This window comes from Capra hircus, chromosome 1 (assembly GCF_001704415.2).
Source record: "Capra hircus breed San Clemente chromosome 1, ASM170441v1, whole genome shotgun sequence".
Classification (NCBI taxonomy): domain Eukaryota; kingdom Metazoa; phylum Chordata; class Mammalia; order Artiodactyla; family Bovidae; genus Capra; species Capra hircus.
The window spans coordinates 87295920-87417815 of NC_030808.1; the positions used below are offsets into that span (position 1 = coordinate 87295920).

General features: G+C 38.2%; 2 protein-coding genes across 2 annotated transcripts; one reads left to right on the forward strand and one right to left on the reverse strand.

The window, feature by feature from the left end:
• Positions 15948-85657, forward strand: GNB4 (G protein subunit beta 4). Its single transcript, XM_018047547.1, has 10 exons — positions 15948-16187; positions 48909-49005; positions 63545-63583; positions 64280-64386; positions 67122-67185; positions 68578-68740; positions 69754-69820; positions 69928-70129; positions 77596-77812; positions 81207-85657. Exons 2-10 carry the CDS (start codon positions 48949-48951, stop codon positions 81311-81313), a joined length of 1023 nt encoding a protein of 340 aa, XP_017903036.1. The 5' UTR covers positions 15948-16187; positions 48909-48948; the 3' UTR covers positions 81314-85657.
• MFN1 (mitofusin 1) lies at positions 86010-121571 on the reverse strand. Its single transcript, XM_018047540.1, has 18 exons — positions 121439-121571; positions 117967-118082; positions 116197-116332; positions 114450-114612; positions 110812-110936; positions 108383-108491; positions 106941-107048; positions 104258-104411; positions 104074-104141; positions 98825-98946; positions 97055-97181; positions 96778-96882; positions 96378-96480; positions 96005-96234; positions 94085-94237; positions 92332-92528; positions 90240-90374; positions 86010-88170 (listed from the first exon to the last, which is right to left on the reverse strand). Exons 2-18 carry the CDS (start codon positions 118076-118078, stop codon positions 88089-88091), a joined length of 2229 nt encoding a protein of 742 aa, XP_017903029.1. The 5' UTR covers positions 118079-118082; positions 121439-121571; the 3' UTR covers positions 86010-88088.

Sequence of the window (121896 nt, forward strand, 5' to 3'; positions counted from 1 at the left end):
CAGAACTTTGTCATTTTTGAAGCATATATTTAGTGTCTGTGGAGGGTCATTCTCCAAACAAGGGGCAGCAAGTAGAAAAAAAGTGATAGAATATTCCATCAAAAATATACTCTCTTTTCCAAGTCAAGACTTGAAATCAGAAGCATTAATCAAGGAGTACAACTATACATTTTGTTGTTATTTAATTTTTTTCCCTAATGATAGAAATAATATACTGTAAAAAACTTGGTAAATATTGAAAATAATAAATAAATAATAATTTGTCACAATTTAAAACTGAGCAATAACTACTATTGATATTTCAGTGTGTTTCTTTTCCATGTGTAAGTACTTTGTATAAAATTTGAATCACACTCCGCTTTTACTTGGTGAGCTTACCTTTACATTTAGCATATTGGGAGCTTTTCCCAAATCAAAAATAAAATTTTATTAGTTGCATATTCATTCATCATGTGGCTACATCATAATCTGATTAATCATTCCATTATTGTGTTGAATATTTAAGTGATGTATAATTTTCACTAAACAAATAACAACATATACAAATTTTCAATCACTAATCTTTATATGCATCTTGGATTATGTATTTTAGATAAATTATTAGGAATGGTCAAAGATACTTGGTTTTCTTAATCCATATTGTCAGGTTGTCTGACAGAAAGGGTATACTAACAAATATCCACCTGAATCTGAAATTCTGCTCGCAGTGGTCTCTCCATTTGATTTCCTTGCAGTCTATTTTCACCTGTTCAACCCATAGCTCTTCTATGTGAGACTAAAACTAATTCACCTGAAAAGGTCAGGTATAGATGACTAGAAAAGAATTTCTAATTATTGGCTGCATTTCCTTGGCCTCAAAATAGTCAAGGTGGAAAAGATGCCATCACTTTCAGAATCTTCTTGCAACACATTAACATTCATATGCTTTTGCATTTTTCAAGCCCATATTAGTCCAAATCATTATTGGACACTACAGAACCCCAAATGACTAAGACTGGGGTAGAAAAAGAGGAAAAAACCATCTCTTAATGTTAAGGATCAGTGCTTCTCAAACTTTATTGTACCCAGTTACCTGGGTTTTTTTTTTTTAAGTATAATTGACATTCATTTCAGATCTTCAACATGATTCAATATTTGTATAAATTATAAAATGATTGCCACAATATGTCTAGTTAATAACCATCACCATTCTTAGCGACAGAAATCTTTTCTTGTAATAAGAACTTTAAAGATCTACTCTCTCAGCAACTTCAAATTTCTAAGTATTATTACTAACTCTAGTTGTCATACTGTACATACATCTTCGTGACTTGTTTATCTTATAACTGTATTTTATGTCTTTTGACTCCCTTTGTCCATTTCAACCCCCATTCCACTCTACCTCACACCTCTGGCAACAATCAGTTTGTGTTTTTGTACCTATGAGCTTAGATTTTGTTTTTTGTTCTTATAAGATTCCACATATAAGTGAAATCATATAGTATTTGTCTTTCTTTTTATGTCTTATTTCACTTAGCATAATACCCTCCAGTATTAGCAAATAGCAAGATTTCATTCTTTTTAACGGCTTAATAATATTTCACTATGTATACATACCACAGCTATATGTATGTGTATATATAATTGTATATGCTGCAACTTCTTTATCCGTTCATCCAGTAATGCACACTTAGGTTGTTTCCATATCTTGGCTATTATAGATAGTGCAGCAATAAACATGGGGGTGCATATATTTTTCCTAATTACTTTTTCATTTGCTTTGAGAAAATACCCAGAAGTGGAATTGTTGGATCGTAGTGTGGCTCTATTTTTAATTTTTAGAGGAACCTCCATATGGTGGAGGCACCAATTTACATCCCCACTAACAGTGCACAAGAGTTCCCTTTTCTCTGCATCCTCACCAACACTTGTTAATTCTTGTCTTTTTGATGATGGCCATTCTTACAGATGTAAGGTAATATCTCACTGTGATTCATGATGTTTAGCAGCATCTCTTTATATGCCTGTTGGCCATCTGTATGTCTTCTTTGGAGAAATGCATTTTTTGAATTAGATTTTATTTTTTGCTATTCAGTTGCATGAGTTCTTTATATACTTTGGCTATTAACCACTTATTAATTATATGATTTGCAAATATTTTCTCCCATTCAGCAGGCTGTCTTTTCATTTTGTTGGTGTTTTCCTGGGAATCTTTTAAAAATGTAGATTCTGTTCTATAGGTTGAGGAGAAGGACTTGTAATTCTGTTACACTCTTTGAGGAACAAAATTATTGGACTATTAAGCAACACCACGGTTTTGGACACCAGTTACACAATGGGCTCATAATAAACACTTGACAAAAGTTTATGGTTGTTATTTTTACTATTAGTACTAATAAGTACTAATTAATTCTTTTCCTCTCCTGCAGAAGCAATGGCAAATTTGTTTCAGGAAACTGTCCTTAAAAATATGATAAATTTCTTCTGTTTTAGGAGACAAAATATATAATCTGCCAATATATGCCAGATGGCACTGTTTCTTTTCAATGTCTTATTTCTCAAAGACATAGTAGAGGAAGGACAGATTTAAAGAGAAGTAAGTTTGATTTCTTTTTTATTTCCAGGGGCTTCGTTGCTTTGGGCAATGGCAGATAGTGCTCCCTGACTCAGTGAATGTAAAGACCACTAATAAAACTTCTTCAAGAAAATTTTTAAAAAATCTATTCTTTTGTTTATTATATTTGTTTACGGCCTCGCCATGCAGCATGTGGGATCTTAGTTCCCCAACCAGAGATTGAACCTGTACTCCCTGAATTGGAAGTGACCATCAGAGAATTCCCCACCCCCTCAAAAAAAAAGCTATTCTTATGCTATTTCTTTTCTCATCTAAACACCCTCAGTTATTTTTTTTTTCAAATCTCTTTAGACATTGTGCACAAACTTTCTGTCTCTTTTTATTCATGAGCCTATTTATTCTCTTTTATCTTTATCTTTTTTTTTTTTTTTTGGTGCTTACAAATGGGGTTGCGTTAGGTGGAAAGAATCTTCTTTTTACTTAAAATGATTTTGTGATAACTCAAAGCATGAGAGGGCAAGTGAATCAATGACTTTTCTGTAAGTGGGGGAGAAAAAGCTCAAAAGTGACAGAGGTAATATATAAACTTAGATTTTTCCAACCTCATAGCTCTTGTTCTCTCCACCATACCATGCCTCCTCTCAAATCTGGGAGATAAGACAAGCACACAGATGACAGTAATTTAAGCTGAAGTGGGGCAGTAGCGACAGAAGCACACAGGAGCGGTATAAATCGAGGGCTGCAAAGATCAGAAGCAAGGAGACGTTCGACTGGGAGGATCAGCTGTGGCTTTGTGGACAGGTTCTGCTATGAGGCACTCTAGTTCAAGAGAATAGCACGGGGAAAATGGGAACTCCCAGGACCTCTTCTCAGAAGTAGGAAGAGGCAAGTTTCAGTGGAAAATACCACAGAGAAAAAGCTGGAACAGACAGGTTATGGCTAAGTAATGTCAGGCTATGAGTGCCAGGTGTGACAGGAATGTTTAATTCAATAAACAACCAGAAAATGTTGTAGGTTCTTATCCAAAAAGTTACTTAAGCAAAGTTGAACTTCAAAAAAAATTTAATTTGACAGTAGTATATTGGGTGGATTGAAGTATGGAAAGTCAGAAAACTCTGGTGCCCTGAGGGATACAAAGATGGTTCAGACTTGATCTATATCTTTAAGAGTCTTACTTTTTACACAATTGTACAAATAACTTCAATAAAAAGCAGATTTTAATAAATATCACTAAAATATACAAAATATACATAGTTGTAGATTAAAGAAGAAAAAGATCTGAAAATTGTCATGTTTTAGTTGGTCTAGTTAAACTTATTAGGCAATTATTGTCAATGTGGAAAAAGACACTAGGTCTAATTTCATTGAAAATAATTAAATTGGGATATTTAAACTTCACTGAAATCTGTATTTCAGCTCATATGTGGACCGAAACAATTAGCACACCATCCCCAAGCCAAGAAATTCCTTCCAACTACTAATACTTGAAATCATTTTGTTAAATTACATATTTATTAGGTATGCCAAAAGACAAAGTTAAGAGTTTGGTTTTTAAAATAAAGAAAAAAGAACAAATGTACAGTAACTTTTATTTTTAGAGCTGCTGCTTTATCAACTAAACCAAGATGAAACAGTTACTCATGAGATGACAAAATTTCTTTTTTTTTTTCTCCTTAAATTCATTTCTGAGTTAATACAAATCTGACTCATTGTCACCAAAGAAGAGGAACCTTCTTGCAGAGGCTGTGCAGCTGCCCTGGGGTTGATCTCTACAGAAAATACATTTAAGCTTGGACATTGCTAATAATGTAAATACTAGTTAATTAAATTCTGGGTTTGGCTGTAAGTAAATCAGATTTTGAAAAAAATTGGTAAGTTGGAGTAGAATTTGCTTTAAGAGATGAGCCTTAAAAAATGAAACAGCCTACTTGTTACTTAGAAAGATGCAAATTCTAAAACACTGACTCATTTCCAATGAGAAAGTGCATGAAATTCTCAGAAAGTAAGATGGAGCAGTACAAATATCTGTAATGAGCAATAATGCCACATTGCAGAAAAATTAGGATTAATGTCACTCTGATTCAAAGCTTTTAAGCCAGGAAATCCAAACAACAGAAGGGATAAAAGCTCAAATTCATTTCAGTTTAAAGCAAAACAGGAAGAGCAATAAGTAGCTATCCTGATAAAGAGAGCAGGGACAAAAAGAGCAAAGAAATTGATGTTCTCAGATTGAAAGAATTTGCGTCTCTCTGGGATTTGGGTAAGTGTTGAGGCAAGTCAAGTTGGATGAGGGTGGAGCAGTTAAATTCTCTACCTGCCTGGTGTTTATTTATGTAATACAACTGAAGAGATGAAAAACCTCTGAGGCATTCATTAACCAGAAGTTTTGCTCCAAATTTAATTAGAAATAAATACAATGTCCAAAATGAAACTTAAGTGAAAGCAGTTATGTTACCGTTGGAGAGTCAGCTTCAAAGAGCAAGGATGGGAATACATCCAAGCATCAAGTCAGAAAGTTCTGGCTCCATTTGAAAACTCTACCATGTTTTAGGCATTTGATTTGATACAGGAGAGTCTCCAGGGCCAGGATATTGCTGAGGGAAGAGCGTGTTTTGAAGCTATATTTATTTGCATAAAATTTGCATAGCCCTTTCCTTCGGTAGTATAGTTACTGGGGAAGCTAGAACGGCTGTTGGAGAAAGAGGCTGTTGTTGTTCAGTTGCTAAGTCATGTCTGACTCTTTGTGACCCCATGGAATGCAGCACACTGGGCTTCCCTGTCCGTCTCTATCTCCCAGAATTTGCTTAAACTCATGTCCATTGAGTTGTTGATGTCATCCAACTATCTCATCCTCTGTTTCCCCCTTCTCCTCCTGCCCTCAGCCTTTCCCAGCATCAGGGTCTTTCTCAATCAGTTGGCTGTTCACATCAGGTGGCCAAAGTATGGGAGCTTCAGCTTCAGCATCAATCCTTCCAATTAATGGTCAGTGTTGATTTCCTTTGGGATTGACTGGTTTGATCTCTTTGCTGTCCAAGAGATTCTCAAGAGTTTTCTCCAACACCACAATTCAAAAGCATCAACTTTTTGGCACTCAGCCTTCGTTATGGTCCAACTTTCACATCTGTTCATGACTACTGGAAAAACCATAGCTTGGAATATATGGACCTTTATTGACAAAGTAATGTCTCTGCTTTCTAATATGCTGTTTAGTTTTGATAAGAAGGATAAGAAGAAGATAAAAAGGATGGGAGCCTGAATCTTTTATGCTCATCCCCTGGCACTACCTTAGGACCTTGAGCAATATTCTACTGTCTCTGAACCTAAATCTCCTCCTTTTCACAATAGGAATAATAGTATCTTCTTATAAGTTGTAGGTAGTAAATGAAGTAAATGACGTGAAGTGCTGACTTCTAAATATTCAATAAATATTCAATGAATGTATATAAACCTAAAAGGTACTGAAAGGGAAATACTATTATATTAGGATTTCTGTTGTAAAGCAGATTGCTTCTATTAGGAAAAAATCTTAACTCTGCTGCATTTCTAGGGCATTTTCAGTTCAGTTCAGTTGCTCAGTCATGTCCGACTCTGCGACCCTATGGACTGCAGCACTCCAGGGTTCCCTGTCCATCACCAACATCCGAAGCTTGCTCAAACACATATCCATCAAGTCGGTGATGCCATCCAACCATCTCATCCTCTGTTATCCCCTTCTCCCTCTGCCTTCAATCTAGAACATTAAATCTAGAGCATTTTAGATATTTATTTTCAGTCCTATGTGTTGGTTTTCCCCCTAGAGGTACTGTAAAGAAGAGAAAAGCAGTTCTGTTTTTTAACAATGCTGGTTATGTTTAAATCAGCATTACCTCACTATTATTATTGCATCAGCACAAAGCGGTGGGCTTTCCCACAGAACACTTAAAAACAAGTGACGATATCATACTCATTAGTGCGCTCAGCACAAACTATGAGAACAGAAGCTGGCTTCTGCCGAGTGGTCTTCTCCCATTCTTGTCCCCTGAAGAGAGTGAATCGCTCCAGAAACCCTTATTCACTACTGCTATTTGGATAACAAAATGTGGGAACAGCCCCCTCCATCCCCATATCACATTAAGAACTAAAATGATGGGACTTCCCTGTCAGTCCAAGAGTTAGGACTCTGGGCTTCCACTGCAAAGTGAGTGGGTTCCATCCCTGGTCTGTGGAACCAAGATCCCACACGATGAGCAGCCAAGAAAAAAAAAAAAAAACACTAAAATGACAACAAAAGGAGATGGTAGCTACCTTCACAGCTACCACTGCGAAGATAGCTCAGAGCTCACAGGCTGTGAAGGAAAAGTGTAAAACTGTCCCAAGCCTTAGAACTTATGCTCTTTTTCCACACCAGTTTGATCACCTTACTTGCCAGAAGACTCTGCTCCTAGAATCATTAATATTGAGTCAAGCATTTTGCTAGCCTGATTCTATTTATTCCTAAATAGCTTTGACGTTATCTTTTTTTCTGAGAACTTATCAAATATTCACAGATAAATGAATGAAACTCCCAGCAACCTCTCCTTAGAGCTCTACATTCTTTCATTCATTGAACAAACACTAGGGATCCCTACTACCTGTTGGTGCTGTCCTAAGATTAAAGATATAGTGATAAGACAGGAGCCCTAGACATAAGAATTTGGTATGGAATAGTCATGTAATTGTAAACCTCTAGACCATACAAAATAATATATTCTGCTCTATATACTGTAATTATGGGCATAATTATAGAAGAAGGAAGTTATGTAGAATGTAACTTGAGTACATTATACTCTTGACCTAAACTGAATTTGCTATCATTAATGATTTCATTTAACTTTCTTAGAATTTATATGGGCTTTCAAAAACATTATTTCAATATTCTGGTCCACTTAGAAAATATAACTGAGACAGAACAAATAAATCTTTTTCTCTTAATCCTTGGAGCAAGCAGAGGCTTTTAAAATCACTCCCTTAACCTTAGAGGTTTGTTCTAAAGAGCAGGTTTGTTAATGTTGTTACTGAGAATGCTGTCTCTTCAACAGTTAAATAAAAATACTTAGAGTAATAGCTGACTTATATATCTCCTTTCTTTTTTTTTTTTTAACTTCATAAGTAGAATTTGAAGTCCAGGGTAGGTGACTTGATATCAGAAAAAAGCAACTGTTTTTTTCAGGAACTGTTAATGTTATTAAATTATTCTTTCTCAGCTTTCATTTACTGAAGGGAAGTGACATATTGTTGACAGCTATCAGAGCTCTTCATGCTTTATTGAAAAGTCTTTGAAAAATTACCATATCATTAATCTCAAATCTCAAAAATGTTTCAAAAACCTCTCAGAGAACTGGTAAGATAGACATGAGATGATATAATTATTTCCAAGTAGAATCACTGGGAACGTAGTTGGTCTATATCAGCAAAGGAGACATTTCTCAGCTGGATACCGGCCGGTCCTGGATTTGCTGAGCTGCCCGGGAGGGTGATCGAAGAGCCTGGGGAGAGTGTCTGGGATAGATTGCATGGTATTTCATGGTGGTATTCCAGGCACAGAGAATCAAGGACAGACCCCTCAAGTTCTTGTTTCTTGAGAAATACAGAAGAAAGGACAGAGGAGACAGTTTTGGAACAGCACTGACAAAGATGAGAAGGCAAAGAACCTCCACTCCGAAGAACAAAAGGACTAGATTGAGAGAAAAATAAAGAAGTAAAAGATGAACCTGGGAAAGTAGGTTGGAGTCAGATTATGTAAGGCCTTGCAAGGCAGATATATTCAATTCAGTAAGTAAGTGGAAAGCGCTGCAGGTTCTCTGAGCCAAGAATGAATCTAATCAGTATTGTGTTATGGGAAAACTCATTTGACAGAAATGCATGGACTGGATCAAGGCAGAGAAAGGCAGGAGATAACATGTATGCATGACACTGAAGAATTTACAATAATAAACTGCTATGATGAGGTATTACTACACACCTATTTGAAAGGCTGAAATTAAAAAAACAAACACTGACAATATCAAGTGCTGACAAGGACTCAGCGCAACTCGAAATGCCCATACATTGCTGATGAGAATGAAAAATGGACCAGCCGCTCCAGAAAATGATTTGGCAGTTTCTCATACACTAATCATGTAATACAACAATCCCACTCATGGTTATCTGCTCTAGAAAAATGAAAACATAAGTTAACATAAACACTGCCATTTGGATAGTACATAAGTATTTATAGAAATTCTGTTCATAATTGCCCCAAATTGGAAAACATTCCAAATGTCATTTACCGGGTGAATAGGTAAACAAACTGTGGTACTTTCATACCATGGACTACTACACAGTAATAAGATGGAACAAGGCATCAGGCTCAGTGAAAGAAGCTAGTCTCAAAAGGTTTCATACAGTATGATTCCATTTATATATTAATAACATTCTTGAAAAGACAACGCTGTAGGGATGGAAGACATACCAATGGTTTTTAGGAGTCAGGGAGGGAGGTAAGATAATAGCAATAATGAAAGGATGGTATGAGAAAATTGGGGAGGATGATAGAACTGTTCTGTATCCTGATCGTAGTTACGGTTACAGGAATCTGTACATGTTTTTAAAATCATAGAACCACATACCAAAAGAAAAAGATCAATTTCACCACATGATAATTAAAAAAAAATTTTTTTAAACCCCAAAACCAAACTAGCATAGAAAACAAGACATTTTCCATTGTTTGAAATATCTATTAGATATTAGCATAAATAAACAAAAGCAATGTTAAATGGGAAAAAGGAATGGAAAGTAGAATTTTAGATTCACACATTAATCCAGGGTCAGAAAATATTCAAGAATGGCTGCAACAATAGGTGTCAACCTACATACTCTTCTAGAACCTTGCTCTTCCTCCGTCAAGAAGTTTATGTCGCTATATACAATGGATATTACTCAGCCATAAAAAGAACAAAATGACATTTGCAACTAATGGATGCAAGCATAGATTATCATATTAAATGAAGTAAGTCAGAAAGAGAAAGACAAACGCCATATGATATCACTTATAAGTGGAATCTAAAATATGGCAGAAATGAATCTATCTACAAAACAGAAACTGACTGAGAGACATAGAGAACAGACTTGTGTTTGCCAAGGGGAGGTGGGGAAGAGGGATGGACTAGGAGCTTGGGGTTGGTAGATGCAAGTTATTACATTTATACTGGATAAACAACAAAGTCCTAATGTATAGCCCAGGGAACTATATTCAATATCTTGTGATAAACCAAAATGAAAAAGGATCTAAAAAAGAATGTGCGTATGTAAATAACTGAGTCACTTTGCGGTAAAACAGAGATTGGCACAAAATTGTAAATCAACTATACTTCAATCAAAAATTTTTTTTTTCTTAAAAAGAGATTTATGTTCCTATGACTTGAATTTGTGACTATTCAGACCAAGAGAGAATGCTGAATGCTACACTATGTGCTTCCCAAAGTTAAGTCATAAAAATTCTATACATTTCCTCATTCTCTTAAAAGACTTGCTCTTGGAACCAAGCCACTGTAGCATAAGGAATTCCAAGTAGCCCACAGAAAGGCCTAACTTTAGAGGAACAAAGACCCTGGCTGATCTTCTAACCAACAGCTAGCCCAACAGTGCCAGCCATATCACCCAGCCATCTTGAACATAGAGTCAAACTAACTGACACTGTCCAGAAAAGAGCAGACAGTGTCAGCAGAGCCCTGCCTAAGCAGGCTTTTGTGAGCAATATAAACAATTGCTGTTGTGGTAATCCACTAAGTTTGGAGAAGGCTGGTCACACAGCATGCATGCATGAGTGCTAAGTAGCTTCAGTTGTGTCCAACTTTTTGCGACCCCATAGACTGTAGCCCACCAGGCTCCTCTGTCCACGGGATTCTCCAGGCAAGAACAGTGAAGTGTGTTGCCATGCCCGTCTCCAGGGGATCTTTTGGACCCAGGGATCAAACTCACATCTCTAAATCTCCTGCATTGGCAGGCGGGTTCTTTAACCACTAGCACCACCTGGGATGTCCCCCACTAGTGCTACCTGGGAAGCCCCCTAATTCAACGCTTTTTCTCACTTATAAGCCAGTAGATCAGAGTGCCTTCCTGGTGTGTGGTACAGGTTTCCCCCACTATTCAAAAGCAGAACCTTCTTAGGAAACCATTTGTAAGCCAAAATGGTCTAAAGTGAAGAAGTAATTATGTCAGGACCAGTCTTGCTAATGGAAGCACAAAATAAACCAAGATAAAGCCCAGATGTTCACAGACACAGTTCAAAGCTATGGAGGCTGGATGCTGAGTGTGTTTCTCAGGAAAGGAGCTGGGTGGTGCCGCGCTCCCTGCTGCTCTGGGTGTGCACTCCCTCTGCCAGGGCTGTTGGAAAACAAATGCTGAATGCTGTTTTCGCCTTTTGCCTTTTTTCCCCCATAAAAGCAAAAATCATTCTTGGATTTCTTTCAGTTAGTAAAAAAACAGATTCTAATATATGTCTTTCATAAATGTGAAGTGGTATTAACTGTTGAAAAGGTTGGGGGATACCTGTATTCAGAAGAATTTGGGGGATGGTAATGAGGCTTAGAGGGAAAGAGTCCTTTTCTGATTAGTGAAATTATATGTAGGGCACAGTACTGAGTGATGGCATCACTGCTATTTGCCAATCCTGTTAAGATCCAGCACTCCCATTTTGTATACTGAAGAAGTCAGAATGCAGGCAGGTTATGACCTGCTCACACAGATATTTAGTACAAGAGCCAAAGCTCTAAATCAGGTCTTCTGATGTGCAGTTTAGTATTTTTTCCACTTTGCCTGTCCATTTTCAATAACAGATTCCAGAGACATGAACCATAGGACCTAGTGCGGCAAATATACACTTGGGTGATTCTGTTTCCCCTCCTATGCCTGAGACAGACATTATTAATCAAATACAGTGACTAAGGTCACTGATGTGCATATAGACAATAGACCCAAATTGCCATTAGAGAACCTGAGAAGAAAGATGCAAGAGCTTTAACTTATTTGTATTAGGAGAACAGATCAGAAGAACACAGAAAAGGCAGGTTCAAAATATAAACTGTAAAAAGAGCTGATATCAAAATGCAATGTGTGTGAGCAAGAGGGAAGGGTTTGGACATGACTGCCCAGGATTAAGGATGTCTGAGACAACACATCAACTCACTTCTTAGAGTCTAAGGATTTGCTTCTTACATCCTTAAGGAACTCTGCTGCAAATCCTATTAAAATTTTTCCATTAACATTTTTGAACTATTTAGTTGTAGTTAGAAGAAAACCTGTTACTTTAGTTCTATAAAGTATATGCCATTTATAGAACTTGGTGTCATCCTGAATACAATATTGGAATGTATACAACACATACAACAGTCCTGTAGTGGGATATTGTACACTTTGACTGTTGTGTTCTTCATAATGTACTTGGCATTGTCTGACAGCAAAGTAGGCTCAGAAAAAAAAAAAAAACTAGACTATTTCTAAAAGGCAGAGGAACCAGAGATCAAATTGCCAACATTGGATCATTGAAAAAGCAAAAGAGTTCCAGAAAAACATATATTTCTGCTTTATTGACTATGCCAAAGCCTTTGACTGTGTGGATCACAATAAACTGTGCAAAATTCTGAAAGAGATGGGAATACCAGACCACCTGACCTGCCTCTTGTGAAACCTGTATGCAGGTCAGGAAGCAACAGTTAGAACTGGACATGGAACAACAGGCTGGTTCCAAATAGGAAAAGGAGTACTTCAAGGCTGTATATTGTCACCCTGCTTATTTAACTTCTATGCAGAATACATCATGAGAAACACTGGGCTGGAAGAAGCACAAGCTGGAATCAAGATTGCTGGGAGAAATATCAATAACCTCAGATATGCAGATGACACCACCCTTATGGCAGAAAGTGAAGAAGAACTAAAGAGCCTCTTGATGAAAGTGAGAGTGAAAAAGTTGCCTTAAAGTTCAACATTCAGAAAACTAAGATCATTGCATCCGGTCCCATCACTTCATGGGAAATGGATGGGGAAACAGTGGAAACAGTGGCTGACTTTATTTTGGGGGGCTCCAAAATCACTGCAGATGGTGACTGCAGCCATGAAATTAAAAGACACTTACTCATTGGAAGAAAAGTTATGGCCAACCTAGATAGTATATTAAAAAGCAGAAACATCACTTTGTCAACAAAGGTCCATCTAGTCAAGGCTATGGTTTTTCAAGCGGTCATGTATGGATGTGAGAGTTGGACTATAAAGAAAGCTGAGCACCGAAGAATTGATGCTTTTGAACTGTGGTATTGGAGAAGACTCCTGAGAGTCCCTTGGACTGAGATCAAAGAAGTCCATCCTAAAGGAAATCAGTCCTGGGTGTTCACTGGAAGGACTGATGTTAAAGCTGAAACTCCAGCACTTTGGCTATCTGAGGCTAAGAGCTGACTCATTTGAAAAGACCCTGATGCTGGGAAAGATTGAAGGCACGAGGAAAAGGGGATGACAGGATGAGATGGTTGGATGGCATCACCGACTCAATGGACACAAGTCTGAGTAAGCTCTGGGAGTCGGTGATAGACAAGGAGGCCTGGCGTGCTGCAGTTCATGGGGTTGCAAAGAGTTGGACACGACCGAGTGACTGAACAGAACTGAACTGAGGGTATGATTTAAAAGCCGAGGTTATGAACCTATGCACTGTGGATTCTACCGTAGCTTGCTGAGAATGGGTTTCAGATTCATCCAATATAAAACCAATAGCAGAGCTTCTCTGAATTTGGTTATAAGCGAGCAAAACACCCTGCAGAGGCAATGACAACTGAACTCCCAGAAAAATAGTGATTACTCTTCTCCTTTCCATGATTCTGAGTAGGGGCCTGAGGAGGCAGGTATGAAGGCTGAGTAAAAGAAGTAGCCAGGTGCCTTTATTTATTCATTTGTCCACCGTGTACTTAGAATCTACAAGGTATTCTGTTAAACATCACAAAGAACACAAGGATGAGACAGACAGGAATTTTGTCTTCCAAGATTCTCTAGGGGAGACCACCTCTCCATCCTCTTTTAATAGAATAGGATTTGCCAACATGGGCTTAATGAGTTAGAAACCTAAATACCAGCCAGTGGAATCCAAACACAAGAACACTGGATTTAATTATTAGAAGCAGGCAGGATACATCATTACACAATTGTCTACACAAATCCACAGGCTTGAAGAATATTCATAATACCTACCTTTCTTTCTCTCTCTCTTCCTTCTCTCTCTCTCTTCCTTCTTCCTCTCTTTCCTTCTCTCTCTGTCTTTCTACATGGATTATATTAGCATGTGAAAGATTACTAATTGCTGGATCAGTTAGATGTATTGCTGTGTTTTTAGAAAATTATTCCTGCTAAAGAAATTCTTTTCATCATTTCCACTTTCAGATTTATAATACAGGCTTGTCCTTTAACAAGTAAGTATTCTTTTCAGGGAAATGTGCAGCAGATGTGGCAAAACAGAAATATAATATTCTTGGACATGGACTAGTTTGGATAATAATTAAACTTTTCTTTCTTGTACTTGGACTTTATTCTTTCAGTAATTTCTCGGTCCACATCAAATTTTCAGGAAGGTTGAAGTGATCATTTTATGTAACTTATTCATAAATCTCCAAATAATTGGCAATAAAATTCTTGTAACATTTTTTTTTCAGGTTTTTGTGTTTAGGAGCTGTTGATTTATATTTCCCCTAATATTTCCTGGAAGAGAATAACTCAGTATTTTCCATTGGGTTTTCCTAAATACCAGTAACTTGCTTTTCAACTGATAATCTTAGCCCAACCACCTCTCAAAGAACTATAATAACTGTTAAGTGCCAGTGCACAGGCAGGGGACAGAAAAGAATCTGAAAGAAGGTGGGCATTGGAGTCGATCCAATCTGAATTCCATATAAAGTCTGTGACACTGTGTAATTCTATATAAATTACTTAATCTCACTGAGCCTTATGTGTTTTTTTTTTTGATCTGTAAAACAAAGACTGCACATTGAAAAATTAGTATGAGAATTAAGTACAATTCTCTAAGTACAAAAGAAAGCAGGGAGCCTGGTACATAACAGGAGTTCCTTAAATAATAATTTCCCTTGGCTTCCTCTTAAACATGACAACGATAATGCTCAGGATTTGATTAACAAAACATAAATAGTTACGGCTGCAAACTATTCAGGTCCCAATCAACTTTTCAGACACATATATGTAGAAGATTTGGCATGTCTCCTCCTTTTTCTTAATGGAAACAAGCACCCCACATTAAGGAAAATAAAAATCTGGTGGTGGGGGTGGGGAACCACCTATAATTTCATCGTCCTAGCACCACAGCTGTTTCCATTTTTGTCATGGTCTGGCTTTTCTACAAAGCGGTCACATTTTCTCCACTGCTGCAGTCAGGGTGTGCTCATCATGAAGGTACTAAAAAATTTATTTCAGGGAGCTGCTGAAGAAGAAATCGAAGGCTGCGGAGGTGTTAAAGTTCTCTCAGGATATTGTTCGAACGTTTCTTCACAGAAACTCCACAAAGAACTCCTCTGCAGTTTTCGCTACCCGGGGCTGTTTCTTTAAATTGTTTGACGTCAGAGAAGGAATGCTATAGCAACAGTCTGTCAAACTGGATTTAACTCAGAAGAAAGATGGGGGTGGGGGGAGAGGAAAATTGCTCCCGGGCGGCACTGACTTCAGAGGAAGCAAACTGGGTAGATGCATTCATTTTATGACATTTTAAACATAAAACAGCCCTAGAAATCTGGAAAAAGTCGGTTGCATGTGGTTTAACTCATGCAGAGATGAGAGAATTGACAGGGTTATCTGGAAGGCCCGGTTTCATCAACGAGAGCAGTAACAGTAACTTCCAAGCGTTGATCATTTATTCAGAGGCAGGCTCTGTGCAAACGTTACCTCATTAAAAAATTTCGCACCTTCATGAGGTAGGTACACTAGCCCTACTTTGCCCACGATGAAACAGTCCATGAGACGGTACACGGTCACACAACTAGCGACAATAGAGCTGGGATCCCAAGGCAATTTTGGAAGTCTCGGGGCTTCAGTTCACAGAATGTGAAACCTAAATGGGACCTTGAGGTCTCCTAAGTCAGCCCCTCTATCCAGCCCAAGAGCAAGCTGAGGCCTGCGCGGTGGCAGGAAGGAAACTGGCCACATCACTTGGGCGCTCCTCAGAAGTGTGCTCCGGAGTCCAGGCGCCTCACCAAGAAAACGAAACTGCCCGGGGAATTAATGTTTTTCTTCTCCTTCTAGCAGGAAACGAGAGAAAAAATAGGAAGCAAAAGCTGCGCGCCGCGCCAGCAGCTTTCGCCCCCCGACCCCGGACGCGCAAGCTCCAGGATCTGCGCGCGCCCGCGGCGCGTCCCCGCCGAGTCCGCGCGCCTCGTGCCTCGTGCCTTGCGCCTCGAGCCACGTCCCCGCCCCGGCCCCGCGCGCCGCGGAGTTGGCTGCTGGGCGGCGCGGGCCTGGGTGTGGTCGGCGGATCTTCGCGGCGCTGGTCTTCGCGGTGCACTGCGCTCTGCACGCTGGCTTCGCGCGCCAGGGGCTGCTGAGCGCCCAGCCGACCTCCGCACCCCGAGTCCACGCGGGCCCCAGGTCCCTCCAGGTAGGCGGCGGCTGCGCGAGCTGCAGCTCGTCGGTGCGTCCCGCTGGGGCAGGAGGCGCCGCGGTTCCGCCCTGGCGGAACCCGGCCCGAGAGGCGGCGCGGGGCCGCCCGGGCGGAACCCGGCTCTGGAAGGCGGCGCGGGGTCGGCGAGGTCCCTCCTGACTCGAAGACTGGGGACTCCGGGAGGCGGACCTTGCCTGGGAGGGACGGGGCGGGTGCGCCTCGATGGCACTCTGCTCGGGTGCGGGGACCGCCGCTCGGCCGCCGCTTCGGGCACTTCCTGGGCGGCTCGGACCGCTGACTCTGGGCAGCGAGGGGCGGTCAGTGGTTCTTGACCTCCAAACCCCTAGTTCCTCTCCGCTCCCGGAGGCCCCTCCGGGGTATTGGAACGCGAGTTCTTGTTTGTCCCGAGAATAGCGGTTATTCAGGGCTGCCCAGAAGGGTTATTGGGTGGTGAGCGCCGGGAGAGAGGAAAGTTCTCTACCAAGTGCTAAAAATGAGTCCAGTATTTTCATGTTAGATTTATTTTGAAAAAGATGTGATGATCAATATTTGGTGGATATTTGGTGGAGGTGGAGATTAAGGATTTTGAATACTTGTAAGTTCAGTACATGATAAAATGTTTTTTCCTTTTCTCTCCGTAGTCTTTTTCTGCTTGGCGGATTCATGTTGATGTATGGCAAAACCAATACAATATTGTAAAGTAATTAACTTCCAATTAAAACAAATAAATTTATATTTAAAAAATAAAAAAAGATTGCCTTGTAGTTTTATTGCTATTTGGTAGAGGAAGATAGAATTTCCCAAAGTTTAAGAACAGACTTTCATTTGTTTATGGAAGCAGTGCTTTGTTATTGTGCGTCTCTCTCTCTCTCTCTTCCTTTTTTCCCCCACTCCTTCCTTTTCTCTTAGTAAAGGGTGTGGATGCGTCTTTCTCCCTCCACAAGCAAAATAGCTCTGTCTGTGGATTAGCACCCTACTGGAAAGTTTTCTTAAGACATTCTGCATTGCGTTGTTGATGGATTCTAATCATCTTAGTATTGCAAACTGAGATTGTGACCTTTAAGCGCATCTTCTAGAACAGAAATAGACCACACACCGATTTATTAAGATGAAAGAGAAATCATTACTAGTTGTCAAGGAAAACGACGGTCTATAGGATAAAATTGTATGCTGAGTCTCATTGCCATTGCACATATTAAGACTCTTATGTGGGGCTTTGGGGTTATTACTGATTCTAGGCGCTGAAAGTTTATTGTATTTTTCAGTATTTAGTTAAAGGTCATTTAAGACTTTCCATGTTACATTTTGGTTTGTAGATTACTTTGAAAGTAAAATAGAAACTTAGAATACTGCTTTATTCAGTGTCCTTAATTCTCTTGTGTGTATACGAATTTATAAAATTATAAGATTGGGTGATATTGCTTGTAATACATTTATGTTCATTTCTTTGTGAGCTGTAGGCATTCCTTAGTTTATTCTGAGTTGTTAGCAGTTAACTTGCAGAATAATTTCTATTATTACTTTCTCCAGCTTTATTGAGATATAATTGATACAATTAACATATAACATTGTGTAAGTTTAAAGTGTACAAAGTGATCATTTGATATATAAATTGCAAAATGATTGTGGAAGTTAAGGTTAGTTAATACATCCATCACCTGCTATAATTAGCTCTGTGTGTGTGTGTGTGTGTGTGTATAGGATATTTAAGATCTGTTCTACAGCAGCTTTCAAGTATGCAGTGAAAGTGTTAGTTGCCCAGTTGTGTCTGACTATTTGCCTCCCCATGGACTGTAGCCCACCAGGCTCCTCTGTCCATGGGATTTTCCAGGCAGGAATGTGGGAGTGGGTTGTCATTTTCTTCTCTAGAGGATTTTCCTGATCCATGGATTGAACCTGGGTTACTCCCCCATTGTAGGCAGATTCTTTACCATCTGAACCACACTGTAGTCACCATGTTGTACATTAAATGCCCAGAAGGTATTCATCTTATAACTAGAGGTTTTTAACATTTGATCAACATCTCCCTAGAATGGTTTCTTTTAAATCATTGGCACTTTAGTATGTCAGCATATATTTTTATACCTTTAAAAATAGATTCTGGGACATTCTGAAAATTGAGAATTGGAATTACGTGGACATTTTTTTTTCTCTTACCAAGTACCACCTGCGTATGTGCATGATCAGTTGGGTCCCACTCTTTGTGACCCCGTGGACTAAGTAGCCCACCAGGCTCCTTGTCCTTGGAATTTTCCTGGCAAGAATACTGGAGTGGATTACTATGACCTCCTCCAGGGTATCTTCCTGACCCAGGAATTGAACCCAAGTCTCCTATGTTTCCTGCACTGCAGGCGAATTCTTCACTGCTGAGCTAACCAGAAAGCCCCAAATACTGCCTGAGATGGTGTGATTTCACAGATTCCTTTCAGGCATGTTATTGTAGCACTTTACGTTGTTAATCTGTGTTTATTATAGGAACTACTTATTAAACATATGTTCTGGGCCAGGTGCAAGAGACACAAATTCGATCCCTGGTTCAGGAAGGTCCCCTGGAGAAGGAAATGGCGACCCACTCCATTATTCTTGCCTGAAAAATTCCATGGACAAAGGAGCCTGGCATGCTACAGTCCATAGGGTCACAAAGAGTTGAACACACCTGAGTGTGCGCACTCATCTGGGCCAGGGGCAATGCTGTACGTTATTCTGTTTATGTCCTATGTTAACATGGTAAAAAGGACATTATCCATTTCTACAGGTAAGAAAACTGTGGCTCTGAGATGTTAAGTAATAACTTGCCAGTGGTTATGTAGCTATTAGGTAATTCATTTGGGATTTAAGGCCAGACCTCTCTGTGAAGTTTATGTTCTTCCCTCTGTGCCATACTGACAGCATCATGAGGAATAACCCTGTTACTCATTAGCATATAAGTAAAATTTCCAAGATGTTCCTAGAGATGTGAGCTTATTTTTCTAGTGCGATCATTACTGTCTGTCAGTGCTATTATACAGGTCCTCGTCTTAGCCATTCTCTTCTCACCTCTTTTCCTCTTAAATGTCTAGCTCAAGTTTGAAACTTCCCTCTTGCCAGGGCGGAATTTCTCCTACTGCCATTGATAGGTTGTAATTGTTTAGTTGCTAAGTTGTGTCCAACTCTTTTGTGAGACTCCTCTGTCCATGGGATTTCCCAGGCAAAAATACTGGAGTGGGTTGCCATTTCTTTCTTTAGGGGATCTTCCTGACCCAGGGATTGAGCCCATATCTCCTGCATTAGCAGGTGGATTCGTTATTACTGAGCCACCAGGGAAGCCCAACATTAGTAGGTAGCGTTAGCTTAATTATCCTTCTAAATAATAACCCTATTTTTATGTGAGTTCTCTAGAGCCATAGATATTAGTAATTTGGAAGGTTACAAACAGGATGGCAGTCTATTTTGGAATATGGGAATTCTTCGATGTCCCTCAAATTAAGCCAGAAAGAATTTTGATGGACATTTCCTTCTGTAATTATCCTATCCCTTCTACATCTTCTCTTTCAGTTTCTGTGAAATTATTTACAAAATAATTCAAACATTCTGTTATGTCTTCCATCTTAAAATTCTTTCTTGATCCAGTATTCTGTCCCATTTCTCTGTTCCATATGGAGAAAACATACTTTGATATAGCAAAAGTAAATAGAGAAGAGATAACCATAAATTAATTAGTTATCTGTGGGAAATGGGTAGGAACAGAGTAAAAGGGATGGTGGAGGGAGTGGCTATGCTCTGTCACACCTTTTTGTGTAGTTATGAGTTTTGGAAACTTTTTAATATTTTATATATTTCTTAAATGAAATTAACAAGGTTGGGAAGGAAAAAACTTCTAAAACTGAATACAAATAGCAGCAGATGAACTGACTGTACTTTAATAACAAATTATCAGAATAAAAAGAAAATGAATCCAAGTAAACTTTTAACACAGAATTTGATTAGATACCTTTAACCTAAGATAAAAGGACTTACAAAAATAAAAACAAGAAATCTTGAACCAGGTGTAGTAGGCTGTTATATATAGTGGTAGAGAAGTAGCAGTTTTACAATTGTTCTGTGTGTATTGTAGGACTGAGCAAACGAGTAAATTCCTTGCTATGTTGGAAACTAGGATTTTCACTATAGAAGAAGGGAAATAAAAATAGGAAATAGAAGAGGGCAGTGAAGACCTTGGCAGTGTTGGATGGGAATTAGAGTTATCCATATGAACTTGTGATTAAAATATCCATTCATACAGACATGCATATAATTGCTAACTCTGTGTAATGACAGGGCTAGAACTAATGACACCCTATTAGCAGTGAGCGCAGCTAGTTTGCCCAAATCTAAATGGCAAATTCCAGGGCTCAGTTCAGTTCAGTCACTCAGTTGTGTCCGACTCTGCGACCCCATGGACTGCCAGGCTTCCCTGTCCGTCACCAACTCCCAGAACTTACTCAAACTCATGTCCATTGAGTCAGTGATACCATCCAAACATCTCATCCTCTCGTCCCCTTCTCCTTCCTTCAATCTTTCCCAGCATCAGGGTCTTTTCAAATGAGTCAGTTCTTCACATCAGGTGGCCAAGGATTGGAGTTTCAGCTTCAGTATCAGTCCTTCCAATGAATATTCAGGACTGATTTCCTTTAGGATGGACTGGTTGAATCTCCTTGCAGTCCAAGGGACTCTCAAGAGTCTTCTCCACCATCACAGTTCAAAAGCATCAATTCTTCAGGGCTCAGCTTTCTTCATAGTCCAGCTCCGACATCCATACATCACTACTGGAAAAACCATAGCCTTGCCTAGAACGACCTTTGTTGGCAAAGTAATGTCTCTGCTTTTTAATATGCTGTCTAGGTTGGTCATAGCTTTTCTTCCAAGGAGTAAGCGTCTTTTAATTTCATGGCTGCAGTCACCATCTGCAGTGATTTGGAGCCCCTCAAAATAAAGTCTCTCATTGTTTCCCCATCAGTTTGCCTTGAGTGATGGGACCGGATGCCGTGATATTAGTTTTCTGAATGCCAAGTTTTAAGCCAGCTTTTTCACTCTCCTCTTTCACTTTCATCAGTTCAGTTCAATTCAGTTCAGTTGCTCAGTCGTGTCCACCTCTTTGCAATCCCATGAATTGCAGCACGCCAGGCCTCCCTGTCCATCACCAACCCCCAGAGTTCGCTCAGATTCACGTTCATCAAGTCAGTGATGCCATCCAGCCATCTCATCCTCTGTCGTCCCCTTCTCCTCCTGCTCCCAATCCCTCCCAGCGTCAAAGTCTTTTCCAGTGAGTCAACTCTTCGCATGAGGTGACCTAAGTACTGGAGCTTCAGCTTTAGCATCATTCCTTCCAAAGAAATCCCAGGGCTGATGATCTCCAGAATGGGCTGGTTGGATATCCTTGCAGTCCAAGGGAATCTCAAGAGTCTTCTCCAACACCACAGTTCAAAAGCATCAATTCTTCGGTGCTCAGCCTTCTTCACAGTCCAACTCTCACATTCATACATGACCACTGGAAAAACCATAGCCCTGACTAGACAGACTTTAGTCAGCAAAGTAATGTCTCTGCTTTTGAATACGCTATCTAGGGTGGTCATAACTTTTCTTCCAAGGAGTAAGCGTCTTTTAATTTCATGGCTGCAGTCACCATCTGCAGTGATTCTGGAGCCCCCAAAAATAAAGTCTGACACTGTTTCCACTGTTTCCCCATCTATTTCCCATGAAATGATGGAACCGGATGCCATGATCTTTGTTTTCTGAATGTTGAGCTTTAAGCCAACTTTTTCACTTTCCTCTTTCACTTTCATCAAGAGGCTTTTTTTTTTTTCACTTTCTGCCATAAGGGTGGTGTCATCTGCATATCTGAGGTTATTGATATTTCTCCCGGCAATCTTGATTCCAGCTTGTGTTTCTTCCAGTCCAACATTTCTCATGATGTACTCTGCATAGAAGTTAAATAAGCAGGGTGACAATATACAGCCTTGACGTACTCCTTTTCCTATTTGGAACCAGTCTGTTGTTCCATGTCCAGTTCTAACTGTTGCTTCCTGACCTGCATACAGATTTCTCAAGAGGCAGGTTAGGTGGTCTGGTATTCCCATCTCTCTCAGAATTTTCCACAGTTTATTGTGATCCACACAGTCAAAGGCTTTGACATAGTCAGTAAAGCAGAAATAGATGTTTTTCTGGAACTCTCTTGCTTTTTCCATGATCCAGTGGATGCTGGCAATTTGATCTCTGGTTCCTCTGCCTTTTCTAAAACCAGCTTGAACCTCAGGAAGTTCACGATTCACGTATTGTGGAAGCCTGGCTTGGAGAATTTTGAGCATTATTTTACTAGCGTGTGAGATGAGTGCAATTGTGCGGTAGTTTGAGCATTCTTTGGCATTGCCTTTCTTTGGGATTGGAATGAAAACTGACCTTTTCCAGTCCTGTGGCCACTGCTGAGCTTTCCAAATTTGCTGGCATATTGAGTGCAGCACTTTCACAGCATCATCTTTCAGGATTTGAAATAGCTCCACTGGAATTCCATCACCTCCACTAGCTTTGTTCATAGTGATGCTTTCTAAGGCCCACTTGACTTCACATTCCAGGATGTCTGGCTCTGGGTGAGTGATCACACCATCGTGATTATCCAGGTCGTGAAGATCTTTTTTGTATAGTTCTTCTGTATATTCTTGCTATCCCATCTTCTGCTTCTGTTAGGTCCGTACCATTTCTGCCCTTTATTGAGACCATCTTTGCAGGAAATGTTGCCTTGGTATCTCTAATTTTCTTGAAGAGATCTCTAGTCTTTCCCATTCTATTGTTTTCCTCTATTTCTTTGCCCTGATCACTGAGGAAGGCCTTCTTATCTCTCCTTGCTATTCTTTGCAACTCTGCATTCAAATGGGTATATCTTTCCTTTTCTCCTTTGCTTTTTGCATCTTTTCTTTCTCAGCTATTTGTAAGGCCTCCTCAGGCAACCATTTTGCCTTTTTGCCTTTCTTATGCTTGGGGATGGTCTTGATCACTGCGTCCTGTACAGTGTCATGGACCTCCGTCCATAGTTTTTCAGGCACTCTGTCTATCAGATCTAAGCCCTTGAATCTCTTTGTCACTTCCCCTGTATAATTGTAAGGGATTTGATTTAGGTCATACCTGAATGGTCTAGTGGTTTTCCCTACTTTCTTCAATTTGAGTCTGAATTTGGCACTAAAGAGTTCATGATCTGAACAGTCAGCTCCCAGTATTGTTTTTGCTGACTGTGTAGAGCTTCTCCATCTTTGGCTGCAAAGAATATATAATCAGTCTGATTTTGGTGTTGACCATCTGGTGATGTCCATGTGTAGAGTCTTCTCTTGTGTTGTTGGAAGAGGGTGTTTGCTCTGACCAGTGCATTGTCTTGGCAGAACTCTGTTAACCTTTGCCCTGTTTCATTCTGTACTCCAAGGCCAAATTTGCCTGTTACTCCAGGTGTTTCTTGACTTCCTACTTTTGCATTCCAGTCCCCTATAATGTCCAATAATGAAAAGGACATCTTTTTTGGGTGTTAGTTCTAGAAGGTCTTGTAAGTCTTCATAGAACTGTTCAAGTTCAGCTTCTTCAGCATTACTGTCGGTACATAGACTTGAATTACCGTGATATTGAATGGTTTGCCTTGGAAACAAACAGAGATCATTCTGTCATTTTTGAGATTGCATCTAAGTACTGCATTTTGGACTCTTGTTGACCATGATGGCTATTCCATTTCTTCTAAGGGATTCTTGCTCACAGTAGTAGATATAATGGTCATGTGAGTTAAATTCTCCCATTCCAGTCCATTTTAGTTCACTGATTCCTATATTGTCAATGTTCATTCTTGCCATCTCCTGTTTGACCACTTCCAGTTTGCCTTGATTCATGGACCTAACATTCCAGGTTTCTATGCAATATTGCTCTTTTCAGCATCAGACTTTACTTTCAGTTCCAAGGCTGGAGAAGGGAAAATACAAGATGAGGATGGAACACAAAGTAAGGAGGTGTTTTTTAAGAAAATGGGGGCATGTCAAATCTGAGAGAATTGGGGCATCACAATGAGTAATAGCAGTAATGGATTATAACTGATTGAATACAATCAGAATCCCCAAGTCCATAAAAATAAATAAGAAAAAGGGAAAATTTTTTCCTGGTGGACAGCCAATAAAAACTGTAGAAGGAACAGTAGTTAGAAAAGTCACTGGTTTGCAACCATTATGGTAATACTGAGTCAGGCAGATGTTACTAGTTGAGGAAGTTGGATGGAGGAAAGGATATCACCACAGTTTCCAGTGGACTCTCTTGAGATTAATGACCAAGGGGGATACAGTAACTTCACAGTGGAGAAGTCTGTCAGGCATCAATCACCTCAACCAAGTGATCAAAATGAATATCACCAGTAGTGGGAAAAACATGTTCTTCTTGACACACTTGAACTAGGGAATGTTGTTACTTTCCTGTGGTATTTATAAAATGCATAACCAAAATCTAATCACAAGGAATCAATAGACGAACTTTAATTGAGGATTATTCTACTAAGTAACTGGCTTGTACTCTTCCAACACACTAATGTTGTGAAAGACAAAGACAGGCAAAGGAACAGTTTCAGATTAAAGGAAAGAGCCCTGCGAATTAAATTCAGTGCAGAATCATGGACTGGATCTTGAATTGGAAAATCTACTCTAAGAACATGGTTGGGTTGTTGGCAAAATTTGCATATGTATTGAATATTAAATAATAGGATATCAATGTTAAATTTCCTGAATTTGTTCATTGTACTGTAGTTACAGGGCTTCTCAGGGGGCGCTAGTCATAAGGACCCCGCCTGCCAATGCAGGAGACGTAAGTAATGTGCGTTCGATCCCTGGGTTGGGAAGATCCCCTGGAGGAGGGCATGGCAACCCACTCCAGTATTCTTGCCTGGAGAATCCCATAGACAGAGGAGCCTGGTGGGCCACAGTCCATAGGGTCACGAAGAGTCAGACACAACTGAAGTGACTTAGCACAGCACTGTAGTTACATAGGAAAATGACCTTGTTCTTAGAAGGATACACAGTGAATTATTTAGGAGTAAAGGGTCAAAATACCTTCAGTTTACTCTCAAATGAATAAACAATAATGATTAGTACATATAAAGAGAGCAATAAAGCAAAGGTGGCAAATGTTAACAGTTGGTAAATCTAGGTGAATGGAATAAGAGTGTTCACTATGGTAGGTGGTGGTTTAGTAGCGAAATCAACGTCTGACTCTTTCTGACGCCATGGGCTATAATCCACTAGTCTCCTCTGTCCATAGGATTCTCCAAACAAGAATACTAGAGTGGGTTGTCATTTCTTCCTCCAGAGGATCTTCCCGATCCAGGGATTGAACTTGAGTCTCCTGCATTGCAGACAGAGAGTGAGCCACCAAAATTTTTTGACTTTAAGTTTGAAATTTCAAAAACAGGCAAGTTAAAACTTCAAAAAGTATTAAAGCTACCTTGTGTTCAGAAATTTTTCAAAGATTGCATTTCGCCTGTGTCTGCTTCTCAGCTCCTCACTTCCCATTTTCTTCTGAACCTGTTCCAGAGACTTTATCTTTCCTGTGCCCCAGAACCATTCTTCTCAGTGTCATCAGGGGTGGCAGATCTCTGAACCACACAACTCCTTCCTTGTGGAAACATTCTTTCCCTTGACTTCCGGGACACTAATTCTGATCTTCATCTGGCCTCACTGGCTATGGCTTGTAATTCTTTTCCAGCTCAGTTAATGGTATCACCGTCCACCCAGATGCTCAAGTTTAAAACTCCCAAGAGTAATCCTGATTCACTCCTCCTATGTTTATTGACAAGTATTATGGGCTCTATCCTAAAGAAAATCAACCCCGAACACTCATTGGAAGGACTGATGTGGAAGCTCCAATACACTGGCCACCTGATGCAAAGAGCTGACTCATTAGAAAAGACCCTGTTGCTGGGAAAGATTGAAGGCAAGAGGAGAAAGGGACGACAGAGGGCAGGATGGTTGGATGGCATCACCGACTCAATGGACATGAGTTTGAGCAAGCTCTGGGAGGTGGTGAAGGACAGGAGAGCCTGGCGTGCTGCAGTTCATGGGGTCACAGAGTCAGACATAACTTAGCGACTGAACAATGGGCTCTAACTTAAAAATTATTCCAAATTTGTCTTATATTTTAATCACTTCCACTACCACTATCCTTGTGTCAAACCACCATCTTTCCTGGCCCAGACAACTGTAGTAGCACCTAACTGGTCTTTCAGCTTCCAGTCGTGTGTCTCCTGGCAACCAGCACGAACTTTAAAAGGTATGAGTCAAATTAGATTGTCTCCCAGTTATCAAAACCCATTAGTGTTAGATAAAATATGAAGTTTTTACTATGGTCTAGAGGCCCATGTATCATGTAGTTGGCTCCTGCCTACCTCTGTATAGCTTCTGCTTTGTTCAATCCCCTCCAGTCCTCCAGTCTTCACCCCTGTCTCCTGTTGATTCAGCTTGCTAAATTAGTTTCTACCTCAGGGCCTTTGCATTTTACTGTTTCTTGTGTTTGGAGTGCTTTTCCCCTTTTAAGGCATGGCTCATTCACTCATTTCATTCAGGTCTTTAAAGATTAAATTATTTAAAAATACCCTTCCTGGTCATCCTGTAGCTTCTTTTTCCCCCCTGCACAGTGCTTTACTTGAAATTGTTATTTATTCACATGCTTTATTATCCTCTCCTGGACATATGTAGAATAAAGCTCCATGACCACAGGAAACTTTGTTTTGTTTACGGCTGAATCCCTGGAGCCTGGAATGTGCCCTGCATGTGGTTGGAACCCAGATATTTGTTGATGAATGAATAAATGCATTAATATTGCTACCTTTCTGGCTGTAGTTTATTTAACGCTTTTGCCATTGAAGACTGTCTCAGAAAACATCAGTGCTGTTTAAAGCCTTTTGGTGGCATCGCTCAAGATTCTCTGGAAGCGAATAAGTTATCAGCTTTGTATTTCACGACTTCATCTTTCTTTTGTCTGCCCTCTGGTGGAGGGAATACTCATAACCAAGAGATGAGTAGAACAGGTAGGAAGACGTAAAAATGGACCAACCTTGATTACAAGCTGGACAATTAATTTTTAAACTACAAAGATTTGCAAATTTTAATTTTAAGTAAGCCTCAAACTTATCCATAATAAGACTGGAAAGAATGAAAAGAAAATAGGCAGTAGTTAAAGAAATATCTGGCTTAGGATGAAAAATGAAACTAGCTCCAAAATGGTTTGATTATTTAAAATAATTTCTGCTTAAATATACTTCCTCTCTTAAAATATTTTTAACATTTGTCCATCTTTAGTTCAAAGACATCTTTTTTTCAACTGTGCTAACATTTTCAGCTAACCTTTGTGAATTTTTCCAATTGCCAGTAAACATGTGCTAGAGGAAAAGCCATATTTAAATCCGAACAGCTGGGTACTAGAGGCAGCGCTTTAACTACTGTGCTTTGCTACAGCCACCCTACAAATGTCCTGTGAATGGTGCGGGTACCAAAGACTTTCCTTTGGTGTAATAGTTATGAACAAAAAAATGCTTGGTAAGGTCACAGCTTGTGTTCCTCAGTACCGTTTTCCTGGTTTGCGTTATGGGGAGCCTCCTCTAGAATTGCCGAGAATTTTATCTTACTTAATTTGTTTTGACGTAGAAATCACATTAAAAGAGTTCAACACTTTGGTACTGTTGACTTCCTAAAATAATATGAAGTTAATGTTCATAGTTAATATTTAAGGCAGTATACAGCTTAAAATGTTTTCCCAGTTTTGCCTTTGTCTGGCCAGTTGATTTATATTTATAATTTTGGGTTATATGAACAGTTGGATAATAACTGTCTGTAAACATTCGTTCTTTTTCTTGTTTTTAATCTTTGTTGCTGCACAGGCTTTTCTCTAGTTTGTGGTGCTTGGGGGCCGCTCTCCGGCTGTGGTGTGCAGGCTTCTCATTGCGGTGGCTTCTCTTGTGGAGCATGGGCTCCAGGGCTCCAGGGCATCAGTAGCTACAGCTCCTGGGCTGTTGAACAGAACAGAGGCTCAGCAGTGATGCGCGCGCTTGGTTGCTTCTCAGAATGTGGGATTTTCCTGGACCCAGGGATGGAACCTGTGTCTCCTGCATTGGCAGGTGGGTTCTTTACCCCTGAGCCACAAGGAAAGCCCTAAACATTGATTCTTAGTCTTCAAAAACGCCATGTTTTTAGAAGCTTTACTCTTTCTTCATCTAACTTGTAACACATTTTTATCTATAGAGAAATAGAATCTGTACCACAAAGTGTACACACTACTTTGGGAGGGACAAAGATGAGGATAGTGGTCTCCATGCCCAAAGAACTAATAACCTCTGGGCTCTTCCATAGGAATTTTTGGTGTTTTTTGTTATGATGACTTTTACCAATGGCTTGAGTCAGTTTTTTTCCCCTTCAGTTTTTATGAGTTCCCCACCTAAACACCTTTACCCAGGAACTGTTTAAAATACAAAAATTGGGTATTAATTCCTTGGTTTGTGAAATTAAAAACCCAATAATGCAACTAAAGCTGAATGAGGCTTTATTTTTCCAACTGGTATGTGACATAGATTATACATTGTATTTAGGATAATTAACATGGCTTATGGTGACCAGTTTTTATAAGAAAATGATTTTGAAACATTTTTTACTTTCTGGGCTTCTTTAAATTATGTATTTAAATGGAAAAATGTGTGTTTCCGTAATGCTGCTGAAGAGCAGTGTTGGTATGTGTGATGGTAGGTGTGGCAGGATGAAAACGTCCATAGGACAGCAGAGAAGTAGAGTAAAACTGAGTGTGGCTACGATGTAAATGTAACTAAGAGCAGGATGTAGCGTTCAAGGCACTTGGTGGAGATAAACCCTGTATTGACTGATGGATTTTGAAGCCATTTTGTTGTTTAGTCACCAAGTCATGTTGGACTCTGTTACAACTCCATGGATTGTAGCCCTCCAGGCTACTCTGCCCATGGGATTTTCCCAGGCAAGAATACTGAAGTGGGTTGCCGTGTCTTTCTCCAAGGGATCTTCCCGACCCAGGGATTGAATCTGTGTCTCCTGTCTAGGCAGGCAGATTCTGTACCACTGAGCCAAGAAAAGCCTTTGAGGATGTTACTTGGGATGGGGAACTGGGAATGGAGTGGAGTTCCAAAGAAGCTAGTGTAGGTTATAAATTAGCTCTTGGTCTAAACCCAGGACAGCAATCATACGACATTTTGGTGACGTATGATCCTGAAGTAGCATTGGTAACCAATATCATATAAGTATACTTGTCATTTTTGTTTGTTTGTTTGTTTGACCATGCTGTGTGGTTTGTAGAATCTTAGTTCTCCGACCAGGGATCAAACATGTGCCCCCTGCAGTGGAAGCGTGGGGAGTCTTAATCAATGGACCCCCAGGGAAGTCCCTCTTAATTAGTAAAACTTCACTGTTTTATCTCATGGGTAGGCATAATAGTTTTGCGTGCGTCATGCTCAGTCACTTCAGTCATTTCCAACTCTTTGCAGCCCAATGGACTGTAGCCCACCAGGCTCCTCTGTCCATGGGATTCTCCAGGCAAGAATACTGGAGTGGGTTGCCGTGCCCTCCTCCAGGGGATCTTCCCAACCCAGGGATCGAACCAGCATCTCCTGCACCTCCTGCAGTGCAGGCAGATTCTTTACCGCTGAGCCACTGGGGAATGAAATCTGCACTGGGAGGGAGATACTGAGTGCTATACTCATATTTCTACCTCTTATTGGAAACTTTTAAGAGATTTTATGTTTATAACTCTGAACATACGGAATTGTAGCTACCTATCTATGAATATGTTAATTAAACAAATCACATTTTGTCCTCTCCAGCCAACTCAGCAAATGAGCTAGATCGTGATTGATGTGTGTTGCTGCTGCTGCTGCTAAGTTGCTTCAGTCGTGTCTGACTCTGTGCGACCCCATAGACAGCAGCCTACTAGGCTCCTCTGTCCCTGGGATTCTCCAGGCTAGAATACTGGAGTGGGTTGCCATTTCCTTCTCCAGTGCATGAAAGTGAAAAGTGAAAGTGAAGTTGCTCAGTCGTGCCGACTCTTTGCAACCCCATGAATTGCAGCACGCCAGGCCTCCCTGTCCATCACTAACTCCCGGAGTTCACTCAAACTCACGTCCGTCGAGTCAGTGATGCCATCCAGCCATCTCGTCCTCTTGTCGTCCCCTTCTCCTCCTGCCCCCAATCCCTCCCAGCATCAAAGTCGTTTCCTTAGTGGTAAGATTAATTAAAATTTCTTTTATATATAACCAAGAGTAATATGTAACCAAATCTGGTAAATTGAAGGTCTTGTTTCTGGTAAAACAAAAGCAAATTATGTGACTTTAAAGGGTGTAAGACTTTGTGAGTGAGTGATACAGAGATGAACGATGCATGTTCCTATTCAGAAAACCCAAGAGGTGATAACACTTGAGTGAAGTTATATGAGAAAAGACAGGCTGACAAGGTTATGATCTGTAATTTACATAATCATGATTGATTTTCCAAATATTTGGTTCACAAAGCCTTAAAAACACTAAAACTAGAGGAGTCTCAGTTTAGAGAAAATAGTTTGAGGACTAAATAAGAGGAGATACTCTACTAGTTTACATCACTGACAGTGAATTTACAGAACTAGTTACTTTAAGAGGTTGTTGTTGTTTGTTATTTAGTCACTAAGTTGGTCCGACTCTTTCCAACCCCACAGACTGTTGACCACCAGGCTCCTCTGTCCATGGGATTTCCCGGGCAAGAATACTGGAGTCAGTGCCATTTTTTTCTCCAGGGATCTTCCTGACCCAGGGATTGAACCCTGCACTGGCAGATGGATTCTTGATATCTGAGCCACCAAGGAAGTCCAGTACAGCTAAAAAATACAAGCACCTGAAAATGGCTTCAGAATGTATTGCATTAAGTTTAAGGGAAATCCTTAGTGTGTTGAGTCCAGTCACATTCTCTTGAAACATTTGGTTCTGGTGACATAACACTCTAATTATGTGCCTGGTGGCACTTAACATCCTAATATAATTATTCTTAACTCTGTTGTGAGAAGATGAATTTTTCTGATTGGGGTTACCATGTCTGGCCGAGAGTAAATGTTTAATAACATGTTTGTTGAGTGGAAGAATAAATCACTTAATGGTTTGAATTGACAATAGTTGGAATAGTCTCATTTATTATGCACTTAGGACTATAGATAAGAATATAAAAAGCAGGAAGAAAATTCTTTTTTTGAAAGTCTTCCCAAAAAGCTAACTGGAAAAAAGCTATACCTATTCATTTAAAACTTCCATTGTGTCTTTATATATGTATGTGGAAATTTGAAAAGGATACCCTGAAAGAATAGAAACATCCACTCTATATTTATTAATATAAGATGTACTGTGCATCAGGTTTTCATGTAATACTTGATATTGCAGTAATTTTGATTTTTGTTAGCTTTGCCTCAAGACTTCTTCCCCTTCTTTTCTAGTTCCTTGATTAAGGTTAATTTTTAAATTAAAATTTTAATATAATTTTAATTTAAAAATTAAACTTAAGGAACTTAGGGTTAAATCCTCAGCTTTTATACACAACAAATAGGCTAAGACATTGCATATGTCACACACATTTAATTTATAACACGGATGTAAAAAATATGTAGGAATGAAACAGAAAAATCCATTTGCTTGTAATTCCATGAATTTCTATTCCTTTTAAACATTTTTATGCATATCATTTTATGGGGTCTTGGAATTTACCATCTCAGTTTAGGTTTCTGCAATGATCATGTAGCCAATTCGATGATAGAGCCGCAAATTGTGATCCAGAGTGTTCAGCCCAAGTGAATCTGTTTGTGACATTTGGATAAGGAACTTGGTTTCTTGCTCCAGGCAAGAATACTGGATTGGATAGCCATTACCTTCTCCAGGGGATTTTCCTAACTCAGGGGTTGAACCCTGGTCTCCCACATTGTGGGCAGATTCTTTAACATCTGAACCACCAGAGAAGTCCCATTGAGAAGAGGTAATGGCTGCCCCCCCAAAAAGAGAAAATCAAGATTTTGCCAGATGGATAGTTTCCCTTGAGGAAAAGGAAGATAACACCCGAAATAGATCAAGAAATTGTTAATGATTTCTTTGTAAAAAATGTGTTAAGCTGAGAGTGTTGAAATAGGAAATCTATAGAGAAACTCCTGTTTCCCTTCTAGTGCCTCTTTTCTCATTCTCAGGTTGCCCTTCAGAAAAACCAAAAACATCTTCATGTTTCAAATATGGGAAATAGTTTTGCTCTATTTTAAAACCAGTTGGAAGGGGAATGATTTCTTTCTTTATGTATTCCATCTATTATCTTTATTTTTAAAAAAGTATTTAGATGTTTTGCTTAACCAGCAAGATAATATAAATGTCATAAGTGCTTTTAGGAACTTCTTCAGGCATGAACGCACATCCTTGAACTTTCCTCCAATTGAGGGGTTTTAGACGAGAGTTTAGACCTGTAGTTCTCAGATTCCAAGAGGTGTCAGAATCACCTGAAGTGCATGTTAAACACTGGTTGCTGGGCTCCACCCTCAGAGTCTCTGGTTCTTCAGGCCTAGCAAAGGGCCCACAAGTTTGCATTTCTGGTAAGTTCCTCAGTGATGCTGGCGCTGCTGGGCCTCACCTTTTGAGAACCAGTGATTAGGCTATTGGGTTAAATTAGTGGCTGTCAACTGCGTTTCTTTCCTTACACACCTCATGGATAAGACATTAATTAAAATCTGAAATGCTCCAGTATTGGAGTGGGATGGGCAAGGTACTGTTGGAGAGTCAGGTATTGATCTTCAGGAGGTGGGTGTAGTTAGAGGTAGCCCTTTAAAGGACTGAATGTTTTCTCTCCTATCCTCTCCCTCTTTGAACCTTTCCCTCCTCCATGCCTGTTAAGAGAATCCTGGTCTGTAAGTAAGAGTGCAGATGGGATAGGAGTAATGTAGGTCCTCTCCCAGCAAACTTCCAGCCTCTGGAGTCAGTGAGGAAGCAGTGGTGCTTTTCAAGGGGTCGAGAAGACAAAGAAGAGGTGACATGGCAGGAGAATTGAGATGCTGAGGCCTTGAACAGAATTCTTTATGGTGATAATTTTATTTTCCTTTTTTTTTTAAAAAAAGTATTGTTCTATCTATTGACCCATCAGCAGATGTGAATATGAACCTGAGTCGTGTTTACGATTATAGAAGTGAAGTGAAGTTTCTCAGTCATGTCCGACTCTTTGTGATCCCATGGACTGTAGCCTACCAGGGATCACTCTTTGTGATCCCATGGACTGACCAGGCTCCTCTGTCCATGGAATTTTCCAGGCAAGAATACTGGAGTGGGTTGCCATTTCCTTCTCTAGGGGATCTTCCCAACCCAGGGATTGAACCCAGGTCTCCCGCATTGCAGGCAGACGCTTTACCGTCTGATCCACTACGGAAGCCCTCTGATTATAGCTTCTTCATATATTTCCCTCGATAGGCCAAATTAGCTCTGACTTAAAGTTCTAAGGATGTTTGTTTATGTGTGTTATTTAATCCCTAAAACAATCATTTAGAGGTAGATACTAGTGTCTCCCCTGTACAGATGAGGAAATTGAGACTCAGAATTTAAAACAGTTTCTGTGATCACACAGTAAGTGTAGTCATACTCCAACACTTATGAGGTTGTGTGAACTGGGATGAGGTTTATAACCTCCAAAACATGTAGTTTCTTCATCTGTAAAATAAAGTTGATATTAGCACTTACCTTCTGAGGTTGAATTGAGGTTGTTAAACGAGTTACTGTGAAGAGTTCTGAACAGTGTGTAAAACATAGTAAGCGCTCAGCAAATGTCATCTCTTAGTTGGCTAAATACTAAGGATCTTTTAAGTTCAGGGGTCATCCAGGTAATCTTCCCCCTATATACTATTACAGGTCAAAAATCTCTTAATCAGCTTACATGGTCAGTGTGCCATGAGAGTTGAGAATCATGAATCTAAATGGGTAGCTTGGCTTTTACAGTGAGAAGGTGAAGGCTCAGAATCAGAATTTGGCTGCTTATAATCAAGAAGTTGATTTACGTTACTAGCCATGTGTCTCTCCCTCTCTCTCTGTCTCTGTCTCCATCTGTCTGTCTCTCTCGTAACTACCAATTTTGTAAGAAATTATTTGTTACACTTTAGTGGATTTGCTGTAACTTATAATGAGACAATATGCCAGTAAATTTGGAAAACTCAGCAGTTGCCACAGGACTGGAAAGGGTCAATTTTCACTCCAGTCCCAAAGAAAGGCAATGCCAAGGAATGCTCAGACTAACTCACAATTGCACTCATCTCACATGCTAGTAAAGTAATGCTCAAAATTCTCCAAGCCAGGCTTCAACAGTACATGAACTGTGAACTTTAAATGTTCAAGCTGGATTTAGTAAAGGCAGAGGAACCAGAGATCAAATTGCCAACATCAGTTGGATTATTGAAAAAGCGAGAGAGTTCCATAAAAACATCTACTTATGCTTTATTGAATGCCAAAGCCTTTGACTGTGTAGATCACAACAAACTGGAAAATTATTCAAGAGATGGGAATACCAGACCGCTTGACCTGCCTGTTGAGAAATCTATGTGCAGGTCAGGAAGCAACAGTTAGAACTGGACATGGAACAACAGATGGTTCCAAATTGGGAAAGGAGTATATGTCAAGGCTGTATATTGTCACCCTGCTTATTTAACTTCTATGCAGAATACATCATGAGAAACGCTGGGCTGGATGAAGCACAGGCTGAAATCAAGATTGCTGGGAGAAATATCAATAACCTCAGATATGCAGATGACACCACCCTTATGGAAAAGAAAACGAAGAAGAACTAAAGAGGCTTTTGATGAAAGTGAAAGAGCAGAGTGAAAAAGTTGGCTTAAAACTCAGTATTCAGAAAACTAAGATCATGGCACCTGGTCCTATCACTTCATGGCAAATAGATGGGGAAACAGTGGAAACAGTGGCTGACTTTATTTTGGGGGGCTCCAAAATCACTGCAGATAGTGACTGCAGCCATGAAATTAAAAGATGCTTACTCCTTGGAAGAAGTTATGACCAACGTACACAGCATATTTAAAAGCAGAGACATTACTTTGCCAACAAAGGTCCGTCTAGTCAAAGCTATGGGTTTTCCAGTAGTCACGTATGGATGTGAGAGTTGGACTGTGAAGAAAGCTGAGCGCCAAAGAATTGATACTTTTGAACTGTGGTGTTGGAGAAGACTCTTGAGAGTCCCTTGGACAGCAAGGAGATCCAACCAGTCCATCCTAAAGGAAATCAGTCCTGAATATTCATTTGAAGGACTGATGCTGAAGCTGAAACTAATACTTTGGCCACCTGATATGAAAAACTGACTCATTGGAAAAGACCCTGATGCTGGAAATGATTGAGGGTGGGAGGAGAAGGGGACAACAGAGTATGAGATGATTGGATGGCATCACCGACTCAGTGGATGTGAGTTTGAGTAAACTCCGGGAGTTGGTGATGGACAGGGAGGCCTAGCTTGCTGCAGTCCATGGGGTCACAAAGAGTTGGACCTGACTGAGCAACTGAACTTAACTGAATTGAACTGAACTGATAATGAGACTGTGATTAATCACTGCATAATAGATTGTACTTACTGGAAAAGTGTTCCTTTCTTGGGAATGCCTCACACATCTTTTAGATAAACTGTTATTTGCTTTTAAAAGAGAGTCTCTTACCCATAATTTGGAGATCCAAAATGCTTTGAAACCGCAGGGTTTTGCTTTTTTCATGTATCATTAGTGGCAAAACCGTATGTAATTTGAACTCATTTGATGGTACAGCCTAACTTGAACTAATGTGAAACTGTTGCTAGTCCATCTTTTCCCCACTTGATTGTGAAGATACTTATATTTTGCTGTAGAAATATTCCTTCTGGATTATGTGGGTGCTGCCACAAAGTCCAGTTGGGGTGTTATGAAATATGTGTTGATACAATAAGCTCTCAGATTCTGAATTGGCCTTTAGGGCTCAGGATAATGGATTATGGACCTAGGTGAATGTGCACTTAAATTGCTGTTTTCCCTCTTAGACTGCCGACTCCTGGAGAGTAATTCATGTGTAGTCTGGGTTCTTGGCATATAATAGGCATTCAGCAAATGGCTGGTGAGAAAATGAACTTTGCCAGGAATAGCAGTTAGGTGAAGGGAAACAGTCTTGAGAGCAGCATCTTATTTTTTCCTGGAGCACAGACAAAACAGACTGCCTTCAGTTTATAAGAGGCTGAATTGTGTTACTTTGGGGGCACTTAAAAATGTTCAGTGTAATGAGAAATTTGGTAGCAAAATAAAAAACTCAGTGCCTGTATTGTGTCAAGCATCTCTTCTGTTTTCTTCTGTGATTCACTTGTCTCATACAACTCTAGATTTTTGACTCATGAGGAAAGCCACATGGAGTATTTGTAATTGGAAGACTACTTGGGGTGGGTAAGCAAATATGTTTTTAAATTCCTCAGTGAAAATGATTATAAAAACTTCTGATTTTTATATGATTACATGAATGATTATAAAAACAAGTACCTTAACTAATTCATTATGAGCTTATGGGTTTTTTTAAAAAAAATAAAGTATAGGAGTTATGAATCAGGATTACAAAGAAAAGCAGAACATTAGAGAATTTAATTAAAAATAGTAAACTCCAACCTTTCTGATAAACTCTAGTAAGTAAAAGTAGTTTATACTTAAATTTTTAAAGTACAATTTAAAATATTCTTTCCTGCCTTACATGAGTTTTTAAGATCCATGTGAAAATTATTAGTAGCTAAGAAATACTTGTATGTCTTTGTCTCATATGGGTTAAAATAGCTGTTTGCTAACAGAGCAGTATAATTGTACAGTCTACATAATGCCTTGCTTTAGTAAAAATTCTGTGGACATTTTAAGAAATGGAGAGAGGAGAATGTTTGAATTATACAACTATGTTTTTTTTTTCATTTCCTTTAATAAATTGGCTTGGGTACAATAACCCATTGGTATTTTTTGATATTTGTTACTGGTACAGCTGAACTTTTAAAAAGATAACTGACAGGCTGCCTTCTGCTCAACTAACAGTGCTTTCACTATGTGATCAAGTAATTTGAAATGTGTTAAATGAACCAAATATTCATGTTGAAAAAGAACGTAGTCAAGAAGTTATAGTAATTGAAAGAGCACTATGCTTATATCAAACTAATTTCTGTTAAATTATTAGTTTCAAATTGCTTTAGTAACTTCAGTACCATTTCAGAGACTGTGATAAACAACTCCGATTGGACCTTGACTAAAAATCAGCATTAGTGAAATTCCTTGACCATAACCTTCTGATGATTTTTATGTGTTTTTGTAAAGGAAGGTAGAGATGGCTCCTGTGTATCTCAGACACTTTTGTAACTTCCCTTCCTCCCAAGAGGGAAATTTCTTAACAGTTGGTTGAAGATAGATCTGGAAAAACATAAGTATTTAAGAAATGAATTGGGGGGTAGGGGCAGGAGGGACGAGTCTGCAGTGATGCAGAGAAGGAATAGTCAGTCAAGTACTAGGAAGATCTAGGAAGTGAAGAGTCTGGAAAGCTATTGGAGTAAAGCTTGAATAAGAAGGGAGTGTCATTAGATTCAGCGGAGAGACTTAATGAAATGCCCTTGCATGGAGTCAAAGGAGGGTGGTTAAGACTGGCTTCCAGAGTCACACAGGCTTGGATTCATGTCCTGACTTTGCTTCTAATCTTAAGCAAATCGTTGAACCTAATCTCAGCTTCTTTTTGTCTTTATTTTTATTTCATTCCATTACTTTTATTATTTCCCAGTGGACTTAAGGTGTGTTAAAAAGTATAACTGAGTCATACTGAAACGTTTAAGATTATTTTGTTTTTCTTTTGAGCAAAAATCGATTTAGATTGGGTACTGCCAAACCAGAAGTGGTTAGGAGTGCTCCGCCACCCACCTATGGAGGCAGGGTTAAGACTTGTATAGAGAAGAGGAGGAAGGGGAGCAAGGGTATTATTTGATTGGCTGTAGCTTCTATGGTTTTTCCAGTAGTCATGTATGGATGTGAGAGTTGGACTATAAAGAAAGCTGAGCGCCGAAGAATTGATGCTTTTGAACTACGGTGTTGGAGAAGACTCTTGAGGGTCCCTTGGACTGCAAGGAGATCCAACCAGTCCATCCTAAAGGAAATCAGTCCTGAATATTCATTGGAAGGACTGATGCTGAAGCTGAAACTCCAATACTTTGGCCACCTCATGCAAAGAGCTGACTCATTTGAAAAGACCCTGATGCTGGGAAAGATTGAAGGCACGAGGAGAAGGGGACGACAGAGGATGAGATGGTTGGATGACATCACCAACTCAATGGACATGAGTTTGAGTAAGCTCCGGGAGTTGGTGATGGACAGGGAGGCCTGGCGTGCTGCAGTCCTTGGGGTCGCAAAGAGTCAGACATGACTTAGCGACTGAACCGAACTGAGCTTACATGGTTGCCTTATTTGGTAAACTAGTTAGCTCTAATTGGTTGTCCTTAGGTTTTGATTTCTTAACCTTGAGGCATTTATATGCTTAGGTTTCAGTTTGCTTACACAGGCTGCTTCCCAGGTGGCTAGATGGTAAAGTGTCTGCCTGCAATTTGGGAGATGTGGGTTCATTCCCTGGGTCAGGAAGATTCCCTGGAGAAGGAAATGGCAACCCACTCCAGTACTCTTGCCTGGAAAATTCCATGAAGGGAGGAGCCTTGTAGGCTACACTCCACAGGGTCTCAAACAGTCAGACACAACTGAGCAACTTCACTTTCTTTCTCTTCAGACAGGCTGCTAAGATATTAGAATCACCTCAGTCTAATGGCTTCCTTGTTTGATTGAACTTGTCCAAGAGTTGTATTAATTGTAAATATATTCATGGATCCATGTATGATTCACTTTTATGTATTTATATTTGCTTGCTTGTTGATAATATAGAAACACCTATAAAGCAAATACCCAACTCAGGAATTTGTAAAATAACAGTTGCTTGCAACTACTTGTGTTCCTTTCTCCTATTTTGTCATTCTCTTGCTTCAGAAAAGTTTTATTGGATATGTATACACTCCTTGGAAGAAAAGTTATGACCAACCTAGATAGCATATTGAAAAACAGAGACATTACTTTGCCAACAAAGGTCCGTCTGGTCAAAGCTATGGTTTTTCCAGTGGTCATGTATGGATGTGAGAGTTGGACTGTGAAGAAAGCTGAGCGCCAAATCATTGATGGTTTTGGACTGTTGTGTTGGAGAAGACTCTTGAGAGTCCCTTGGACTGCAAGGAGATCCAACCAGTCCATTCTGAAGGAGATGAGCCCTGGGATTTCTTTGGAGGAAATGATGCTAAAGCTGAAACTCCAATACTTTGGCCACCTCACACGAAGAGTTGACTCTTTGGAAAAGACTCTGATGCTGGAAGGGATTGGGAGCAGGAGGAGAAGGGGACATCAGAGGATGAGATGGCAAGATGGCATCACTGACTTGATCGACGTGAGTCTGAGTGAACTCCGGGAGTTGGTGATGGACAGGAAGGCCTGGCGTGCTGCGATTCATGGGGTCGCAAAGAGCTGGACACGACTGAGCAACTGAACTAAACTGATAGACTCCTTAACAATGTATTATTTAGTTTTAGTTGCTTATGCATTTTGTAAAAAGTATTATGCTGGTATGTGTCTTCTGGAACTTGCTTTTTTCCTCTTAGCAGTATTTTTCAGATTTGTCTATGTTGTATATACCTATAGCTCATTCATTTTTACTGCAATGTAATAAATCACTGTAAAAACAGTGTAGTTATCCATTTCCCTTTTGGCAGGTATTTTATTGCTATTACAGGTAATGCTGTATAAATCCAGCTCTTGAGCACATGAGTATATGTACTTAAGTTTCTTTTAGGGCTCATCTATCCAGAAGTGGAATTAAATTATCAGATTGAAAGGTACACATATCATCACCCATGTTAGATATTGCCAGATTGCTTCCCAAAGAGCTATTCCGTCAGAATGTTATCATTTTCCCACAGCTTTGCCACCTCCTGGATGAGGGGGGAAACATTTTGTTAATCTGAAAGGTATGAAGTTGTTTATTTTCATTTCCCTCTTAACTTGAGGTTGAGTGTCGTCTTGTTTGTATATTGGCTTCTACTGGTTTTCCTGCTGTGATCTGCTGTTTGTATCTTTGCACATTTTTCTTTTGGGTCGTCAGTCTTTTTTATTACTAGCTTGAAGGAATCGCTTTTAAATTCTAGGTGCTATGGATGTAAAACAGATTGACTGCCAGATATTTCCCTAAGAGGAGTTTTTTGGATTTATTGTAGAGAATTGCAGTTCAAGGTGGGTAACCTTGGCAAATCATGTGCCAGTCTCACCGGGCAAGGAAAGGGGAACTCTTTCATAGAGTTGAAAAGGAAGTTGAGTAGGCTGTAGTAACCAGAGTCCTTGGCTTTCCATTAGCTGTGTCCTTGCCGGGAAAGAAGAATGCATCTTTCCTTGGGGGTTCTGTGATGTCACAGGGTGCGAGAGCTCCCTCTTGCTGTCTCCCAACTCTCCTCTTGCTGTCTCCCAACAATTGCTAAATTTCTATTTGTTAATTCTTTACAATGCTAATCCTTTAGTTAAATTTTAGCTTGCAACTGTCCTTTCTCACTCAATCTATGTCTTGGTTTTTTGTTTTTTTTTTCTTTCTTTCTCTTTGGTGTAGAGTCTAAGTTCTTCTCATCATGCACACACTGTACTTACACAACTGAAGAGGCTAGCTCTTGTAGCTGACCTTTCCTCCTCTCCTCTGTGCTTTTGTTTATAAAGGTAATTGTTAAAAGCATCGTCAACTCTGTGTGTGTGTGTGTGTGTGTGTGCATCAGACTGTTAGACTGTTTAATAAGCCTGGAGGGTGATTCTACTTCCATATATTGGGAGCTGTTTTTTTTTTTTTTTTAAGTGGTGTGTTTGATTCCTCTTTGTCTCCAGGTTTGGGGCTACTTGCCAGATCTGAGTCTCTAGGAGAAGCTATACTCAGTTTTCTATTATACATATAACCAGTGGAGATGGTATATTTTAATTTCAGTCTTTAATCACTTCTTTTTTTTGGTCAGTAACTCAGGAAAAGTCTTATGAGAGAATGTTTTTGGTTTACTCACTTCTCAGGTTGGGATCTTGATTATTTTAAATACTTTAGATTTAAATTATTTTAAATACTTTAGATAAGACTTTTCCTTATCTATCTGTTGTTATTCAGTCACTCAGTCTGTTCAGCTCTTTGAACTGAAGCACGCCAGGCTTCCCTGTCCTTCACCATCTCCTGGAGTTTGCTTAAACTCATGTCCATTGAGTTGATGATGCCATCCAACCGTCTCATCCTCTGTTGTCTCCTTCCTGCCTTCAGTCTTTCCCAGCATCAGGGTCTTTTCCAATTAGTTGGCTCTTTGCATCAGGTGGCCAAAGTATTGGAGCTTCAGCATCAGTCCTTCCAAAGAACACCCAGGACTGATCTCCTTTAGAATGGACTGGTTGGATCTCCTTGCAGTCCAACGGACTCTTAAGATTCTTCTCCAGCACCACATTTCAAAAGCATCAATTTTTCGGCGCTCAGCTGCTTTAATGGTCCAACTTTCACATCCATACATGACTAGTGGAAAAACTTTCCACTAGCTTTGACTAGACGGACGTTTGTCGGCAAAGTAATGTCTCTGCTTTTTTAATACACTGTCTAGGTTGGTCATAGCTTTCCTTCCAAGGAGCAAGCATCTTTAAATTTCATGGCTGCAGTCAGCATCTGCAGTGATTTTGGAGCCCAAGAAAATAAGGTCTGTCTCTGTTTCCATTGTTTCCCCATTTATTTGCCATGAAGTGATGGGACTGGATGCTATGATCTTTGTTTTTTGAATGTTGAGCTTTAAGCTAACTGTTTCACTCTCCTCTTTCACCTTCATCATGAGGCTCTTTAGTTCCTCTTCACTTTATGCCATAAGGGTGGTGTCATCTGCATATCTGAGGTTATTGACATTTCTCCTGGCAATCTTGATTCCAGCTTGTGTTTCATCCAGCCCAGCATTTTGCATGAGGTACTCTGCATATAAGTTAAATAAGCAAGGTGAAAATATACAGCCTTGACGTATTCCTTTCCCAATTTGGAACCAGTCTGTTGTTCCATGTCTGGTTCTAATTGTTGCTTCTTGACCTGCATACAGATTTCTCAGGAGGCAGGTAAGGTGGTCTGGTATTCCCATCTCTTGAAGAATTTCCCACAATTTGTTGTGATCCACACAGTCAAAGTCTTTAGCATAGTCAGTGAAGCAGAAGTAGATGTTTTTCTGGAATTCTCTGCTCTTAGTCTGCCTGGCTATACCCAGTGAAGGCTTTTTCTTTAGTGGATGACTGTCTGACTGGTTTTCCATCTCCTGTCATTATTTTCCATATTTTTCTTTTCCCCACATGGGATTCACAATGCTTTATAAAATGGTTTGCCACTTACCTTATTTCTGTCCTTTATTAATGATTGTGGGTGCAAAGGACTGCAGGAGGGCAAGTAGTCTGATAACTATTTTCTCCCAACCAAAATAAATGCCCATAGAGACTTTGCCTCTCTGCTTTTGAGCATGCTGTTAGGTGTATATTTTGAGAGAGCTACTTAGTAAACTATACCTCATGCAACAATATTGCCCTCCAGAATTCACAATTTTTGTAGCCATATATCCACAGAGCCATTTCCAATAACCAGATTGGCCACTTCTTGAGGTCTTCCTCCTTCAAAGCATATTATTAGGATTTACCATATTAGGTTTCATCTGAGGGTATCCTCTTGCCTCTTTTTACTCTTATCAGCCCCTGGACTTGTCTGGAAGTAGTTTATAATCCACTAGTCTATTCTGGATGTAGTTTTTTGGTGGGGGGAGGTATATTCTCAGGAATACGACAGTTGTCAGATGAGACAAAAACATCAACAGAAAGTCTGTTTAATCAAGATATTCTCCCTCTTTAGTGACAGAACTAATATGAATGGATCAGGTCGGGGCTCTCCGAGAAACAGAATCAGGCATGACTTTCTTAACAGAAGAGAATCCACTTTGATCTAAGCCATTTTGTGCTTGAACAGGTCTCAGTAATTGATGATCTAAGGGAACAAAGTGGTCATGTATGGATGTGAGAGTTGGACTGTGAAGAAAGCTAAGCACCGAAGAATTGATGCTTTTGAACTGTGGTATTGGAGAAGACTCTTGAGAGTCCCTTGGACTGCAAGGAGATCCAACCAGTCCATTCTAAAGGAGATCAGTCCTGGGTGTTCTTTGGAAGGAATGATGCTAAAGCTGAAACTCCAGTACTTTGGCCACCTCGTGTGAAGAGCTGACTCATTGGAAAAGACTTTGATGCTGGGAGGGATTGGGAGCAGGAGGAGAAGGGAACAACAGAGGATGAGATGGCAAGATGGCATCACTGACTTGATGGACGTGAGTTTGAGTGAACTCCAGGGGTTGGTGATGGACAGGGTGGCCTGGCGTGCTGTGATTCATGGGGTCGCAAAGAGTCAGGTATAAAAGAGTCTGACACGACTGAGCGACTGAACTGATACTGAACTGATAATGGAACAAATGGCAACCCACTCCAGGTATTTTTGCCTTGAGGGTTCCATGGACAGAGAAGCCTGGAGGGCTGTGTAGTCCACAGGGTCACAAGAGTCAGACACTTAGTGACTAAACCAAGGGAACAAAAGAATGTCAGGCAAGAGAAGTAGCAATAGCAAAGATAATATATCAGTTTTAAAGACTACCAGTTTTGTTTCATTGGTGAAGATTAGCCCGAAGGGCTCGAGATCAACTAGAACCTAAGGGATGATGATATTGACCTCTTCTGACCCTTGTGACTTTAGTCAACTAAAGTTTAGTCTCTGTAGACCAGCCAGGCCTCTTCATGAATCTGCATGAACCCTTAGCTTAAAACTGCCTTAGTTTTGCTGCTGGGGAGATAACTGCTTCGGGAAAGATCCCCTGTGCTCTCCTTACCTGCTGTAAGTAGTAAATCCTTCCTACCAGTTTTTAAGTTGGTTGTGTCTTTTGGCGCAACACCCACCAGGAGGTGAACCCGGTTTTCAAGTAACACTAATCAGTTTTCATTAAAGAATGGAAAGTTAGTTCTTGTTTTTAGCAACAGGCTTGAAAGGCAGGGAAGGCTGCTGTGATATTTTTCAGAGATGAAAAGTTTGTGGTTGTCGTTTAGCAGAAGAAAAATAATTTTCACTCTTACCTTTCTGAGCTCTTGGCTGGGATGTCCTGTAATAAAAGATGAACAGGAGGAAAACAGAAGTATAGTGTGAGATACCCAGGGAAAAATGAGTAACGCCCTGAGGTACCCAGGCCACCAGCTTAAATACCATCTTCAGCTAAAGACAGAAGGAAGTTTGGGAGGTTAGAGGGTGGAAACCAGTCTTGAGAGGTTCCTAGGAAAAGCAAGGGTAAGGTTTGATGTGCAGATTGAAGACCTTGCCTTCTCCAATGATAAGACTTGTCATTTGGAGTCATCCCTCACTTATGATACCAAGAAGTACCCTTAAAGTTGGAGATTCCCTTCGTAGATGTTACTTTCCATTTCAAAGGGGGTGACTTCTACTGTTGTTTTCAGAGTTGCTCTCGTGTCTGTTTTTTCTCAAAATAATCCTCCTGCCCAAGAGGCATATTTTGGGGTGGCATATTTTGCTACCCTTCACTGGGCGCAAGCATCACAGGGGTTCTGATTTTGCTGTTTGGAAATTTTCTCAGAAAGTCCATTGCCTTATAATTGCCCCCTTATTTTCTATTATGCCTTAAACTTATGCTTAAACTTAGCTGAAGTTTAAGTTTTCTATTAAATAGAATATGAAGTTTACTATTAAATATGAAGTTTTCTGTTATGCTTAAACTTAGCTGAAGTCATTGGGCATGAGACTTGAGAATTCAGAATTCCGTATGAGGATATAGACTCAGATAAAGACAAGTCTGTTTGAAAGTTCCTCAAAAAAGGTGTGTAAGTGATGGTGAAACATAGAATCAGGGAGTTTTTTCTTTTTTTTTCTTAAAGGGAGAGACTTGAGTGTGTAGCCCCTAATGGAACGGATGCAGTTGGAAGTGAAATGCTCCCCACAGGGTGTTTGTTGAATGAAAATGAGGATGTATGACTTTACAGTAGACACACTAGCTTTCAAAGCCTGAATACACTGATCAATCGTAGCTTCACTAATAGCAGCATAGACAGTAAGTTCATTCTGATGTAATATGAAGTCTAGTCTCACCTAAGAGTATTCTTGCCAAACACATTTAGCTTGAATATCATCTAGCCTGTAGATGTAACTTCTTCCAATTTATAGATATTACAGAGGATAGAGAAGTGATACCATGAAGAAGTTAACAGAATGTGAGATGTTCTACAGGATAGGTCTCTCCAATAACTCTATTATCATAGAGAAAAAGGAAAGCAGGAGATGGATTCTTCTAGATGGAGAGATTTAGGAAATATAACTAAATGTATTATAGAGTCCTTAATTGGATCTTGATTTGAACAACTCTGACATAAAAGACCTTGGTGTGATAATGGGGGAAATTTGAAAATGGACTGGGTATTAGTTACTAGATAATTGTTAATATGGGAGGTTTGTTACTGGTATTAAGGTTTAGTAGGAAAATGTCTTGATATTTTTGGAAATGTGTACTGAAATATTTTAAAGTAGTTTGATGTCTGTGTTTTAAAAAATTTATGGAAGTATAAAAATTTATTTTATTTATATTTGATTTATAATGTGTTACTTTCTGCTATATAGCACAGTGATTCAGTTATACACAAATGTATATATTGTTTTTCATGTTCTTTCCCATTATAGTTTATCACAGGGTATTGAATATAGTTCCCTGTGCTATATAGTAGGACCTTGTTGTTTATCCATATATAGTTTGTGTCTGCTAATCCCTAACTCCCAATCCATCCTACCCATGCCTCTCCCCTTTGGCAGCCACAAGTCTGTTCTCCTTGTCTGCAAGTCTGTTTTTGTTTTGTATTAATAGATAAGTTCATTTCTGTCATATTTTAGATTCCATATATAAGTGATATCTTACAGTATTGTGATATCTTATGGTATTTGTCTTTCTCTGTCTGACTTATTTCACTTAGTATCATAATCTCTGGGTCCATCCATGTTGCTGCAAATGGCATTACTTTATTCTTTTTTTGGCTGAGTAATGTTCCACTGTAGATATGCAGCATATTTTCTTTATCCATTGATGTCTGTGGTTGACTTTAAAATACTTCAGCAAAAGGAACAAAAGTTGAAACAAACACAGTAACAATATTAACAATTTGTAAACCTTCATGGTGGACATTATGGATGTCCATTATACAGATTTCTCTACCTCTTTCTGTGTTTGCAATTTTTCTAAATAAAAAGACAAAAACAATTGAGAAAAGTGAGAGTTTCATGAACTAGGTGAAAAGGGATAATCAGAAGTATAAGGTTACTAAAAAGATAGGAATAGATAGAATTTAAATCTCAGGGGGAAGAATTGACCCAAATGACAGAAAACTCAGCTCCTCTATCATGAGGAGGACCTTTTATTATGGAAGCTCCTTCTGTTAAGGAAGGAAACTCCTTCTGTTAAGCTTCTATTAAAGAAGCTCCTTCTTCCCTTCTATTATGAGAATCGTTGATACTGAGCAGACGCAGTGGGTAAAAAGCTACATAGAGTAGCCAGCTAAAAAGCTTACTTGTATAAACTTGTAGAACTAATGTGCCCTCCCCTGTTTGACTTTTCAGTCAGTGTTTGGTGGTTTGAGCGCTGACTGAAAGAGAGGAGGGTGTTGGGTTTGTTGAAGCTGTGATTTTTGTCTGTTGAATGTGACCAAATAGAAGGGCAGGGGAAACTAGGGTGCTGGCAGAGTTGTCCGTGAAGTGCTGGACCTGGAATCTAGCCTGAGTGAGAAGGAAAGTGCAGCTTGGAACTCGAAGATGAGAAAGTTCTAGAGATCTAATGCACAGCATAGTGATTGCAGTCATCCATGCTGTGTTATGTACTTTAAAGCTGCTGAGAGACTAGACCTTAAATATTCTCTCCATAAAATAGAAATGATAATTATGTGATGCAAGAGAGGTGTTAATGCTTTGGTGGTGATCATATTGCAGAATACCAAATCAGCACGTTGTACATCTTAGATTTACACAAGGGGTAAAGGGGTCCAGTTGGGTGCACATGTGCTATCAGTGAAGGTTGTTCTGAGAACTAACATTTGAATCGAGGTAAAGGTGCAACAAATGAAAATATCAGGGGCGAGAGGCTTCCAGGCAGAGGTAAGAGCAGGTGCTGAGACTGAAGCTGGAGCCTGCCTAGTGTGTTCACTAAGAAAACTTTGTAATGTTAAGAAGGCTTTTGCGTGTCTGGACCAGAGAGAGGGGGGGAAGAGGGAGGATAGATATCATGTTAGAGGGATATATAACAGATTGTGTAAGAGTCTGCATTGATGTTGTTGTTTAGTCACCAAGTTGTGTCCAACTCTTTGTGACCCCATGGACCGTCTCCCACCAGGCTGCCCTGTGCATTGGATTTCCCAAGCAAGGAAACTGGAGCAGGTTACCATTTCCTTCTCCAGGGAATCTTTCTAACCCAGGGATTGAACATGCATCCCCTGCATTGCAGACAGATTCTACTGCTGAGCCACCAGGGAGGCATAAAGCTTTGTAGGTCAAGATAAACAGACTTTACGCTGAGTGGAGTGAAAAGCTATTGTAGAATTTCAAGCAGAAGAGTGACTTGTATTTTCAAAGGATCACTAGTTTGCTATGTTTAGAATAGACTGGAGAGTGGGCAAGGGAGATAGGAAGGAGACCCAGTGAACGATAGTGGTGACTTAGACCAAGGTTGGAGAGGCAATGGCACCCCACTCCAGTACTCTTGCCTGGAAAATCCCATGGATGGAAGAGCCTGGTAGGCTGCAGTCCATGGGGTCATGAAGAGTCAGATACGACTGAGCAACTTCACTTTCACTTTTCACTTTCATGCGTTGCAGAAGGAAATGGCAGCCCACTCCAGTGTTCTTGCCTGGAGAATCCCAGGGACGGCAGAGCCTGGTGGGCTGCCATCTGTGGGGTACCACTGAGTTGGCCACCACTGAAGCGACTTAGCAGCAGCAGCAGACCAAGGTAGAGTAGAGGTAATCAGAGTTGGTCAAATCCTGGATGTTTTTTGAAAGAATGCCTGACATGATTTGCTGGTGGATTAGAGGTAGGATATAGAAGAAACCGAACAGAGAAGTTAAGGGTGACTCCCAGGTTTTTGGCTTAAACATTTGAAAGGACAGAATTGCCATTTACAGAGATGAGAAAAACTTCAGGATGGTGTGGGGTTCACTTTTGAAGTAAGTTGAGGTGCCTTTTAGGCATCTAGGTCCGAATGTCTCTTGATATCTTTGGAACTGTTGTAAAGTGTTTCTCACTGGACTCAGTTCTAGTACTAATTGTCTGTAATTTAGTCTTGAATACTACTACTCAAGGTGTCTCTTCCATCCTCTCATCCCATTCCTCCATAAAATCTTTAGTAAATAATCTAGATCTGTATTTACTAAGCCATTTTAAGTTCTAGTAGTAATGATTGCATTTGAGATCAGAAGAACCAATTATATGTCAGTATTTAAAAAGTAGGTTAATACGTAAACAGAGAAGTGAATCAGTCTTCCTCTTTTTCTTTTGTACAGGGCTTTGATTTGTTAGTTTCTACCGTGAGGAAATTCAAGGATGAGTGAGCTGGAACAACTGAGGCAGGAAGCCGAGCAGCTACGGAATCAGATCCAGGTAAGAGCAAACTTTTTCATTTTGAAACTTTATTAACACTTTTATGAACTACTAGTGATGAACAATGGAGAAGGCAGTGGCACCCCACTCCAGTACTCTTGCCTGGAAAATCCCGTGGATGGAGGAGCCTGGTGGGCTGCAGTCCATGGGGTCGTGAAGAGTTGGACATGACTGAGCAACTTCACTTTCACTTTTCACTTTCATGCATTGCAGAAGAAAATGGCAACCCTCTCCAGTGTTCTTGCCTGGAGAATCCCAGGGACGGGGAAGCCTGGTGGGCTGCCATCTGTGGGGTCGACAGAGTCGGACACGACTGAAGCGACTTAGCAGCAGTGATGAACAAAATTTGAATATTAGTTTGCATATATTAAATAATTTTTGAAGTGAGAAATGGTCACTTTGTTTTTATCATGCCTCTAAAGAACACCCCAAAAGTCATTTCTAACAAATACCTATGTGGACCAGTAACCTCTCTGTCCCTAAGAGGTTAATATTGTACATGTAATCCCTGCTGACATCATCCTCTTCTACTCACCTGGAATCACAAAATTAGTGCTTTTGAACTGTAGTGTTGGAGAAGACTCTTGAGAGTCCCTTGGACTGCCGCTAAGTCACTTCAGTCATGTCCGACTGCAAGGAGATCAAACCAGTCAATCCTAAAGGAAATCAACCCTGAATATTCATTGGAAGGACTGATGCTGAAGCTGACGCTCCAATACTTTGGCCACCTGATGCGAAGAGCTAACTCGTTAGAAAAGACCCTGATGCTGGGAAGGACTGAAGGCAGGAGAAGAGGATGACAGAAGATGAGCTGGTTGGATGGCATCATCAACTCAATGGACACGAGTTTGAGCAAGCTCCAGGACATGGTAAAGGCCAGGGAAGCCTGGCGTGCTGCAGTCCATGGGGTCTCAAGGAGTCGGACAGACTGAACAACAACAGTACAATGAGGCAGATATTATATTGTAATATACTAGAAAATTAATCTCTAAAACGTTAGATTGCAGAAAAATATTAAAAGTAATTAGTGGCATAATGCTGCTTCTAAGTTGCTTTAGTTGTGTCCAACTCTTTGTGACCCCGTGGACTGTAACCCTTCAGGCTCTTCTGTCCTTGGGGTTCTCCAGGCAAGAATACTGGAGTGGGTTGCTGTTTGCTGCTCCAGGGGATCTTCCTAACCCAGGAATCAAACCCGTGTCTCTTTTGTCTCCTGCATTGTCTGGCGAGTTCTTTACCACTTGCGCCACTTGGGAAGTCCAGTGGCATAATAAAGACAAGTCTGTCTTCTTTACTCTTGGAAGTCAACTCAAAACAGTAAAGAGCATGAGGAACAAATACAACTTCATCTTTAACAAAATTTAACACTCAGAACTTCAGACCCTAATATAAGGAGGGAAAGTCATCAAATATCAGGGTGTGGACAGGCTCTAAAAGGAGAATTCTGAGGCTGTGAATCTTATATTCCCACAGGGACAGCATCATTCCTTTCTTTTGGAACAATGGAAACATGCATCTCTGGACTGAGGAATAACAAGGAAGGCAGAGATAAAAAGGAAAGGGTATAGACATGCCATCTTTTAGGAAGCTCTTGGTGAGCAGGGTAGAGGAGAGACTAAATTGTGTGTAGTGTGGTGCTACCTACTTTCCACAGGGAAAAGTAAGAGTTAAACAACTTATAAATGAAGAACCTCATTATGAAGCAGGAAGAATCCAAGTTATTAGTAACTTGGAACACTGCTGTGATCCTCCAATATGAGCGATATGAATCTTTTGCAGCAGTAATTTCAGAATACTTACCTAATTTAAAAGTTAAGATTTGAAAAAAAAAGGAACAATTATAGGATCTATGCAGAGGTATTACAGGAAGGAGAGGAAGGGAGTAGAAAAAACAAGGGATGGGTAAAGAACAACCAGCAGAAAAATGTTGATATGAGTGGATTAATACTATAATCAGTCTTCAGTTCAATTGCTCAGTCATGTCCGACTCTGCGACCCTGTGGAGCGCAGCATGCCAGGCCTCCCTGTCCATCACCAATTCCCAGAGTTTACCCAAACTCATGTCCATTGAGTCGGTGATGCCATCCAACCATCTCATCCTCTGTCATCCCCTTTTCCTCCCGCCTTCAATCTTTCCCAGCATCAGGGTCTTTTCCAACAAGGCAGTTCTTTGCCTCAGGTGGCCAAAGTATTGGAGTTTCAGTTTCAACATCAGTCCTTCCAATGAACACTCAGGACTGATATCCTTTAAGATGTACTGGTTGGATCTCCTTGCAGTCCAAGGGACTCTCAAGAGTCTTCTCCAACACCACAGTTCAAAAGCATCAATTCTTTGGTGCTCAGCTTTCTTTATAGTCCAACTCTCACATCCATACATGACCACTGGAAAAACCATAGCCTTAACGAGATGGACCTTTGTTGGCAAAGTAATGTTTCTGCTTTTTAATATGCTGTCTAGGTTGGTCATAACTTTGCTTCCAAAGAGCAACCAGTCTTATTCCCAGGAATTCAGGAAGTTAATGATTTAGGTGTGAATGAGAACTCTGAGTGGATACCTTAGGTGTCTAAACAAAGCTGTCAAAGGGGGATTTATTTTGCCTGGGATGATCAGAGAAGGCTTCATAGGCTAATCTCTGAGTTAAATGTTGCTGCCACCACCAGAATAGATTCTCCAGCATCTCTTTATCTCACTTGTTCCAGATCCTGAGCAGGAGTGACTGACTGGCCAAGCACATTGGTCATATGGCCATCTCATTTTTTAAAATTCTGTTCTCTGTATCTGTAAGCTTGGGTGTTTTTTTGTTTGTTTGTTTGATTGAGCATGTGAGATTGTATGGTATTTGTCTTTCTCTGTCTGACATATTTCTCTTTTAGTGTAATGCCCTCAAAGTCCATCCATGTTGTCAGCACAAGTGGCAAGATATTCTTTTTTATGGCTGAGTAACATTCCACTGTGTGTGTGTGTCCTTTCATCTGTCAACAGATACTTGGTTGTTTCCTTATGGTGATTATTATAAATAATCTGCAGTGAACATGGGGATGAGTATATCTTTTTAAGTTAAGGTTTTTGTTTTCTTTAGATAAATACCTAGAAGTGGAACTGCTAGATAATATGGTGGTTCTTTTTATAATTTTCTGAGGAACCTGTATACTAATATACTATTTTCCATAGTGGCTGCACCAATTAACATTCCCTAGCTAACAGCACTCAAGTTTCCCTTTTCTCCACATCCTCATTGACACTTGTTATTCTGTCTCTCTTAAAAATTTTTTTTTGTTTTTCTGTTTTTAATTTTCATATTTTGGCTGCACTATGCAGCATGTGGGCTCTTGGTTCCCCAGTCAGGGATGGAACCCATGCCCCCTGCATTGCAAGCACAAAGTCTTAACCTCTGGACCCCTAGGGGAGTCCTTCTCTTCTTTTTGATGATAGCCATTCTGACAGATGTGAGATACTATCTCATTGTGGTTTAAATTTTCATTTCCCTGGTGATCAGTGATTTGAGCAAGTTTCACCTATCTGTTGACCCATCTATATGTCTTTTTTGGAAAAATGGTGTAAGATAGTGGTCCAGTTTCATTCTTTTGCATGTAGCTGTCCAGTTTTCCCAACACCACTTATTGAAGAAACTGTCTTTTCCCCACTATATATTCTTGGCTCCTGAGTTGTAAGTTAATTGATCATAAATGGGTGGGTGTGTTTCTGTGCTCCCTATTCTGTTTCATTGATCTGTGTGTCTGTTTTTGTGCCAGTATGATATTATTTTGATTACTATAGATTTGTAATATGTTAATGCCTGGAAATCAAGGCATGTGATACCTCCAGCTTTGTTCTTTCTCAAGACTGCATTGGCTGTTTGGGGTCTTTTCTGGTTTTATACAAATCTTCGGATTATATGTTCTGTTTCTTTGAAAAATGGTATTGGGATTTTGATAGAGATTGCATTGGATGTAGGTTGTTTCTGGTAGCATGTGCGTTTTAACAGTATTCTTCCAGTCCATTGAGCACAGAATGTCTTTCCACTTATCTGTGTCACCTTCAGTTTCTTTCTCAGTGTCTGAGTTTGCGGGGTACAGGTCTTCTGTGTGCTTAGTCTCTCTGTTGTGTCCGACTCTTTATGACCCCATGGACTGTAGCCTGCCAGGCCTCTCTATCCATGGGATTTCCCAGGCAAGAATACTGAAGTGGGTTGCCATTTCCTACTCCAGGGCATCTTCCTGACACAAGGATCGAACCTGCGTCTCCTGTGCCTCCTGCATTGGCAGGCGGATTCTTTACCATTGCACCCTCTGGGAAGCCCACAGGTCTTTACCTTCTTGGATGAATTTAGGTGATTTATCCTGTTTGATGTAACTGTAAATGGGATTGTTTTCTTAGTTTCTCTTTCTGATGTTTCATTATTAGTGTATAGAAATGCAGCAGATTTCTATATACTTATTTTGTATATTTCTGTGTAATTGTATGTTTACATATTTTTATATATATGCAACTTTACCAAATTCCTTTATTAGTTCTTAGTTTTTGATTGAGTCTTTAGTGTTTTCTGTATGTAATATCATGTTATTTGCAAGTAGTGATAGTTTTACTTCTTCCTATCAAGTTTTAATGCCCTTTGTTGTATTTCTGTTTGGGTTTGCAATACTATGCTGAATCACAGTGGCAAGAGTGGGCATCTGTGTCTTGCTCCTGATCTTAGAGGAAAAGCTTTAAGCTTTCCACCATTGAGTATGATGTTATATACGCATGGTGCTGTATACGTCATATTTATCATGTTGAGGTACATTCCATCCATGTCCACTTTGTTGAGAGGTTTTTTTTTTTAACCATAAATGGATATTGAATTTTGTCAAAAGCTTTTTCTGCATGTGTTGAGATAACTGTATGACATTTATCCTTCATTTTGTTAATGTAGTTATATCACATTGATTTGTGGGTGTTGAACTGTACGTACATCCCTTGAAGAAATCCCATGTGATCATGGTGTGTGATCCTTTTGATGTATTGTTGAATTCAGTTTGCTAATACTTTGTTGAGGATTTTTGAATCTATATTCATCATGGATGTCAGCGTGCAGTTTTCATTTCTTGTGATGTTCTTGTCTGAAGTGCTTGGCCGATTATTTGGTCACATGTCAATTTAATTTAGTTCTCGTAGCGACCCTGTGAGGTAGATGGTCCTGCTTCATTTCGTAGTTGAGGAAACTGAGCCTCAGTGAGATTAAGGAACTTGTGAAGGTGACATAACTTTGCAGTGGTAGGTTCAGGACTCAAGCCAGGTGTATTCTGGTTCCAGAACCGGTGCCATGGGTACCGCTATGGACCTGCCTCCCAGCCGGGTCTAACATCTGGCTTTGTAGCCTGTGCTATAGCCACATGAATTTCTTGTCATTCCCTGAGCATGCACAGCTCTTTTCTGCTTTCTTTCTTTTTTCCAAATCTTTTACTTTGCCTGGAATTATACTTCCTCTGCTCTAATTTTGCTCCTGGGACTTCCATTCATTGAATCCTAGTCTTCCTCTAAAAAGCCACCTCAAAGTCCTCCACTTGTATTTCTTTTTCTTTTGCTGGAAGGCAGCATGGCCTGATGGAAAAGTGCATGGATTCCGTCTTTTAATTATTTTGTGATCAGGATACATTTACAGATTTTTTTGATGCTCAGTACCTTTGCTGTAGAGTATGAATACTAAAGCCCGCTATGTAGGTTTATGGAGAAGAATGAAACAAATGACACGTAACGGATTTAGACCAGTGCCAGTAAGTGGCAGTTCTTTGTACAGCTCTTTAGATTTGTGTTATAGGGTTAATTGCAGCTTGCTTTGTATTATAGTTCCTTGTGCCTGTTTGCTTCCACCACCTGTGTCTGACTGGAAAATTCTGTGTCTTAATCATCTTTATATCTCACCAGCATCCAAGTAGAATGTCATGAGCATATAGCTCACTGAATCATCTTACATGATTTCAAGTAACCACATATATGTAAAATACCACATAGTTTTCAGTTTAATGTCATGCTATAATTAAAAATCCTTTCTTCCTTCTTTCCTTTTTTTCTCTCTTAATTCCAGAAATATAACTTAACTGTATGTTTAACTAAGATATAAACACATGACATAATAGAACTGTATGCTATTTGGTACAGTACATGATTCATTAAAAAAGTTTGTGTTTTATATTTGAGTATCATTGATTAACCATGATTCATTTTAAATTGAAAAAAACAAATAGAAAAAACATAGATTTTCTTTTGTAATTTCTGCTTGTTTGGAGTGAGAAGCAGCACTTTTCTCTTACGTTGCACAAAGATGTTAATATCAGAGCTTGCATTTCTTAAGATGAACAGTAAGAAATTCAGCTGTTAATTGGGAATGAACCCCTTATATTCAGTTTTACAGTGAATATAACTGTTCATTAGACCAAGTTCAATAATGTTCACTTGCAGTGTTTTAATTGTGTTGTTAATATTAAGGCTAGCTCTGTGAGGGCAGGGATTTTTGGTCTGCTGCTGTTTCCATGGTGCCTAGAGTAGTACCTGACACAGTGTACAACAGACATTTTTTATTGAATGACTGAATTAAGAAAAATAACCTAAACAATGATAGTTCATTTTCATAAAGCTTAAAATCAGAGAGCTCTTTTTATAGAATTTAGTCTTCAACTGCACCATTTTTGGACATGGCTCAGGCCATCACTGTCATTTCTGAAAGTTCTTTTCATTGTAGGAGAGTGGGCTAAATTATTCCCTGCCAAATCAGGTTTCTAAACCCATAATTAAACTGAGAATGAGAGAATCAAATCATATGTTTGTGTAACTACTTATGAACACCTTTATATAGAAATATTCTAAGTGTTTATAAATAGGTCAAAGGCCACCAAAAAGATCATATATCCCTTTAGCCTTTGTTGCAGGTGATAGGTGGCATTTTTCCCCTGAATGAATGGAACAAGTTGTCCTTTGGGGACATTAATTCAACAAATAGTGCCTGCAAAGCACAGTGGGGAAAAACAGAGTTGAAGACAATACTACCCTAACCTTTAGGGGAAAATGTTTGGAACAAATCTAGTTGGAAAAATGAATTGTGCTTCCCCATGTTATATGGGGCTTCCCTGATGAAGAAAGTTGGTAAAGAATCTGCCTGCAATGCAGGAGACCCTGGTTTGATTCCTGGGTGGGGAAGATCTGTTGGAGAAGATCTGGGTTCGATCCCTGGGTTGGGAAGATCCCCTGGAGAAGGGAAAGGCTACCCACTTTAGTACTGGTTGGATCTCCTTGTGGTTCAGGGACTCTCAAGAGTCTTCTCCAACACCACAGTTCAAAAGCATCAATTCTTTGGTGCTCAGCTTTCTTTATAGTCAAACTCTCACATACACAATGACTACTGGAAAAACCATAGCCTTGACTAGACAGACCTTTGTTGGCAAATAGTAATATCTCTGCTTTTTAATATGCTATCTAGGTTGGTCATAACTTTCCTTCCAAGGAGTAAGCATCTTTTAATTTCTTGGCTTCAGTCACCATCTGCAGTGATTTTAAAGCCCCCCAAAATAAAGTCAGCCACTGTTTCCACTGTTTCCCCATCTATTTGCCATGAAGTTATGGGACTGGATGCCATGATCTTAGTTTTCTGAATGTTGAGCTTTGAGCTAACTTTTTCACTCTCCTCTTTCATTTTCATCACAAGGCTTTTTAGTTCTTCTTCACTTTCTGCCGTAAGGTGTCATCTGCATATCTGAGGTTATTGATATTTCTCCTGGCAATCTTGATTCCAGCTTGTGCTTCATACAGCCCAGTGTTTCTCATGATGTACTCTGCATAGAAGTTAAATAAGCAGGGTGACAATATACAGCCTTGAAGTACTCCTTTTCCTATTTGGAACCAGTCTGTTGTTCCATGTCCTATTCTAACTGTTGCTTCTTGACCTGCATACAGATTTCTCAAGAGGCAGGTTAGGTGGTCTGGTATTCCCATCTCTTTCAGAATTTTCCAGTTTATTGTGATCCACACAGTCAAAGGCTTTGGCGTAGTCAGTAAAGCAGAAGTAGATGTTTTTCTGGAACTCTCTTGCTTTTTTGATGATCCAGCGGATGTTGGCAATTTGATCTCTGGTTCCTCTGCCTTTTCTAAAACCAGCTTGAACATCTGGAAGTTCATGGTTCACATACTGTTGAAGCCTAGCTTGGAGAATTTTGAGCATTACTTAACTAGCGTGTGAGATGAGTGCAATTGTGCAGTAGTTTGAGCATTCTTTGACATTGCCTTTCTTTGGGATTGGAATGAAAACTGACCTTTTCCAGTCTTGTGGCCACTGCTGAGTTTTCCAAATTTGCTGGCATATTGAGTGCTCAAAGCATCATCTTTTAGGATTTGAAATAGCTCAGCTGGAATTCCATCACCTCCACTAGCTTTGTTCATAGTGATGCTTCCTAAGGCCCACTTGACTTCGCATTCCAGAATGTCTGGCTCTAGGTGAGTGAACACACCGTCGTGATCATCTGGGTCATGAAGATCTTTTTTGTACAGTTCTCCTGTGTATTCTTGCCACCTCTTCTCCCCACTAGTAGCCGCTAATTTGTTCTTTATTTTTAAGTCTTCCTTTTTGTTGTATTCACTAGTTTGTTTTATTCTTTAGATTACACATATAAGTGATATCATGCAGTGTTTCTCTGGCTTATTTCACTTAGCATGATACCACCTAAGTCCATCCATATTATTGCAAATGGCAAAATTTCATTCTTTTTTATGACTGAATAGTATTCCATTATATGTGTATGTGTGTGTATGTATTTTCTTTATGCATCATCTGTTGTCGGGCATTTAGATTGTTTTCATATCTTGGCAATTATAAAGAATGCTGCTATGAACATTGGGATACATGTATCTTTTTAAAGTAGTGTTTTCAGGGGTGTTTTTGGATAAATACTCAGGAATGGAATTGCTGAGTCAAGTGGTGTGTCTGTTTTTAGTTTCAGTTTAATTTTATTATTGGGGTATAGTTGATTTACAGTGACCATGTTAATTCCAGGTATACAGCAAACTGATTATCTTTCTGTCAGTTTAGTTTATTTCTCTCCCTCTGTTCTTATCTCATTGCAACACAAATTTGGAATGGTAGACTAAATGGTTTAAAACAACAGGCAAGTTACACCTCAGTTACAGCTCAAGCAGACTGAACTTTTATTAAACAGACACTCCCTAGACATGGGAGCAGGCTGACCCCAGAGTCAAAAGGTTTCCCTTTTTTGTACTTCCCCTCTCCTCCTTTTGGTTCTGCCCAATGCAAAATAGGGCTTTAACCACCACCAGTCAGGAAAGGGAATGCAAATGGACATATTCAAGTCTGATTGACAGTTGCAGGCTATATAGCAACAGGCTTTGTTGCACATGTCTTCCCATAATTCAGTCTGTTGTTACCAGATGTATGTATGTATGGAACATTAAGTTCAGTTCAGTCCAGTCACTCAGTCGTGTCCAACTCTTTGTGACCCCATGACTCGCAGCATGCCAGAAATCCTTAATGGCTTCCTAGCTGCCTAAGGTTACTTAAGTAAGCCCCTGTGGTTTTTTTTTTGTATCCGCTGTGTGCTTAAGGCGCTTGTGAGAAGTTGGAAAAGTCTCTGTGGTAATTTTTGTAGGATATCTGTGAGCTCCCTTGGGCATGTCTGCGATGGGGTTTAAAGGTTAGCTTGCATCCTTTTCACCTAGGCCACCCCTCATCACTCATGCCTAACTTCCTACCTAACGTATCCAATCATTTTAAGATTCTTTTCCATATAGGTTATTACAGAATAATGAGTAGAGATTCGAGTGCTATGCAGTAGGTCTTTGTTGATGATCTAGTTTATATATAGTAGTGTGTATGTATTAATCTGGAACTCCTAATTTATCCCTCTCCCTTCATCTTTTCTGTTTGGGAAGCATACTTTTTTTTTTTTTAAGTCTGTGAGTCTTTTTCTGTTTAGTAAATAGGTTCATCTGTAATCATCTTTTTTTTTTTTTTTTTTTTTTTTTTTTGGCCAGGCTGTGTGGCATGCAGGATCTTAATTCCCTGACCAGGGATTGAACCCATGTCCCCTGAAGTGGACAATCATAGTCCTAACCACTGGACCGCCAGGGGATTCCCTGTAATCTTTTTAGATTCCACGTATCAGTAATTATCATACAATATTTGTCTTTCTCTGTCTGACTTACTTCACTTACATGATAATCTCTAATCTCTGGGTCCATTGTTGTTGTTGCAAATGGCCTTATTTCAGTGTTTGTTATGGATGCATAATACTCCATTGTATATATGTGTACCATCTCTTCTTTATCCATTTATCTATTGATGGACATCTAGGTTGTTTCCATGTGCTGGCTGTTGTAAATGGTGCTGCAGTGAACATTGACATGCCTGTATCTTAAAAAAAACTTTTTATTTATTTTTGGCTGCACTGGGTCTTTGTTGCTGTGTGCAGGCTTTTTCTCTAGTTGTGGCGAGCAGGGGCTGCTATCTAGTTGCAGTGCGTGGGTTTCTCATTGTGGTGGCTTCTCTTGTTGTGGGGCATAATGATAGCTTAGGAGAACGATTCTTGATCGCCTAAGATTTAGCTTCAGGACCAGGGACCAGGCTTGATCACTCAGGAACTTTTGTGTAGCAGACTTTTAAAGTATAAAAGGGGACAGAGAAAACTGACATAGACATCAGAAGGGGGACAGAGAGTGCCCTGCTTCGCCTAGTCTTTGCAAGGGAGCTTTATACCTTGTTACAATAAAGGGTTTTACCAGACCCACTCCCATAGTATAAGATAACAGGATTAGAACTAACAATAGAAAGATGTTACCAGACCCACTCCTCCAACATACATCTTAACAAGATGAGTCAGAAGGTCCTTGTTAAGGAGAAACATGTCCTTAAGCAAGATACATTGTTATACTGACTAATACAAAGCAATGTGGAAAAAAAAAGTCCTTTTCTCCTCCTTGAGAACCTCAGACCCCTTTCTCCTATTCAAGGGCCCTGGACCTTTTCCTCCTCAAGGGCCCCAGACTACTTATCAACCTACCTAAGGATGAGCTTTGAGATTGGAATGAAAACTGACCTTTTCCAGTCCGGTGGCCACTGCTGAGTTTTCATTCCAATCCCAAAGAAAGGCAGTGCCAAAGAATGTTCAAACTACCATACAGTTGCACTCACCTCACATGCTAGTAGAGTAATGCTCAAAATTCTCCAAGCTAAGCTTCAGCAGTACATGAACGATGAACTTCTAGATGTTCAAGCTGGATTTAGAAAAGGCAGAGGAAGCAGAGATCAGCTTGCCAACATCTGTTGGATCATCAAAGAAGCAAGAGAGTTCCAGAAAAACATCTATTTCTGTGTTGTTGACTATGTCAAAGCCTTTAACTGTGTAGATCACAACAAACTGTGGGAAAATTCTTCAAGAGATGGGAATACGAACCACCTTACCTGCCTCCTGAGAAATCTGTGTGTAGAACTGGACATGGAACAACAGACTGGTTCCAAATAGGGAAAGGAAGGAGTACGTCAAGGCTGTGTATTGTCACCCTGCTTATTTAACTTATATGCAAAGTACACAGTGCGAAATGCTGGGCTGAATGAAGCACATGCTGGAAGTAAGATTGCTCGGAGAAATATCAATAACCTCAGCTATGCAGATGACACCACCCTTATGGCAGAAATTGAAGAGCTAAAGAGCCTCTTGATGAAAGGAAAAGAGGAGAGTGAAAAAGTTGGCTTAAAATTCAACATTCAGAAAACTAAGATCATGGCATATGGTCACATAACTTCATGGCAAATGGATGGCTAAACAATGGAAACAATGAGAGACTTTATTTTGGGGGGCTCCAAAATCACTGCAGATGGTGGCTGCAGCCATGAAATTACAAGACGCTTGCTCCTTGGAAGAGAAGCTATGATCAACCTACACAGCATATTAAAAAGCAGAGACATTACTTTGCTGGCAAAGGTCTGTCTAGTCGAAGCTATGGTTTTTCCAGTAGTCGTGTATGGATGTGTGAGTTGAACTATAAAGCTGAGCACTGAAGAATTGATGCTTTTGAACTGTGGTGTTGGAGAAGACTCTTGAGAGTCTCTTGGACTACAAGGAGATTAAACCAGTCAATCCTAAAGGAAATCAGTCCTGAATATTCATTGGAAGGACTGATGCTGAAGCTGAAGCTCCAATACTTTGGCCACCTGATGTGAAGAACTGACTGACTCATTGGAAAAGACCCTGATGCTGAGAAAGATTGAAGGCAGGAGGAGAAGGGGACGACAGAGGATGAGATGGTTGGATGGCATCACTGACTCGATGGCCATGAGTTTGAATAAGCTCCAGGAGTTGATGATGGACTGGGAAGCCTGTTGTGCCACACACAGTCTGTGGGGGCGCAGAGAGTCGGACATGACTGAGCGAGTGAACTGAACTGAAGGATGAGCTCTCTCAGTACGGTGCACTAGTTTCAGTAGTTGCTGCACGCAGGCTCAGTAGTTGTGGCATGCTGGCTTAGTTACCTCTTGGCATGTAGAATCTTCCCAGAGCAGGGACTGAGCCCATGTTCCCTGCAGTGGTAGGTGAATTCTTAGCTGCTGAACCACCAGGGAAGTCTGTGCATGTATCTTTTTGAATTGCAGTTTTCTCTGGATATATGTCCAGGAGTGGAATGCTGGATTATTTGCTAGTTCTATTTTTAGTTTTTTAAGGAACCTCCATACTGTTCTCTATCGTGGCTGTACCAATTTATATTCTCACCAACAGTGTAGGAGGGTTCCCTTTTCTCCACACCCACGTCAGCATTCATTGTTTGTGGACTTTTACATGACGGCCTTTCTTAACTTGTGTGAGGTGGTATCTCATTTTAGTTTTGATTTGCATTTCTCTAAAAATTAATGTACAACAAATGAGGCAAGAATATACAGTAGAGAAAAGACAGCCTCTTCAATAAGTGGTGCTGGAAAGACTTGAAGAGCTACATGGAAAAGAATGAAATTAGAACATTCTGTAACACAAGTGAGACCTAATTAAATTTAAAAGTTTTGTACAGCAAAAGAAGCCATAAACAAAATGAAAGACAACCCTCAGCATGGGAGAAAATATTTACGAGTGAAGCAGTCAACATGGGATTATTCTCCAAATTATATAAACTGCTCTTATAGCTCAATATGAAAGAAATAAACAACCCATGCAAATGGTGAAAGATCTAAATAGAGATTTCTCCAAAGAAGACAGAGAGATGGCTAAAAGGCACATGATAAGGTGGTCAGCGTTGCTAATTATTAGAGAAATGCGAATCACAACTACAGTGAGGTATTATCTCGAAACAGTCAGAATGGCCATCATCAAAAAATCTACAAATAACAAATGCTATAAAAGGTATGGAGAAAAGGGAACACTTCTACACTGTTGGTGGGAAGGTAAATGCTCCATAAATATCAGTGAAGTCCATTTGATCTAATGTGTCTTTTAAGGCCTCTTTTTCCTTACTGATTCTCTGTCTGGATGACCTATCCATTGCTGTAATTGAGGTGTTAAAGTTCCCAATGATGATTGTGTTACTGTCAGCTTCTCATTTTATGACTGTTACCATATTTGGCTTATTTGTTGAAGTTTTCCCATGTTGGGTGCATTTATATTTACAATTTTTGTATCTTGTTCTTGGATTGATCCCTTGATCATTATGTAGTGTCCTTCTTTGTCTCTTGTAACAGTCTATATTTTAAAGTCATTTTATCTGACTTAAATATAATACATGATACCATAATACTCCTGCAAGACAGCATGGGCAAAATATTCTCTGACATAAATCATAACAATGTTTTCTTAGGTCAGACTCCTAAAGCAATAGAAATAAAACCACAAATAAAGAGATGAGATGTAAACATAATTACTGTATGACCCACCAAGTCAATGTTTAGTTGTATGCCCAGGAGAACTGAAAACATACATACACACAAAAACGTGTATATGAGTAATCACAGCATCATTAATCATAAAACCACAAAGTAGAAACAGCATAAATGTCCATCCAGTTAATTAATGGATAAGCAAAATGTAATATATTCATACAATGAAATATTAGTCATAAAAAGGAATGAAATACTGACACATGATACAATATGAATGAACCTTCGGAACATTACATTTAAATGAAGGAAGCCAGACACACGAAAATCATGTATTGTATGATTCCATTTGTGTGCATTGTCCTGAGTGGGTAAATCCATTAGAAAGTAAATTAGTGATCACCTGGTGGTGGAGGAAGAGGAAACTGGAAAGTATAGGGTTTCTTTTTTGGGGCGTGATGAAAATGTTCTGTAGCTAGGTAGTGGTGATGGTTGCCCAACTTTGTCAATATCCTAACCAATCCAGCTGCACACGTTAAAATGATTAAAGTGGTTAATTTTATGTTATGTGAATTTTCTCAATAAACCAAAGATTGTGTAGTACACTAAGGAGTGTATTTCAAATCTACATTTCCAATGAAAACCTTATTTTAAATCATATCTAGGGATTTCCATGTCTAAATGTATAATCATCTTTATTTCAGGATGCTAGGAAAGCATGTAATGATGCAACACTTGTTCAGGTAAAGTTTTCTTCTTCCTCAGTTTCTTTTACTAATTTGCATGAAATAGCTTGACAACAAAGCAAATGACAAGTTCTATTTATTAGTATTTCACTGAAAGAAAAATGAGATCTCTATTAAAAAGGCTTTGTAATTTGTCAGATGCTGTTCAAGAGCCTTTAAAACATACTTGTGAAAATGAAAGTCTGTGAAAAAGTAAATACTATAAAAATACATAGATTCATATAATATATGTTTCTTTTTTAGATAGCTTCTGCTTCTTTTTGATATACTCTGATTAAGTTTTTTTCCTCATATAAACTATTAGGAAAGTTTCATTAATTAAAATTGCTCATTTTTATTAAGGATATTTTATGTGCTATTTAAATCAAAAATTGGCTTTCTTTAAATAGTTAAAATTATAAATATTTTACTATTTGATCATCTATTAGCTTTTTATTTGTGGCTTTTTTTTTACTAAGGTTGGATGGTATGTCTATTTTTTTACTTTTTTACTAGTCTGCAGAAGATGTTCTTATTGGAAGGTGTGCAAATAAATCATACTTTTTCTTGAGCATCATAGGAATTATTTATATTAAAATATCTTCAGTAACCGTCCATTTATTTTATGTCTACTTTAGTGCCAGTTAATTGTTTCTGCTTTATTTTTTGAGCTGTGTCTAAGCTAAAGAATAACATTCTCATCACCTCCTAAAGATCACGTCAAATATGGATTCCGTGGGTCGAATACAAATGCGAACGAGACGTACGCTGAGAGGTCACCTAGCTAAAATCTATGCTATGCACTGGGGATATGATTCAAGGTTTGTACCTGCCATTTTCAAACTGCCTGCAAAATTATTTTCTTGACTCACCACTTGCATTGTCCATTAGAAACAACCTATATCTATGAAATGTTTGAAAAAAATGCATCTAATATGACTGCTTTGCTCGTAATAAAAATATTCATTGACACTTTAAAAGTTTAGAAACCTTTAATATGGAAAAGAAATTGACCTCTCAGAAATGCCGTTTATTGAATGATTTAGGAAAAGTGTTTAGGATTTCTTTTCTTTGCAGTGGGATATTATACTTTGTTTATTAACATGTCAAGGTAGTTTTATTACATAATAAACATTGAAATTTCAGGTAATAAGGAAATAGTTGTTGCATATTGCTGTGTACAAGTTACCAGATATTGCTATAATTTATTCATTACCTAAATTCAAAGAAGGATGGAATTACAAAAGGATATTTCCATTGGACACATCTTTTATTCCCCAGCCACACCCTGTAAGTGTGTGTGTAGTGAGAGTCCATATGCACACACACAGCAGCCACCTGGATTGCAGTTGAATGGTTGGTCATGACTTGTTCACAGGGTTACAGTATGGTCTGTGCTTTTTCCAGAGTATCTGACAATACTACACAGTGTCTGACCCTGCTTCCATAATGGTTGACTTGTTCCTTTGATTTGGTCCATCTAACTGGGAAAACTTCTTAACTAAGAAATTATTTTGGGGGACTTGCTTGGCAGTCCAGTGGCTAAGACTCTGCACTCCCAATGCAGAGGGCTGAGGTTCGATCCCTGATTAGGGAAGTAGATCCCACATGCTACAACTAAAAGTTTGCATGCCACAGCTAAAGAGCTGGCATGCCGCCACAAAGACCAGAGATCCCCGGTGCCACGGCTAAGACCTGGCGTAGCCAAATAAATAAACAGTTTTTAAACTAATTTTAAAAAACGTATTTATTTGCCATTGTCCCTGCCTGTGCCGGCTTGTTGCTGCATGGCTTTTCTGCAGTGGTGGTGGGCGGGGCTCCCCTTCACTGCAGTGCGTGGGCGCCTCACTGCGGTGGCCTCCCGTGCAGAGCGCAGGCTCTAGGGCGCGGAGGCTCAGCAGTTGCAGCTGTCAGGCTCCGGGGCACAAGCTCGGTAGTTGTGGTGCGTGGGCTTCGTTGCTCTGTGGCCTGTGAAATGTTCCCCGATCAGGGATTGAACCCATGTCTCCTGCATTGGCAGGTGGATTCTTTACCACTGAGCCACTGGGGAAGCCCAACCAATTAGTTTTTAATAGACGTTGCACATGTTTTTTCTCTTCTTCCAGGAGACTCTAAAAATGTTGCTACCTGTTCCTAATGGTTCCCACATCTCAGTATAAATAGGATTCTTGAATACAGTAATATAGAACTTCTGCCTCTTCAGAGGGGATAAATGAAAGTATATAACTAACAACCGACATAAAGCTAGGCCAAATTTTTTTTCTCTTAAATTTAACATAAGAAGTAATCTAACCATTGAGATAGCAAATACATAACTCACAATACAATCACTTGAAAATGTTAATGGTTCTTACGTAAAATTTCCTCAAGACTATTAATCTTCATAGAACACAGAGTGTCAGCAAAGCACCTGTCTCCCCTTGTCTTTCTACCCGTTCTGATTATCAGCCTGTTACTTAACTTTTTTCTCAACTCAGTGCTGATGATACCAGTTGTTTTTAAAAAAGCTTTAGTTCCATCCCATACCCTGTGGTTGTATCTGCCCTTTCATTAAACTTACAGTGATTACTACATAAGAACCTGATAAAGTTATTTACCTGTAGTGAAGGGAAATTGGTAGCTGAGTGATAGGAATACAGAACGTGATTCTTTTCTTTGTATATCTATCCTTTTGTATCTTTTGACTTTTATACCAGAGTGAAAAATAAAATTCCAAAAGAAAACAAAAAATCCAGTGGCCTATAACTTCAGTCAAGAGTTCCTAGTTAGCCTGGCAGACAGAGCTTTCTGGTATTTAAGCCCAGTCTGCTTTTCCCAGCTGTTTTTTCCATTTCTTATGAAGTCTGTGTAACTGGGAAATTTTGAAACACCCATTGTATTTTTCCACCTCTTGCCATGGAACTTGCCCTCTTTATAGAGTACAGATTTCTCCAGCTTTCAAAATTCTGCTTTTCAAGACATGTTTTCTTTCGCCAGGCTACTTGAGTAACTCAGTAGTTATCTGTCCCTCATTTGTTTTCCTATGGCCTTTATTTTATACTACTCCTTTGACTATTTTCACTTACCTAATTTATTTTAGTAAATGTCCTATCTCCACCAGATGGTAGAGGCCCCAAAGGTAGGAGGTATCGCCTATGTTGTGCCATTAATACAGCCTTTCCATCACAGGCTCTCAATTGTTATTTTTAGATTGAATGAAACATGGTTGTTAGACTTACATGTACTTCATTGTCATTATATTTAAGTCAGTACATTCTAAGCCAGCCAACTAAGAGCTACCAAAATCGTGAATAATACCTAGAATGTTGTCACCATGAAAAAGCTGGATTATAACCAGAGACATTTTTAGTAAAATCTCTTAAAAATTTTTAATGTTGACAATTTTTGGCATGCAGAATATATTTTTTTAAGTTGAGAATGTTTCCTGGTATCAAGTTTTTTATTAGAAAAATTATATTTGTCTTTTCTGAACTGTTCTAAATTAATGCAATGCATAATTAATTTAAACTACTTTTTTCCTCTAAGTGTCACATTATTTTTGTGTTTGCTCCTCTAGGCTACTAGTCAGTGCTTCCCAAGATGGAAAATTAATTATTTGGGATAGCTATACAACAAATAAGGTAGAATTTTTTAATCATCCTCTTATATAACCTTTTATTTGGTTTGATAAACCAATTCTTTCCTTTATTCTATTACTTCAAGGTTACAGTTTCTTCCTGGGATAAATTTATTCCATTAATTTTTACTTAGGTCCTCTCTTTAGGCCTAGTATTTGCTTTTAATATTTAGCCCTTTTTTTATTCCCAAAGACAACTCTAGGAATATAGTTCAGTGTGTCTTGAGTTCCATATTTCATACTCAGATATTAAAAGATGGTGTACATCAGTTTTATATACAAATGATTTTTGTAAAGTTCCCATTTCCTAATGTGACAATGACCTATAGTTGTATTTTTAGTTGTGGATAAGCTGGAATGTTAGGCATTGATTTGTGTTTCTGGGCTCTTCAGAAGATTGAATAGGTTGGAGGCAGATTACAACTTGTTTAGATCCCTTGGTGGTAAAAACTAGTGGGTTCTTCTAGTGTCTTCTGGAAAGAATTCCTGATGTAGAGGTGTTGAATGGTAGTGGAAAAGCTCTTAAGAAAACGCTCACAAGTCAAATACTTTTAGATTCTATGTACACTTATACCACTGTTTCCATTAAAGATTTAGAAGTACTATTTTGTGAAGCAAACAGTAACTTCAGCCTGCCTGAGAATTTAAAAGCTAGCTAGGATAGATTTGTAATATAATAGTTTTCTTAGTTTTTTGGTGTCAATTAATGACTTTCAGCTACAGTTTCCTCAAATGAAAAATACTCTTTTGGGTTAAGTGAGAGCATAGTAATCACACAATATATTGATTCTGTGTCTGGGCCACTTAGCCTTGATGTTCCCATTCACATTAAACTGTGCTACCTGATTTGCAAATGCTTGATGTGGTAATAAGACATCAGACAGTGGTGTGAGTAGATCAGTGCAAACTATTACCATTGTTCAAATTCAAGCCCAGAATACGAGTTATTAGAAACACATAGTTCTTCTTGGAAGGACCATTCTATTCAGCTCCAGTTCTTGTATTGTTCAGTGTTCTGTTGTGGGAAATTCCTCTTTTGAACACTACTGCAAAAAGCCAAGAATTTTATTAAGTTTTTTTTTTTTAACATTTTACACTTAATATTTCAAACAGCTCTATTAGTATTGAAACATTCTCTGTCTTTGTTCTTCCTAAAAGAATACTTTCTGAAAAGAGCACTTAAATCCAAATGATTTGCAATATGTAGAAAATATAACGGGCATTTTAGTGTGCGTTGTTTTTTTTTATTCAGTTTCTCAGCTCATTGTATTCTTTAGTTTACTCGGCTTATTTTTAAGCTGTATTTACGTTTGAGTAATATCTGCTTCACTGTAAATAGGTTTGAAAAATCCATGACTTTTGTAAGATTAGTTTTCATGCTGTGTTTATTCTGCAGATGCATGCTATCCCTTTGCGGTCTTCCTGGGTGATGACCTGTGCTTATGCTCCCTCTGGTAATTATGTCGCTTGTGGAGGACTGGACAACATCTGCTCTATATATAACTTAAAAACCAGAGAGGGCAATGTGAGAGTGAGCCGAGAGTTGCCAGGTCACACAGGTGAGCTTCGCTGCATACTGTCCTTTCCCCCCAAATTTGACTTCTCTGAATATCAAGGAGAAAGAGGGACAAAAGGGGCTCAACTGACCAAAGGATGCATGTTAGTCAAGTGAGAATGGAAATTACTGTCAATCTGAGAAGCATTGACTTTTGATAATTATACAAATGATGACTCTACCTCTATTTTTCTTTTAAAAATAGTATTGTTTTATAGAAATTACTTATTGCAAAAAATTCAAACAATAATGAATACAGAAAGAAAGCAAATATGATTTTCTGTATTCTTTGCAAACCTATGACAATTATGACATTTGGATGCTTCATTAGGTAATTGAAAGTGTGTGTCAAGATACATTTATGAAGTATTTTTTCACTGTGTGATAACGCATTGCTTTATTAGTGTGCACACCATAGTTCAGCAGTATAGTATTTGGCTAGCAGTGTTCATAGGAATTTGTTGCCACTTACCAGGTTTCAGCCTCTCTGAATTCTTGGAAGTACTGTTTGGCTATAATTTTTATAAAATTTCTATAATGGTATTCCTCCTGCTATTTCCATATTTTGAACAGCTGGTGAATTCTGAGCATTCAAATCCGCCTCTCTTTTTTTGAGTCCACCTTTTTAATGAAGCTTTCACTGAGATTTTGAAAGTATTTCTCCAAGGTACTTAACCCAGTCTTCTATAGATTATAGATAATATTTGTATTAAGGCATATCCTTCTCCTAGGTAATTGTAGTAGGTGGAAGGGACTGGGTCTTTTACTCAAGTTTGTAACTTTCAGAGTCATTGACATAGTAAATACCTAAGAGAGGGTCTGTTGGTAAAATAAAGTTGAAGGCAGCATAGAATTGGAAGTTATTAAAACTTAGAACTAAAAAAAAAGTAGAACTATAGATTTTTCCAACAAACACTTGTTGCCCAGGTATTATATTTTTTAAATACATATTACTATTTTTATATGGTAATCGAATTAATCAGTGATAACCTAACATTTGTTATCTCTATGCTGTAGGCTACTTGTCCTGCTGTCGGTTTTTAGATGATAGCCAAATAGTTACAAGTTCAGGAGACACAACTTGGTAAGTTTATTCCAGAAGATTACTAATTTGAGGTTGAGCGTGGTAGTAGGAATTAATGCAAGAGGGGAGAGTAGTCATTAATGATTTCTGTCTGTTTTTTACTATAGTGCTTTATGGGACATTGAAACTGCCCAGCAGACCACCACATTCACTGGGCATTCTGGAGATGTGATGAGTCTTTCCCTGAGTCCTGACATGAGGACTTTTGTTTCCGGTGCTTGCGATGCCTCTTCAAAATTATGGGATATTCGAGATGGAATGTGCAGACAGTCTTTCACTGGGCATTTGTCGGATATTAATGCTGTCAGTGTAAGTGAACAGCATCTCTAAGGAAAATTTATTGTGCATATAAAGTGTTGAACTCCATAGTATGATTTTAACAACAAATTCCCTTTAAGGATTCTATAAATAATGTGTTCTTAACAACATTTAATCCCCAAATAATAAGAGTTTGATTTTTTTTAATGGAAAGGTTTTAATGGGTCTAAGTCTTCATTTTCAGGGGAACAGGAATAAGTTTAATTTCTAGATTTACAGGGCAAGATAATCTTGAACAAAAAAGTGGATCCAGAGTATCAGCTGTGTTCAGAGAACAGTGTCCTGTATCTCCACAGTCAGGGGAACAACCCCGAGAGAGAGCAGTCAGGAAGACAGAGGTGGCTATTTAATGTAGAGAGCATAGCTTTTGAAATCCACCAGACCCTGGATTGAATCTTAGGAATCTGGGAATCAGCTGTGTGAGATCAGGTGGGCTACGTAACCTCCATGAGCCACACTTTCCTCCATAGGAATAATGCTACCGTGGTGTGGAAACTAAATGAAACAAGATGGATGCTCAGTAAATGGTATAAATTATTTATCAGCTCCTTCATATTAAGGAAAAAACAATTCAGACATGTAGCCACAAGTAGGTTAATCCAAATAATAACTCCATATATATGAGAGTGAACTAGACATACGTGTATAAATTAAAGCCAAAAGGCATTTTGAATGACAATCAAAATGGTTTATCAGTCAGGATTGAGGGGAGGGGTATTAGAAAGTGGGATACTCCTTGACTTAGGTAAATTGTACTATGCAGATCAGATGTCAGAATGTATACAGGTGACTAGATTTTCCAAAAGTACTGTAATTGCTACTGTATATGTGTATAAGATGTACTCTGATTTTGCACTAAGATATTTTGGGGATAAATTTTATTTATCATGTACATGTTGAAAGTCACTTTTATATCATCTTTTAGAGAATATCAGAGGAAGTAAAGGCTCTGTGACCTCCCCTGCTATTAGGCTTGCAGAGTAGAATCTTAGAGCAGGCACATCCAATCCTGTCCATCTCACATCCCACCGCCTTTATCAAGTTGATGATCTCTTCTGTTCCTAGTTTGCTGCAGGTTTATCAAGAATGAGTGTTGAAGTTTATCAAATGCCTTTTTTTCATCTGTTGATATGATCATGTGGTTTTATCTTTTTCAGTCTGCTAAATGGTGAATTTACATGAGTTGAATTTTAAATATTAACCTAACCCTATATTTAGCCTCACTTGCCTTTAATACATAATCATTTTTTATTTACTGGTAGATTTTGATATGTTGAAATTTTAAGATTTGCATCCATATTGATAAGTTATGATATGATTTTTCATTTCTTGAGAAATTTTGTTCCCACTTTGGTATTAGCTTAATGCTAGACTCATAGGAGGAGCTGGGAAGTTAACACTTTGTGTGGAATTGATAAGATTTCATCCTTAGTTGTTTGGTTGACTTTGCTGTCTGGCCAAGGTAGTTTTCTTGTGTGAGAAGAAATTTAACTAAAACTTTAATGACCTAATGAGATTTAGGCCTACTTCAATGGCACCCCACTCCAGTACTCTTGCCTGGAAAATCCCATGGATGGAGGAGCCTGGTGGGCTGCAGTCCATGGGGTCGCGAAGAGTCAGACACGACTGAGCGACTTCCCTTTCACTTTTCACTTTCATGCATTGGAGAAGGAAATGGCAACCCACTCCAGTGTCCTTGCCTGGAGAATCCCAGGGACGGGGGAGCCTGGTGAGCTGCCGTCTATGGGGTCGACAGAGTCGGACACGACTGAAGCGATTAGCAGCAGCAGCAGCAGGCTATCCGTTTCTTTGTGAGCAAGCTTTGGTAGAGTTTGCCTTTCAAGAAGTTTGGCTCTGTAACTTGTGTTGTCAGATGTGCTAGCTTACAGTTGTTCGTAATATCCCCTTAGTTTTCTTTTGATAGCTATGGAATCTATAGGGTATCTCATTCATGATATTGGGAATTTGTCTCTTAGTTTTTTCCTGATTGGTCTTGTGGTTTGAGTTGAATACCTCTAAAAATTTACATGTTGAAGTCCTAAACCCCAGTACCTCAGATTGTGACCTTATTTGAAAATAGTTATTGCAGATATAATTAATTAGTTGAGTCATCCTGGCGTGGTGTCCCCCTTAATCCAGTATGACTCTTGCTCTTAGAAAAGGGAAATTTAGAGACAAACACACAGTGTTAACAGTGTGACAAGACATAGGAAGATAGCCAGCCCATCTGTAAACCAAGGAGATTGTCCTAACAGACCCTTTTTAGGCCTCAGACACCTTGATTTCAGACTTCTACCCTCCAGACCTATGAAATGATAAATTTCTGTTGTTTAAGCCATTCAGCTTGTGTTCCTTTGTTACAGCAGGTCTAGCAAACTAATGCATTTGGTTAAAGGTTTATCGGGGCTTCCCTGGTAGCTCAGTTGGTAAAGAATCCGCCTACAATGCAGGAGATCCAGGTTTGATCCCTGGCTGGGGAAGATTCCCCTGGAGAAGGAAATGGCAACTCACTCCAGTATTCTTGCCTGGAAAATCCCATCGACAGAAGAGCCTGGTGGGCTACAGTCCATGGGGTCACAGAGAGTCAGACACAGCTTCATTAGTTTTTTAAATTTCTCTTCTCTAAGAACCATTTTTGGCATCAAAGAGTCTCTGTTTTCTGTTTGATTGATTTTTCACTCTTATCTTTATTTCTTTTCTTCTGCTTACATGGTTTTTGTTTGCTTTCCTGTTTCTCATTTCTTAAGGCAGAAGCTGGTATCACTGGTTTGAAACCTTTCCTCTTTTCTAATATTGGAACTTAAAGTTATAAGTTTCTTTCTAAGCATTGCTTTTTGCTACATTCCACAAATTTTGATTCATTTTGATTTAGTGAAAAATTCTTTATAATTTTCCTTTTGATCTCTTTGACCTATGAAGTTATTTAGAAGTAGCTTCTATAGTTTTAAATATTTGTAGATTTTTAAGATATCTTTATTTTTGTATTTCCCTGATGATTAGTGATGTCAAGCATCTTTTCGTGTGTCAAGCATCTTTTCGTGTGTCCCTTTGCTGTTTGTATATCTTCTTTGGAAAAATGTCTATTTAGTTCTCCTGTCTGTATTTTAATCAGGTTATTTGGGTTTTTGATACTGAGTTTTGCAGATTGTTTGCATGTTTTGAATATTAACCTTGTTTTGGATATATTGTTTGCAAGTATCTTCTCTCACTTAGGAGGCTGCCTTTTCCTTTTCTCAATAGTTTCTTCATTTTTTCTAGTTTGGTTTAGTTGCATTTGTTTATTTTTGCTTTTGCTTTTCTTGCCTGAAGGGACAGATCCAAAAAAAATATGCCTAAGACCTGTGTGAAAGAGCATGCGTGTGTTATTGTGTGTTAGTCACTCAGTCATATCCGACTCTTTGTGACCCCACGGACTGTAACCCACCAGGCTCCTCTGTCCATGGGATTCTCCAGGCAAGAATACTGGAGCGGGTTGCCATTTCTTTCTCCAGGGGATCTTCTCGACCCAGGGGTCAAACCCTGGTCTCCTGCATCACAGGTAGAGTCTTTACTGCCTGGGAATTCACTGGCAATCCAGTGGTTAGGACTCTGTGCTTTCACTGCAAAGGGCCTGAGTTTGATCCCTGGTCTGGGAACTAAAATCCCACGAGCCACACAGTATGGAAAAAAAGAAAAAAAGCATACTGCCTATGTTCTAGGAGATTTATGGTTTCAAATTTATAAATCTAAGTATTTAATCCATTTGAGATTATTTTTATATATATGGTATGAGAAAGTCATCCAGTTTGATGCTTTTGCATGGAGCTGGCCAGTTTTCCCAACACCATTTATTATCTTTTCCTCATTGTATATTCTTGCCTCCTTTGTTGTTGACTGTGTGTTTTTGGGTTTATTTCTGGGCTATTCTATTCCATTGATCTGTGTATCTGTTTTAGTGTCAGTAACATACACTTCTGATTCCTGTAGCTTTGTAGTATAGTTTGAAATCAGGGCCTGTGATACCTCCAAAAAATTGCTTTATTTTTTTTAATATAAATTTATTTTAATTGGAGGTTAATTACTTTACAATAGTGTATTGGTTTTGCCATACGTCATCATGAATCCACCACAGGTATACATGTGTTCCCCATCCTGAACCCCGCTCCCTCCTCCCTCCCCGTACCATCCCTCTGGGTTGTCTTAGTGCACCAGCCCCAAGCATCCAGTATCATGCATCGAACCTGGACTGGTGATTCGTTTCATATATGATATTATACATGTTTCAATGCCATTCTCCCAAATTATCTCACCCTCTCCCTCTCCCACAGAGTCCAAAAGACTGTTCTATACATCTGTGTCTCTTTTGCTGTCTTGCATACAGGATTATCATTACCATCTTTCTAAATTCCATATATATGCGTTAGTATACTGTATTGGTGTTTTTCTTTCTGGCTTACTTCACTCTGTATAATAGGCTCCAGTTTCATCCACCTCATTAGAACTGATTCAAATGCATTCTTTTTAATGGCTGAGTAATACTCCATTGTGTATATGTACCACAGCTTTCTTATCCATTCATCTGCTGATGGACATCTAGGTTGCTTCCATGTCCTGGCTATTATAAATGGTGCTGCTATGAACATTGGGGTACATGTGTCTCTTTCAGTTCTGGTTTCCTCAGTGTGTATGCCCAGCAGTGGGATTGCTGGGTCATAAGGCAGTTCTGTTTCCAGGTTTTTAAGGAAATCTCCACACTGTTCTCCGTAGTGGCTGTACTAGTTTGCATTCCCACCAACAGTGTAAGAGGGTTCCCTTTTCTCCACACCCTCTCCAGCATTTATTGCTTGTAGACTTTTGGATCACAGCCATTCTGACTGGCGTGAAATGGTACCTCATTGTGGTTTTGATTTGCATTTCTCTGATAATGAGTGATATTGAGCATCTTTTCATGTGTTTGTTAGCCATCTGTATGTCTTTGGAGAAATGTCTGTTTAGTTCTGTGGCCCATTTTTTGATTGGGTCATTTATTTTTCTGGAATTGAGCTGCAGGAGTTGCTTGTATATTTTTGAGATTAGTTGTTTGTCAGTTGCTTCATTTGCTATTATTTTCTCCCATTCTGAAGGCTGTCTTTTCATCTTGCTTATAGTTTCCTTTGTTGTGCAGAAGCTTTTAAGCTTAATTAGGTCCCATTTGTTTATTTTTGCTTTTATTTCCAATATTCTGGGAAGTGGGTCATAGAGGATCCTGCTGTGATTTATGTTGGAGAGTGTTTTGGCTATGTTCTCCTCTAGGAGTTTTATAGTTTCCGGTCTTACGTTTAGATCTTTAATCCATTTTGAGTTTATTTTTGTGTATGGTGTTAGAAAGTGTTCTAGTTTCATTCTTTTACAAGTGGTTGACCAGTTTCCCAGCACCACTTGTTAAAGAGATTGTCTTTTCTCCATTGTATATTCTTGCCTCCTTTGTCAAAGATAAGGTGTCCATAGGTGCATGGATTTATCTCTGGGCTTTCTATTTTGTTCCATTGATTTATATTTCTGTCTTTGTGCCAGTACCATATTGTCTTGATGACTGTGGCTTTGTAGTAGAGCCTGAAGTCAGGCAGGTTGATTTCTCCAGTTCCATTCTTCTTTCTCAAGATTGCTTTGGCTATTTGAGGTTTTTTGTATTTCCATACAAATTGTGAAATTATGTGTTCTAGCTCTGTGAAAAATACTGTTGGTTATATATTTTTTAAAGTAAACGATATTAGAAGGAAAATGATAAGCTATATTTGCCACAAAGAAAACAAATTTATTCTTCATTTTATTTCTGCAGATCAATAGGTCCTAAAAAAGCAATACAGATGACCAGTAGATATATGAAGAGAAGTGATTTCTTCTTTGTAAAAAGTGTTGAGTAGTGCCACAATATCTGAGAAATGAGATTCACAAACTAATAATGCATAGTTTTTTTCTGTGTGTGTGTATGTGTGTGTGTTTGCATGCGCGCACGTGAGAACATTTAGTCTACTGCTGGCTTCACTTCATAACCTAGCCTAACTGGATGATTTATGTTCTCTTTTATAAAATGTTTCTATTTATTTCTTATAATGAGGTTTTGGAACATGTCTTTGAGTCCACATTCACATATGCTAAGTTGCTTCAGTCGTGTCCAACTCTGTGCGACCCCATAGACGGCAGCCCACCAGGCTCTGCCGTCCCTGGGATTCTCCAAGCAAGAACACTGGAGTGGGTTGCCATTTCCTTCTCCAGTGCATGAAAGTGAAAAGTGAAAGTGAAGCCACTCAGTTGTGTCCGACTCTTTGCGACCCCATGGACTGCAGCCCACCAGGCTCCTCTGTCCATGGGATTTTCCAGCAAGAGTACTGGAGTGGGGTGCCATCGCCTTCTATAAATACTATAAATAGTAATATTTGATTTAAATGTTTTAGTAAAACATATGGAGGATCAGAGGCTTCCCTGGTGACTCAAGGGCAAAGTTTCCACCTGCCAAAGCAGGAGATGTGGGTTGATCCCTGGGTTGGGAAGATCTGGAGAAGGAAGGATTTGCCTGGGAACTTCCATGGACAGAGGAGCCTGGCGGGCTGCAAGTCCAAGGGTTTGCAAAAAAGTGTCTACAACTCAGTGACTAAACAACAGCAGAGGACCGGAGCCAGGATTTATTGAATATGTGTCTTGTGCTGAACAATGGGTTGTGGGTCCTTTGTGTGTGTTATTTCACTCTGCCCTAACCAACATGCTAAAGCTGAAACTAAGGCTTTCCAGGTGGCAGTAGTGGTAGAGAACCTGCCTTCCAACTCAGGAGACATAAGAGATGCCAGTTTGATCCCAGAGGGGGGCATGGCAACCCACTCCAATATTCTTGTCTGGAGAATCCCATGGACAGAGAAGCCTGGTGGACTACAGTCCATAGGGTTGCAGAGTCAGACACGACTGAAATGACTCAGCACGCAGCATGCACAAGGCCCAAGTATTCAGGAATCTTCAGGGATTAAAATCACTCACCTGATCCAAATCCTAGTTGAAATTTAAATCTAGGTCTGTCTTACCCACTCCTGAGAGTCCCTTGGACTACAAGGAGATCTATCCAGTCCATCCTAAAGGAAATCAGTCCTGAATATTCATTGGAAGGACTGATAGTGAAGCTGAAATTCCAGTATTTTGGCCACCTGATGCGAAGAACTGACTCATTGGAAAAGACCCTGATGCTGGGGAAGATTGAAGACAGGAGGAGAAGGGGACAATAGAGGATGAGATGGTTGGATAACATCACTGACTCAATGGACAGGAGTTTGAGCAAGCTCTGGGAGTTTGTGATGGACAGGGAAGCCTGGCGTGCTGCAGTCCCTGGGGTCATAAAAAGTCGGACACAAATGAGCTACTGAACTGAACTGTCTTACCCCAGAGTCCATCATTACACTGCCATAAATAACTTTTGTGTACTTATATGGAATAAGTGTTGCTTTTCTTTCTAGTTTTTCCCAAATGGATATGCCTTTGCCACTGGCTCTGATGATGCCACTTGCCGGCTCTTTGACCTTCGTGCAGACCAAGAGTTATTATTGTATTCTCATGACAATATCATCTGTGGGATCACTTCCGTAGCTTTCTCAAAAAGTGGACGTCTCCTGTTAGCTGGCTATGATGACTTCAATTGTAACGTATGGGACACACTCAAAGGAGATCGTGCAGGTCAGTATGATACACATTAGTGTAATTGATACACAAACTAATTGATACACATTAGTTTTTTGTCAGGAAACATGAAGTTTCCTATCAGTTGTTCTTGAGGTCTCCTGGATACCCCGGGGAATGGCAACCTGGCAGTTTTCATTCATGGCTGTTGTTAACCTTTGAGTTCAGTTACAGTTCATAAACCGCATTTATGTTTCTATTTTCTAAAGAGTAATATGATTATATATTTTCATGTTTGCTAAGTTTTGACATAAAGATGAACAGTGAATGTAATTTAGTGTGGTCTTCCAGATTACAGTTTGCTTATAATCTGACAGGAAACAGTGTAATTGCTGTGCATCCTCTTTTTGGTTCAGATCTTGTCTAGCAAAGGGCATAGAATCACTGTCTCCTCTTAATCTCATACTCTGAGTTCTCCCCTGCAGCTTCTGAAATTCTAGCATCAAGTTGTACTGGGGACTGTCATTAATAACAAATTACTGAGTGACTTAAAATGTTTTTTAGAATCAAAATTATATGCAAAGAATCAACTAGGTCTACATGGGTTATTACTGAAACACAGCAGTCTTCTGACCTCAGCCCATATTTTCTGCTTCTAGAGGCAGCTACTTTTAAGTATTTATTTCTGTATCTGTAAATAACATACCTGTATTGATTTTTTTTTAATTAACATTTAGGCATTATCTCTTGAGGTTTGGCTTTAACATCCTTCCTCCTACCTCAGCTTCCTTCTTCCGATTTTTCCCATGTAGTGAATTCTGTTTAGAACATCAGTCAGTGTTTATTACACACTTATGAATTTTTAAAACAGTACTTCCTGCTGAGCAGTGACGTATTTTTGTGATGCAGATTCTTAATATTCTCTAGGGTCAGATCATTGGACTTCCTAATTTTTTGGCTCACATTCTTACTTTTGATGTGCTTCTCATTACTCTTCAAACTTTCTGCAAGTTTTGCTATGTCTGGAGGTAGATTCATTTCCATCTATCATTCTGAGTATTCAGTGGACCTTTTCGATCTTGAAACATATACTCTCTAGCACTGGGAAGTTTTAAGGGGCTCATTTAATCAGTTGCACATTTTTCTCCTTTATCATTCTCTTTGTAGGACTCCCATTATTCTGATGTTGGACTTCTTGGACTTTCCTTTGACTTTCTTAGTTTCTCTATTTTCCATCTGTCTTTTTTATGTTCTGGGAGAAATCCTTGCTTTTTCTTTCCATGAACCATCTGTCAAGCTTTGGTTTTCCATTTTTGCTGCTATCTTTTTGAGATTTTTTTTTTTTAAGGGCATTCTTTTCTTCATGAATAAAAGTCTTTTGTTTCTGTAGGGTCATTAACAAAAGCCTCTCTTGAAGTTTTCTTTAAGCATAATCTTTTGTTTTCCAAGTTGCCTTTTCTCCCCCTTATTTTTTTTTCAGTCTCCTGTATAGTGTATTTCCTTGAAACTCTGATGATTTTTAGCCCGACTCTTTGAGATCCCATGGACTGTAGCCTACCAGGCTCCTCCGTCCATGGGATTCTCCAGGCAAGAATACTGGAGTGGGTTACCATTTCCTTCTCCAGGGGATCTTTCCGACCCAGGGATCGAACCCAGGTCTCCCGCATTGGAGGCAGACGCTTTAACCTCTGAGCCACCAGGGAAGCCCTAATTATCCTTAAGAGTGAGGCATTAAAACTGTCTAAAAGCCCTCTGTGTATGCTTGGGGTGTACTGACAGTAGGCTTCACTGAACAATGATCTGGCCAGGCTTTCATTAGGGAATTTCTGATATGTCTTACGACCTTTTCCCCCTTGGGTCTGCTGTGTTCTCTGATGTGGATTTTTCCAGTTTTTTACCTGGAATCTCTCTGACTGACGGTTTAGGGGCTGATTTCAGGAAGAAAGCTGGAGTGCGAAACAGGAAGTAAACTTTCCTTATTCCCCAGCTTTCAGTGGTTGCACTGATCTCAGCTGTGCCTGTTTTCTTCCAGTTAAGAGACCCTCTTGTTCTCTCTGTAGCATGTCTCTAGTCTTGTGTTCTGGGCAGGATGATAAATCATCTGACTCTGCAGAGTGAAGGTAGAGACCTGGAGAGTCTAATCGATGCCTAGATGTTTTCTAATGCAGTCTTCATTTACCCCATCTTTGCTCCTGTGGTTCTGGAGATACTTGGTTCCACTAGTTTCTGAAAACTCCCCTTTGGAGTTTCTGCAGTCATTTTTGTTGTTGTTGTTGGCTTATCAGATCATTTGAACTCAGCATTTAGGGTCCATTAATAATCACCAGCAGCATACAGCTCACAAACAGGGTGTGTCCTTACCCTTTTAAATTCCTGTACAGTTTTAAGGTTTCTGAAGTAGAGGCAGTGTCAGCATTACTAGGATAATTTTCTACCTCTCTTAAGAGACTGCAGAAGAGTTCATGGTTTAGCTGATTATTTTTTTGAGGTATTAGGTGGGTTTTGCCTGGATTGAATCAGTATCCATAACAAAATAGAAATGTGTTTGTTTTTCATATTTTTTAACATCTGCTTGAGATTTAGTTTTGCTTTGCTGATAGTTGTTTGGTTTCAGGTTGACTCAACTGGCTACTTTCACCTTAAAATTGAATTGTGACATGAATTGCTAATTCATTCTTCTTTCCAATATGATTTGGAGTATTTAGTCACAGTGGTCATTTTTTGTTACTTCAACCCATAATGGCAAATTTGACTTTTTCCAAACATTGCTATACAAAAGGTACTGCAGATAATATTAAAGAGTTATACAAGATTAACTTCTGTGCCTGAGATTGGGTGAAAATGATATGCTTAATTACATGTGAGAGATACTGCAAACTCAAACAGTATATTAAAGAACGATTCTGAGAATTTGATATAGTCCGATTTTTTAATCTTTACATCTCATTTTCCTCCCAAACAGTTGGGAATATTTAATTTTATCCTGTCTGGTGGTCAGATCAGATAAGCTTAATATTCAGAATAAACTAAAAGTAGATGAGTTTGATGGTTTCACAGAGTTATGACCAAAACATTCCAGTGTTAGTGGTTAAAGGAATAGAGTAAATTATGTTGGTATTTTTGGTGGTGTATTCTTATGTTTCTGTTGTTCTGGTGGTTAAAAGTTCATTGAACTTCATTTAAAATTATTACCAAAATTCAGAAGTATCATGAACTTATTAGTGACATAAAAGTCTACATGTTTTTGAAGAGATGATTTTGAATATAAGCATAATTATAATTTTTTAAAAATGAAAAACAATTTGATGCATATGTCAGAAATTCATGTAATACAAAGAATTTTTATTTTATATACATGCCCGTAAGTACCCATCTAAGATCTTTCTGCATACACTTGTTTAATCCTAAAACTTGCCCATTGCTAACTTTTCATTGAACTTTTGTCTTTCAGGTGTTCTTGCTGGTCATGACAACCGTGTCAGCTGTTTAGGTGTAACTGATGATGGCATGGCTGTGGCAACAGGGTCTTGGGACAGTTTTCTTAGAATCTGGAATTAACAACACATGCAAATTTTCCATTCTCCACTGATACCTGGAGAAATCAGTACTACAGCCTATAGCTGTGAAAAAGAATTTACCTTATATTTGCAGGTGAAGATTTTTCTATTGAGATTATTATATACAAAAAAGAAGCTTTCAGTAAACGACAAAACAAAAAAGGTGAAAACAAGGTAAAGGTGCTTGCTGAGATCAGGACCAGTGTATTAATCTGAGGAGTTGAGCTCATTTAACCTTGATGAATTCTTGCTTGTATTGTCTAATTCTTTGTGTAGACAGAAATGTACACATTACAGCAACCTATCATGTTAGAATGTATGTTTGCATTTCTTCAGAATTACATTTTTAACTTTATATAGAAGTATCACATTTTTGTGTTCTGTAGTGGAGGAACAAGGCACAGTAATACATGGAAGTGAGACCATACATGTGTGTATTGATGTTTAAGAGAGTATCTCCTTGAATTCCAGCTTTCTTTTTGATCTGAAAGAGATCCTGGTTGCTTATTGTTTAAGAATGCTGACAACAGGGACCTACTATATAGCTCAGTGTTATGTGGCAGCCTGGATGGAAGTTTGGGGGAGAATGGATACACATATGTGTGGCTGAGTCCACTTCGCTGTTCGCCTGAAATTATCACAGCATAACCGGCTATACCCCAATACAAAACAAAGTTTAAAAAAAAAATGCGTCAGACGTAGGTACCGCTGAGGGGAGTCTGCGTGAGTATCAATAGTTTCTGTCTCATCCTCTGCCAGCTTATCAATTTAAGTAAGTGCTTATGTTGAGTCCTTTAAAGGGGACATAATCTAAAGGCCAGGGAATGTCACTCTGGAATTTGAGACATACATAAGAAACTCATATTCTGTTAACAGGTAGATAGCAGTAATCACATGAATTGTTCTTATTTTTTAAAGTTAGATATGATCAAATGACATTTAGCATTCTAAATAGGCTTTCCTACTGATTTCATCTTCTAGAGGTGTGTTTGCAGGGTGCACTCTCAACATTTGGACTGTCTTTGCATCTGAAGCAATTTTCCCAGTGTTTCCATCAGTATGTATCTAGGAAGGACACACAGTGTGTGAGGGCATGATGATTTTGAAAGAAGTATACAATCCAACAAATCTGTTACAAATAGTTACAATGTAAGGTTGCTTTATGAATGTTCATATAAAATCTGAATTGATGTCAACTCTCTGTGTCTTCAAATATTTAAAAAGTAAACATTCAAGCTTTTTGATCTTCTGTACCATTTCCTCCCACTAGGACAAAATACTGGTTTCTAAGTGGTTTTGCTTCAAAGGATACCTAGATCAAAGTGATCCCCACTTTAAAGCCAAAAGAAAATTCCAAGAACAGTTCTTAAAGGAGTCAGAGGAAAATACTAAGCCATTTCTCTGCTTGTCAATGATATAATGTGTTTATTACTAGAATGAGCCCCCTTGAATTTAAACAAAGATACTTTTGCTCTTGAATTTTCTCTTACAAATAATCTAAATGATTGACAATAGAAGATTGTTAAGTCTTGCTTGATAGTGAAGTCATGGAGTTTTTCTAATATAGAGGTGCATTGTTTTGTACTTAGTAAACTATGTCAGTTACTGTTGAGCTAGATCTGTTAACTTTTGATCACTTGTAATCCTAAATACTCCCAAATTTTACTTGTAAATTTCCATTTTAATATTGTGGATATGCTAATAAGTACATCAGTCATAAGGAATTAACTATTTTAGGATACTAAAAAGAGAATAAAATGGAAAAAGGAAGATTAAGATATAGGACCAAAAAAAAAAAAAAAAAAGACTGTTGTAGATGGCAGGCATGAATGTATATTTACATACATGTAACAGGATTTCTGTGAATTTCTGATGTTAATGTTTGTGGACTATTTAAGAAGTGATATAAAAAGCCGCTCTTTGAGATAAGGCAAGACAATTTTTAAGGGACAGTCATTTCCAAAAACAGGAGTGAGGATTATCATGTAGTTCAGCAATTTATTCCAAAATCCTGTTGAAGCAAGCACTTGTAGCATGTGCAAAATTGCCTTATATATATGAAGAGTATCTCCACTAGTTTGAAAATGATTCTATTAACAAGATAATTTAGAGGCACAGACTGTACGAATTCTGTGGTCTTAAACATGTTAATAAAAATGACTTAATATTATTAAACTTTTTGTAGGTGGTTAAAAGGCAGTTATCATAATTAAACATGTACTAGGCTACTGAAAATTAACCACTATCATGGCTGATTATACATATGACCAAATGGTGATACCATATTAACTAACTTACAGGTTAAAACTTTAGTTATCTAGTGATTTGGGTCCCACTCGCTAAATTTGTGTACTTGCAGTCTGAGTTCATCTGATTGTGTATTTAAAACTTCCTGAAATGGGTATATTTTATAGACGCACAGTACAGCTTGAATCTTAGTTTTTCCAAACTTAAAAAAGGCCAAATGTAGTTCTGGTGCCTGATTTTTTTTCTTTTTACCTAAGAAACATTTAAACTTAATGTGCCTCAGTTGGGTTTATTTGTAGATTCTTTAATCATTGCATAAAGAACAGTTAAGATATGGCAGTATTTTAAAGGCAAATATTCTTTTCTGAAAGAGGGGTGATGGCCTTGTGTTCAGCAAATCAACCCATAAACCTCAAAAAAGCACTTCATGCTCTCAGCAAGGACACTGCCTCCACTTTGATGGACCGGCCTCATTTTTGGCAGCTGTGCTATTAGAGATTTAGACTAAATATTCAAGTTTCTTCCCTAGCTCAAATTTTTATAGTTGTGAAACCATGGTTACAACAGCATATTGAGTTCCATCTTTAGAGAGGCAAAGATTTAGGCTTAATATCTCAAGAGATACTTAAGTATCAGATACTTCTTAATTCTGCAAGAGGGCTTACCTGGTAGGCAGTCTCCTTGTTTTAATTTAGACTCATCTGAACTGATTAATATTGCATGATGATAGTAAATTAGTCTCTTTACATAATAGAGGTAGGTGCTTCTGGAATATGTTAAGTAATTTTAAAGTTAACCTATGAAAGAGAAACCTTGGCCTCTTCAGATGACAAACTGAAATTTTTGAAGTTGCTAAAAAAAAAATACTGTGCCAATATTATAAAACTAACTTTCTCCAACACTTTTGATATTTTAGATTTATAAATTACATTGTTTTAAAAATGAAGATGTTCAGGGAAATTTATGCTTATTAGTGAGTGTCTCACAGTTTAAATTATAACAGTTGAATACTTGTGGCTTACCTGTTGATGTGTTTAACTGTAATGGAAACTGATTAAAAACAATCTCCCAAATGGGCCTAAGATTTTAGTAATAGATTCTTTCTAAAATCTTTAGGGTGTGAGTTAGGCTTAAAAACATTTTCAAATTATTATGTTCAGTTTCTAATTTCCCTTTTGCCATCGTGGAAAGCAAAATTTTAAACTATTTCTTACCTCATTTGAATTTTGAAAAAAACCCACCAGTCAGAGACTATCTTGTGAGAAATGGTAGCACAGTGGATAATACTGGTATTTTAAATTAGACTAAATAGAATGTGACGCACCCTTCGTATTTACTACTTCTCCCATTGTTCATTGTAAGTTGCCTTAAATTCAGTGCTATATTTAAAAGTATTGGTTATAATAGGTACTCAATAAAATGGTCTGTAGTTGAATGTCTAAGCTAGCATTGCTTTAAAAAGTAATTTATTAATCAGAATGATGGTACAACTTGTGTTTAGCAAATTTGTTTGCATGTTGATAAAATTTCCTAAGTCTTTTTTCTTAAAACCAGTTATTGAGCCTATAAAATAGTTGACTAATGCAGCATATGGAAAAACCGGTTAAATTTTAGTTTCAATTGATGTTAAGTGTGCCCGACAAAATCTTACATCATACAGTATTTTTTAATTAATAGAACTTCAGTGATATACTTGGTAGATATTCAAGCCTTTTCTGTCTCTTACACAATGGTGCTCTATCTATTGTTTTCTCAAAGAAGCATCTGAACACTTGCATTTGCATATTCTTATCCAAAGGCATTCACATCTGATGGATTTTTTAAGTTGATTAAAATGTTTTTCTTCACCTAGAGTGGTTTCTACAACACTTGTGGCCAACTGAACCTGAATGTCAGTAGTCTGTGGGAAAGGTGAATGTATTAGATTAAAGCTCTTAGAAAAAAGCTTTAAACCAAACTATGTACTTGTATCATGACTTAACAGTATTCTTGAATCATTCTTGCAGTAATTCATTCCTTTATTTGTATAGTAGCTCTGTGAAATAATGTTGCTGTGAATTGATATTGTAATCAATAAAGTGCTTTTAACCAGATTTCACGTGGCATGTTTTAAATCGTTTTTAGTAGGATTACTTTTTTAAGTCTCACAATTAGAACTCCAAGCCCAGCAGTTTATGCTCAGCTCTGATTCCATGATCTAAGCATTCTCATCATGAAAAACACATTGGCTGCCAGAAGCAAGGAAGAGATTGGAGGTCCAATGACCTATCCTATAGTAAGTACTGTTTACGCTGGCCTACTGTTAAAAGGCCACAGATTTTAATTAAAAAGCAGAATTTAAGTCATTCTTCCCTTAAAGCTCCCTTAGGATAAATATAAGCCAGTTTCCCCAAGATAGCTTATATCTTGCTGTAAAAATCATCAAAAATAAAAGATTGAAACTCACTAAATGCCAGTATAAATGTTCTATTTATCAACTTTCAGGCAAACAAGTTTTATTTTCACCTTGCATGTTATAAAAAGTCTAGGTTTGTAAAAAGCTGAAGGTTATACAAAGTTTATAAATAATCCTGCAAACACACATAGTAGACAAGTAAATGTGCAGTAACTTTGCACATCAGCCATAAATCACAATTCTTTATCATTCATGGGCTTGGTCATAGGTGAACTTACCCCAAGCATAAAGGTGGGCTTCACTATTTTAGTGTCCCACTTCCAACATTCATATCTTTTCAAACTTGATCAGGCAGAACTGGATTCAAGCTACTGATGGAAAATTTAGTATAAACTTACTATAGCAAAACCACTATTCCACATTTCCCAAATTTTGGCATGCATCAGGATCACCTTCAGGGCTTGTTAAACCAGAAACTGTTGATCCCCAAACCTAGTATTTGATTCAGTACGTCTAGGATGAGCCCCAAGAATGTAATTCTTACAACTTCACTAGTGATACTGTTGATTGAGGGACTGAACTGTGAGAGCCACTGTACTTAGCACTCATGGGCTAATACCAAACCACTGTACTATTTCAGAAGTTCAAGTACTGGTGTATAAAGATTAAGGCCTTCAACTTGTAACCTTAATTAGCAGTACCCAGTCTTAAACATCAGTTTTTTCTGTTGCAGTTGTTACTTAGTCCCACTTCTTGGTGACTTGTATAATTTTTTGGTTATAAAGCCACAATGTTAGCTATAAACGAGTATCTGGATTTGAATATTGCATTCTAGTACCTGATTTGCATAAACAAACATTAAAAGGCTTCTATGGCCTAAATAATTTTATTTTCTCCTTAAAATAACGTGAAAAAGTGTTGCACCTGTAATGAAAAGACTGAATAGTATCCAAGAGACTTAAACATACAGAAAAAGTACTGAGTATTGAAGAAAAAAAGCCTGAAACATTATCCCTTCCAAGGAAGAGCACCATCAGCTCTACCAGCCAAATGCGCTATCTTCTGGGACTGTGGATTCCTAACATGCACCTGGTGATGTTGATTCAGTGGTCCTCAAAACTATTTTTGCATAGCAAAGCCTTAGACCAGTTTTTCATGTTTCCATATAAGTTTCTATTAGTTTTTTAACATAGAAACAAACACAATAGTTTAACTCAAACATTTTCATTAAGGTAAAAAATAAAATTTTTAACCGTGCCCTGTCAAATTCATACAATTAAATAAACATAAAAGTCACTGTGGGGGACAACCCAGAAGTATCCTTGGCAAATACTTTTCGAAGAACAGCATTTTTGACTGTAGCCACCCAAAATTCAGATCTTCCATCTCTTTGGCTATTTTTATCACTTCAAACTTAACTCTTAAAATAGAAAGCTTTCCTTACTGGAATCACAGCTGAGGCTGAACGTGTTTCTTGAGAAACATGAGCAGACTAGACCCAAATACTTTCATAAAGGAGTTTTTCTAATAACAGACCTATACACTGCTTTACATCAGTTTCAGTGGGAATAAAAGGGAGTAAAAATAGCATTGTTTATTAGTGGTTTACATACCTGTCAGGATGGCAAAAGTGATTGTAACCTGCATAAATAATACACTCAAGAATATTCCACACTCCTTTATGGTTACAGCAATACAGTTTATAAAACAAAAATCTGATTATCCCCATTAAAGTCAGCATCAAAAATTAGTTTTGAGAAAGAAGGTGAAAGGAGCATTCTCTAACTCCTGGATGCCAGGAAGCAGAGTTTTTCAGAATCAAAAACAAAGAGAGCCCTAATTAAGAGCAAGGCCCCACCCCTCAGGGGTCACAGAGTTGTTTCTTTTGCTTTAAACTAATTCATCATTTTCACATATCAAAGGATTTTTCTTTACCCAAAATTATAGAGACACCATAACACTCTTCAGAAGTGCAAACACCCGGAGATAGATCAATACCAGGATCTACTCAAGGATTTGCTATTTAGGGGTATAGTTAGTATAATTCATACTTAAAATCACTTCATAAAAATAACCGTCCAAATCTTCCAAACTCCATTTTCTCCTATGATGATCACCAAAGCAATCTCTATTGTTAAGATTCTTCTTCTCTGCTTGAATGTAGAAACCGCTTAGTAAAATTCTCCAGCTGGTTTTCAAGTTGAACAGCTTTATTTCTAATTTTAAAAAAAAGAATAAACACCAATCTAATTATAAAGGTCAATGAGAAAAAAATGCATCCCATCCAAATCTTGAAAAAAAAATCACTAGTTAGCTGTTGCTACATTAATCTGAATTCAGATCCACTCTTAAAAAGCATTTACTATATATGCTACTATAACTTAGTAATAAACACAGACTCCACTGGCCAGGAAAAATATACTGAGATAAAATCTTTAACAAGAATGAAAAGCCTACACATATGTATACCCATGGCTGATTCATGTTGAGGTTTGACAGAAAACAAAATTCTATAAAGCAATTATCCTTCAATTAAAAAATAAATAAACTTAAAAATTGAAAACAAAGAAAAGCTTAAGAGATAGTGGAGTCACACCACCTTATAAAGAAATTTATCCTAAGTCACATGAAGACTTAATTGTTCCTGAATTCCCTTTAAGTATAAAACATAGAATAAGTGGTTTTCTGTATACATACAGTAGCTGGCAGATGTCAGGACCACAGTTGCCAAAAATATATATATTTTTTTAATATTAAAAACTGTATATAAACCAACCAAATGCCCATAAAAAGAAAGCAGGTCTGTGTCTCCCATTCTCATAATGTGCCATGGTGTACACACATACTTAAATGAGTCTCTCTCTTTCCTTCTTGGTCTTGTTTTGTATGTTGCTCAGTGGATATTGTCAAGGTCATATAATTTAAATGTGCTCCACTGTATATTTCTTCAGAAAATGCTCCTGAGATACATAAGTACCAATAATCTATCAGTTTTTTTTTTTAACTATAGCAAGATGAAAAAATAAAAACGTACCTCAGTTAAAAATTGTTTTCTATTGGATACTGTTTCACCAGATTTGAAAGGCTGTATTTGGGATGATCTAATTTAAAATAGGAGCAATGGATCACACGAAATTCGCTTGGGTGGCAGGTGGTGTGTGTGTGTGTGAGAAAGGATGCTGGGGTCTAAGTCACAGGCAGTCACGTTTCCAGAGACTCTGAAACAGAAACGCGATGTGAATGTGACCACTGATGAGACTCAAATATCATGCATGGACAGAGTGTGTGTGTGTGTGTGTGTGTGTGTGTGTGTGTGCGTGTGCGCGTGCGTGCGTGCGTGCGTGCGTGCGTGTGTGTGTGTGTAAGGATGTTGGGGTCTAAGTCACAGGCAGTCACGTTTTCAGAAACTGGAACAGAAACGCAATGAGAATGTGACTGGTGATCAGACTGAAATACCATGCATGGATAGATTCTGTGTGTGTGCGTGTCTGTCTGTAAGGATGTTGGGGATAAGTCACAGGCAGTCATGTTTTCAGAGACTCTGGAACAGAAACACGATGAGAATGTAACTGCTGATCAGACCAAGATACCATGGACAGATATTTGTGTTCCAAAATTCAGGTCACAAGGACAGCCTCTCCAATTTGCAGACATTGCAAACTGTTTTTATATAGGCAGCTATATGTAGCATGTGCCCTGGTAAGTAGTAGCAGAAATGAAATGATGCTTAGTGATTCTCCCAGACTTGTAGTTGAGCGAGCTAATGCGTAGCAAGTTAAGAACCGTCAAGAAGTATAGACCTTGTGCTAATACTTCTGGTCTTGACTCCCCAAAGCAGAACTTATTTAGGGTCCAAAGAATCCATGACAAATCATATTAAAACCATAATTCCACTTTATATTAGGATATCTTGTTTACTTCTGCTGCTTCAAATTTAAGTATACCTATGAGTCCCCACTGAGATGAGAAGTTATGAATCTTGGATACATAGGACTGAAAACTCATAATTTTGATAACAGAACTGCTCTAAAAAAGGACAAATATAGCTTAACACAGGGTTCTAAGTCTGGATCTAAAAAAATCGCTTTAATTCATACTTTTTTGCTGTTGAAATTAGTTTTCACTGAAATTATAAAACATATGGAATTAAATATGGAAAATTATAATTAAGCCAATGCAGAAAGCCAAAAATTTTAACATAAATTTGCTAGCAATTTTACATAATTGTATTTTGGTAATGAGACCAGTAAATGTTCATATTATTGAGAAGAAAAAGTTCAAATACCTTAAGAGCTTTGAATTGTTTTGTATTTTCTCCAATTGATCTATTTCTTTGGATAATCTAGCAATTTCTTCTTCTAGATGACTTTGTGTAATATCAACTTGTTGGCACAGGCGAGCAAAAGTGGTTGCCATTTCCCTTAAAATAAAAAACAATTTTATCAGCAGTCATGAATGTCTTTTTAAAATGAATAAGCTTTAATTTAAAGCTTACATTAAAAAAGTCACAAGATTTAAAAATCCCTAAGACATAAGGTATCAAAGAACATTGCTAAGAATGGTATGAGGGAGGGTAGAGTGTATGGTACTTGTAAACTTAATATGACTGTGGGCTTGATTTCATCTGGCCTCAAGACAAATGCTCAACAGGTAGTAACTACTCTGCCATTTTGTTGTGAATGTGAATAATCTATAAAAAGGCAAAGGTTGGGTATATTTCTTCAGAAAATATTAAGCCTTACTCTCATCCCCTACCAATAAGAATAAATTACTGGAAACAGGAAAGGAAATTTCATGAACTTCTGCGACTTAGTCAAAAATACTTTACAGCAACATTTAACTACATTTCTAGAGTCAACGGGTGTATTTGTGTGCTAGTTAATATGTTAACTTTGGCAAATATCATGTATTTGCTATTGGGAGCAAATGCCTAGTAGGTGTGTACCACTGGACTTTGACTGACTGACTTGTTTTTCTCTGCAACTATTCTCCTGTTCTCTTGCCCATCTTCATCTTTCCCATGGTCTTTTCCCTCTCCCATCTCTCCTCATCTGACCAAATACCAAGATTAGACAAATGAAGCATCTATTTTAACATTTCACTACATTAATATTTGGCTAGTATTATTTTATTTAACTGGAATAATTATTTCAAGTTGCCTCTGTTAAAGTGTACAGTCATGTAAGAAAGAATACAACTTTTAATTTACCATAACTTCTAGCTATAGCTATTGTCACATGGTAGGTGATTAATGTTTGATAATGATGAATGGAAAGCTTCATTCTGTTTTTATGAAATGTGAACCTCAACTGATTTCTTTCGGAGGTCTACGTCATCCTCATTAATATAAATAAATCAAAATTAACACCATTAAATAAAATAGGAGCTCAATAAATATTTGGGAAATGAATGGACTAAATCACTGGTCTCAATTCTGTGACCTCGTTGTTTCTGTTCCCTACAGCTCTAAATAGGTTATTACAGGCTCTGATCTTGTGTCTGAAACAGTTCAATCTTCTGGCAGTTTTTGTCTCCTGAGTCTAAACCACTTTACACACTATACCACTGCCAAGTCACCTGTTTTAGAGCTTAATATTAATGATGTCACTCCCAAGATTCCTGATTATCCAAACCTGTCCTATCGTTAGGCTTATACTCCAATGGACTCCTCTTATGTACACATCTGCCACACTGAAATTATCTCATGTTTCTGAACATATTCCCTTTCTCCCCGACTTCTTGTCTTTAGTTTGGGCTCTTTTCTCTGTCTCCCTCTTTCTATTCTGCACATTCAAATCTCATCAGGCTACCTCTCCTCCAGGAAACCTTTACTGATCCACTGTCCTTTATGCTTTAAGATTCTAGAGCCTCACATTATGAAGCTCTCATTACCTATCATTTTCCATCTTTTAAAAAAATAATTATGTAAATGTTGCTTCTTCTACTAAATTGCAATTATCTTTAGCTCAGAAAACTTTCTAATTCAGCTGTCAGTAGCACCCTAATACAGAATATTATGCATCGATTTGACTGGGGTCCTATGTATTTTTACTAAATTAACAATAAATAGTTGAGATACATAAAAGAAACTCAGAGGACCCAGGTGTTTATTATTATAATAAAATTCTCTTGGGTTTTTAAAAAAATCATGCCTATAAATCTGGGCTGTAATAGTAAAAACAAATTACATTCACCACCATACATTTATTTTGAGCCCACTGTTTGATCATTCTATTTTTTCTATTTTGGTGGCAATTATAAAATATGTCCACGTTGTGATAATTATTTGAGTTGTACTCTTATTCATGCATTTCTGCATGTATGTCATACTTCAGTAAAGCTTTAAAACAAAAACACAGATGAATCTTTCAACTTACTGTTGTACTTGATGGCTGCAGTTTGCGCTTGTGAAGCTAACAATCATTTGTAGTTTTTCAGTTGCATAATTCACAAATTGCTGTTTAAAGGCTCTCTCCTTGGCACGGGTGGTCCAAGTGAGCCTTTCATAAAGATACAAAGCTCCATACATACTTAATGAAACAGATATGAGTTTCCAACCTACAGTTTTCCAAATCTGTAAGATAAATTCACAGCTTACTTTGAGAAGGACACTACTAGGGAGACTACAAAGGCATTTTAGAAAATGCACTGGCTCTGTACAGATCCTTGAGTTAGATCCATTTTTTAAAAACGTTATCTTCCTTTTCTATAAGATAATATGAAATTACTGAAAATCAAGCTGAAAAAGGAGCAGCACAGAAATAGGCAAGAACTTTTATAACCTGCCAAGTATTTGGTAAGTTGATTCAATGTGTCTCAAAAAGGGATGTTAATTTTTTTAGGTCAAAAGTTTAAAAAATCAAAACAAACTATAATAGACTTCCCTGGCAGTTAAGTGGTTAAGGTTCTGCACTTCCACTGCAGGGGATACGGGTTTGATCCCTGGTCAGGGAACTATGGGGACTTCCCAGGTGGTGCAGTGGTAAAAGAATCCGCCTGCCAATGCAGGAGACACACATTTGATCCCTGGGTCAGGAAGAATCCCTGGTGTAGGAAACGGCAACCATCCCAGTATTTCTGCCTGGAATATTCCACAGACAGAGGAACCTTGTGGTTCTTCATGTGGCTGCAGAGGCAGACATGACTAGGGTGCGCGCGCACACACACACACACACACACACACACACACACACACACACACACACACACACACACACACACACACACACACACACACACACACACACACACACACACAGAACTGTGATCCCACATACCATGCAGTGAGGCCAAAAAAGAAACAAAAGTAGCCAACAAGTACCTACTTATAGCACAGAGAACTATACCCAATATTTTATAACAACCTATAAAGGAATCTGAAAAAAGCCATATATATACGTGTGTAATGTGTGTAAACAATCACTTTGCTGTACATCTAAAACATGATATTGTAAATCAAGCTACATGTCAATTTAAAAAAAGGAAAACAAGTAAACCTATGCTGTTTAATGACATAAAAAATTTTTTTTAACATGTAAGAACTACTACAAAAAATAACATTTAATACTTTAAGGTGATCTCTTTGGTATTTGGAGAAGGCTAGATAAGGGCTCTGGATCACTGTTATTCCAATGTATAAGTATTGTTTCTTTGTGTGCTGTGATGGAAATATAACTTAAAAATGTATGTTGTGATAATCATTTCACAATACATACATACATTAAATCCTGTGGTACACCTCAAACTAATACAATTTTATATGTCAACTATTTTTTAATATAAAAATAAATATTTAGGGTGGTGGGAGGGAGGCTTAGGAAGGAGGGGATATATGTATATTATGGCTGATTCACACTGTTGTGTGACAGAAACCAACACAACATTGTAAAGCAATTATCCTCTAATTTAAAAAAATTTAAAAACAAATAAAAATAAATATTAAAAAAATTTTAAAGATTAGATCCAGTTCACTAATTTTAACCTACAACTTTTCATATCATCTTATAGAACCTGGAAACAGAAGTAAACATATCTTTCTTTTCCCGATCTAGCAGGTAGCTTTGCAAAAATTTCAATTTTAATTACACCAAAAAATACTGTTTCTAAAAAAAAAAGGTATTGTTTTCTTACCACTCCTCCAACAACGATGATGCCCATGGACGTTCTAGATGTAAGAGAGGCTAATGTTGTTATTAGGGTAACCATGAGTTCTTCCTGTGATGCATTATCCGGCGTTGCTGGGTTGGAAGGAGCAGTGGGAGTAGAAGCTAAAGATCTGGGGAGCTGATAAGGTTGAGGGGTGAAGAATTCAATTAAACAGCTATACATGGAATAATCATTTACAAAATTCTGTTATATTCTCTTTTAAAATTATAGCAGTAAAACTACAAAAAGAATGACTCCAATTAATGAGTTTACCATAAATACACGAAGAAAATAAAAATGATCTGAAACCATAAAGAATAGATTTTTATAATATACAATGAGTCTGTCTATAACAATAGGCCCTCAAGTCTCAAGAGAAATTAAAACCGCATATCAAATTTTTCACACCAAAACAGTCTTTTAAAAAAATATTGGGCTTCAAAATTAAAACCTTGAGAATTTCCTTGTGGTTCAGTAGTTAGGACTTCACACTCACTGCCAAGGGCTTGGGTTCAACCTATGGTCAGAGAACTAAGACCCCACAAGCCATGCAGCCAAAAATAATAAATAAATAGAAATAAAAAATGAAAGCATAACAAAATAAAACTTAAAACCTTTACACTTTAAAACATACCATAAGAAAATTAAAAGGCAAGCTACAGACTAGAAAAACATAAATATTTTGAAATCATATATTTTATAAAGACTTACATCTGGAATATATGTAAAGGACTCTTAAAAGTCAGTAAGAAGTCAAATAACCTAATTTAAAAATGAGCAAAAAATTTGAATAGACATGTTACAAAAAGAAATACAAGAATAAGCATATGAAACGATGATCAAAATCATCAGTCATTAGGGAAACACAAATCAAAACTATCAATACAATGAGATACAACTTTGTATCTGCCAGAAAAAAAAGCCTTGATTAGAATGTGGAGAAACAGAATGTTAATATATTGTTGGTGGGAATGTAAAACAGTGCATCTGCTTTGGAAAACAGTTTGGCAGTTCCTCAGAAAGTTAAACATGGAGTTACCATATGGCTCAGCAATTTCATTCCTAAATACTCAAGAGAAATGAAAACACATGCCCACATAAAAACAGTATATGGGTATTTATAACACCATTATTCATAATAGCCTAAAAGTACAGCAACTCAAATGTCCATCAGTTGATGAATGGATAAATAAAACGCGTGACAGCCACGGTGGAATACTATTCAGCGATACAAAAGAAATGCTGAATGCTGACACATGCTACAACATTCATAGAGTATGATGACAAATCTTGAAAACATTACGCTAAGTGAAAGTAGCCAGTCACATTTTGTATGATTCCATTCATAGGAAATGTCCAGGAAGAACAAAAATAATAGCTAAAGAAACCTGACTAGCAGTAGGGCTGGTGGTGGAAATGAAGCCTGACTGCAAATGAGCACAAGCATATCCTCAGGGGTGACAGAAATGTTCCAAAACTGGATTGTGACAATGGTTTTAAAACCCTGTAATTTTCCTGAAAAATTACTGAGTTGATAAAATTCAAAAAAGTTTTTTTTAATGATTAAGATTAGAAAATTTACAAAATAAGAGTATCAAAAGTGAATGCAGAGTAACCTACAACAGTACTGAATGAAAATTTGGGGACTGGCTTTCCCTTAAATATAGTAGTATACCTAATTCTAAAATGGCTCTATATCATAAATATTACTGTACAAATAAGCAAAGCTGACACAGCTAGTTCTACAGAGAAAATCACACAGATGAAACAAAAAGAGACTCTCAACTGGTAGGATCAGATACATACCTGTACAGTATAGCAATAACCACCTAATAAAAAGCCTACTCAAATAGAACATTTTTTTTAAAATAGCCTACTAAAAGATATTTATATATAGATAGATACCTGAAAGATAGGCTCTGATAATCCTAGAAGCACCCGCTGAGCATTTGTAGGGCCCAAGAAACGATGGACAAGAGAAGACCAGCCCAGAGAAAAACGAAATACAATATCCTCTTGAAAATCTGAACATAACTTGTGGCAATTTAGGTCATAGCTAAGATCAAATTTCTTGCAAGGAACCAGTGTATGTAGTTTATTCTGAATACCAGCTGGAAGTAATGGCTTCAAATTTTCTAGAAAGAACCAAATTATGATACTTTGGTTAACAACAGTAAATAATATTTTACATTTTATAAGATACCTAAAAGATATTAAATCTTTTATCATTGAAAAAAAGAGAAAAAACTACATATGAACTTGCAGACATAAATATTACCAATAATTTCTTGCTGGGATTGAAGCATTGAAGCGTTGACTTCATTGGTGCACCGATCAGCCAAATTTCTTCCCATTCCGTCTTCTATGTGCTTATTTAACTCCTGTTAACAATGGTAGTAAGTGTCCACATTATTTTCTTCTCTAGAACATATACAGACTTTATAAAAATGCTAAAACAGTAGTAAACACTAAAATGACTTTATTCTTTTGAAGTGGATAATTTTCTTATGTATTTTATAATTTACATTTATTATAAGAATGCACAGGAGATCTAACAGTTTAATCCTGTACTGATTGCCATGAGGACACTAAAATGGCCAAATCACTAAAGAGTGGAATAAGACTCAGTAAGATAAGTAAACTGTATCTGAATAACATTTAACAACAATGTAACTTACATTTTTATATACTTTCAATACACTTGGAGTAGGATGAAACTCAGAACAAAATTCATCAACCAAAACAGAGAGTCGACAAATTTCATCTGTCATTGCACATGAAACCTGGAAATACAAAAAAATCAGAATTAGAAAATTTAAACAAGATGACTGACTACTCAAAAAAATCAAATTGAAAAAACTTAATATTCTTTTAAAGTAACAGATGGATGATATTTTTAGCACTATCAAAAGTATTTTCATTCCCAGATATTATCACAAAGCTAACGTTACCCACCTTATTTGCAACCTCCTCTGTAACCTCCCTGATTTTTTTTTTAACATCCAGTGTTAAAAGGTTCATCTGGTTTCGGATAAAGTCCAGTCTATCAATTTGGTCTTCCCTCTCTTCTATTGAATAAACCCTATTATAGTATGAAGAGTAATTAATATTCAGGATACATTTTAGTTCTAAAGAAATTAAGGAGACACTCACATATATTGAACCATCTGTTAGTATGATATAAGAAAAAAAAGAACACCTTGTATTTCAACATCTAAAAGGGATTCAAATAACATTTCACTCATAAAATGTTTTACAGATGACTGGATAGAAACTGCTCTCTCTCTGCTCCTGTGGTACCTGAATCCTAGAAAGTATTAATAAGGATTCTAAATCTCCACCCATTTCACAGATACAAATATTCAAAACAGAACTAACTCATTATTGAGTCTACTTAATGAAGCACCCTGCAAGCTCAATCCAGCCAGCTGCTAGTTTTTGTTAGTTTCCTTGGAATACCGTCACATGCACTCAGTACCTATTGGGTGTAATCGGCTGCTTTTGCTCTAAACTGAAGAACTGAGTAGCTGCAAAATAGACAGTATGGCCCACAAAGCCTAGAATATTTACTATCTGCTAAATTTGTTAACCCTTGGATGACACAGGAAAACAAAAGCCTGAGATTCCTTTTTTAAATACCTTTAGCTAAAAGAGTTACAAACCATCCTCAATTCACATCTGTTTTTTGGGCCAGGTTTATTTCAATGTTTATATTTTTATAAAAATTAAGGTCAATCCAGTGGACCAATACTTACTTTGGCTACTGTAATATAGCAACTGAGTTCAATATACAGAAACACTGTGACACAGCGGCAATCAGACTCTGGGTTCTGACCCTTTTGTTTATTATGCTGCAAATTCTCTAATTTTATACATAATGCATCCTGCAAAAGTGCCAAAATTAGGCAACAGACCTAGATATGAGTGGAGTTTTCTTCTCAGCAAGATCAAATACATTTAAAATTACCAATTTTATATCATCTTGGATTTAATCTTAGATGCTTTATATCTTTCCATCGATTGGCTTTAAGTCCACTTAAAGGTTCAGTTGAGGCTTAACATCATTATGCTTGTAACATCTAGTAACATCTTGATCTTAGTTTCACGTGTACCAAGTTTGTGAGAACTACCCTTTTCTTTGAATAGTGCTGGTTTCTGTATTCGTTTTCATTGTTATCAGGCAATAAATGAAATAAAATACTGTACTACAGTATGACATATGGAGTAATGCTTACCAAATTCACCTTCTGGCTGGCAGGTAGTACCACCTTGATTGTTTACCAGCTGATATAAAACCACAACTGGCATAAAAGAGTGATTTCAAGGTTTTAACATACGAATAAATAAAAGATGAGTGATAGGTTGAAGGTAAAAAAAAAAAGTCACCTGTTTTGAACTTTGAAAAATTCTGTTTAAAGAAGTGGTTCTACCGCTTTAAAGGTATTTTCAAGTCACTGAACATTTAAAACTCACAACTCACACACAAGAATACTGAGATCGTATTCTGAGAATGTAATACTGAGAATGTAAATAATGTGTTCAAGGTTGTAAAAAAAAATGCTTAACAGTTTCAAATATTCATTAAAAAACAAGCAAGTAGGCATCAGCTAAACCTATTAGGCTGATGTTAGTGTGAAAGGTATTCAATAATGATAAAAATTTTAGATCAGTCTTTTCATATTGACACAAAAATAATTTTTATTTTGCAATAAAATGAATTCATACCTTTTCTCTGCTGCTGCCACGTTTATTGAATCCATTATGTTTTTCACAGTTTCTAGTATCTGTTTAGCTCTGATAGTGTGCTGTTCAAACTTTGTTTTCACTGCTGACTGCGAGATACACTCCTGCGAGGGGCCCAAGCCATAACACATTACTGTAATTCCATCCAAACATTTTCAGGAATTTAAACACAAAAACTTGCTGTTCATAACATTAACCAAAACAGACATAAGGAAAGAAAATAAATGAAACATAAACACAACTTAAAGTTATAAAAGTTAAAAAAAGTCAAGGATTCAAAAGTAAAAAAGCTTTAACAGCAAGTTCATAGCTTTGTGTAATTTTACACAGTAATGTGCAATGGATCTTTGACTATACTATCTTCAAAAACAAATTAAAAAGGGTACTATTTTCAATGTTAAAAAAGATTTCCTATTAGATTACTAATTTTACTTGGATCACCTTTAATCTATTTCTAGTTCATCTATCTTGATCTTTCTCAAATTTGTAATTGATAATCTCATAAAGTTCTTAAGCCATGCAACCAGAATTCTACATTGAAAAAAATTAGTCGAATGATGCCACATAAAATTCATAAAAGAACTTCTACAGATTAAAGCCTGAACAAACTGAAAAGGACTCTTTTAACAGTACACAACGTAGTATTTTAAATTGTTTATAGAAAATATCTATAGCTATTTCTAAGATAATGCCATTATTGTCATGGGACAATATAGCATGTGCATACAGGTCAGAAGGATACATTATCTCATGTTTTACTTTCAAGTTAATTGCAGCTCTTAACTTACTAACAGTTCTACAAATCAGTGATTCATGAGGAGTATTTTTTACACAGAGAATAATACAAGAAAATGCATCACATATGATCATGGATGTTTCTTTTGTGAAATTGTTTCAATTTCAGTACGTGTGCATACTGCTTGTTATTTAAAACACTTAGTGTGATTCATCACTTAAATCTTAGCAAAATTATTAAATTGAAATTGACCTTTCACTTTTACTTCATAGAAAGTCTAATTCTGAAAACAACTTCAAGCATCTATAGAGAAATGCTAGCTGGTCTTCAAACAATCAAGAAACACTCATCTGGGTTACAACATCAATACTCAAAACAGATGTTCTGTAGGACATCATGTTTATTTTTTACAATAAATTTTTAAAAGGATATACCTTCCAACTCTCTAATATTTCCATGAATTTATTTTCTTGAGCTTAATATAAAACTGGTACAAACTGTGATAATTACTTCCTAAAGTAATACTATCCTTTATCAAAATAAATAGCTTTCAAGTTTTAAAGGTAGTCAGTACCCTAGCACTGTTATTCGTTACCTTGAAATCATTGGTATACATTTAATCAATGTCCTATTTATAATCTATATTAAGCCTTTACATTTCTAAAATGATTATTTTGTTCACTTCACTTTACAGAAAGTGAAAGCACTCAGTCATGTCCGACTCTTTGCGACCCATGGACTATACAGTCCTTGGAATTCTCCAGGCCAGAATACTGGAGTGTATAGAAAACAAAATAGATTCATTTCTTTAGCTCCAGGGTACATGAGGATAATTCATTTAGCTAACAGTTTCCTTAACTCAGAGCCCACTACTTTTTTTCAAAGCATAGTCTCATTTTTGCTCATCAAGCTCATTTATAAGTTTCTCAATTATCATTAACCTTGAAAAGATTAGTGTTAGGAAGTTAAGAGTATTACTGTTTTGTACATGCCAGAGCAAAAGCCACTAAAACTACATAATATCAACCATAATATCAACCGCTTATTTTTTAATGACCAAAACAAAGCTTTGATTTTACTTTAAATAACTGTCTCATTAATTGCCAAATTAACCTTTACAAAACTATAATAAAAGAATAAGAAGTTTTAAAAGAAAAAGAGTTAAAAGAAATTCTATGTTCCTCGATGAAGCAGATCTAGATATCAGCAATGAAGACCCCAAATTTGTAGATAACAGCACAGTATTAGAGCTAGACTAGACAAAAAGGAAAAATCTCCAAGTTATTACAAGTTATTCCTTGATTCAAAAATATACAGTAGTGAATATGTAGGAAGAAGAAAACAGGCAATTGTTTTCTAATTAAAAAGTATCCCACACTGATGTTCTCACTGATTAGAAAAATATCAAAAGTCAACTACAAAAGGAATACTCTATTCCAAATGAAGTACAGGAAATGCTAATTTAAATAAAGCTTCTTTACTGAACCATTTCTCAGAGTCCTGTATACACTAACGTACTTATGAATCTCCATGGAGGTCACATATAGCCTGCAAATAGTACCCAGACTTATTTCATCAGGAACTCTGCTTTCATAAGGTGAAGTTTAAAATACTACACCAGATGATTTAAATTCCATCTTGTCAGAATATGCCAGAGGCTGCTTGAAAACTTATTAAATTAGAAGCAAAACAATAATCACATTTCAATTAAGATCTTCTGATTTTCTACTTACATCCAAAGAAAATAGCTTACAACTAGTCATATGTAGTTACAAATTTATAAGTATTAATATTTATGTGTAATCAAAACATAAAACAAATTTGTCAAGTCTTCTTGATAAAAGACCCCAAATACCCAATAACATGCTATTTACCACTCCAAACGTGTTACTTGGAAATATTTTAAACTGACAGAAGTGGAAGAAAGAACACCAAGATACCATATACCTTTCAGCTTCTTCTAAATCAAATGAATCTCAAGAGTTCTATGGTAAAGATCAGACTGTTTGATAAAATGATGAACTTGGTACAGTTTTTCTTTTCACAAAAATTGTAAGACTACACACACACAAACAGAAGTCAATTCTGAAAACAGAAAATGGGCATTTAAGGCCACATGTTGTCATCATAATGTTAAAAAAAAAAAATCAAGAAAAGTCATATGGGAACAATCAAAATACCTGAATTTTAATAACTCCTGTATTGAGTAGGAAATGCCAAAAACTATAATTAAAAATTAATCAACAACGAAATCTGGATACTGAAAGCCATGGAAGACATCCAAAGCTACACTCACAGACAAATTCATTCCACTTTTATAATCAAAGCAGAAAAAAACTTTCTGTAAACATTAGTTGAACTGAATGACTAACAACCAAAAAATGCTATTTAGAAACTGATAAATTATTCAATTAATCTTTAGAGGATACAGCAAAGCAATAAAATCATTGACAAATCTCAATTAAGATTAAAATATATATATTTCTTATATACTTTATCTAATGATATATCTATATATAGGTATATATAGAAAAGGAATACAGAAATTTTTAAATAAACAATTTTATACTAAATTATAAATTCTCAGCAATGTATCAATTTATAAGAAATCATAAATTATCAAAATTAATTTTAAAGGTAACAAACTTGAGCTTTGGCCAACAGTTGAAAAGAGCTGTCAATGTAATTACCAAAAAAAGGTTTGGGCATCAAGACAAAATTGTTTGCCCATATGACTATTTCTTTAGGTAAATTCAAATCACTTTTAGCTAATTCTCATTTTATATCTATCATAGCTTTAAACAAAAATTTCAAACTCTAAAGCCTAACATTCTCTACAGCTTCATGGAAAAGCTATTGCTCATAAATAGTTTTTTCCAAACATAATTTTTAGATTCTCAAAAGAACTTTTAAAATAAAAAAGTGAAATACCAAGTTTCTTCTAAAAACATTAGAAAGAACAGTTCCCAACTCTTCCTGATTATTGCAATCACTTGGGGAGCTTTAAACATTTAAGAGATTCCTAGGTCCGTCCTAGCCCTACTGGATTAAGTCTCTGGGATAGGTCAGGAGCCTGCAGGTCTCTAAAGTACCTCGTGTGTTTCTCATCACCAGCCAGGTTTGGGGACCAGTGCTCTACAGCACATCTTTTATTCTTCTCATTCCCACCTCTTCAAGGAGATATTCTGGGAAAGCAAAAGCTGTACCAGGAACCAATATGAAAGAGGTATGAGTGTATAACTGAACAGTACATGATTTGGTAGGAGAAATCAAAGATAAACACATACAGACAAAGAAAGAAAAGCTCAATAAATAAGAAAAGATGAGGGAAACAACAAAAGATACTCTCTCCAATATTTTTCCCATGGATGAAATGACTGTTCCTGATAACAGTGGGTAGAGGATTAAATCTCTTATGCAAGAAAAGGGCAAGAATATAAAAATGATCTTTAATTAACTGGGATATCATGTATCCTACAGCTTAACTTGACAAAACACCTGTTGATATTCCAAGGACCTCTGAAGAATCAGAAACACCTTACCAAGGGAACAGAGAGTATGCTGTCTTAAACATTTTGTCTTTGTCTACCTAATGGTCTTTTTCTTCTCACCAAATTAAAAGTAGGGGATAGTGAGCAAATGATTAATTTAAAAAATTCTGCCAAGTACATTCAATATTTATGTCCTTAGTATTATAATAGTTACTACTTATAAGGAAGAATTATAGATGGAAGTTTTTTCAGTTGAGTATTTGTGTTCATCTGGGGGTGAGGAGATATGTAATCTAATAAATACAACTAGACAGAGCTAAATTAGAGCCAAGAAGATTAACAGCTGAAGTATTTTTCAGTCAATCTAGGATGTTTCAAGGTCTCTGAATAAAACACCTATCCCAAAATATAACAGGATCTTCTCTCTCCACTGGCACACACATTAGTTATCCCTGCACCTCAGTAGCTTCAATTCCCCTGAAGTATAGGACCTGTATCTTAATTATTTTTGCATCCGTTTGTTTTGTTCAGCACATTTGGCATAAAACATGGAGAATTAACAGGTGGCAATACAGTTGAGAAATGTAATTAACTTTTGTCAAGTGGTGTTAACTATGTTCTATCAAAAGAAAAGAGATCTTCATTTTGCTCTATTACCCATTCCAACAGCAATTACATTTCTTTAATCTTGTCCCTAACTACTGAATATAGAGTATTATATTCATCACACAACACAATATTAGAAAATATATCTCATTTAGATACAAATACATTTTTAAAAAAAGAATAAGAAATTACAATCTTTAATTCTCCATTCTTACAGATCATCCATTTCGCAGGGACCTTCTTTCTTCAAACTTTCCTTGCTTCACTTGCTCTGTCAGAAACTACACTAAATAACACCAAAGGTTATTAACAAGGACAGGTAATGAAAACAGAAGATTATGCTCACTTTCTAACCAATGCTAGTTTTATATTAGTCAATACATTCACAAAACTCCTACCTCAAAGATTTGTTCAAAATTCTGAAACTCTTGTAATCTTGCCTGAAATCCTTCTGCAAGTGCCCCACCTGTAATATTTAGGTGAAGAGGTTTAAAACCTGGTATATAACAAGATAAGATATTTGCATGCTACTTTTATAATCTATATTTATATTTCAAAAGGAAATCTATAATGAATACATACCACCTTCTGGCATCCCCTGTGCTTTCTGCTTTCTAGCACTAAGAACTTCCTTTGCAGAAACAAAAAAGATACGATTGCGTGCTTCTGAAGGATCCACAACTCTGAGCTCCTCCACCAAAAAATGCAGGCATCTTTCCATGTGCTGTCTGCGTACCTAGCAAAAAAAGAGGGTATTAAAAGAATTCTAATAACTAAACAAATGTGAGTTACAGGCCTATACTAACTCCATTTATAGTGATATTAAGGATGGCATCACCGACACAATGGACATGGTTTTGGGTGGACTCCAGGAGTTGGTGATGGACAGGGAAGCCTGGCATGCTGCGGTTCACGGGGTCACAAAGAGTCAGACACGACTGAGCGACTGAACTGAAGTGATTACTATACTATGTAGTAACAGCTGCCTTATACTTTTTTTATAACTTAATTTTTTTCACCTACTTTTTAAAAAATTGGACTATAGCTGCTTTACAATGTTTTGTTAGTTTTGTCTTATAATTAACAAATAAATCCAAAAATTCTAATAAATGAAGTCTCATACTTGCTGATAGGAAATCTTCCTCTTAATGATTCTTCCTTGAAAATTTAATTTAAAATTCTGATGGACCATCAAATACTACACAACCATTAAGAAATATATTGTAGCAAATACTAGTACTTAATGGTACAGGGAAAGGTTCTTAATTCTGTATTAAGGATATATGATGTGTATACATATTTATATAATTAATACGTGGCATACAGGCAACACTCACTAAAATGGGCGGCAATTTAATTTCTTCCTTAGGATTTTATTATCTAAATTTTCTACAATGAAGCTATTAATACCTTTAAAATTAGAAAATAAGTGCTGCAATCAATTTGCTATAATGAAGTTAGTTTTATTTTGGAATCAGAGCATAAACGGTGTATTTTTCTTCCAAAAAACACTGGGAATTAAAATTTGGGAGAATACATTAGCTACGGATTAGAGCTGTGACATTAAGTTTAAGATTAGCACTTGGGTATCTAAATTAGGAATAAGGATTAGAAGTTAGTTAGGGTTTAGTACCAGCATTTAACATTATGGCTATGATAAGAGATCTCCATGTTAAGACTTAATAAAATTAAAGAGGCATGGAGAAGAACAATCTGTGGGTGCTATCTTCTGATTCTCTGATGATTAAATGAGAGCTTGATTTGAAAGAGTATGATCGTAAAACGAGTTAATAACAGGATATAAGGTTTCACATTTAGCAAAATTTCAATGGGGGGGGTCAGGGGAAGAATGAAAGCAAATAATCTAACATGTGAATAGTGATGGGACAGTATAAATTTTATTTTTTTAATGTATTTTCTAAAGTTTTTTTGTTTGTTTGTTTTTGATCAGGCCATGTGGCTTGTGGGATCTTAGTTCCCTAACCAAGGACTGAACCCATGTCCCCTGCAATGGAAGCATGGAATTCTAACCACTGGACTGCCAAAGAATTCTCCATAAGTTTTCTTAAAAAAATAATAAATACATACTACTATTAAGATCAGAAATACCATCAAGCAAATTAAATATTACTTGTACACTAAATGCCAGATTCTTCATCCTTTCTAAACAGTTTCTACAACCACCAGCGTGACTAAAATGAGGAACTAAAAGCAAAAGATGCCAAGCACTGGCAATGACACAAACCAAGCACCGCCCTCAATGTGGCGATGGAGATGTAAACCTATGTGAGCACTTCAAAAAGCTCTTGGGCTGCATTTACTAGAATAGCATTTTCTTTACCTATAATCCAGGAATTCTACTCCTCAGTCTACACCCATGGATTACTGATTCCTGCGTTACTGACACTGTGAGTTGGATAAATCTGGTCTGGGGGCAAGAGCTATTCTGTTACAGGTTGCTTAACAGCATTGCAAGCTTCTCCCCACTAGATGCCAGTAGCACACAACCCCTCACAGCGAGAACCACTGGTATATATCCAAGAGACATATACACCAGTGCGCAACAAAAAGACATACACAAGAATATGCCCAGCAGCATTATTCATAATAGCTAAAAGAAGGAAATTTACCTAAATGCCCATCACTAGCAGAATGAAGAGATCAACTGTTATTCATAGGATGAAAGACTATACCACAATGAGAATGTACTTCATCTATGCACGAAAGAATGGATATACGTCACACATTTAATGCTGAACAAAAGAAACCCGACACAGAAGTGGATACTACGTGGTTCCATTACACAAAGTTGAACAACCCAAAAAATTAATTTAGGCTATCAGAGACACAAGTGGTTATCCTTTGGTTGGAGGGTAGAGGCTAGAAATGCAGGATACTGGGGTGCTGGAATGTTCTGCTTCTTGACCTGGACCCTTACGAAGGTATTAAATTTGTAAAATTCACTGAGCTGGACACCAGTGATTTGTACACTTTTCTGTTATGTTATACTTAAACAGAGAATTAAAAAGGATGTTTCAAGATCTAAAATGATTTGACAGTACTGTCATAATACAACTTTATTTCAAAGTAGCTTAATACTCTGTCTACTTAGCACATATCCACTTCAGGTTCTGTACAACTATACTCTTTTCTCAAGTAAGAGAATAGCTGCTTATGATGTTCTACTCTATGATGTGTATTGTTTGCTCAGATACCAATGTACATTACTATATTTCAAAACTCGAGGGAAAAAAATGTAACTTACATCGTCCATATATTCTGGCTCTGAGGCAGAGGCATCCCAACGATTATTCAGGATAAAAATATTAGGCTTGGAAAGTCGCTCATTTACCTTGTGAAAAAACTGTTTTTCCTGAAAAACATCCAATACCCAACAGTATGTTCAGTTTTAAAGCTACTTTAATTCTATATTTATACGTGAAACCTTATTTGAATCTAAAAGTTTGAACCACTTAACAACAGTGAGAACACCCAGAACACCCACAGAGACAAAAGATCCCAAAGCACTCAGAACATTAAACTTCCAGAGATGACAAAATTAAAATATAAGAAAGCAAAAGTTAAGGTTTTCCTGCTTCTCTCATGAGTCTTTATTGAAATTCAACTGAACAAATATTCATCTGTTTCTACTACATGCAGGACATAAGATACTGCTAGATATGATAGTATATTTAAAAATCTACCTCAAATCTTCTCAAAGATTTAGACTAAGTAAATTAATGTAAAACACACGTATCATAATAAACAATAAAAGCTATGTGCCATAAATGCTATAAAATCCAACTAAAATTAAGAAATGATCTATAAAGGAGGAAGTGGTGATAAAGATGGGCTTGATGGTACCGATAATGGCTTTTTGAAGGATGAAAAATTGAGAGGGGAAAGAATTGTGAGCCAAGAATAACATAAGCAAAGGTACCAAAGTCAAGATGTATATCAAAGTTTGTTTATCTGACACCTCAAGAATGGGGTTACTCTAAACCAGATTTTAAACATTTACCTCTTTTTTATACCATCAGGTTGTAACAGCTGTCAGTGCTGTCAGAGCAACAGGGTTTATGATACAGTCGGGCCACATAAACACTGACAACACAGTGACAAAACAGGACTTATTGGTAACACCTAGGTTTTAGTAGTGTTTAGCCATTTATATGCTTCACTATAGCTTTGGATATTAGATATAAAAACTCTGGAAAGTTTATTTGAGATATGTCTGGTTCTAGACATCCTGGATAAATACTCTTCTGTGTTTAACAGCAGCTTAGAGTGTACACAGGTAAGTGGAAATCTAGGGTATACACAGGTAAACCTTTGTGAGAAAGTTGACAAAACTCAAAATATGAAAAAAGCTTTGCCTGCCAGACAGGGAGGTGAGGTGGGAGTGTTATATCTTATTTAAAATACTTAAGTCAACAGCTTAACAATTCTGGTGTCTGTTCCTTTAGAAACCTGCAAATAACTACAGTGAATGTCAACAACACACCTTGGACTCAAATACTCACTAAAAGCTAGAACCATCAATCCAAAATCAGTCCTTCTAGTCCCACAGAAATGCAAACCCCTTCATTCACCCGTGATATTACAGCTTCCTTCTAATATATGACTTGGATTTACCTTACTTTTCATAATCAGAAAGGATATTACTTCATATTCTATCACTCAAACAAAATAATGATTAGATCCTACCGTGTTCATTAGAGTTGATTCGGAATTTGCAACCAAAACGAAGACATCAGCATCTAAGCAAAACTTATCAATCCAGCTATCCAGCTCTGTAGTGACATCTGTGCCCGGACTAATGGGAATAAAATAAGAATTATACTTTATATATATATATATGTACCTATATATTTTTTCTTCTTGCCATGTTGCACAGCATGTTAGGATATGAAATCCCCAGTTCCCTAATCAGGGATGAACTCACACCCCCTGCACAGAAGCGCAGATTCTTAACCATTGGACCTCCAAGGAAGTCCCTATACATTCTTTAAAAAGAAAATTTAGATTACAGAGAGATAATTTTTTTTAACTTTTAAGAATTAGTTGAAGTCTAAAGGATAGGATTTCTACCAGTTATCAGTCTGAGGCCTAGGAGATTTAAATTACTTTCTCACCTATCAGAGAGCAGTTGTGGAAAGTTGAGAATTGTACACTATATATTTCTGTTCTGCTGACAACTCCCAGAACCTATCGAACTGACAACTAAACAAATGTTAAAAATGTTTATTTATTAAAGAGAGAAAACTTCATGATTTTTGACAAAACAAGTAACATGAGGAATATTTAAGATCTTTATGCTTTAATATACAATATTGGTTGTTCTCTTTCTGACCTATTCTACTCTGTGTGTCAGACTCTCTAGCTCCATCCGCATCTCCACAAATGACCCTATTTCCTTTTTATGGCTGAGTAATATTTCACTGTATATATGTGCCACTTCTTTATCCATTAATTTGTCATTAGATATTTAGGTTGTGTCCTTGTCCTGACTACTTTAAGTAATGCTGCAATGAACACTGGGGTACATGTGTCCTTTTAAATTATGGTTTTCTCAGGGAGATTAAGACTGATATATGTGTGTATATACATACATACATACATATATATATATATATATATATACACACACACACACACACACACTACCATATGTTAAAATAGATAGCTAGTGGGAACCCGCTATGAAGCACAGGAAGTCCTGTTTGGTGGTCTGTGATGACCTAGACGGGTGGGGTGGAGGGAGGTCTGGGAGGCCTAAGGGAGGGGACATATGTACACATATAGTTGATTCACTTCATTGTACAGCAAAAACTAACACAGCATTATAAAGCAATTATATTCTAATAAAAAAAAATTCTATGCTTTAGGAGGCTGAAAATAAGCACTAGAAAAAAAATGAGGCTAATGCACAATTTATACTATAAAAAGTATAGTCCAACTGTATATACATTGGCTTGATGTATCCTGTGACCAGCTGGCAAGATAAACAGGTTGGGGTCATGGATACAGTCTGGCCAAGAAGTAAAAGAAAAATTAAAACTATTATATCTAAACTAAATGCTTTTAGGCGATTTCTCTGGCAGTTCAATGGTTAGGGGGTGTAAGTTCAATCCCTGGTTGAGGCACTAAGATGCCATATAACACATGGTATAGCCAAAAATTAATAATTAAAAAAATTAAAACATAAAAAAATAAACCCAATGTTTTTATCTCCCAAGTACCTTTTCTCTCATCCAAGCTATTTCTGTTGATTACTTGAAATAGTCTTTCAATCAAAAGGGAAGGCCCTCATCAAATTAAAAATAAAATTCCATAAAACACTGAAATTTTAACTTAAAAGAGCATACCACAATTTTTAAAAAATCATTTAACTACTTTTTTTTTGGTTAAGGACTCTGCTAAAGGGACACACATTACCGTTTTATTAAGAAGCAATGTAGTAGGATGATTTTTAAAGAATGTATCAAATGCAGGTTAAACAGAAGAGCTAGGAATAAATTACAAAAGCATCTGATTAATTCTTGAACAACGAAAAGCTGTATGAACTGTCCAGCAGTTATTTTGGGAAGCTAGGTCTCAAGAATGATTACTGATTAAAAACAATAACTGGTTAGAGTTATCTATCAAAGATATCTGGGCTCCTAAGGATGTTGGTTCGATCCCTGGGTCAAGAAGATCCCCCAAAGAAAGAAATGGCAACTCACTACAGCATTCTTGCCTGGGAAATCCCATGGACAGAGAAGCCTGGTGGGCTACAGTCCATGGAGTCAAGAGTTGGACACAACTCAGCGACTAAACCACAATAATCAACATATCTAGAATCAGACAGTCTCTAAGGCCCAGCTCATTATCCAAACTACAAAGTCAATCTGGTGAAAAAAGTGGTCAGTTCTTGAAATTTCCTGTACTAGAATCATACTGGTAAATCAGCACTTTCAAGTAACCATTAAGAAACAAAATAAAAAATAATACCTTAAATGTTCTGTTACAATCTAGCAAAGCAGAAAAAAGCAGCACAAAAATTTAAAATTTTTATGTAATGCATTCTACACGCAAGCAACATTTCTATTAAACAAACCTTTAACAATGAAAAAACACTTCATATGTAATTTTACCTGTCTACTAAAACCAGGTCATCTCTCAAGAGGGCACATTTTGCCTTTGGCCAAAACACATGCACAAGACACCCAGCTTTCAAGTCTTTGTCCATATGAAGGGCGTGGGCGAGCTGATTAACTGTCTAAAGAGGGAAGGGAAGAAGAAAAAAAACTACTTGTAACAAAATACAAGAAAAATTTTAAATATTAGGACTTGCTAAGCTTATTTTTGCAAAACATGTAGAAAAAGTAGAACTTTATATAATTTGAAATAAAACCATCTGGGGAAATCTTGAAAAACCTGAGGTTAAAAATTACCAAGTAGGAAAAAAATAACAGCCATGAGAACAGTTGACTCATACCATCGTGCCAAACAATGTGGGCTGGAAACATTCTAAATGCCCCAACAAATGGCATCCTATGCAACACCTGAACTTGATTAAACTGTATGTATGAAAAAAAATCTACAATATATTGAGGGAAAAAAAGCAAATCAGAAAATAGCATATAAAACCATTTTCTTTTAAAACTACAGAGAAACACCAATTTAACTCCATACAAAAGTATTTCCACTGATTTTGGAAGTGTGTGAGTTGTGGAGTTTCTTTTCTTTTTTTCTAATTGTATTTCCTGACTCTTCTAAAATGAATTTATTGCTTACTAATTGGCGGCGGGGGGGTGGTAAAGGAATGTCACTAGGCAGTATTCACACAAGCATGCTTTCAAGTTAATGACTATGCCCACTCGCTGGGCTGGATGAAGCACAAGCTGGAATCAAGATTGCCAGGAGAAGTATCAATAACCTCAGATATGAAGATGACACCACCCTTATGGCAGAAAGTGAAGAACAACTAAAGAGCCTTGTGATGAAAGTGAAAGAGGAGAGTGAAAACGTTGGCTTAAAACTCAACATTCAGAAAACTAAGATCACGGCATCTGGTCCCATCAATTCATAGCAAATAGATGGGGAAACAGTGAAAACAGTGACAGACTTTATTTATCGAAAAGGAAAGGAAAGTGAAGTCACTCAGTGGTGTCCGACTCTTTGCGACCCCATGGACTGTAGCCCTATCAGGCTCCTCTGTCCATGGGATTTTCCAGGCAAGAATACTGGAGTGGGTTGCCATTTCCTTCCCCAGGAGATCTTCCTGACCCAGGGATTGACCCGGGTCTCTGGCACTGTAGGCAGATGCTTTACCATCAGAGACACCAGGGAAGTCCACCAGGGAAGTTATTTTGGAGGGCTCCAAAATCACTGCAGATGGTGACTGCAGCCATGAACTTAAAAGACATTTGCTCCTTGGAAGAAAAGCTGTGACCAACCTAGACAGCATACTAAGAAGCAGAGACATTACTTTGCCAACAGAGGTCTGTCTAGTCAAAGCTATGGTTTTTCCAGTAGTCATGTATGGATGTGAGACTTGGACTGTAAAGAAAGCTGAGCGCAGAAGAATTGATGCTTTTGAACTGTGGTGTTGGAGAAGACTTTTGAAGAGTCCCTTGTACTCCAAGGAGATCCAACCAGTCCATCCTAAAGGAAATCAGTCCTGAATATTCTTTGGAAGGACCGATGCTGAAGCTGAAACTCGAATACTTTGGCCACCTGATGGGAAGAACTGACTCATTTGAAAAGACCCCGATGCTGGGAAAGATTGAAGGCAGGAGGAGAAGGGGACAACAGGGAATGAGATGGTTGGATGGCATCACTGACTCAATGAACATGAGTTTGAGTAAACTCCAGGAATTGGAGATAGACAGGGAAGCGTGGTGTGCTGCAGTCCAGGGGGTCACAAAGAGTCAGACACGACTGAGTAATTGAACTGAACTGACTGATGGCCTCTCTTTCCGTTTAAGCTCCCTAAAATATTTCTACTCAAGATGACTTCTGATATACATTCGTTTATTATCTTTCATGTATGTGTTAAATTAAACATACAATTAAGTTCAAAGGGCTTAAGACAAAATAAATAATCAAGGAAAGGGCATCAGCACACATACCTCTATGATTCTTTTGCAATTTACATGAAACTTTAAAAGGGAAACATCTATTATCAAATGGCCACAGTAGTCCTGATCAGGGTTGAAGTGAATTTCCACAGTGACAATGATAGGTAGTGTTTTTTTTGCTTCCTTTTATAAACTTTCTGATAGAATTACAAACCTGTGACTCCTCTGTATGGCTTAAAAGTGTGAATAGTTTCATAAATATCATCTCATTTATTGTTCATAAATAAATACTGAAGGGTATTAGACCGATTGAGTTACCTGCTGTGATCAAACAGCAAACTCACAGGAGGATGACGAGACCTATGAATTTGCCTACAGTTTAGTCAAAACTAAAATGGCATGGATCTTCACATACTGAACTTCTGTATTTGTGGGAAAGCTCTTATGACTGAAGTGAATATAATGAGAAACAGTGCCTTTTCCACCTGCTTTCATACCAAAGCAAACACCTTGCATCCTAATTGTTTTTTCTTTTTGTTTTGGCTGAAAACACCTAGTGCCACTGAATTCCTTAAGAAATTTATACAAGGTAGGGAACTACTGGAGAAGGCAATGGCACCCCACTCCAGTACTCCTGCCTGGAAAATCCCATGGACGGAGGAGCCTTGTGGGCTACATTCCATGGGGTCGCTAAGAGTTGGAGACAACTGAGTGACTTCACTTTCACTTTTCACTTTCATGCACTGGAGAAGGAAATGGCAACCCACTCCAGTATTCTTGCCTGGAGAATCCCAGGGATGGGGGAGCCTGGTGGGCTGCTGTCTATGGGGTCACACAGAGTCGGACATGACTGAAGTGACTTAGCAGCCGCAGCAGCAGGGAACTACCACTGGCCTTTATCTGATAAAGTATAGCATTTAGACATGAATTAGCTTACCAAATATTCCAAAGGCAAAAACAGTTTCTAAAGACACAGATTTGGGTCAAAAACAGATTCCAGAGCCCAATTTTTTAAACAAAGTTTTGTTTAGAAAGACAAGATTTGTGATTAAACAGCGATGACACACTTCAGTAATGTTCTTTTCACTGGGAACAGCACTTTAAAATTTTTATAAACTTTTCATTCTAATTTATCTTCATTTTAAGTTAAGGACAGGTTTGATTCTTCTAAGAATTTAGCTCTGAAGCAAAAGTACTTTAGGAAATCCAAAATATTACTGATGGTTTTAAAAGCTATGACCCTGTATGCAAGACAGCAAAAAAGACACAGATGTGTATAGTGGACTTTTGGACTCAGAGGGAGAGGGAGAAGTGGGATGATTTGGGAGAATGGCATTGAAACATGTACACTATCATGTAAGAATCGAATCACCAGTCTATGTCCAATGCAGGATACAGCATGCTTGGGGCTGGTGCACGGGGATGACCCAGAGGGATGTTGTGGGGAGGGAGGTGGGAGGGGGGTTCATGTTTGGGATCGCATGTACACCCATGGTGGATTCATGTCAATGTATGGCAAAACCAATTATTAAAAATTTAAAAAGAAAAAAAAATAATAAAAAAAAATTAAAAAGTAAAAGCTATGAAGAGAAATACTAATGGTTCTTCCATCTCTAGCAATGCAGACATCTTGTAAAAAGGCTTTCCAAAAGAACAAGTTAAGGACATTATTTCAGGTGCATTATGCTACTAAAGGTCAAACAGTATACCTTCACACTCTTTTTTTCATCTGACCCTTCTGTCATGAGATAGGCTTTATCTCCATCGGTTCCTTCAACACTCAGGAAGCAATTGGTTGTATGGCCAATCCCACTAGGGAGGACTTTATCCCACAACATGGCATTGATAACAGAACTCTTCCCACTGCTTGTCCTGAAGAATGAATACACAAAATCACGACAAAACATAATGATAAAAATTTTGTTCTTTCACTGGGTCAAAGGCCAACTTTTTTAGAATGCAAATTTTGTACAAAAATTTCACCAGCTTCCATTTTTTATGAAAAAGTTGACAACTTGATTTACATAACTATTAGCAATGTACATTTCAGAAAAATAAAATGGAGGAAAACAAATCCTACTCCCATAAAGGTATCCTCCCTTACCCTTTTTATCTTTCTTGCTTTTTGATTCCCATCACAAGGCGTTGTCTAATATCCCAAAAATCTGGGCGGGACCTTCTTCACATGCAAAACCCATTCCTATTTCTTCTTCTCAAGTAGGACAACTGAGTCATCACTTCCCCAACAAGCCTCTTCCCTCCTACTCTGACTCCTACTCCACCCTAACCTGAGGTAGGATCTCTTTCATGGACTTACTTCATACTGCTGTTGCTGCGTCGCTTCAGTCATGTCTGACTCTGTGCGACCCCAGAGACGGCAGCCCAGCAGGCTCCGCCGTCCCTGGGATTCTCCAGGCAAGAACACTGGAGTGGGTTGCCATTTCCTTCTCCAATGCATCAAAGTGAAAAGCGAAAGTGAAGTCGCTCAGTCGTGTCCGACTCTTAGCGACCCCATGGACTGCAGCCTACCAGGCTCCTCCATCCATGGGATTTTCCAGGCAAGAGTACCGGAGTGGGATGCCATTGCCTTCTCCTTACTTCATACTAGACTCTGCATAAGGTCAAGCGGGTAAACCAAATAAATAAAACAAAAGACAAACAGAAACAGAGCTTGAAGAAAAGTTTTCAAGGACATAAACAAGGTGGTTTAGTAGAGAATAACTGAAAAGGAATACCTTAGATAGCTTGATCTGGAAAGGTTTCTATAGTATCACTTAGAATGAGACTTAAAAAATGCAAAGGAGTCAGACACTGAACAAGACACAGAGAATTCTATACATAGGCTACCACCAAGCACTAAAGCCCTAAGATGGGAAATAGCTTAGAAGGCCTACGAGGTTAGCTTAATGAGTAAATAAATTCCTCCACTGATACACAACACATGATATCTGAACAACCAAGTATGGGCCTTGTCATTTGTCTTTGCATCTCTAGTGCCTAACAGAGTGATTGGTACATAGACAGTTAACAAATGGTCCCTAAATTAATGTATGAGCTGTGGCAGAAACCATTCTTTTCACTCCAGAATTTCTTTAAGGCATGGCATGTCTTATTCTTCCTCTGGGAATCATGGAGCTGAAAATCTTTTTGGAAGACACACTTGATAATCAATAGAAACTTAAAAGAGTGAGTCACAAATTATACTTATCTGTTTTTCTATTCTTATAATTGGCTAAGAAGCCAATTCTTAGAGATGAGCACCCTTAAAAAAGAAATGACTTTCATAAAGCTTTATTTTATACCAGGAACTAAAATGAACAAATTCTTTTACATGCTAATAGCTTTAACATTTAATATTAGCAGAAACTGCTGTAAACAGCAGGAGAAGGAATACCCTTGCTGAAACATCAAAAACAAAGCTGCAAACTATCCTTGAGAGGAATAGTAAAGAATTACCTGCCAAAAAATGCCACCTTCATGTGTCTCCGAGACAGCACCTCACCAATGATGGAAAGCTTGTTTCTATACCTCTGTATTTCTATCAGATCATCCTCCGTAGCTACTCGGTCAAGTTCTGGATTCTTATATGTTGCTGTGAAATTAAAATGGTGTTAGACAAAATAATACAGATGAATATTAAGTTAATTATAGGGCTTCCCTTGTAGCTCAGTCAGTAAAGAATCTGCCTGCAGTGTAGGAGACCTGGGTTTGATTCCTGGGTTGGAAAGATCCCTGGAGTAGGAAATGGCAAACCACTCCAATAATTAGAAAACAGAATACTTAAGATGTACATACATTTCAGTTTTGTTCTATATTAACATGACATTTGAAAATAAAAATAGCATGGTATCTGAATATTTGGTAAATGGTGAATGCCTTGTTGCAACGGGTCATTAAGAATACTGCTCAGAATTACAAGATTATTAAAAATTACAGAGGTCCAGTCAAAAGGGTATTTATTTATTTTTAAAATGTTTATTTGGTTGTACCATGTCTTAGTTGCAGCATGTACGATCTCGTTCCCTGACCAGGATTTGAACCCAGGTCCTCTGCATTGAGACAGAGTCTTAGCCACTGGACTACCAGGAAAGACCCCAAAGGGTATTTACTATTCATCTAATACAAAGTACCCACCTAAGACCAAAACGCATTTCTGAACAGAGTAACTAGAACCTAATATCCACCAATTATAACTTCATTCTGACAGGAGCTTCAAATCTTGAACTGAGAAGAGGGATTCACATGCTAAGAGTGAGGTTTGAATAGGTAATGGTTGTTCAGTCACTAAGCTCTGTCTGACTCTTTGTGATGCCATGGACCACAGCATGCCAGGCTTCCCTGTCCTTCACTATGCTCAAATTCACGTCCATTGAGTCGGCAATGCTATCTAACCATCTCATCCTCTGCCATCCTCTTCTCCTTTTGCCTTCAATCTTTCCCAGCATCAGGTGGCCAAAGTATTGAAGCTTCAGCCAACTCCACTGAGCTGGCTCTTTGCATCAGGTGGCCAAAGTATTAGTTTCAGCTTTAGCATCAATCCTTCCAATGACTATTCAGGGTTGATTTCCTTTAGGGCTGACTGGTTTGATCTCCTTGCTCTCCAAGGGACTCTCAAGAGTCTTTTCCAGCACCACAGTTCAAAAGCATCAATTCTTTGGTGCTCAGGCTTTATGGTCCAACTCTCACATCCATACTTGACTACTGGAAAAACCATAGCTTTGACTATTCGGACCTTTGTTGGCGAAGTGATGTCTCTGCTTTTAATACAATGTCTAGGTTTGTCACGGCTTTCCTGTCTCACTTTTCACTAAAATAGATCTGAGATGTTGACTTAACTGTTGAGTTGACAGGGAGATAAGTATAATGGCTAAATGTGGGCCGCTTGACTTTTTAGTCTGGGCATTTACAAGCTGTGCAATCTTTGGCAAGCTGCTTACCTTTTCTGTGCCTTAAGTCCTTTATCTTTAAAATGAGTAATTAAAATCTGCCTCAGTGTTAAGTATTAAATGAGCTATTATTAACTGCTTAGAACAGGACCTCACACATACACTTCTTAGTTGCTATTAATATAATTCAATCATCCTCCTTTGGTCAGTAGAAATGGGTTTTCTTATGGTATCTCATATAGCACAATGCTCTGGGTGTGTTCTGTATCCAAGGTTGAAAGAATAAAGGATCTTTATATATTTTCAAAAGTAATTATTTTAAAAACTTAGAGAAACTAACCTTCAACAAACTGTGATCCTTCTGTAACAAACTCCAGTAACTGGTCGAAGATTGCTGTAATTGTCTTCTTAGCCAGCACGAAGTGCTTCAGTGGAGAAGCAGTTTCTGCCATTATGCTGAAAATAAAAAGTTAGAAAAGTACGAGTTAAAGACACATGAGTTAATGACACTTTTCAGCAATACTGACTCCCCAATGAAACAAACTTCCAAAATACTTATTTGGCTCTGCTGGGTCTTAGTTATAGTTTGTGGGCTCTTCAGCTACAGCATTCAAGCTCTTAATGGTGGCATGTGGGATCTAGTTCCCTGACCAGGGATCAAACTCAGGCCCCCTGCATTGGGAGTGTGAAGTCTCAGCCATTGTACCACCAGGGAAGTCCCCCTAAATAGTCTTATGTAGCTATTTTTGGGAGAGAAGTGATTTACTCAGACAATTAAAGACTACTTTGGGGCAATATTCCACTAAAATATGTGAAGTTTATTGCCCAAAATTTGACTGCAATTTCTACTTTAGTTCCCTTAATTCTGAGTGCATGTGACTCTATTTTTTACCCCCAAACTTTAAACTTTTTATTTTGTACTGTTAGTTCAGTCGCTCAGTCGTGTCCGATTCTTTGCGACCCCATGAATTGCAGCATGCCAGGCCTCCCTGTCCATCACCATCTCCCGGAGTTCACTCAAACTCACATACATCGAGTTGGTGATACCATCCAGCCATCTCATCCTCTGTCATCCCCTTCTCCTCCTGCCCCCAATCCCTCCCAGCATCAGAGTCTTTTCCAATGAGTCAACTCGTCACATGAGGTGGCCAAAGTATTGGAGTTTCAGCTTTAGCATCATTCCTTCCAAAGAAATCCCAGGACTGATCTCCTTCAGAATGGACTGGTTGGATCTCCTTGCAGTCCAAGGGACTCTCAAGAGTCTTCTCCAACACCACAGTTCAAAAGCATCAATTCTTCAGTGCTCTGCTTTCTTCACAGTCCAACTCTCACATCCATACATGACCACTGGAAAAACCATAGCCTTGACTAGACGGACCTTAGTTGGCAAAGTAATGTCTCTGCTTTTCAATATGCTATCTAGGTTGGTCATAACTTTTCTTCCAAGAAGTAAGCGTCTTTTAATTTCATGGCTGCAGTCACCATCTGCAGTGATTTTGGAGACCAAAAAGATAACTGGGGTATAGTCAATTAACAATGTTGTGGCAGTTTCAGGTGAACCTTGAAGGTACTCAGCCATACATAGGTGTGCTAAATCACTTCAGTCGTGGCCAACTCTTTGTGACCCCATGGTCTATAGCCTGCCAGGCTACTCTGTCCATGGGATTCTCCAGGCAAGAATACTGAAGTGGACTGCCATGCCCTCCTCCAGGGGATCTTTCCGACCCAGGAACTGGACTGGTGTCTCCTGCATTGGCGAGTTCTTTACCACTAGCACCACCTGGGAAGCCATACATATACATGTATCCATTCTCTCCCAACCCTCCTCCCATCTAGGCTAGCATATAACATGAAGCAGAGTTCCATATGCTATACAGTAGGTCCTTATTGATTATCCATTTTATATATAGCAGTGTATACAAGACCTTCTCAAAGTCCCTAACTATCCCTTCCCCTGGCAACCATAAGTTCCTTTGCTATGAGTCTTTTTCTGTTTTGTAAGTTTATTTGTACCATCTCTTTTCAGATTCCACATACAAGGGATGTCATAGGATATTTCTCCTTCTCTGACTCATTTCATTCAGTATGACACTCTCTAGGCCCATCCATGCTGCTACAAATGGTATTATTTCATTCTTTTTAATGGATGAGTACTATTCCATTGTGATATATGTACTGCATCTTTTTTATCCAGTCCTCTGCAGACAGACATTTAGGTTTCCTCCATGTCTCGGCTATTGTAAACAGTGTTGCAATGAACACTGGGGTGCATGTATCCTTTTGGATGTTCTTTTGCAAATCTATGCTCAGGAGTAGGATTGCTGGATCATATGGTAGCTCTATTTTTAGTTTTTTAAGGAACCTCCATACTGTTCTCCATAGTGACTCTATCGATTCCCATAGTGACTTATTACATTCCCATAAGCAATATAGGCTGAAACTCCAGTACTTTGGTCACCTCATGCAAAGAGTTGACTCACTGGAAAAGACTCTGATGCTGGGAGGGATTGGGGGCAGGAGGAAAAGGGGACGACAGAGGATGAGATGGCTGGATGGCATCACCGACTCCATGGATGTGAGTTTGAGCGAACTTCAGGAGTTGGTGATGGACAGAGAGGCCTGGCGAGCTGCAATTCATGGGGTCGCAAAGAGTCGGACACGACTAAGCAACTGAACTGACTGAAGCAATATAGAAGGGTTCTTTTCTCTCCACACCCTCTCCAGCATTTGTTGTTTTTGGATTTTTTGATGACAGCCATTCTAACTGCTGTGAGGTGATATCTCATTGTAGTTTTGATTTGCATTTCTCTAATAACAACTGAAGCTGAACATCTTTTCATGTGCCTATTGGTCATCTGTATGTCCTCTTTGGAGAAATGTCTATTCAGGTCTTCTGCCCATTTTTTTGAATGGGTTATTTGTTTTCATGCTAATAAGAGTGCATATGACTCAACTACATCAGGGAACAGGATGAATGAGATGAAGCCAAATTCACCAACACTAAGTTACTGTCTCTCAATCTGGACCTCTAGGTGGGTGGAGGTAGACAGGTAGAGTGAGTAAATAAAACTTCAACATCATATTAACGTTTGACGCAATACTAACGTTTAGAAATTAATTTTCGTCGCAACAAATAAGGAGGCAAGCTTTAAAAAGAGCAATACTAACGTTTAGAAAGTAGGAGTTCTCATCGCAGCAAATAAGCAGACAAGCCTTATAAAGAGTATCAACATTTCCAGCCAAAGTAACAAGAACTTCAAGGAATTTAAGTTAAGAAAAATAATTTTTGGTGGTAGCTTCTCATAAAAAGCACCCAACAAAACCGATCACACACCGGTCTAATCCTCGTGTGCATGTGTGTAATATGGAGCAGAGCAGCCATAAAGAAGGCTGAGACTTCCAAGGGGTCAGAAAATGACTGACCGAAGGGCTGCATGAGAAAGCACGGTGAGAGGAACCACCTGGTTCAGCCGGTTGTGAACGCCTGCCTCGGAGAAAGGCCTTTCCCGTCCTCCACACCAGGCGCGGGAGCCCCGCCTGCGGGGCTCGGGGCCAGACCCCACCCCCGTCCCTCGAGCCTTTGCCCGGGCCCGGCCGCCCAACTCCCTGGGCTCTGACCTCGCGGGGTGTGCGGGCCCGACCCGGGCGCCGGCCCCACTCGCAACCCCTACGGCTCGCTCCTTTGCCGCAGACCCGCGGCGGCGCCTCTTCAAAGAGCGCCCCGCGCACGACTCCCCGCCCCCTATCCCCAGCAGGACGAAGGTCACCCGAACAAAGTGAACCGATCCGCGGCCGAGACAGCGGGCACTCACACAGTCCGGGCTCCGACTTGTCACCCAGTAGCCGCACCTCAGCCACAGCCCTCAAGCAGCCTCATTCTCCCAAAACATGCTGGGAAACTAAGACGGGGCGGGAGGAGCGGCACGAGGGCGGTTACTTCCGGTCTCCTGCCCTCCCGGATTTTGTTTGGCTCCATGACCGGAAGTGCGTCTTCGCAAACGTCATATTTCTTAAGGGCAGAGAGCAAAGAGTTTTTGTTGGCAGAGAATGCTGCTACAAGAATGCTTTTCAGTTCCCCTAACTTCTGCTTCGCCTCCGTCTGCCTTCAAAATTTTCAAAGCTCTGCCCAGCCTCGGCATAGCTAGCTGCCGGCGGTTGGTGTAGTGAAGGAGAGCGAAAGGAGAGATGCGGTGAGGTGAGGTTGGGTTGGGTGCCAGACAAGGAACCTGCTTGCTCGGCCCTCAGCAATAAAGAAAAACCTTTTGACTGA

What these genes read in the sequence shown, in the direction of transcription:
- MFN1 (XM_018047540.1), bottom strand. Translation starts at nt 118,078, where the DNA reads ATGGCAGAAACTGCTTCTCCACTGAAGCACTTCGTGCTGGCTAAGAAG. An exon ending in TCATCGTTGTTGGAGGAGTG is followed by an intron (nt 92,529 to 94,084) that starts GTAAGAAAACAA and finishes TTTATCTTACAG; the next exon opens with ATTTGGAAAACTGTAGGTTG. An exon ending in AACAATTCAAAGCTCTTAAG is followed by an intron (nt 88,171 to 90,239) that starts GTATTTGAACTT and finishes TTTTAAAATTAG; the next exon opens with AAATAAAGCTGTTCAACTTG.
- GNB4 (XM_018047547.1), top strand. Translation starts at nt 48,949, where the DNA reads ATGAGTGAGCTGGAACAACTGAGGCAGGAAGCCGAGCAGCTACGGAAT. An exon ending in AGAGTTGCCAGGTCACACAG is followed by an intron (nt 68,741 to 69,753) that starts GTGAGCTTCGCT and finishes TCTATGCTGTAG; the next exon opens with GCTACTTGTCCTGCTGTCGG. An exon ending in ACTCAAAGGAGATCGTGCAG is followed by an intron (nt 77,813 to 81,206) that starts GTCAGTATGATA and finishes TTTGTCTTTCAG; the next exon opens with GTGTTCTTGCTGGTCATGAC.